Below are 118,530 nucleotides of genomic sequence, written 5' to 3' on the forward strand. Positions count from 1 at the left end.
GATCCGGCATTGCCGTGAGCTGTGGTGTAGGTCACAGAGGCGGCTCGGATCCCACGTTGCTGTGGTTCTGGCGTAGGCCGGCAGCTGCCGCTCTGATTGGACCCCTAGTCTGGGAACCTCCATGTGCCACAGGAGCGGCCCAAGAAATGACAAAAGACCAAAAAAAAAAAAAAAAATTGTAGAAGTCAATGTAAAAGGATAGCTTCATTATCCTGGCACCAGGAAAAAATTGTAAATAAGACTCAAAAAGCATAAAAGGAGAAGCTACAGGAAAAGATGATCAACTCAATACCATTACAAAATGAAGAATTTCAATAGCTGAGACATGGAAACAACCTAAACCTCCATTGACAGATGAATAGATAAAGAAGATCATATATATATATATATGATCTGGCGTTGCTGTGGCTGTAGTGCAGGCTGGCAGCTGCCACTCCGATTCAACCCCTAGCTCTGGGAACTAGCAGCTGAGGGATCCAGTGTTGTCATAAAACTGTTCCAGAACTAGAGAGAGATGGTGGTCTCATAACTTTGTGACTGTATTAAATGTCACTTAATTGTACACTTTAATTAGTTACTTTGATATTATGTGAATCTCACCAAAATAAACAATAATAAATAAATAACTTAATTTTAAAAAGAAATGTTGGGAATTCCCTAGTGGCTCAGAGGCTTAAGGATTGGCATTGTCACTGCTGTGACACTAGTTTGATCCCTGGCCTGGGAAATTCTGCACATGGGGTAGGGGGTGGGAGGAGAGGCAAAAAAAAAAAAAAAAATTATCGCTCCTATTACAACATGGATGAACCTGGAAGGCATTATGCTGCGTGAAAGAAGATCCATGCAGCATGACAACTATTGTATGATTCCACTTCTAGGAGGTCCCTAGAGTTGTCAAATTTATAGAAACAGAAGGGCGATTCTCAGGGGCTGGAGGAGGGGAGGATGGAGAGTTAGTGTTTCATGGGGACAGAGTTTCTGTCTGGGAAGATGAACAAGTTTGGAAATGGATAGTGGTGATGGTGGCACAACAGTGTAAACATACAAAGTGCCATGGGATTATACACTTTATTATTATAATTATTATTATTATTTTTGTCTTTTTGCCATTTCTAGGGCCACTCCCTGCAGCATATAGAGGTTCCCAGGCTAGGGGTCTAATCAGAGCTGTAGACACCAGCCCACACCACAGCCACAGCCACAGTGACCCCAAATCCCAGCCGCGTCTGCGACCTACCCCACAGCTCACGGCAACGCCAGATCCTTAACCTACTGAGTGAGGCCAGGAATCGAACCTGCAACCTCATGGTTCCTAGTCGGATTTGTTAACCACTGCGCCACGATGGGAACTCTGGATTGTATGCTTTATGGGCTAAATTTATGTTCCCCGAATTTTACCTTAATTAAAAATAATTGGGGGGGGGTGGTTTCCCATTGTGGCTCAGTGGCAACGAACCCAATTAATATCCATGAGGATGTGGGGGAGTTCCCGTCGTGGCTCAGTGGTTAATGAATCCTACTAGGAACCATGAGGATGAGGGTTCAATCCCTGGTCTTGCTGGGTGGGTTAAGGATTACAGCATTGCCATGAGCTGTGGTGTAAGTTGCAGGCTCCGACTTGGATCCCGTGTTGCTGTGGCCGTGGAGTAGGAAGGCAGCCGCAGCTCCAATTTGACCCCCAGCCCAGGAACTTCCATATGCCACAGGTGCGGCCCTAAAAGGGAAAAAAATTTTTTTCTAAGCAATGAAACAGGCGACTGGCCAGATTTGGCCCTGGGGCCATAGTTTGCCAACCCCTGACATGATCCGCACTTCTTCAACTTCCCTTCCCATTTCTCCTCACTTCTTCCAACCTTAGGCTAAACTCTAGCACCACTGTGTATGCTCACTGCCACACTCCACTCTCACCAGAGTCCTCCAGCCAGCCTCATCCCATCCTCCACTTCTCCCCCCCACCTCCTTAAACTATCCGCCCTCCCATTGACCCACACCTCCTTGTCAGGACACCTGCCAACACAGCAGTGTCATCCAGGGAATGTCAGCGAGATGCCCACTCAGTTCCTGGAGGGTGTGACACAATTACGTGACTCATGACCTAGGCGAGATTATATTTCATTCCATGATTTGTTGCATGGCATTATAATGACTCTGTTCCTAATCCTGCAATTACATAGAATGGTTTCTCGATTATGCAGCCTGCAATTACACAAATATTCTTACCATCAGAGTTATAAATGAGGCGGAGTGATGACCCACCCCTGCCCAGCCCCTTTCTGGGCAGAGGCAGCAAAGCTGTCACCATGCTCCAAGATGTCCCTTGCAGCTGCGCCTGCCTGTGCTTGGGTCTACCGGCTTGGGGTGCCCTGTGTGTGTGCTGGGTGGGAGGGTGGGGGTTGGAAGGCAGAGGGAACCAGAGCTGTCTTGGTTTTGCTTCCTCTTCACTCTGCCATCAGCCAGGCAGGGAAGCCACTGTTACTTTGGAAACCAAATTCCCTTGTTCTGGGACAAGAGGGCATTGAAAAGCCATTGTGATGGAGGCAAAGACTGTATCAGATCCTGAAGGACAGGTCCTGAATCACAGATGCAGGCTGTTGTGCCTGAAGCTGGAGGTTTCAAGGATCTCCTGACTGTCCACCTTCTGTGAGTGTGGGGAGCCTCCGTTCCCCTGGTGAGCCAGTTCTATGGAGTCATTCCTGTAGGAATGTTCTAGAAGGAAGGAGGTGGTTCTCCCGGAAGTTCAGAGAGCAAAAGAGAGATCAGAGTTAAATAACTGGATGGGGGCATCAAACTAAAACTCAGGTTTCCAGGCACCACCTCCACGTTTCTGACCCCTTCATTCTGGAGGCAGAACCTGAGCATCTACATTTTATGTATGTATGTATGTATTTTTAGGGCCACACCCTCAGCACATGGAGGTTCCCAGGCTAGGGGTTGAATCAGAGCTGTATAGCCACTGGCCTACACCACAGCCACAGCAACTCAGGATCCTTAACCCACTGAGCGATGCCAGGGATCAAACCTGCAACCTCATGGTTACTAGTCGGATTCGTTTCCACTGTGCGACAACGGGAACTCCGAGAATCTACATTTTAATCAGATGTTTCATAGCAAAGGAAACTTCGCTTTATGCCATGAATAAAATCCTTCTAGGGACTCATGTCTCCTAGAGTCTGAAAGGAATTGAGTATAGCGATTCTGGACCTTGGCACTATAGACTTTTGGGATCCAATTGTGCTTTGTTATGGGGTTCCCCCCACCCCCAGGCACTGCAGGGCATTTAGCTTCTGTCCACTAGATGCCAACAGCATCCACCCCTAGTCATGACAACCAGAAATGTATCCAGACATCACCAAACGTCCCTGAGGGACAAAATCACCCCTGGGCTGAGATCTGACAGGTTAAAATAAGATTTGGAAACATCACATATAACTATAACACATGACAAATTAAATGACTCTAGTGTTCTATGACAAGGGATTGGTTAATAAGCTTGGATTATCCTTCCTTATAGATACATGATAAATAGGATTTAACAAGAAGAGTAAATATGGCACCTTCTATTGAAACCTGTAGCCTGCATTTCTGTTAATCCAGTAATCCCACCTGATTCAATTTACCCAACTGAAATTAAAAAAAAAAAAGTGGGAATTTTAAAAAATACAAAAAAAGGAGTTCCCTTTGTGGCTCAGCAGTTAGCAAACCGAACTAGCATCCGTGAGGATGCAGGTTCAATCCCTGGCCTCACTCAGTGGGTTAAGGATCCGGCGTTGCCATGAGCTGTGGTGTAAGTCACAGACACGGCTTGGATCCCAAGTTGCTGCGGCTGGGGCATAGGCTGGTGGCTACAGCTCTGACTGGACCCCTAGCCTGGGAACCTCCATATACTGCAGGTGCGCCCCCCCCAAAAAAAAACCCAGTAGGAAAAAATGAATTGTATAGTACTGCTAGGCTGTGATGTTCTTTAAGCAGAATGGTCAAGTAAATGCTGGCCCATTCTGATTGCCGTCTGTCATATGTAACAATCCAAAAAGAGGTGGTGGGAGTTCCCTGGTGGTCTAGTGGTTAGGATTCGGTGCTTTCACTGCTGTGGCTTGGGTTCATTTCTCGGTCCGAGAACTGAGATTCTACATCAAACCGCTGCACAGTACAGCCAGAAAACAAAAACAAAAAGAGCTGACAAGAGTTCCGTCATAGCTCAGTGGTTAACAAATCCAACTAGGAACTATGAGGTTGCAGGTTCGATTCCTGGCCTCACTCACTGGGTTAAGGATCTGGTGTTGCTGTGGCTGTGGCATAGGCCGGAGGCTACAGCTCCGATTAGACCCCTAGCTTGGGAACCTCCGTATGCCACATGTGCGGCCCTAGAAAAGACAAAAAAAAAAAAAAAAAAAAAGAGCTGGTAGACATTTTCGCTGATCAGAACGTCCACAATATGTTGTTAAATTTAAAAAGAAAATTGCTGAAAAAAAGCTACAATTTGATCCTATATTTAGGAAATAAAAATATGTTGCGTGGGAGGGAAAAAAATGTAGGTTGTAGCAGAATTTATGTAACACGAATCCTCCTCTTAAAAACGTATATATATGTGTGCGTGAGGGTGTGTGTGTATTTGTACCATGCAAATGAGTAAAACTGAAAGATTTTTCACCAAAAAGTTAGGAATTGTTGTCTCTGAGGACGTGTGATTTAATCTCACCTTTTTTCGGTTTGCTTAGCTATATTTTCTCATTTTTTTCACACGAACCACACACCATCTGTCATTTTGTAAACGCCTTGGTTATATGCCTGCACACCCTAAGGGCTGAAGAACCTTGAGAACCCTTTAGAATTTGATCCAGACAGTTCAAATGCTGTTGAGGGCTCTGTTGACTCCACGGTAACCCAACCCTTGCCCCTTGGGTTACCTGATGAGTGAACCGCTCACTGGCGCCCCCTACAGGGGGCCTGCCCTCTCTGCCTCATGTCTTGACCACCATCAGGGCTTCCCAGGGTCCCTTCTTGGGTAACTCAAATCCTCAGCCAGGAATCTGTTTTCTGGTGCCTCCAAATTAAGACAGCTCCCCTCCTCATTATGTCATCTGAGACACTCCTCCAGTTGATCCCGCAGGACAGAGTGAGGCTGACCATCTGTTGTCCCTGGGCTATTCTGGGGAAGTTTTATGGGCAGGCTGGGACACTGGGCTCTGGCTCAGCCCTTGCCCCACACCACTGGCATCTCTCCAGCACCTGGTCTCCTCCTACATCTTGGCCTCAAGCTGGATGGGGAGTGTGGCCGTGGGCGGCACGCAGGCAGTGAGCAGAGCATCTGATTAAGGAGACAACGCACATGTACATGAAAACCAACCAGGAACTTTTAATACAAAAATAAGCAAGTTATCCAGGAGCCGAGCTGGACAGCAGTCATCCCTGCCAGAATGGGGCACTGCTGGCCGGCTCTGACATTCGTTTCAGGCTGAAGGTGCAGCGAGTCCTCCAGCCTGTGTTGGGGCACGTCCTGCCCAGGTTGTGGGTGGCACCCCAGTGCAGCTGAGCCAGAATAAGCCCCCACATACGTGATCCCACCAAAGGCTTGGACAGAGGAACGCCATCAAGCAGGCAGAGACCACACCTGAGATGCAGGGCAGGGCGGTCAAGCAACCGAGACCAGGGGTGGGCATGGGAGACCCCGCCCCCAGCTTCGCCCCTCGCCCCCTCCAGGGGGGCTGGGTCTAGGAGGACTCACGTGAGGACATGTGGTCACTGGAACCTGTGGCTGCCTCTGGTGAGGGAAGAGACACCCCTGCTCCCAGGCAGTGGCAAGAGATGTCTGCACACAGCCTGGGTGATGGGGGGGGGATCCAACTCAGTCAACCCCACTAGGAGTCCATGAGGTCAGGCACACAGTAGGCACTCAATACATGCTTGCTGCATGAAGAAATGAAAGGACTCATCTTGTTCATCTCTGTGGGTGATCAAATGCTGACTGAACAACTCTTCAGATGTGTGGGGAAGAAACCAATTAAAGAGTGAAAAGCACCTTGTTCATCTTCGGCCCCAGCACCAGGCTCAGCTCCCGGCACACAGCAGGCACTCAATAAACGCACCAAGACAATAAGAACATTCGTGTGGCAAGTACCAGGCACGCAGTAGGTGCTCTTTGTGTTTGAATAAATGATAGTTTATCTCACTATTCCCAGAGCATGGAATGGTGCTCAGCACACAGTAGGCACTCAATAAATACTTGAATGAATTCAAACAGTGAGTGTTTCACTAGCGCCTGATTCTTTTTTTTTTTTTTTGGTCTTTTTTTCTTTTCTAGGGCTACACCCGTGGCATGTGGAAGTTCCCAGGCTAGGGGTCTAATCGGAGCTGTTGCTGCCGGCCTACACCACACCCACGGCAACGCGGGATCCGAGCCACTGAGCGAGGCCAGGGATTGAACCGGCAACCTCATGGTTCCTAGTCGGATTTGTTAACCAGTGAGCCACGATGGGAACTCCCTAGTGCCTGATTCTTGACGGGGGAATTGATAATGCTTGATTGGATCCATCATTGATGGAGGGAATAACTGTACCTCACTCACTGCCGTAACACAGGAACCTGGTACCCGGTTAATGCATCTCTCGGGGCCCACAGAGAGATGAACTGTTCCCACCCAATCCACCTGTTCCTGGCATGCAGTAGGCACTCTGTTAATGCTGCCTGTGTGCACGTGATGGCTGAGCAAGAGCTGGCTGAACGCCGCTGTGTGGGGAGCCCTCCTTGGACTGCCAGGGGCCCAGGCCCCCCCGACCCCAATGCTGTGCCCAGTGGGTGAGCGAGTGGGAGCCAGGCCAGAAACGGCTACTTTGGCTTCGCAGCCACCGCCCTTCAGAGCTTTCAGAGCTCGTCCCGGGCAGCGCTGTCCAGTGGGGACTGAAGCACGTCTGAGTTCTTGGCCTCGCGGCTCAAGGCCTGCTGCTCCCGCATCTTCTGGGATTTGGCCCGGTCCCAGTCGGTCTTGACGTGCTCGTTGTTCCACACGACCGAGGTCTCTGTGTCGCTGACGTACCCGTCGTCCCCTGTGTAGTGCGTCGGGTAGATGAGCAGGGGCTCCACGGAGAAGGCGCGCAGGTTTCGGGGTGAGAAGTGGGCCTTGTACTCCGACCTGCAGGGGAGGAGGGATGTGGGGGCAGCAGTGGGTCGCGGGTAAGGGACAGATGGAGACAGAAGTGGTGGCCAAGGGGACACACAAAGAAGAGGGCAGAGCAAAAGCCCCCTTCCTGGGACCCATGAGCCTCACGCCCCCACCCAGGTCAGCTCCACAAGTGAGACCCCAGCCCTTTGGCCCCCCATCACCCTCTCTCACACTGGGTGCTTGTCAAACATGACCGGCAAGAACTCATCCACGGGCAGCATCTTGGAGAGCGGCCGGGCGGCCAGCAGCTTGCGGGCGCCTTGCAGGGAGATCACGTAGGCCAGCGTCCAGTAGGAGTAGTCGGCCTCCACCAGATTCCTCACACGGGGCACAGCCTTCTCCGGGTGCTCCACCTGCATCCGCTTCCGGCCCACATAGCTGGGGTGCAGAGCAGGGGCGGATGGGTTGTCACCTTCCGTCCGCCCACCTGCTCACCCGAGAACACTAACCCAGAGAGTCAGGGCTGGAGTGAGCACCGATCAGGCTCTGGGTTGGGTGTGACCAGGTGAGAGCAGGACCGCAGGGGGCCGGGCCGGCAGGGAGGAGTGCAGGCTTTTTCTGAGGGTCCCAGGGAGGATTCCAGCTGGGAAAGCGAGGGTGCTTGCGTGGTCTCTGAGGCTGTGCCACAGAAAGGACAGAGGGGCTGAGGGGGAAGTGTTCCGGGTTCAGAGGGCTGGGGGGCAGGTGGGCCAGGTGGATGGATGTGGTGAGGCAGTCAGGGGTGAGGGGGAGCAATTACTGTTCATATGAACAGCATGGGCCTGAGTCCAAGGCCAGAACCTCAATCAGGGGCGGGCACGCGGGAGAGGGAGGGAGGGAGGAAAGGAGGATGAACTAACCCACCTACATGAGATTCCAATGGGCTGTTCTGGAAATTTGCGGGCCTCACTCCACCTAGCCCTGGTCTAAGAGGGGAGCTCCCTGGCCACACCTCATACTCAGCCCCGCCTCCCAAAGGCTTTGGTCCTGCTCCCAAGCCCTGGCCACACCCACCCAAGCCACACCCCAAGGTCCTTAGCCACGCCCACAGGCTGCCCTGTGGATCCTTAGCCAAACTCTCCACCTTCCAGTCAAGTCTCCAAGCCCTGAAGGAGCCCAGAGCCTTCTACTGGGGCGCTGGACTTCCAGGTCAAGAATGAGACCTCTTTGCAAGTTCTTGTTGTGGCTCAGCTGCTTAAGAATCTGACTAGCATCCATGAGGATGCAGGTTCGATCCTTGGCCTCACTCAGTGGGTTAAGGATCTGGCGTTGCCATGGCTGTGGTGTAGGCCGGCAGCTCCAACTCTGATTTCAACCCCTAGCCTGGGATCTTCTATATGCCTCAGGTGTGGCCCTAAAAGGACAAAAAAAAAAAAAAAAAAAAGAATGAGACTTCCTTAAATCATTGGGCCACCAAGGAACCCCTAGAATGAGACCTCCTGCCAAGCTCCCAAAAGTTGGCCGAATCTATTAACCTGCAAAGGCCCTCAGACCTACAGGCTCTAGGCCGCCCTCTGAGTCACCCAGGCCCCACTCACATGAGGTCCCAGTCCAGGCCCTCCCGCTCCACATCCCGCATAAGGTTCATCAGGCGCCTCTTGAAGAAAATCTCAAAGCGCAGGTCGTCCTCAAATACGAGTGATTTCTGCAGCCCACGGTCCACAACCTGAGGGAAAAGGCACCACTGAGATCTTAGAGACACAAAGGTCAGGCCTGATCCCAAAGCTGATTCTGCTTAAAAGTTTCCAGGCACCAGAAGAAAAGCAAACACCTCCCCAACATCACCACCACCAAGCACAGACCTACCTCCTGGCCAAAACCTCCTTCTCACAACTTAGCAGCAGACTCCACAGCCTTAGCCTGGCTGCCCCTTCCTACCCCAGGGCCTGGACTTTTGACACAGGGCACCCTTCCCCCGCACAACAAGAGGCAGGTCCCCACTCACCCTTCTGGGCTCAGCTCAAATGTCACCTACCCAAGAGGTCTTCCTTGACTATCACCCAAAGCTGCCAGTTGAGGATAATTCATAACCCTGGGCCTTCTCTGTAGATGCCTCTCACTTCATTGTCCTTTATTTCTTTATGACCACTCTATGGGGGCTGGGTCTATCTTGACAGCTGTCATGTCCTATGCACTAACATCAGGCCGGGCACACAGTAGGTGCTTGGCAAATGTTCCCTGAATGAATTAACTTTAGAATTTTCATGACTGCCCCTGAAGTTTGAACTTCATTGTCTGGGGAAACTGAGGCTCAGATTGAGAAGTGCTTGCCCGGCTCACAGAGCTCACACCTCTCAGAGGCAGGGCTGGATTTAAACCCAGGTTGCTTCAGGGCCACCTTGACACTGCACCCTCTGTGCCATGCCCTCCATGATGAATCTCAGAAAAGGAGGGCAACCTGGCTGAGGTCGCCTCAAACACTCAATGCCCTATTTAGCTTCATGCCGGATAATCCCAGGTTCAAGTCCCAGCCTGGCATCCTTGCCCATCTTAGCCTCTCCCTCCACGGGTATCTGATGAGCTTCTGGGGCAAACAGGGTACCACTGAGTGGCATCTGCATTAGTTAATGTCACCATGCTGTTACTCCTACTAGTAAGCTTTGAGCATGGAGCCCAGGCTCTAGAAACTGAATGGCAGCTGAGCATGAAGAGGCCTTGCTTAGAGGGCCCGGGCCCCAGAGCCTACCTGTTTCGAGGGCCAGGCTCACCCCTCCCCAGACTAAGTCTCCACATCTGTACAGGAGGACAGCAGCTGCCCCATTCAGGGTTCAGGCAACCCGAAAAAGAGGCCTTGTATCCTGCCGTGGTTTTGGAAGCCTGCAGGGAAGTGGGGGTGGGGGGCTTGCAGGGGATTCCCTCCCTAAGCTGTTAAGAAGGCCAAGGAGGGCCCTGCCCCCCGGATTGACCCACCTCCTTCCAGATGTTATAGTGGCTGAGGAAGCAGCCCAGTTCGCCCTTGGTGAGGGGCCTTCCATGGTAGGGGTCCCGGTAGCCAGGCAGCATCTGGATGCCCAGCGCCTCCACCTGGCTCGTGTTCATGGCTCTGCAAGGGGCGGGTAAGGAGGGCAGGTCAGTGGAAGATGCTCTCTGCCTGTGATTCCACTGTGAGCACTCCCCTCCCTCTTCCACCGTTGGCATCACTCCTGGACCCCACGGTGGCCAGGCCTACCAGAGTGCAGTCTACATGCATGGGCAGAGGTGCCAGTGCCTGCCCCCCACCCCACCCCACCCCAAGGTCAGCCTCACACCCTCTCCATGGCCCCTACCAGTGTGGTCTACACCCACACATGGAGCCACCCTTCCCCCACCAGGTCCCGACTCACTTGCCGTCCACAGCCTCCACCAGCCGGGACTCTATCTCCTGCTCCTGCAGCGCCCGCAGCATGCGATCCCGCCGGTCCTGGCGCCGCTTCAGATTGATCATGAAGACCTGCAGCCCGGAGCCTCGGTTGGACCCTCCAGGCCGGACCCCGGTCCCACCCCCACACCCCAGGGACGACCTGGCCCACCTCATCAAAGCCCATCTTGTCTGGCTTCTTCGTGGGGACCGAGATAAACTGCGAGGGCTCCGCTGGCGGGTGTTTCACTGTGGGGCACAGAGAAGCCAAGAGGTCACCTGGGTCATCGGGAGCAGGGACTCCAGCTTCTTTGCAGTGCCCCCTCCCTAGCTCCCGTGTGGCTCCCTGTTACTCTGAGCTACGCGGCCTGACATTAGAGACCCAGCCACACCCGGAACGTTCAGGGTCAGTCTCTCCTCCACCTCCTACTCACTCAGGCTGTTGGTGCAGTTCCAGACTCAGCCATCACCCTTTCCTACCTCTGGACCTTTGCACATGCTTGGCCTCTGTTGAAACACCTTTCCTCCCCTCCCCCCCACCCCCAGCACCTCCACAGAGAGAAGCCAGATCATTAACCCAGCGCACCACAGCGGGAACCCCAGAAAGTGACCTTTAGAAATAGGATCTTTAGAAGTTCCCTTCATGGCTCAGCGGCTAATGAACCCAAATAAGACCCATGAGAATGAGGGTACGATCCCTGGCCTTGCTCAGTGGGTTAAGGATTTGGCGTTGCCATGAGCTGTGGTTTTAAGTCACAGACCTGGCTCAGATCTGGCGTTGCTGTGCCTGTGGCACAGGCTGGTAGCCTCAGCTCTGATTCAACCCCTAGCCTTCGAACCTCCATATGCTGTGGGTGCAGCCCTAAAAGACCAAAAAAAAAAAAAAAAAATCCTTACAGAGGTGATTCAAGGTAATGAGGTCATTTGGGTGGGTCCCAATCAATGAGACTAAGGTCCTTATAAAACTGGGAAATGTGGCTACAGAGATGCACACAGAGGGAAGACGGTGTGAAGACACAGGGAGAAAATGGCCAGGGGACTGGAGTGACACATCTACAAGCCAAGGTATGCCAAGAATTTCAGGGTGGTCATGGCTGTTCCCTTTTAGCTGCTCTTAGCAGTGCTCAGAACACAGCCTTGGGGCCCAGTCTCGGCACCTCCCTGACAGTTTCCCACACAAGGATCAGATCCACACACCTGGTCGTCTGCCCCACTGACCCAGAAAAGCCCAGTATGACGGTAAGTGTGGCATCCACCTCCCCAAGAACAAAGGTCCTGTGTGAGCTGGAAGGACAGACACAGGTCCCTCTGTCTGGGAGAGCCCTGGGCGAGGCCCAGAGCCAACTGGGCACCTCCCACCTCGCAGACTGGGCCTCCTCCAGGGACACTGTACCCTGAGGTTTCCTCCCATCCCGGGCCCATCACAGTTCCCTGCCACCTCCATCCCCCCACCGCCCTCTTCAGGGGAGCCTGGGGCCCAAGGGCAAGGCTTTAGGATCTGAGGACCCGGCTTCAAATCCCAAGGGCCCTTTCCCTCTTTCTGAGCCTCTGCCAGCCCCCTTGGGGTATGGATGTCAAAAGGACCCACCTAAGTGGGGTAGGGTATCAGTGCATCCTTTCATCTGAGTTCTGGGAAAATGGAGCATATCGGGGTTCAGGAGGAGCGATGCAATGCCGTCTTTCCAGAGAGACCCACGGCACAGGGATTAGAAAAACATAACACTCCTAGCTCCATCACGGGGTGAAGATTTAAACTCAATCACAGAGAGATCTTTGCTCCTAGCTCCTGGGAGGTTGAAGCCTTTGGAAGTGTCTTTGTTTATCTTAGGCTTTGGGCCCACTGTGTATCTATGCCAACAGTGTGATTTAGGGGTCCCGTCCCCACCCCACCCCTGCACGGAGGGTGTGTCTCAGGCTACTTGGTATCAGCTCAACCTCTGCAGGGGCCAGAGATGGAGGCCAGCCAAGTGGCAGTCAGTTGTGTCCACAAGTAAGAGCCCCAGCAAAAAGCCTGGATGCAGAGGCTTGGGAAAACATCCCTGGTTGGCAGTACACCATGTGTGTTGTCACACACCAATTCTGGGAGAAGCAAGCTCTTGTCCATGTGACTCAACTGCAAAGGGAAAATCGGGAGCTCTGTGCTCACAACTCCTGGATATTTCCCACACACATTTTCCCACACACATTTTCCCTTTGTATTCTTGTTCTATAATAAACTGTAACTGTGAGTATAACAACTTCCAATGAGATTATTTTTATTTTATTTTATTTGTATTTTTAGGTCTGCACCCATGGCATATGGAAGTTCCCAGGCTAGGGGTCAGATCAGAGCTGTAGCCGCCAGCCTACACCACAGCCATAGCAATGCCAGATCCGAGCCTCGTCTGCGACCTAGACCACAGCCCATGGAACGCTGGATCCTTAACCCACTGAGCAAGCCCAGGGACGAACCCACGTCCTCATGGATGCTATTCAGGTCCCTTGCCACTGAGGTATGATGGGAACTCCCTCCACTGCGTTTTGAGTCCTTCTAGTGAATTATCAAACCCAAGCATGGTCTTGGGGACCCCTGATTTTGCATCTGCTGGAGGAAGGTAGGGCCACCTTGTAGATATTTCTTTCTTTTTTTTGTCTTTTTGCTATTTCTTGGGCTGCTCCCGTGGCACATGGAGGTTCCCAGGCTAGGGGTCGAATTGGAGCTGCAGCCACAGGCCTACACCAGAGCGACAGCAACGCGGGATCCGAGCCGCGTCTGTAACCTACACCACAGCTCACGGCAACGCCGGATCATTAACCCACTAAGCAAGGGCAGGGACTGAACCCGCAACCTCATGGTTCCTAGTCGGATTCGTTAACCACTGTGCCACGAAGGGAACTCCGGTATTTCTTAACTTTGCATCCATTGGTGCAGGTCTACAACTCTTTCACATGTGTGCATGAGAAACTCATGGCAATGCTGGGAAAAATGGGAAACGCCCTCCATGCTCCTCGGGAGAAGACTGGTAAAGTGATATATGATGCAGCCAAGAGCAAATGTATCTGAAACTGAACAGCTAGAGGACACTACACAGCAAGGCAGGGGAGCAAGCCACAGCCACACACAGCCGCCGGTGACAGCACAGGTGAGGATGCCACACAGAAAGACAACACACTCGGGCAGCCTGCTGTGCGATTCCACTGATGCGAGACACAAAATGGGAAAAACCCATCAGATGGTGAATACAGGACAGTGGGGGACCCTGGGGTAGCCCAGGGCCTGGCCTGTGTCTGGTGACAAGGATATAAACACATGGGAGTTCCCATTGTGGCATAGTGGAAATGAAGCCGACCAGTAACCACGAGGACAAGAGTTCGATCCCTGGCCTCGCTTAGTGGGTCGGGGATCTGGCGTTGCCATGAGCTGTGGTGTAGGTCACAGATGCAGCTCAGATCCTGCGTGGCTGTGGCTGAGGCATAGGTGGGCAGCTGTAGCAATGATTTAACCCCTAGCCTGGGACCTTCCATATGCTGAGGGTGCAGCCCTAAAAACCAAAAAAATAAAAACAATCATTGTGCTGCATAGGCATAACCTGTTACCACCTGTTCCCATGTGTGCTAAAATGCAAAGAATAGGATGTATACCCAGCTGGCTTTATGGGGTGCCCCGGGAAAGACAGCCCACAGTTGGTGAGGTGAGCAGGTCGGGAAGGAAGGAAGTGGATGGATTCCCCATACACAGAGGGCATCACTCCGAGCGTTTCCATACATGTGAAATTTCGTCATAGGGAAGATTTTTGAACACACAAAAAACCTCATGCATGACCTGGGACCAGGTACCCACACACAGGTGGAGAGAAAGGTGATTTTCACTGAGACTCTAAGGAAGGCTTTGCACAAATATCTGAAACCTCCAGACCCTCCTTCCATCTATTCTATGTGCTTTGCTCTGATCCTTGAGAAACAGGAAGATATTCATGCCTCTGCTGTGTCTGAGTTTATAAAAGGCACGAGAATGGTTTCCTGGCCAGAAATAATGATAGAAATATATGCGAAAATTTAACTGAGAAAAACTACGGTAGCTGTGGAGCAGCTTCTCAGGGTCTAGCAGCCCTTGGGAGCTGGCAACATGCAGAGATGCACATCTTGTGATTTCGGCCTGGTGGGGATGCTGGGCTGGGCCTGGGCACACGCATGGGACACACACTTGGGTGTCATGGAGGGGGGGCTTTTCCCCTGGTGACCTTGTAGCCTCGGGATGTCACCTCAAAAGACCCCAAAGCCTCCTCAAAACAAAGAGGGCAGGGTGTTGTTCCATCATCATCCACAAGGGGGAGCGACACACAGAGAAGCTTCTAGAAACAGCCGAGTGGGAAACTGAGCCCCAGGGCAGAGCCTGGCCCTCCAAGCACCTCTCCATCTGCACAGTGGGAGGAATGGCCCTGCCACCACTCACAGGCCTTCACAGGGCTGTAGGTGGTGAGCACAGGGCAAGGCCCCCATGAAAGAGGATGTGGTACCACTGACTCTTTGCTTCGGAGACTCCCACCAGCTGGGGCAGAAGCCCTCTCCTCAAACAGCCTCAATGGTAGCTTGGCCCTGTGCACACGCATGGGACACACATGCATTTAACAGCCCATCTCACCAGAGGGCTGTTAAACTGCTAGTGTAACAGTTTATGCATTAATCTGTGTATGTATTAGAAAGACATGAGCTTGCAACCACAGTAAAAATTTATAATTTCTTTTTGAACACGAACATCTTCAGGTTAAAAAAAAAAAGTGTCTGCTTAAGATAAATATTAAACAAACAATAGTGGGCCTGGGGCTTGGCAGGGGCAAGGATGACGAAATGGCCAGAAAGGCCTATGTCCTGATGCTGCCACACACAGGAAGGGTCATTGGCAAAACCTGCTGTCCTCCCTGCTCCCACACCCTCCACAACTCCTGATGGCTCCCTGGGGAAAAGGCCTGCCCCTCCGCCCAATGCCTGAGGCCTCTGCCCTGGCCCTGCCTGCCACCCTGCCCAACTTACCAGCCCCGCCTGTTTCCTGAGCTCACAGCTCCTCCGGCCTCCCGACCTTTGCACATGCTTCGCCCTCCAACTGCAATCCTCTTTCCTGCTAACTCCTTCTCAGCCTGCAAGTTTTTTTTTCCTTTTCTTTTTACGGCCTCACCTGCAGCATATGGACTTTCCCAGGCTAGGGTTGAATATGAGTTACAGCTGCCAGCCTACGCCACATCCACATCAGATCCGAGCCACATCTGTGACCTACACTGCAACTTGCAGCAACGCTGGATCCTTAACCCACTGAGTGAGGCCAGGGATCGAACCTGCAGCCTCACAGAGACAACCACAGATGCCCCACCTGCTAAGCCACGATAGGAACTCCCACCCTGCATCTTAATGCCACCTTTACCAGAAAGCCCACTCTGATTTCCTCAAGTATGATGTGCACAGCTGTTTGCAAGCTGGTGCTCTGTGAGAGCAGGGACAACTGTCCACCTGTTCACCTCAGGTTCCCAGTGCCCAGTGAAGAGAGTGGCACGCGGCAGGCACTCAGTCAGTGTTACAGATAGATGCGAGATGGCGGGGAGAGGGAGGCGACTCAGCCCTCCCAGGGTGGCATGGCCAGACTCACCCATGACCTCCAGCTGCACGTGCATGAAGCTCTCAGCCTCGTCCTGGAGGCTGCTGTGTGACCGCAGTGGCACCGGCAGGAAGCCGTATACCTCCTTGTTGCAGACATACATCTGGACTTCTGTGGCCAAAAAGAAACAAGGAGCAGAAGTGAAAATGGAGCAATAAGGCAGCAGAGGTGTTAGCCTCTGAACAGCAGCATTAGTCCCAGAGCCCAGCACCGGGCTGGCGCGTAAACGGGTTCACCTCCTCCCAGCAACCGGCAGAGACTGCTCGGCGCTCCGTCTGGGACCTGGAGCCAGAACAGGGGTTCACGGTGCCAAGCACGTAGACCCAAAACTCTGAGTGTTAATAAGCACTTTGCACCAGTGCTGGCTTAACCCCTATAGGAGTCTAAGACAAAGCAAAGTGCAAAACAGCTGGTGTACAGTAAAGGCATTTTTGCACACAAAGGAGACGCAACTGGACCAACCATTAGTAATGTTACCTGTGTCCTTTTCTGAACAGTTTAAAATTTTGTTTGTTTGTGTCTTTTTGCCTTTTCTGGGGCCGCTCCCATGGCATACGGAGGGTCCCAGGCTAGGGGTCTAATCAGAGCTGTAGCCGCCGGCCTACACCAGAGCCACAGCAATGCCAGACCCGAGCCGGGTCTGCAACCTACACCACAGCTCACGGCCACGCCAGATCCTTAACCCACTGAGCAAGCCCAGGGATCGAACCCAAAACCTCGTGGTTCCTAGTCGGATTCGTTAACCACTGAGCCACGATGGGAACTCCAAAGTTTAAAATTTTATAATGAGGATGTTATCTCTTTTTTTAAGTGAAAAAAACCCACTGAAAGTGATTTTCACTAAAGGGCCAGATGGTAAATCTTTAGGCTTGTGGGCCAGTTCTGGTCTCAGTGACTCAGTTCTGCTTGTGGAACATGAAAGCCGCCAGAAGCAATACCTAATGGGTGTGGCTGAGTGCCGATGAAACTGCATTCATGGGCACGGAGATGTGAATTTCGTTATCATTTTTCAGATGTCACAAAATACCATGCTTCTTTTTGTCTTCTCCAGCCATTTAAAAACATAAAATACCATTCTGTGATGCTGTGATTTTTCATATATATATTTGGTCTTTGTCTGCAGTTCCTGGCTCACAGCTCCCCAAATCCTTGGAATTTCCTACATGGTAAGAGCTAAAAGGTGCTTCTCATGTCATGTTAGCAAGGTGACTTTTGGAACACACCTAAACCTGGGGGTTGGTTGCCAGGGGACCTGACTATGAGATTAGAGATTGGAAATTTCAGTCCCACCCCCAGGTGGGGAGAGGGCTGGAGGCAGAATCAGTCACTAAAGGGAAATGATTTAATCAACTGTACTGATGTCAGGAAGCTTCCATAAAAACCCCAAAGGACGAGGTTTGGAGAACTTCTGGGTCGGTGACCATGTGGAGGTGGTGAGAGGGGGACGGTGCACCCAGAGAGAGCATGGAAGCCCCCTTCCCGCACACCTTACCCTGTGCATCTCTCCCCTTGGGCTGTTCCTGAGTTTTATATCTTTTTATAAAAAACAGTAATCCCACAAGTAAATGGGTTTCCCAAGTTCTAAGAGCTGCTCTTGCAAATGAGCAGAACCCAAGAAAAGGGTCGAGGGAACCTCTGATTTATAGCCATTTGGTCGGAAGCACAGATGACAAGCTGGGTTTGTGACCAGCAGCTGAAGCTGAGTGGGAGGACAGTTTGTGGGGACTGAGCCTTTAACCTGTGGAATCTGATGCTACCTCCAGGCAGGGTCAGAATGAGTTTAAATGGCTCCCAGCATTGCTGGCTGGCGTGAGGAACCCCTACCTCTACGCATACACATAGGAATTTAGTATTGGGTCTAGGAACCCAAAAGACAGTCTTAGCTTGAGGCCATAGGAAAAGAGATGGTGGGTGAGATTTGGCCCATGGGCCATAGTTTGCTGACCCATGGTTTAAAATAAGTGATAGATCTGCATATGGCTGTGTTTATGCTGTCTTTATGTGTCATGGTTGTGTTTCTCTTTAAACTTTTTCCCCCTCTAATTATACAATTAGGGAATTATTACGCTCAGCTACAGATAATGGGAAAAATACTGAGACAGAAATAACCTTCAGTAAGTAGGTCCCAGAGACCTAGAAAGTGAAGCCATCCGGCAAAGCCAGGGCCAGAGAGAGAATGAACCCTGGGGCCATCATCTGAACACCTGGATACAGCTACACCTGAGGTCATCCCCACACCCTGCAGTTCTGGTTCTGTGAACAGTTCATGGACTCAGCACTGGTCGCAGAGAACCAGAGAGACAACTCGTGATGGCGAACCCCCCGTGAGCTCACCTGCCTGCTTGCAGGAGAAGGCAAAAACAATGATGTCATCGAAGGACCAGGTGTAGTCAGGGTGGGGAGGGTAGAACGCCAAGTTCCTGGATGCCGCCTTCCGCAGGTCGATCAGGAAGGTCGAGTGCACCATGGGGACTGCAAAGCAGCCCTGGCGGTCCCGCTTGCGGATGGGGATGTAGGCAGGCGTGCGCTTGTAGTAGCCCTGTGGGGAAGGGGCAGAGTTCTGTCTGGGGGTCCCCAAGGGTAAGGCTGGGGCCTGAGGCAATGGGAGGCATGGAACACTTGGAGAGTAAGACCGGGTGCCAGCTTCTGGCTGCAGTGGGCATTTCCTGAGCACAGGGCTCTGGGCAGAGCCAGTCAATCTACAACCCCAGAGCCTCAGGTGCTGGGCAATGGCAGAGAAACACAGGGAAAGGGTCACTCACTTGCAGAACCCAGCTCACCATTTCTGATCAGCAAGGATTTTGCACATTACACATCAATTCAAAACAAAAAGATAGGAGGGGACAAGATGGATCAGCATCCTGGCTCTAGCCACCTGATTCCCTTCCTTGGCAGGGCCCTGCTCCAGCACCTGGCCCTCACTCCCCTTGGCTTTGCCTACAACCCCATCTTCAACCCTGGGGTGGGACAATCAGAGCCTGGCATCTTCCAGGTTTCAGTAATTTCCAGAGTAGGAGGAGACTGGACAAGGATCAGAGTGGACTTTGGCTAAATGATCCTGGGATCACTCCCCAGGAGTCTGAAAATGAAACCACCCAAGGGACGGAGGAAGAGGAATACTGTTTGAACACCTGGATCAAGCCATGCCTGAAGTCCCATCCTGGTACCACCACTTCACAGCCATGTGAGCCGAGGCAAGTCACTTTCTCTCTCTGTGTTTGAGTTTCTGCCTCAGTGATAGGGGTAGTGGGGATTAGGAGGGAACAAGACATAACCACAGACCTTCCCTCAAGGGGCTCTTTAAGGATTACCACTATGGTGTTTATTAAATGTTCACCATGAGGCAGTGTAATGATAAGTTAGATTTCAAACCCAGCCTCCACTTGCTCAGCCCAGCCCCCATCACCCCCAGGCCCCTGCTCTACCCTAGCAGCCCCCTGACCTGGGAAGTCATCCCACACCAGAAGTTGGAGTACGCGGCCCGGGAATCCAGCATGGGGGCCACCACCGTCTTGTTCTCAGCAATGAGCAGGCTCAGCGTGTCAGGGTTGAGGATCAGGTTGTCTGCATCTACAAACTGCAAAACACCCAACATGGCATCAGCATCGGCTGCCCAAATGACCTGGCTAGGCCACGTCTTGGAACAGCTGGGGCAGAGGCTAGAGTCCTGGGGGTCTGGGGAACCTGGAATAACACATGTGATCCTGGAAGCCACCTGGCTTCTCAACGGACAGCTCTGCCTTTAGCTACCAGCCAAGTCAATTCACACAATGAAATATACTAAACAGCAAGGGACAGACCACACAGCATAAAGCAATACAAATGTCCCACAGACACAGTGCTGACGAGACACCAAAAGTGACAGTGGGTAGAACTTTTAAGATGGGCAGTGCTGGTTGATGAGGAGGATGGTGGGGCAGAGGCCACCCCTGCGAGAGTGGCCACACATTTTTTTCTGTTACTTAAATGCCAATAAAAAGTTCTAAAAATACGTTCTTTATATAAGGCTTTTCCCCCACCCCACCCTTAACCTCTGGAATGTTAGGGTAAAAAGATGATAACTTGTTTGCTGCAGCCTGGAACAAAATTCACCAACCCATGAACAGGGTCACCATAGTGAAGGGTGCCTGTTGGTCCCCCCTAAATCTTATGTCACCTACACCTTCCAGAAGGCCCACATCATGATATTCATGGCAGGGTTGTTCATCATACAAACTGAGAACAGCCCTGGAGTCTAGCAGTGGAGAATCAGCTACAGAAATTTTGGTCCTGTCTCCCTGTCCCACTGTAGAAAGAGGCATGACAATCAAAAATCAAGCCACCACAGGAGTTCCCACTGACATAATGTCCATGAGGATGCGGGTTTGATCCCTGGCTTTGTTCAGTGGGTTAAGGATGTGGTGTTGCTGCAAGCTGCAGCATAGGTCACAGATGTGGTTCAGATCTGGTGTGGCTGTGGCTGTGGTATAGGCTGGCAGCTGCAGCTCCAATCCGACCCCTAGCCTGGGAATTTCCATATGCTGCAGGTGCGGAGGAAGGAAAGAAGGAAGGAGAGAAGGGAGGGAGAGAGAGGGAGGGAGGGGGACCAAGCTACAGAAAATGATTAGGTAAGGATGTTCCTGTCCACCAGACCAGGATGGGAAAACAGTGAGGTTGGCTGTGCCTACAGCATGCAGAAATTCCCTGGCTAGGGATCGAACCCATACCATAGCAGTGACCCGAGCCACAGCAATGAAAATGCTAGATCCTTAACCTGCTGAGCCACCAGGGAACTCCAGGGCACAAAATATTACAGAACTATTGGAAGGTGGAGATTTTTTTTTTTTTAAAGCATCTGGGGGAGTTCCCGTCATGGCGCAGCAGAAACGAATCCAACTAGGAACCATGAGATTGTGGGTTCAATCCCTGGCCTCACTCAGTGGGTTAAGGATCTGGCGATGCCATGAGCTGTGATGTAGGTTGCAGACACGGCTTGGATCCTGCGTGGCTGTGGCTGTGGTGTAGGCTGGCAGCTGCAGCTCTGATTCAACTCCTAGCCTGGGAACCTCCATATACTGTGGGTGCAGCTCTAAGGAAAAAAAAATAATAATAATAAGGCATCTGGTTCACAAGTATGTTTTCTGTTTCCCATGCAGGGTTTTTAGAACATCTGAATCACCTGCCATAAACAACGGCAAAATCCACAACTGCAGCCTTCTCCAATAACATGGGAATGGCACTCCCATACGGCAAGCCCCAACTGGGAGGCAGGAGGTGGCTGCCCCTTGGGACAAGCTGTGCTCGTGTTATGTTCCCCGCCCAGCCCCTGCGGACATTTGAATTCGAGACTTTGGCATATATATGCAGTGAAACAGCCAGCACAGTCTGGCAGTTCCTCAAAAAGTTAAACATCAGCTTACAGCAATTCCATTCCTAGATTCAGGCCCAGAGAACTGGAAACTGGGACTCAGACATTTGCACACTGTTTATAGGAGCATTAGCCACAGAAGCTAGATTGTAGAAACATGCCAAGTGTCCTCAACAGATGAATGGATAGACAAAACGTCCATCCACACAACGGAATTTTCCTTTTTTATTTTATTCTATATAGTCTTTTTGCCTTTTTCTAGGGCCATACCCTTGGCATATGGAGGTTCCCAGGCTAGGGGTCGAATCAGAGCTGTAGCTGCCAGCCTACGCCAGAGCCACAGCAACACCAGATCCGAGCCGCGTCTGCAACCTACACCACAGCTCACGGCAACGCCAGATCCTTAACCCACTGAGCAAGGCCAGGGCTCGAACCCGCAACCTCATGGTTCCTAGTTGGATTCGTTAACCACTGTGCCACAGTGGGAACTCCAGAATTTTCTTTTTGCTTTTCAGGGCCCTGCCTGAGGCATATGAAAGTTCCCGGGCTAGAGACCAAATTGGAGCCACAGCTGCCGGCCTACACCACAGCTACGGCAACACTGATTCCTTAACCCACTGCACGAGTCCAGGGATCAAATCTGCATGCTCATGGAGATAATGTCGAGTCCTTAACCCACTGAGCCACAATGGGAACGCTGATACAATGGAATACTACTCAGCCATAAAGAGGAGTGGAACACTGATGCGTGCTCCAACATGGATGAACTCTGGAAACGTCAGGTCTGAGTGTAAGAAGCCAGACCCAAAAGGTCACATAGTGGGGAAATGTCCAAAACAGGCAAATACGCAGAAAGACAAAGTAGATTAGTGGTTACCAAGGGCTGAGGGAGGGGTGGGGAGTGACTGCTCACGGGAATGGGGTTTCCTTGTGGGGCGATGGAAACCAGTTTTGGAACAAGAAAGAGGTGATGGGTACAAAACATGACGAACATACTAAATGCCACTGAACTGTATGCTTTAAAAAGGCAGATTGTGGAAGTTCCCATAGTGGCTCAGTGGTTGGTGCACCCAACTAGCATCCATGAAGACGAGGGGTCGATCCCTGGCCTTGCTCAGCGGGTTAAGGATCCAGCGTTGCTGTGGCTGTGGCTGTGGCTGTGGCTGTGGCTGTGGCTGGCAGCTGCAGCTTCAACTGGACCCCTAGCCTGGGATCCTCTATATATTGCGGGTGTGGCCCTAAAAAGACAAAAAGACACCCCCCCCCCAAAAAAAGGCGAATTGTGGAATTCCTGCTGTGGCACAGTGGATTAAGGATCCAGCATTGCTGCAGCTGTGGTATAGGTTGCAACTGTGGCTCAGATTTCAGTCCCCAGCCTGGGAACTTCCATATGCCACAGGTGCAGGCAAAAATAAAAGCATAAATAAATAAATAAATGAAAGGGCTAATTTTATGCTATGTTAATTGTACCTCAATAAAAAAGTAGAGCTAGGAGTTCCCATTGTGGTGCAGCAGAAACAAATCCAACTAGTAACCATGAGGTTGCAGGTTCGATCCCTGACCTTGCTCAGTGGGTTAAGGATCTGGCATTGCTGTGAGCTGTGCTGCAGGTCGCAGGTGCGGCTCAGATCCTGCATTGCTGTGGCTGAGGTGTAGGCCGCAGCCGTAGCTTCGATCCTACCCCTAGCCTGGGAGCTTCCATATGCTGCAGGTGTGGCCCTAAAAAGCAAAAAGAAAAACAAAACAAAACAAAACAAAAAAAAAAAAACCAGACTCTCTCTGGGCAGTAAAATTATGAGATCTGTTTCTTTCTTTCTTTCCTAAGCTTCTTGTTGTTTCTTATATATTTCTTACAAGTAACACCCAGAGTGTTTATAAAAAGGAGGAAAAAAGAGGCCTTTTTAATAATAATTTAAGGAGTTCCCATTGTGGCTCAAAAGTAACCAACCCGACTAGTATTCATGAGAACGCAGGTTTGATCCGTGGCCTCACTCAGTGGATTAAGAATCCCGAATTACTGTGAGCTGTGGTGTAGGTCACAGAGGAGTCTCAGATCCTGTGTTGCTGTGGCTGTGGTGTAGGCCGGCAGCTGTAGCTCCAATTCAACCCCTAACCTGAGACCCTCCATATGCCACAAGTGCAACCCTAAAAAGCAAATAAATAAGTAAATAAAATAATAATTTAAAAACACGAGACAAATGATTTCACATTCCAATGTGGACTCCCTGGTTACAAAAATATACTGGTGTGTCAAATACTGCTTTGAGTTTTGAACCAAAACCTTGGGTTCCAACCAGGTTTGCTGAGAGGAAAAAAAAAGTGAAAACCAGGCAACCCTGAACCATGAAAGCACAACCCAGGGAGGGAGACAAGGTGATCTGCGCTGGACTGTTTTGGCAAGTCTGTGCCTCACTGGTTCTGAGACCCCCACCCAGCAGGCAGTCTACTTTCCCATCTATAAAATGGTCTCATAAGGCACCAACCACAGGGGTCCCCGGAAGAAGCCTGTTCCATCCTCCGTCCTCCAGGAGATAGCTCTGTCTTCCCCACCAGGCTCAGGCACCCACATATCCCATAGGACCTGTCCCCTTGGCCTCAGAACACATCTGGAACCCACAGCCCCATATGGGCCCCCACCTGGATTCACACTGCCCCACTCCTGCTCTGATGAGCCCTACTCGCCATGACAGTCACAGGGACTTCTGAAAATGAGAAATTAGAACAGAGCCCTCCCCTGCTCACACACCCTCCAAGGCTCCCCATTACCCTCAGAATGAAAGCCACATCCCTCCCTTGGCCTGCAGAGTCTGGCCCCCACCTGCCACTTCAGCACTGCCGGCTCTGTCACCGCACTCTGGCTACACTGGCCTCTTCGCTGGTCCCTGAATGCCCCAAGCCCGCTCCCTACTCTGTTCCCTCTGCCTCACGCATTGGCGCCCAGCTCCCACTGAGGCTGGCTCCTGTGTTCCTTGTCTGTGAGGGCCACCTCCTAAAGGAGGCCCCCAACCCTGCTCACCTGGTTCTGCCACCTACTGTGCATTGAAAGGTGGACCCCACTCCTCCCAAAAAAGACATGCTAAAATCCTAACCCCTGGTACCTGTGACTTATTTGGAAATAGGGTCTTTGCAGATATGATTAATGTAAAATAAGATGCAGTCCATATCGGCTTGGGGAGGGGTGCTGAATTCAATGAGTGGTGACTTTATAAGGAGAGGAGCCAAGAGATCCCATTATGGCGCAAAGGGATTGTAGCATCTCTGCAGCACTAGGACAAAGGTTCGATCCCCAGTCCTAACATGGTGGCTTAGAGGATCTGGTGTGGCTGCTGCCGCATAGGTTGCAACTCTGATCTGATCCCCACCCAGGAACTCCATATGCCTTGGGGTGGCCAAAAAGGGGTGGCAGGGGAGGACAAAGCCCATGTGACCACAAAAGCAGAGATTTAAGTGAGGTGGCCACAAGCCAAGGAAGGGCTGGTGCCCCCAAAGGCTGGAAGGAGCCAGGAAGCTTTCCTCCCCAAGAGTGCAGACCTGCCTACACCAGGATTTCAGACCGCAGGCCTCAGAGACAATCACCTTGTGTTGTTTTAAGCCCCCAAAGGTGTGACCTTTGTCACAGCAGCTCCAGGACGCTGATACGCTATCAAGCGCCTTTCACAGCAAGGGTTGCCTTCTGGTATTTCCTCACTCAGTTTTGTTTGTTTTCTGGTTACAAGCGCTTTTCCTGGGACACCAATCCTCACTGGGTCCCCAGGGCCTGGCAGGAAGAGGGCACAGGGGGCAGCTGACAGACATATGTTGACTGAGAAATAAAGAAGGTAGAGACCAAAGCTGGGGGTCTGGGGCATAGATGGGAACCCACTGTGCAGGCACTGTCAGGCTGGGCATTAATGCATTCCACCTCCACCGGCAAGCCAGGTCCAGCCACCGTGCCCACTCTGTCACACAAGGGGGGACCATGCCCAGGTCAAGGAGCTCGCAGAAGACCCGTGACCCCTAAGCATGTACCCCACATTGCACTCAAACCTTAACTAGCCCCTTCCTCCCAGGGGTCCAGGAGGAGGAAGTGAAAGTCAGGGCTCAGCAACTCAGTGTCATCAACATCCCCCACCCTATCCTCCTGCTTCTTGGAGTGACCCAGAGGTCATCATCACGGCCCCACCGAGATCTCACACCACTGGCAATGGTGATAAAAGAGGAAGTGACCCAAGGGTCCAACCACAGGGGGATACAAAACCCCATTTGTTCCTGATGATTAAGAACCCAGGTGGCCCAGGATCAAATCCCAGTTTCTCCACTAACTGGCTGTGTTACCTCCGACAATGCACATCCTCTCTTGGAGTCTCAGTCTCCCCCGAACTCTGTAACATGGGGCTTGTCTCCACATCCCACCACTCCACCCTCCTCCTGGACACCTGAGACCTTCCGCTGGCATGGGTGGGTGGCTGGCTGGCTGAGAAACTCACCAGGATGTAGTCAGCCCACATGTCCCGGGCTGATTTCAGGGCTGCCTGGCGCAACTTCATGACATGCTCATAGCGTGAGTCAGACCAGTGTTTGGGGCCCTCCTCGTCTGGGTAGGACCTGCGGAGAGGCAGCTGGGATGTGGGAAGCACAGGGCACCGTCTGAGCCCAGAAAGGGCTCGAGCTGGCTGAATGTGGGGTGGTCAGGGAGGGCTTCCTGGAGGAAGGGATGTGTAAGCTGGATCTGAAGGCTGGGAAGAAGCCAGGAGAAAATAGGAGGACGGAGGTGTGTCCCAGGTAGTGGGCACAGCATCTGCAAAGGCCCAGAGGGAAAGGGGTCTCTACTGCTTTGCAGGGACACCCCTGAGGGTGAGGAGAAGCCGCTGGGAGAGGTGAAGACACAGAGCAGAACAGCTGAAACCTGTACTTCCAGACTTTGAATCTGGCCTGGGCGTCGAGTGGGTAAAGAAAGAAATCCTGAAGAGTGAAAAGAGGAGTTCCCACTGTGGCAGGACAGAATCAGCAGTGTCTCTGGAGCACTGGGATGAAGGTTCGATACCAGATCCGGCACAGTTAAGGATCCAGCGTTGCCGCAGCTGCAGCATAGGCTGCAAGTGTGGCTCAGATTTGACCCCTGGCTCAGGAACTTCATGTGCCATGGGGCGGCCAAATAAAGGGAAAAAAAAAAAAAAAGAGTGAAAAGAATCAAGGATCCGGAGTTCCCATTGTGGCTCAGTGGTTAACAAATCCGACTAGGAACCATGAGATTGCGGGTTCGATCCCTGGCCTTGCTCAGTGGGTTAAGGATCCGGCATTGCCGTGGGCTGTGGTGTAGGTCGCAGATGTGGCTTGGATCCCACGTTGCTGTGGCTCTGGTGTACGCCAGTGGCTACAGCTCCGATTGGACCCCTAGCTTGGGAACCTCCATATGCTGTGGGAGCAGCCCTGAAAAAGGCAAAAAAAAAGACCAAAAAAAAAAAAAGAATCAAGGATCCAAATCACCCCAGGGTTCACAGGGAAACTAAGCAGCAGAGCTGGTGTCTGGCCTGAGTGAGACAGGGAACAAAGCCAGGCCAGGGAATGAAGGAATTCCAGGTGTAGCAAAGGTCTGGGGTAAAAGTCCAGAGGGAGGATTATGGCCCATTGTGAGGCTGAACTGGGGGTAAGAGTAGCCAAAGCCAGCGCCTGAGGCTGCAGAGTTGGGCTACAGCATCAGGAGCTGAGGGCTGGGGTCTATCCCAAGATGATGGGGAGTTAGGGAGGGTGTGTGAGCAGGGGTACGGCCGAGTCCAGCTGGAGGCGAGGATCAGGGACAGATCTGGCGCTCACCTGGGCTCCTCTGCTGGCCGCCACTCTACAGAGTGGTACAAACTTTTCACGGCCACCAACCATTCCCGAAGCACGGCTGACGTGTTGTCGGAGTTGTGGTCTGTGGCTACCCTGCAGACAGAGCAGGACAGCGAGCAAAGTTAGGGAGGCAAGAGGGGCAGCAGAGAGGCAAGAAGGGCTCCCACGCCCCAGCTGGGCCTCCTATCAGCTTCACAGCCCTGGGCAAGATGCTCCCCACAACCATGCCTCAATTTCCTCATCTGATGCGGACAGGGCCCACTTCACAGGGAGCAGAGGGGATTAAATGAACTAATTTCGCAAAAGCACAATAGATGATGTTAGTACTATGGGACATCTAGGATCGTCTACCCACATTCACCATTAAAGACACGTAATTTAATAAAAATATATATACATCATACAGCCCTGCCCCTCTTCCTCAATTCACCTCAGAGTGGGCTGTGGTCACTCATTGATTCCACAAACATTTCTTTTTTTTTTTTTCTTTTTAGGTTCCCAGGCTAGGGGTCCAATTGGAGCTGTAGCCACTGGTCTAACACCACAGCCACGGCAACACCAGAACTGAGCCGTGTCTGTGAACAACACCACAGCTTACAGCAACACTGGATCCCTAACCCACTGAGCAAGGCCAGGGGTCCAACCTGCGTCCAATGATGCTAGTCAGATTCATTTCCGCTGAGCCATGACAGGAAATTCCACAAACATTTCTTAAGCACCAACTGTGTGCTCGGACTACCCAAGCTGAAGGGAATAAGAACATCTGGGAGTCTAGAGTTTGACCAGGCAGCTGAGAGCTATTCTCCCAAATGAGATTGTTATTTAGTCTACAACAACTTTAGCAGTGATGACAGAATAACAACGATAATAATAACCACGATAGTAATAACCACGATGCCAAGCACAAGGGCTTCACACTCATTAACTGGTTCATCCTCAGAGACAAACCCTACAAGAATTACATTAATATCTCCATTTCGGAGTTCCCGTGGTGGCGCAGTGGTTAACGAATCGACTAGGAACATGAGGATGCGGGTTCGGTCCTGCCTTGCTCAGTGGTTACGATCCGGCGTTGCCGTGAGCTGTGGTGTAGGTTGCAGACGCGGCTCGGATCTCACGTTGCTGTGGCTCTGGCGTAGGCGGTGGCTACAGCTCCGATTCAACCCTAGCCTGGAACCTCCATATGCTCGGAGCGGCCAAGAAATAGCAACAACAAAAAAAAAAAAAAAAAAAAAAAAAAAAAAAAAAAAAAAAAAAAAAAAAAAAAAAATCTCCATTTCCAAATGAGGAAACTGGGGCAAGAGGAGGGAAGTCACCAATTAGTGTTCATGTCCCTGCCCCATTCTGCTTCTAGGAAGGAGACTCTCTCTTCATGCCTTCCGACCCCTACTCTACCACCCACTTTGGTAGTCAGAAGGTAGGAGATCTGGTTCGGGCTGGCTTCAGGGACCAATACAACAGTAGAGTGGAAAGACTTTCAGTTAGTTCAAGTACAATCTGGGCTGCGGCAACGCCCCAGTTGGGGGGGAGGAAGTGCTCCAGGCTTCCCTTCTTTGAAGCTATGTCTGCTAAATGGATTAGGGGGTTAGCCCCAGGCTGCGCCGCACGGGTGATCCGGATATGCCCTAATGGGGCACCAGGAGTCAGGGCAGCGGCCCGCCCCACCCTAAAGAGGCCAGCAGGCAAAGCGCGGTTCCGCTCGGTGCTAATGGGGCAGAAGGGAAGCAAGCAGGAAAGAACGCGTGGGTCTGGCACGCCCCGAAGGGGGACAGCAGGCAGAGCGCACGCGCGGATCTGGCCCGCCCGAAGGAACAGCAAGCCGAGGGCACGCTTGGGTCTGGCCCGTCCTGCCCAGTGCCAAGACAGCGGGCAGGGCGTGGCGTGGACCCGCCGGGATGGGGGCAGCAAGCTGGATGCCGGGCCGGCGGGCACGGAGCTCACCACAGCGCCGTGCGCTCCCGCGGGTGCCGCAGCCGCTCCAGAGCCCCCAGCGTGGAGGGCAACGCGTGGGCCGCGTTGCGCGCCAGCAGCGCGATGAGCACACGCGGCGCCTGCAGCGGCGACTCCGGGCTCCAGCGCTCCTCTGGGAAGTAGGCGGCGGCGCCCGGCGGACCCCCCGGAGGTGATAGCGCCAACAGCAGCAGGAGCAGCAGCGCCAGGAGCGGCTGCCGGTGTCGCCGGCACACGCGTGGGGCCGCCGCCATCGCGCCACGCGTCGCCTTTAAACTGCTTTTCTGCCGGCCGACGCGGACCGCGCCTTAAAGGGGCCGTCGGGGCCCCGCCCCGCCCCTGCCGCGCGCCTTAAAGGGGAGGGGAGGTCCTGGCTTGAGTCGGCAGTCAGGGCCCGCCTCCCAAAGGTCTTAAAGACACAAAGTGCAGTCTACCCTCAGCAGCCGCAGCCCGGAGTGACGTCAGTCTACAGGCGGGCCAGGGACGCCCCGCCCCCTGCTCCCTCCAACTACACGCGGACCTCTACCTCTCCCACCGGGAGCCTCATCTGCTTTGCCATCTAACTAAATTTGTATATGAAGACCTCGGCTGTGACACGAGGCGGACCTGGATGGTTAGGATCTGGTTTGGGATTCATAGGATCTAAGTCTGTAACATGGGTTTTACCATCCTGGTTGTGGACCTCCCTGAGTTATCCCCAGGAGTTGTTGGGTACTAAGTGCATGGGCCCTGGCGTCCCCAAACCCGGCTTCAAATCCAGACCCCACGTGGGCTCCCTTTGTGAGCCTCAGTTTGTCCATCTGTAAAATGGGATCATAAGGATCCCTCAGGTTTGGTGTGAAGATGGAACATGCTGAGCGTATGATCCGCAGGGAAGGTGGACAGTTCCATAGAAATCCCACAAGGGAGTTGTTTTCCAAGAATCAAATGTATTTTCGAATTGTTTTTGTGTCATTCTTAAAAATTAAGTTTTAAGAATGATGCTCAGATGTGTATTTAATAACATGAGTGGTTGGGGGAGGCTCAATACTGAGTAAAATTCAAGGTACAGATAGGGTGTCCTCATTGTGCAAGGAGCTTTCAGGAAAGATGAGAAAAATCTCATTCTACTGGGGGAAGATGAAAATTCTATGGCAAAATAGGAGGAAACCATGGAGTGTGCATGTTCCCCTCTGAAAGCTGAACTGAGAAAACCACTGGGGAAATCCCTCTCGGAACCTCCTCCGGAAGCAGCTGGAAGGCTTGTGATGTGGAGAAGCTGCCAAACTCCAGTGGACAGATGACTTTTCTGGAAAGCAGAGGGAAGCCAGTAAAAACTTTACTCTCAGATGGGAAACTTGATACTAAGTCAAGATTTGGAGCAAACCCCAAAGGCCCAAAGCAAGCTGAGAAAAAAAATCTGTTAGCCTACTTCACAAAGTGTTATTATCCCTAATATACAAAGAGTTCTTAGAGATCAATAAGAAAAAGATTAAAACATCCTAAAGAGGAGTCCTCATTGTGGCGCAGCAGAAATGAATCCAAATAGGAGTCATGAGGTTTCGGGTTTGATCCCTGGCCTCGCTCAGTGGGTTAAGGATCTGGCATTGCTGTGATCTGTGGAGTAGGTCTAAAATGCGGCTCAGATCTGGCATTGCTATGGCTGTGGTGTAGGCCAGCAGCTGTAGCTCTGATTAGACCCCTACCCTGGGAACCTCCATATGCTGTGAGTGCAGCCCTAAAAAGCAAAACAAACAAACAAATAAAAACCTCCTAAAGAGAAAAGTAGGTAAAAGCTATGAAGAGGCCATTCACTAAAACAAAACAAAACATATAAACATACAAACATAGAAATGATCAATAAACATTTTTAGGTTCAAGGTAGTCACAGAAGAAATTCAAAATAAAACAATGAAATTTATGTGTCTATCAAATTGGCAGAGATTTTTCTTTCATGAAAAGTCCTAGTATTTGGAAAGGATATGGAGAATATGCATAAATGCTGCTTGTAGGGGTGTTAAAAGTTTCTGGAAAGGAGTAAGGAGGAGGTGTAGGGGTTATAAAAAGCCTTGAAATGGTACACATGCTTTGACTCAGAAATTCCACTGGTAGACATTTATTCCTTGGGAATGATGATGAATGTGGGCCAAGATTCAGCTCTGGAATGTCCCTGGAGGAGGCAGTGGGCAGAGTGGCTGAACCTTGGTGCCAGAGCCTGGTTGCTTGGAGCAAGTCCCTCTCTGAGCCTCAGTTACCACATCTGTAAAATGGAAAGTGTCATAAGGATGGCAAGACATTTGGACTCATCAAATGTCTGGCACATAATAAGTGCCCAGTAAATGGAAGCTTAGCAATAAAAACTTCATAGAAATGTAAAAGCACCCAGAAAATAAGTGGGCCAAGGAGAGAAAAAGAGGTTCACAGAGACGTTCCCAAACATACGAAAAGGTTCTTCACTTTATCCCCTATAAGACATACTCATTAAAATAATGCCAAGATACCATTTTGCACCCAGGAGATCTGAGAAATCCCGTCAGCTGACAACCTATGGGGAAGTGGGCCACCTCTGCACAGATGAGGGGCACCAGGTGGGACCATCCTGGTGGAGAGCCCTCTGGAGACTGCTATTGACATGACAAGCACACATGCTCCAGTCACTGAGATTTCACCTTGAGGGATTTACCCAGAGATCCACACTTCCAGGAAAATCATGAAATCATGTACAAGGTCATTCACTGTGGCATTAGCTGTTAGTGCAAAAGACTAGAAGCAGAACCCCATTATTAGTTAGATTCTGGTTAAATAGATTAAGGGGACCATTCACAATCCCTCATCCTCAGTTGTTCTTGTTGTTGTTGTTGTTTATTTTGTTTGGGTTTTTGTTTGATTTTTGGTTTTTTGTCTTTTTAGGGCCTCACCTGTGGCATATGGAAGTTCCCAGGCTAGGGTTTGAATCAGAGCTGCAGCTGTCAGCCTATACCACAGCCACAGCAATGCCAGATCCGAGCCCCATTTGCAACCTTCACTGCAGCTCACAGCAATGCTGGATCCTTTAACCCACTGAGAAGGGCCAGGGATTGAACCTGCATCTTCATGGATACTAGTCAGGCTCTTAACCCACTGAGCCACAACAGGAACTCTCCTCATCCTTAGTTTTAAATCTCCAAATATTCTGACACTGGAAGTCTTTCTAAGAGTGTTAGTCTTCACTTTTCCCAGCGTGCATAAATATACATCAGTTTCCCTGCAGCTATTGACTATGAGATGCTGCCCCAAATCAGCTAGGGAGTGTGGTAGTTAGCTATTGCTGCATAACAAATGACCCCAAAAGTTAGGCACTGAAAACTGACATGTTTATTATTGCAGAGTTGCTGCGGGTGAAGAATGCAGGAGCCGCTTAGCTGGGTGGATTTACAAGGTTCTCCTAAAGTAATACCTGGGATTTCCCTGGTGGCACAGTGGGTTAAGGATATGGCATTGTCACTGCTGTGACTTGGGTTTGCTCCCTGGCCCAGGAACTTCCACATGTCTTGGGTGTGGCCAAAACAAACAAACAAACAAGAATAAAACAGCGATACCCAAGAGGGTTGAGGAGCTGTCAGCCATTCCAGAATCTCCGAATCAGCCCTGGGTTCTGAATATCCAGATTATAGACATCCTGTCTTCTGGTCCATTCTTTTTTTTTTTTTTTTTTTTTTTTTTTTGGTCTTTTTGCCTTTTCTAGGGCCGCTCTCACGGCATATGGAGGTTCCCAGGCTAGGGTCTAATCGGAGCTGTAGCCACCGGCCTACACCAGAGCCACAGCAATGCGGGATCCGAGCTGCATCTGCAACCTACACCACAGCTCATGGCAACGCCGGATCCTTAACCCACTGAGAAAGGCCAGGGACCAAATCCACAACCTCATGGTTCCTAGTCGGATTCGTTAACCACTGGGCTATGACAGGAACTCCCCTCTGGTCCAGTCTAGATGGACCAGTTGTTTTCTGCCCAATTTCAGTGACGTCCTCATGAAACACTTCCATCTTAGGGCTGGAGTTCAGGATGCCTGTACCACCAGTAGTGTCAGCCTCAGCCCTACATGCATTTACTACTCCAACAAGGAGCTCATGGTAGGGTCTTACAGTAGGAAGTTAGGCTGCCCCTGACCTGAGCCTGGTTCCCTGTATCCATCTTACAGAGCCCTTGTTCAAGGTGAGCCCAGAGCTCCCATCACCACCATCTCCCCCATCCGTCTTGGGAACCAATATCCACAGGAAGAGTCCCTACAGAAAACTGGCAAGAAAAAATGGAACACAAATTCATATGAATGTCAGAGGGGTACTTCTGTCGCTCAGGCAGTTTCTCCCCATTGCTCTAGTTCACCACAAGTTTGGCCAACCAGCCAGGTCAGTAGACAAGGTGGAATGCTGTTCCATCCAAGAACTCACATTTATGACCATCTTGTACACCTCATGTAGCCCACCCCACCCCCCAGCAATTCAAGAACCTCTGAGGTCCTCACCTGCTCCTGCCTGGTCCCATGGAGCCTCTGAACAGTCATCCAGAGTGCAGGACACGTTGCTGGCACCGAGGGCCTTTTTCAGTTCTAGAAGAAGAGATTAAACCCCTGGAGCCACCTAGATAAGCCCCAGCATCCTAGGGCTCCCGTGAATTATCCAGAGAGGCACAAGAGGACAAAGGATGGAGGAAATGTCTCAACCAGGAACCCTAAACAAGTGACTCACAGGAGTTTCTCTCTGCCTGTGCCCATTGCAGACATTGCTAGCCAATCCCCACACCTTCACTGAGCTTAGGTCCTACCCATCCTACCTTCCCGCAGGGCACTTCAAAGCAGACCTCACAAATCAATTAAGGATAGAAACACCCCCCCCCCCCCACACACACACAGGACATGTAAAACCTCTAGGAACGGAAACCTGTTATCTGGATATTTTTTTTTTTCCAACCAGAGAATAGCCTTTTTCCATTTTTTTTTTTTTCTTTTTGGGGCCTCACCTGTGGCATGTGGAAGTTCCCAGGCTAGGGGTCATATTGGAGCTGTAGCTGCCAGCCTACCCCACAGCTACAGCAATGCTGATCCAAGTCCACATCCAAGCCCGCAATGCCAGATCCTTAATCACTGAGCAAGGTCAGGGATCGGGTTCTTAGAGCCACAATGGGAACTCTGCCTTTTTCCATTTTAAATGTCCCCTTTTCTAAGGCAACTCTTTTCTTTTTGTTTGGCCATGCACAGACCAAGGATACTTTTCGCCCTCACTTCCTGGCTCTCAGAGCCCTGCTATCTCTAGATTTCTCCCACCTTTCCAACCGTTCCTTCTGTGCCCATTCTTTGTCTTTGTGTCCTTCAAGTTCAGGGTCTTTGGGACTCCTCTCCTTTTGCATCCCCAGGGTTGTGGTCCCTCCCATGCATTCAGTGACACCCCAGGTCAAAAACAACATCTGGCCTCTGCCTCCTCCTCATGCCTGGGCTCCAGCCCCTTCTTGCTGCCCCTGCTTGAGTCCACCCCTTGCCCCGCCCCCAACCATGCCCTCAGCTTCCTCCCTGGCTTCCAGTCTGGCCACCGCTGTCCTCTGCTCACACACACTCCATGGATCCCCAAGATCTGCCACAAAATGTCTAAACTCCTCTGCCGTCATTTAAGACCCTGCACATCTGCCCAGCCTCCTCTCCTGACTTCGGAGTCAGCCATGTGGATACCGTGACATTTCCTGAATCTCCATTACACACTGTTAGTACACATCTCTCAGCAGTCACAGGCACTGGGTCATGAGAGAGCAGACAAGGTGGGAGGGAGAAACGATGATTTAAGAGCCTCTTCCCAGGAGTTCCCATTGTGGTCAGTGGAAACGAACCCAACTAGTATCCATGAGGATTGGGTTCAATCCTTGGCCTTGCTCAGTGGGTTAAGGATCCAGCATTGCCGTGAGCTGTGGTGTAGGTTGCAGACGCAGCTCAGATCCTGCGTTGCTGTGGCTCTGGCATAGGCCAGCAGCTGCAGCTTCGATTAGACCCCTAGCCTGGGAACTTCCATATGCCACAGATTCAGCTCTTAAAAAAAAAAAAAAACAAAAACAAAAACAGAAATAAAAACAGAATATTGGTAACAAAATAAAGTCTAACCTTAAAAAAAAAAAAAAAAGAAAATGGAGTTCCCGTCATGGCTCAGTGGTTAAGGAATCCGACTAGGAACCATGAGGTTTTGGGTTCGATCCCTGGGCTTGCTCAGTGGGTTAAGGATCTGGTGTTGCCATGAGCTGTGGTGTAGGTCACAGATGCAGCTCAGATCCTGCGTTGCTGTGGCTCTGGCATAGGCTGGCAGCTACAGCTCCGATTCAACCCCTAGCCTGGGAACCTCCATATGCCGTGAGAGTGGCCCTAGAAAAGGCAAAAAGACAAAAAAAAAAAAAAAAAAAAAAAAAAAAGAGAGAAAGAGAGAGAGATTCTTCCCAGCCCAGGAAATCCTGAGAGGCCCATCCCACGTCCAAGTACTCTTTTTTTTTTTTTTAAGGACCACACCTATAGCATTGGCTTGTAGCAATGCCAGATCCTTAACCCACTGAGTGAGGCCAGGTATCGAACCTGCATCCTCATAGATACTAGTAGAGTTCTTAAAGTGCTGAACCACAATAGGAATTCTCCAAGTACTCTTGAGGCCTCAGTGCCACCCAGAATAAAACAGAGATTGTTGAATGAACAAATGTAAAAGTCTATACCGGATTTTTGAATTTTGCCTCCTTTCTCTCAACCTAAGAACTCCTACACATCCCTCAAAGCCCCACTCAATGTCCCCTCCTTCAGGGAGCTTCCACTGCCCCCTTATGCTTGCCACCCAGACGCCCTCTGTCCCAGTCCTGGCCCTTAGTTAAAGGGTAGTGTTCACAGGAAGTGAGAGGCCATGGGGACTCTCAGAGGGCTCAGTATACAGTCAGGGGTCTCCAGGCTCCTCTGAGCTGTGGGGGGATGGGGCTCACCTTGATTGATCCTTTGCAGCAGGACACCCCGGACGACATCCTCATAGATGCCTTCAATGGTCAGGGCAGGGCTGCCCATAGCAAGGACCTCCCTTCAAACTCAGGCAGCTCCTGGAACCAAGGCAGGTGAGGGGCTGGGCTGGAGGGGTGGGTTGTGTGTGACTCGAGTTTGACCCCCAACTCTGCCCCTGATTAGCCAGGGAAACCTGAGCCTCAGTTTCCTCTTTATTTTGTTTTATTTTTTGAAAGAACTGGGTGTTTATTTTATTTTATATTTTTACAGCTGCGCATGTGGCATATGGAAGTTCCCAGGCTAGGGGTTGAATGGGAGCTGCAGCTGCTGGCCTACGCCACAGCCACAGTAGTGTGGGATCTACGCTGCAACTTGGGGCAACTCGGGATCCTTAACCCACTGAGCAAAGCCAGGGATCAAACCTGTATCCTCGCGGACACTATGTTGGGTTCTTAACCCACTGAGTCCCAATAGGAACTCCAGTTTCCTCACCTTTTTTTTTGGCTGCCCTGAGGTATGTGGAGTTCCCGGGCCAACTGCAGCAATGCCTCCTTAACCCACTGTGTCGGGGATTGAACCTGCGTCCCAGCATTCCCAAGACGCACTCATCCTGTTGTACCACAACAGGAACTCCAGTTTCCTCATCTTTTAATGGACTCCTTGGAGTTCCACTGTGGTGCAGCAGGTTAAGGATCCAGCGTTGCCACAGCTGTGGTATACGCTGCAGCTGCAGCTCACACTCAATCCCTGGCCTGGGAACTTCCATATGCTGTAGATACAGTCAAAAAAGAGAAAAGGGAAAAAAAACTTTTAAGTGAACTCCTTGATTCATTATTTCCTCAGGATAATGAGGAAATTTCAGGGTTTTGGGGGGGGGTGAAACAAAGCATATCACACCTCAGTGGGAAAAGTATAGGGTTTTTACTGGGACCCCTCACAGCCACTTCCTGCCTGACCCCTGATTCAGAGACCCTCCTGGTGCCCCTAAGCCTTGTGTAGCCAGGCCCCTTTGGCCTCTCCTCACATCTCCTTCCTACCCTCTTGCTCACCAAGCTCCAGCCACATGCACCTCCTCACTGTTGCTCCAACCTACCAGGCACAGATGTACCTCAGGACCTTTGCACATGCTGTACCCTCTGCCTGGAGCACTCTTCCCCAGGACATGGTTCAGGCCTTTAGTTCACTGCTTCTCAAGCATCATCTTCTCCCTAACCACTCAGCACCAATCCCCCGCCCCCACACATGATCCCCTCTGCCCCCTCCCTTCTCTGAAGCTTGTGTCACCTGCTGCTAAGTGATGCATGGGACTGCACGTCAGCTCTCAAATGACTAAGCATAGTCATGGGAGAAGCCAAGGGCATCATGGGGGCCCAGAAGAGCCATCCGACACAACCCCAGGGTTCAGGGACCAAAAGTCTAATTGTCACAGTGGTTCTTTGAGGGAGAGAACACTCTTCCCACCTTACAGAAAGACACGGAGGCTGGATCGCTCTATAGGACCTGTCCCCCATCAGCTCACCGCTTTGCAGCTTGGCTCCAGCTGGCTCAACACGAAGGGCAAGAAGATGCAGAGCAGCCAGCCATGGATGAACTTCCTCCGTGCGAGCCACTATCCGACCGGAATTTCTGCACGACACACACAACAGCTGGTTCCCTAACCACCCAAGTACCCAGGCCCACTGCCATGCCCTCCCCACAGACCTCACCTTCAGCACACGCCCCCCAACTTTCTCCAGCTGCTGGGCAGCCTGGTCACAGTCTAGGGCCGTGGTCAGATACTGGTCAGCCAGCTGCAGGAAGGTGGCCACGGCATCAGCCATGAGCTGTGGGAGGAGATGCTAAGATGAGCCCTGGGCATCCAAGCTCTTTCTGGGCCCCACACCTGCCTGGCTGAACCCTTCTCAGCATCCAGCCTGCTCTGACCAGCTACTTCCCCCCAACCTCCTTTTTGGGTCAAGAAAAAATACCCTCTGCCTCTCAGGAGATGGGGCTCATCCAATCACTGACAGAGTGCCCAGCATGGGGAGCAGCAAGCTGTCCAGACTTCAGCCTTCTTGGCTGAGTGATCTGGGCAGTACCCAAACTGAACGACCGTGCCAGGCAGCAATGGGTCTTCTCCATCCCTGTTTCTTTCACTCATCATGTCCATTAGCATGTCCCATCCCATTGGCCTTAAATACACACCCTGCTTCTCTCCACCAACCCATTCTGGTTCAGACCTCCTCTACCTCTGCGCAGACAGCCCCTCTTCCCCAAGTCAGGCAGCACTTTCTAAAAAAAAAAACTCTTGAAGTTCCCCTTGTGACTCCACAGAAACAAACCAGACTAGTATCCATGAGGATGCAAGTTCAATTCCTGGTCTCGCTCAGTGGGTTATGGTTCTGGCATTACCACAAGTTGCAGTGTAGGTTGCAAACGTGGTTTGGTCTGGCATTGCTATGGCTGTGGCATGGGGCTGGCAGCTGCAGCTCTGATTCGATCCCTAGCCTGGGAATTTCCACATGCCACAGTGCAGCCTTAAAAAAAAAAACCTTGAGGAGTTCCCATCGTGGCTCAGTGGTTAACGAATCCGACTAGGAACCATGAGGTTGCGGGTTTGATCCCTGGCCTTGCTCAGTGGGTTAAGGATCCAGCGTCACCGTGAGCTGTGGTGTAGGTTGCAAACATGGCTCGGATCCCGAATTACTATGGCTCTGGCATAGGCCGGTGGCTACATCTCTGATTGGACCCCTAGCCTGGGAACCTCTATATGCCATGGGAGCAGCCCAAGAAATGGCAAAAAGACACACATACACACACACCCCTTGAATCCCCTGTCCACAGACCTGCTGTAGCTCCCACTGCCCTCAGACAGAGCCCAGTATCCTTAGCCCCATACTCAAGGCCCTGACCCATTTGTCCCCCAAACTCACTGGCGTATCTCTCACATCTCTGCCTCCCTCAAAACCTACAACCCAATGTCTACAAATTGCTTCATTTTCCCTAAATGCAGACAAGCTCTCTCACCTCCTAGGGCTTATCCACACTATTCCCTCCAGCCAGGACATGCCGCATTCTCATTCCTCCCCTGGTGGCTCCAGCCCAAAAGTCCTCTCCTCCTAGAGCCCTCCCAACCTTAGAGATGGATTAGATCGGGTACCTCTTCTGGGTTCTACACCACCAGTGTGTCTCCATCAGAGCCCTGTCCACCAGGCATTGTCACTGCCTTGTCATGAGCTCACATCTGTATGACACTGGGAGCATGGTGAGGGAGGGCCAGGTCTATCTGGGTCTTCGTGGTCTCCCCAGCACACACTTGGCACCTACTCAGGGCAGGTTGCCATCCCTACCTCGCCTCCTCCCAACCTCCCACTCATCCTCACCTGCTGTGCGAGATCCTGGGCACCAAACACCAGGCTCTGTGTTCCAAAGAAGCCAAATGGTGCTGTAAGCTGCCCTAGGCGCCCCCGGCTCTGCTCAGCCTCGTGGTAGCAGGTCTGCATCAGCTCTGGATCCCATGGCATCTCCCCAAATGAGTAAACCTGTGTTCCAGTGGCAGTCAGGTGAGAAAAACACCATCAGCCAATGGGAAAACAGGGCCAAGGTCCTCACAGCCAATTTGTTGAAGGAGAAACACAAATGGAAACACATCCCACTTCAGTTGTCACCAAAAAAATGCATAGCAAAAGTAATAGTGACATATGGTGTGATGGACATTAAATGGTAAAACTTAAAAAAAATGATAACATGTGGTGCTGGCATGACTGAGGGGAAATGAGCACACTCAGCCCTTGTCATACTAATACCATCACCCGATATTCTCTGTTCTGGATCCTGGGGTTACAGAGATGGAATAATCCAATATGGTATTTGCCCTCAAGGAGCTCATGGAAAAGTTGGAGGAGACAGACTGTAGACAAAGAAAACAATTTTGTGTAAACGCTTCTGTGAGGAGGGAAGCCAAGGGAATTGTAGATGCAGAAAAGACCAGGAAAAGTTCCTAAAGGAGGTGATTATGAAATGGAGAGGTGAGAATTAATAAAGGGAAGCCTCATTTAAAATGAAGTTGCTGGAGGAGTTCCCGTCGTGGCACAGCGGTTAACGAATCCGACTAGGAACCATGAGGTTGCGGGTTCGATCCCTGCCCTTGCTCAGTGGGTTAAGGATCCGGCGTTGCTGTGAGCTGTGGTGTAGGTTGCAGACGCGGCTCGGATCCCACATTGATGTGGCTCTGGCGTAGGCTGGCAGCTACAGCTCCGATTAGACCCCTAGCCTGGGAACCTCCATATGCCACGGGAGTGGCCCAAGAAATGGCAAAAAGACAAATAAATAAATAAATAAATAAAAGTAAAATAAAATGAAGTTGCTGGAGTTCCTGTCATGACTCTCAGTGGTTAACAAATACAACTAGGAACCATGAGATTGCAGGTTCAATCCCTGGCCTCACTCAGTGTGTTAAGGATCCAGCATTGCCATGAGCTATAGTGTAGGTCACAGATGAGGCTCAGGTCCTGAGTTGCTGTGGCTCTGTCATAGGCCAGCAGTTACAGCTCCAATTCGACCCCTAGCCTGGGAACCTCCATATGCTGCAGGTGTGGCCCTAGAAAAGACAAAAAAATAAATAAAATAAAATAAAATGAAGTTGCTTAACCATGAAGAGGCAGTTCTCATGCACTGCCTCTCCTTGCCCCCTTCAGACTCCAAACAAGAAGAGGCATACCCTACATTCCCAACAGGAAAAGAGTTAGTACTTTACCACTCCAGAGGAGGAAGATTTTCTCCTTGCCCAGCAACAGCCCCAGCCAATGAGAGACTACCACTACTAGCTAATGAGAAATTGTCACCATGCTGAATTCTGGCTTTCTTTCAAAGCAGCCCCTCCCAACTTCCTCCTTTTTCTCTATAAAGTAATGCACTTCACCTCTGTTTGCCAGACTTCCCTATGTTTTTGTTGTAGCTTGCATGTCCCACATTGCAGTTCTGGTTATACTCCCCGCCTCCTCGAAACATTTTGCTGGTAAAATTAACTGGCTGTTTTATTTAAAGGTTAACAGATGCTTAACAAGTTGAAGGTTCCCTGACACATAGTAGGAAAGTTTCCTGACATGTTAAATATCAGAAGAACTGGAATTCCTGCCATGGCTCAGCAGTAACGAACCTGACTAGTATCCATGAGGATGCCAGCTCAATCCCTGGCCTCACTCAATGAGTTAAGGATCCAGTGTTGCCTCGAGCTGTGGGGTAGGTCAAAGACACAGCTAGGATCCCATGCTGCTGTGGCTGTGGCGTAGGCTGGCAGCTGCAGCTCCAGTTCGACCCCTAGCCTGGGAACTTCCACATGCCATCGGTGTGACCCTAAAAAGACAAATAAATACATAAATACCAGAAGAACTGAGCTGACCTGCGTGGACCAGAATTCTCTGGTTCAGGGGGTGGAGTAGGCTGTGACCAAAGAGGGGACTAGGCAAAGGAAGAGTTTATGGGGAAGGTGACTCTAGACTGATGTTACAGAAATGCTAATCTTGTCATCTTACTTCTTCTATTCCCCTATGTAATTAAACTGTGCACCAGTGACCATAGCATGGTGGTCCATCTTAAGTAAGTAAGAAGTAGCCTACAAGAAAGGTTGGAGATTTTTCACAGAGTTCCTGTCGTGGTGCAGCTGAAACAAATCCGACTAGGAACCATGAGGTTAAGGGTTCGATCCCTGGCCTTACTCAGTGGGTTAAGATCCCCGTTGCCCTAAGCTGAGGTGTAGGTCGCAGATGAGGCTCGGATCTGGCGTTGCTGTGGCTGTGGCATAGGTCGGCAACTGTAGGTCAGATTAGATCTGGGAACCTCCAGGTGCCATGGGTGTGGCCCTAAAAAGCAAAAAAAAAAAAAAAAAAAAAAGTTGAGAGATTTTCAAAAGAAAAAGTTTTCAAACAAGAATGACGCAAGCTTCACACAACTCTTTTATTCACCTTTGAGGGTCCAACTCATCCACATGGATTTAGAGACAGTCCTCATTTATTTGGACAAGCATTAGCCAGAGATCTGGCAAACTTTAAGGCTTCTAAGCCTGTTAATTCAATATGTGGGCGACATAGCCCATAGGTCCAATGAACTCCCACCCACCGAAGCTCACCTCCTTCCGCAGGCGGGCACCTGAGGAGCTCCTACGCAGGTGGCGGGAGAGGCGGTCCATACCCTGGGTTAGAAGGGTCTGCACCACCGTGAGTTCGGCTTCCAAGGTGCTCAGCAGCGTCTGCGTGACCCGGGGCAGCTGCATATCCACCTTCCTGTGCAGGCACGATTCGAGGGGACCCTGGACCTCGGCTGCAAGTGGAAAACACTGGCCTGGATCTCCTCTTTTACGTGCTCCGCAATTACGCGGTAAAGGTGCTAGGGAATGTGGTCATGGGCTCAACAGGGTTAAGTGGACCGGAGCGCAGACTCTGAACATCCTCCCCTATCCCATTTTACAGATAAGAAAACCGAGGCTTCAGATGCAATGAGGATCGGCTCAAAGTCGCACACTGGGAGGCAGAGTCTGAATTTCAACCCAGTTCTCTTTGTTACTGAGCTGAGTGGGAGCCATCTCTGCCGCGGTCTGACGGGTCAACCCACAATCCGGGTCAGGCCTGCTAACCCTCCCGCCTCTCCCCACCCAGTCTCGGTCTCTGGACTTCTCCGCTTCATCACTGGCCCTTCCCCTTCCCACGGCCCCGCCCTCCCTCTTGACACTGTACTCGTCTTGTCCCCTCCACCTAAGCCTCAAGGCCACACCCATTCTCTCTCTTAGACCCCCCTCTTTCCTTTTTCAGCCTTGGCCCTGCCGAGTCTTCCGGGTCCAGAGGGTTGGCCCCGCCCGGGTGGGCCCCGCCCCTCACACCCAAGCTGTTCCCCATTTTCCTCTCAGGCTCCCGGCCACGCCTCCACACCAGACCACGCCCTTGAAGGCCACGCCCCCAGGCCTCACCCTGAAGCCTCCCAGCCACCCGCGCTTGCAGCTGCAACATCTGTTCCACGTCAGGTCGGATCGTTCTCTCCAGAGCCACGAGAAGCTCGTCCTTTTCGGGCTGGAAGGCGCGGAGCCCCGCGGAGGCCCCGGCCAGGACTGCAGCGTGGACAGCGTCCAGGAGCTGCCCAGACAGGCCGAGGGGACCCCACACGGGCCAGGGGTGTGGTGAGAGTCGAAATGGAACAGAGGTGGGAGGACAGAGAGACAGAAACAGACGCAGAGAGACAGGGAGAGAGGTTGGGCGACAGTTGCAGGGAGGGCAAAGCTGGGTATCCAGCTCCGGCTCCTAGCCCCCTCCACCGCTCACGGCGTATCCCTGCCCCACCTCCTCAACGCCGCGCCTACCTTGGTCCAGGACCAGGCCCGGGCGCGGCCGGACTCCCGCAGGCCGGGCAGAGTCTGGGATCGCAGCTCAGGCAGCAGTTGCCGCATCAGTACCGCAGTCAGCACCTGCGGGAGAAGTGACCATGGGTACGGCGGTGAGCCGAGAGGGGTCCTGGTGTCCCCGGGGTCCAGGATATGACTTTGCACTGCACTGACCTCGGCATCTGAGCCCAGGGTCGCGTCGTCGTCGCCAAAATGGCCTCGCTGCTGCCGGTAGAGCCGTATGGCATCCAGGAAGGCACGGGCGGCGGGGGCTTGACTTCTCCGCAGAACTGAGAGGACGGCTTCTCAGTGCCTGCCCACCCCTCCCCAGCCCTCTGACTGCTTGGCTCCCCGTCGCCTTAAGGGGGAGCCCTCCGCCTCCTCCTTGCTGGGTCCCAAACAGCTAAGTCTCACCCACTTCCAGACCTTTGCACAAAGCGCCCTGCTCGGGGAACACGCTCCCCTAAGACCACCACGAGCCCATATGGAGCCTTTATACCATTTTGGAAAAGGCATCCCCGGCGGCGGTCACAGCCCAGGTCCCACTGCAGTCTTTAATTGCCTCTTCAGTTAAGTATGTTTGTTCAGTCAACAACCTATCTAGCCATATGTGTCTGTCCTGTTCCTCTTCTTCACCTGACTGGCTTCTCATCTTTTTCAGGCCCCAGTTTCACCATCCCGCCTCTGAGTAGCTCTCCCTGATTCCCTGGGCTAGGCTCCACAGGGCTGTGTCCTCATCACAACCCTAACCACACATGACTGCCTATTTCTCATGTCTCTCCCCCGTCCCCACAATCCATTTTATAGATAAGGAAACTGAGGCTTGGAGAGGATCCCACAGCCAGCAGGAGCAGAGACATTTGACCCCAGACTCTGCGCCCCATCACTGCCTGCCCTTTCCCCAGCCCCACCTGTGCCTCGAAGCCGGATGCCGCCCTGCAGGGCTAGGCTCCAGGCCTGTTGCATCTTCCCTGTGGCTGCAGAGAGACAGAGGTGCCGGCGGAATGGGTGCTGCAGGAACAGGGGGAACTGAACAGGAGTTTCCAAAAGCAGGTCAGGCTCTTCCTGTGTATGGTCTCCTGAAAGCAGACAGAGGAGGCTGCATCTTCATTCATTCATTCACTCTACATTCATTCACTAGGAGAAAATCACCATAAAATGCTTAGAGGAATCCTTATTCCAGCTCAGTCTCAGGGGAGGTGTGCCCAGGGCAGACATCAGCAATCTATCCCAGAATTGTTTCCCAGCTTCAGCACCCTGCTTGACACAGAGGCCTGAGCAGCCACCAAAAATCTGTCCAAGTTGGCATGTGATCTGAACCCTGCTTGCTGTGGGGTGCTAGAGTCAGCTAGGCCAGGTTCAAACCTGGCCAGACCATTGGCTAGCACTTTGCGCAGATTTTCAGCTCCCTGAACCTCAGTGTTCCTACCTGTAAAATGGGCTAAAAAGTAATGCCAGTGGAGTTCGCTGGTGGCTCAGTGGGTTAAGGATCCAGTGTTGTTACTGCAGCAGCTTGGGTCGCTGCTGTGGCAAGGGTTCCATTCCTGGCCCAGGTTTGATCTCTAGCCTGGGAACTTCTGAATGCCACAGGCCCAGCCAAAAATTTTTAAAAAATGAAAAACAAAAAAAAGTAATACCAATGAACTAGAACTGTTGGGAGGACAAAAATTAGTGAATTCATTATTAATTTTTTGGCCACACCCACTGCATATAAAAGTTCCTGGACCAGGATGGAAACCGAGCTGCAGCTGTGACCATGGCACAGCTGCAGCAATGCTGGATCCTTAACCTGCTGTGCCACAGCAGGAACTCCGAGTGAATTTATTTTTATTAAGTTGGAGGGACTTCCTGTCGTGGCTTAATGGAAACGAACCCGACTAGTATCCATGAGGACGCAGGTTCCATCCCTGGCTCACTCAGTGGGTTAAGAATCCAGTGTTGCCATGAACTGTGGTATAGCTCGCAGACATGGCTCAAATCCCACATTGATAATGGCTATAGTGTGGGCCCACAGCTGCAGCTTCAATTCGACCCCTAGTCTGGGAATTTCCATATGCCACACCTGCAGCCTTAAAAAAAATCAAGCTGGAGCCTCCTAAATCTTCAGTGTTTTGTTCTGACTTCCAGAATGATACATACAGACTGCAGTAAAATGCAATAATCCAGAAGGTGAACGTTCCTGGTCATCCAGCCCTTCAACCGCAGCCCTCAGAGGCAACAATCACTGTAAACAGTTTGGGGAGCATTACTTCAGATTTTAAAATCTGTACAAAATTGCACAGGGTGCATTTTTTAACAAGGTGAAGTTTTCTGACCTATAACTGGTCTTTTGGCTCCTGCCTATGTCTGGGACAACTTCAGTGGCTACGCGCGCAGCTTTCCTTTCTAAGGGCCGGGTTGTGATTTATTTAATCAGCCCCAAAGGAGGGGTATTTGCAACATCATCAACAGTTCTGCAGACTGTTCTTGTTGCTACATCTTTGCATTATGAGACAGCAGGATAGCTTGGCAGTGAAGCAAAAGGTGCAATTCTGGCTCTGTCCCTCAGCCTCAGTGTCCCCACCTTTGAAATGGGGTGCTTAGTGATGGGGCTGCCTCCTGGGCTGATGCATTGAGATGACAGAGGTTCATCAGATGCATGCCAGCCCACTTATGCTGCTCCTTACCCTCTCTAGAGAGAAAAGGAGGAGGAAGAGGGAGAGGGAGGGAGGAAGAACCCTCCTGGAAACACTGGACTGAACAATTACATTCTGCAGCAAATCTGTGTGATTTTTCCTGTCCACAACTGCCCATCTCCCCACATACTTGCTGACACAGGTTTTTATCATTTTTACCTTGTTTCTGGTCTGGTGACCTAACTTCTTCATCTGACAAGAGTGGGTATTGTTCTTTCTAGAGCTGAGGTGCTCACCCAGAGGTAGTGGTGCCCCTGGGGACAGTTGGCAATATCTGGAGATATATTTGGTTGTCATACTGAGGGTGGGGAGTACTACTGGTGGGTGGAGGCCAGAGATACTATTCAACATCCTGAAAAGCACAGGGCAGCCCCCATGGCAAAGAATGACTTGGCCCCCAGTGTCAATGGTGCTGAAGTAGGAGTTCCCATTGTGGGTCAGTGGTAACAAACCCGACTAGCATCCATAAGGACTAGGGTTCAATCCCTGGCCTCGCTCAATAAGTTAAGGATCTGGCTTTGCCGTGAGCTGTGGTGTAGGTCGCAGATGCGGCTCAGATCTGGCATTGCTGTGGCTATGGTATAGGTCAGCAGTTGCAGCTCTGATTCGACCCCTAGCCTGGGAATTTCCATATGCTCACGTGTGACCTTTAAAAAAAGACACACACACACACAAAAAAACAGTGCTAAAGTAGAGAAACCTGCTCTTGGGGTCCCCGGAAGCCTTACCCGAGGAGTCTGGGCACAGAGCATCCAAGAGGCGCAGATATTCACTCTGGGAAGTCAAAACTGTGTACCCAGTCAGGGGTGTGGATTCCAGGGGATGGTCCCCATTTTCATATTCCTACAAAAGGCATCCAAAGAACCACATTGGGACAGGTCTCGATCATGGCCTCTACGCAATATGGGACCAGGGGAAGGTTTCTGGCTAACTGGGGAAGTCCTCCACCCCCACCTCCCTCCCTCCACCCCTCCCTCCTTCTATGTGCACCCCCCCTTTCCCGATAGTTGATCACCCAGGACCCCTGGTGTGCTAGTCAGTCCCAAGTGCTGTGTGAGGATTATCTCATCAAATCCTCACAAGCCCATGCGGCAGAGATTGTCCTCATCCCATTTCACAGAGATGGAAACTGAGTCCCAGGGAGACAAGTGATCTGCCTGGATTCCCCAGCTGGGAAGCAGGGCATGGGCAGGATGTGCAAAGCCCTCACAAGTCTCATCCTCAGCTCTGCTGATAATGATGAGGGAGTCCCTACCCCTGGCCCAGGCCTCAGTTTACCCACCAGACACAGCAGGAGATGGCCATCCACCCTGGGTCAAGAACACAGGTGACCTTGATTCATACTCAATGATTGAAGAGGGGGGGTGGCTCTGTTGGGAACTGGACCCCAAACCCCAGCTGGGGAGGGTGGGATGGAGAGGCCAGAGGTAGGTGGGCTGCAGGCCACTCACTTACCTCCCTGTGGCTGAACCACTCCAGACGGCCGTCCCCACGCAGGACACAGAAGATTGGCTGCCACTGGGGTGGGTGGCCCTGTAGCAGGGTCAGGGGCCCTCGGTGCTCACGGACTCGGGGCAGCTTCTATGGGAGAATGGGTGGACAGGTGTCAGGAGCATGGTGTCCAGACCACTCAGACAGCTCCTGCTATGGCCCTGGGTGCCCCCAAGTACAGGGTGTTAGGGTGCTGCTGGTGTGTTATATTTTTTTTTTCCCCGCTTTATTTCTTTTATTCTTTTAAGGGCTGCACCTGTAGCATATGGATGTTCCTGAGCCAGGAGGGGTCGAATCAGAGCTGCAGCTGCTGTTGTTTTATACCACAGCCACAGCAATGCCAGATCCAAGCTGCATCTGCGACCTATGCCACAGCTAATGGCAATGGCAGGTCCTTAAGCCACTGAGCAAGGTCAGGGATCAAACCTGCATCCTCATGGATACTAGTTGGGTTCTTAATCCACTGAGAATGGGAACCTAGTATTACATTCTTTATCAAGCATACTCACAGCCTTCTTCCACATAAGAACTGAGGTGGACACTTTTGTTATCCCTGATTTACTAGCAAGGGGACCCTTCCCCATTTGAGCTTCAGATGATACCTCAGCCCTGGCCAACATCTTGATTGCAGCCCATGAGACACCCTGAAAGAAAGGACCCAGGAAAACCCCATCTAGATTCCTGACCCACAGCAACTGTGAGACAATAAACATGTGTTGTTTTAAGCACTGACTGTGTGGGGTATTGTTACACAGCATAGCTTACTAATACAGGTGGGATTGCTGGGTCATGGAGCAGGTATAGTTTAACCTTATGAGAAGCAAGGGACATCACCTCCTTTCATCTTCTTTAGCAATCTCACCACCTGGCCATCTGAACAGTATGCATTTGTTTCATCTCCAGGTCTGAGAGTAGTGCCTGATGCACAGTCGGCACTCGGTAACAATTTGATGATTAATTGAGCAACACTGGTGATGTTTTGTTTCTTTGGCGAGGTAGTGGGAAACCAGAGGTTTGTTAAATGATTCTACATCCCTCTCTTAGGTCTAAGATTTTGCACAGTGATATTGTTAAAATGTTCTTATAGAAATGATATACCTCCATGGAGTTCCCGTCATGGCTCAGTGTTAACGAATCCAACTAAGAACCATGAGGTTGCAGGTTCGATCCCTGGCCTTGCTCATTGGGTTAAGGATCCAGCATTGCCTTGAGCTGTGGTGTAGGTCGCAGACAAGGCTCGGATCCTGCAATGCTGTGGCTGTTGTGTAGGCCTGCAGCTACAGCTCCAATTAGACCCCTAGCCTGGGAACCTCCACATGCTGTGGGAGCACCCTTCGAAAAGGCAAAAAGACAAAAAAAAAAAAAAAAAAAAAGAAAAAAGAAAAAAGAAATGATATACCTCATGCAAATATATAAAAATTGGTATTAAAGAGGAGTTCCCGTCATGGCTCAGTGGTTAACCAATCCAACTAGGAACCATGAGAATGTGGGTTCGATCTCTGGCCTTGCTCAGTGGGTTAAGGATCCAGCATTGCGATGAGTTGTGGTGTAGGTTGCAGACACGGCTCGGACCCCACATTGCTGTGGCTCTGGCGTAGGCCCGCAGCTACAGCTCCAATTAGACCCCTAGCCTGGGAACCTCCATATGCAGTGGGAGCGGCCCCCAAAAATGGCAAAAAGACAAAAAAAAATAGTATTAAATAAAACATTCCAACTGAAGTGAGGGGAAACCCCTTCACACTGCTTGAACCCCAACATTAGCTGTGCCCTGGTCCAGGTGGCTGGGATCAGCAAGTGGGGAAAGGTACAGTGGAGGCAAAGCCCAGGCCCCATGATGCCCCAGGTGGGATGGGGGAGTCCCAGGTGGGAGGGGGCTCTGTGTTCCTGGAGCCAGGGAGCCCCACCCCAGGGCAGGCACAACTGAGAGAAGGGGCATCTGAGAGAGGAAATCTCAGAGCTCCGACTGGGACAGGGGACCCAGCGTCACAAAGAGTGTGGGCTCTGGGTTTGAACACTTTGCGTCTTGCTGGCAATGTGACTTTGGGCAGGTCACTTCACCTCTCTGTGCCCTATTTTCCTCACTGGTCAAAGACCCATCTCCTGGGCTGGTAAAGACCGAGTAGGTTGGGCAGGGCGTGTGGATATCCTGGGCACCACTTTCCAGCTCAGGAGACATTTGGAGCTTGGCCTGGGCAGCTCCAAGCTGTTTTGTTCCATCCACAAAGTCTTCCTGAGCCCCTACTAAGGACAGGCATAATATGGGCACATGGGGTCAGGGTGAAGTGGAGAAGAGGCTTGCCCCTATCCTTGCAAAGCAGACAAATAGAGGTGGTGGGTATGTGACCAGGGAGAAACAGACAATTTGGGGGGGGGGTGTTCCTAGAGGAGGTGCCCGAGTTAAACGGGGCAGTGGTAATCAAGGAAGGCTTCTTGGAAGAAGTAGCAGCCAAAGTGTGGGGAGGAATGGCACATGCAAAGGCTGGGGGGTCCCATGGGAGTGCTGTGCCTTGGGGTGCTGCACTCAGGCAGGCCACACCTTTTCCAGCTTCAGGGCTTTTGCATTGCTGTGCCATCCGCCTAGAATGCCCTTCCCATTCTGAGTTCCATCTCTGGCTCCTTCTAATCCTTTACATCTCAGCTCAAAAGGACCTTCCTACACCCCAGTTTCCTGCCCCCGACACCGCCTTTCATTTTGTCTTTCTAGTACCTATCTGAAGTTATCCTGAGTTCCCGTTGTAGCTCAGAGGCTTAAGAACCCAACATAGTGTCTGTGAGGATGCAGGTTTGATCCCTGGCCTCGATCAGTGGGTTAAGGATCCGGTGTTGCTGCAAGCTGTGGCATAGGTCAAAGATGCAGCTTGAATCAGGCATTGCTGTGACTGTGGCATAGGCCTGCAGCTGCAGTTCTGATTGGACCCTAGCCTGGGAACTTCCATATGCTGCAGGTGTGGCCCTTTAAAAAAAAAAAAAAAAAGAGTTTATTCTGCATCCTGATGTTAACTTGATAACTAATTTGTCATCATTCCTCCTCCCCCACCCATTAGACTGTGAGCTTCAAAGGCCAGAGCAGGATCTGTTTCAGTTACTACTCTGTCCCCAGCATCCAGCCTGGGATGTGGCATGCAGTAGATTAAATGGCCAGTGAATGTTCCAAGAATGAGGTGTGTGTTGGGGCTTTTTTGGGCTGCACCTGTGGCACGCAGAAATTCCTGGGCTAGGGATCAAATCCATGCCACAGCAATGACCCAAGCCAGAGCAGTCACAATGTTGGATCCTTAACCTGCTGAGCCAGCAGGGAACTCCAAGAAGGAATTTTTAACAGTTATCCCTGGTCAAGGAACTAGTGAAGGCAAAGGTGTGTGCAGCAATCCTTGAATGAATGAATGGCCTCTTTCACCTCGCCCACTCAACATCCCCTCCCCTTTTGCAGCACCCACTTTGCTGTGCAGTAGCTGGCATCCGGCTGGCTCCTGGGGGCCCAGCTCTTGGGAGATCTGCCACAGGACCGAGGCTGCCAGTTGCCCACGGTAGCAGGGCAGGAAGTTCCTCAGTAGGGTGTCCACCTGGCCTGCAGGGACAAGGTAAGGTGGCTGAATCAGGCTCCCTCCCAACCTGCTGAAGGTAGGGGCATAATAGGCAGAGAAGCCACTTATTGACTCCTGCACTCATCCCGAAGTTGCCCAAAAAGATTTGCTCCAATTCCATTCACACTTAACCCTTCACTGCCTGTTTTTATCCACATGGGGGTTGGGAAGGGGGAGTTAAAGGACACGGGCTTAATTTGTAACTGAGGTTCAACACACCTTAATTGTACAAAGCATAGAATTTAATGAGTTTGACATATATACACACCCATAAAACCATCATCATGATCAAGATAAAAAACAGAGGGATTACACCTGAAAGTTCCCTTGTGCCCCTTACCTGGGGAGATTTTCAAAATCTTAAAAGCTTCACCCAGCATAAGGGACCTTTCTGGGATGACGGAAGTGTTCTGTACCCTGATCTAGGAGGTGATTACATAAGTGTTAAAGTTCTTCAAGCTGCTCCTCTAAGATATGCGCACTTGACCGTATGTAAAACATATCTATTTTGCCACCTGGAATGTGGACTCAATGACTGGAGCTTCAGCAGCTATTCTGTGTCATGAGGCAATCTCAGGCAAAGAAGCCACACAAGGTAGAGCCATGAGATGAAGATTTGGATTGTCTAACTTTTACCAGCCTGCCTGCCACTGTACCCCTCTATAGGAGGGAGAAATAAATCTTTATCTTGTTTAAGCCACTACAGGAAAAAAAATTCTGACACTTTGCAGAGCTTATTGATTCCAATGGTGTAATGATAACTTGACCTGGTTTCCTAGTCTGGATAATAAGCCCACCGTGTCTCTAGCACCCAGTAAGTGCTCAACTGTGAGTACAGAGGATGGAGGACACTGGCCCTTCTCTGTCTCAAATTGGGAACTGTGACTTGGTCCCTAGAGTCCACACAGAAAGTTCCCTTGTGCCGGGTGAGGCTTTTAAGATTTTAAAATCTTTGCAGACTTATGCTAAAAAAGTACTCCTTATTTACCTGGCCCACTTGGGAGGATCATCCCACAAGATCTGGCTGGGCTTGGGCACTGCCTACCTGGCCCCATGCCCTGAGTTTGGTTACCAGATTTACCAAATAAAAGTACAATACACCAATTAAATTTGAATTTCAGGTAAATAAGGAATACTTTTTTAGCATAAATATGCAAAATCTGGGACACACTTAAACTAAAAAAAAAAAAAAAAAAAAAAAAAGTATTCATTGCTTACCTGGAATTCACATGAATAAAGCATCCTGGGTACAACCCGCCCTGAACCCCATCCACCAACCTCCTGCCCCTTCCCATTCGGCTCACCTCTCAGCTGCTTCTGCTGCCGCTTGTCCAGAGGGCTTGAGGGCCGCCCACCCATCCTGCTGCCGTCCCTTGGGCTCCCCTGAGAGTGAAGCAGACACTCCTCCCTCCCTACGACCCCTAGACTCCTCAGTTCAGGACACACTGGGGTCAGAGCGGCCAGTGAGGGTCCTCCCTGCTGTGGAGACCAGCTGCCTGGAGTCAGAAAGCAGAGCTTGGTCCCAGTGTGTGTGGGATGCCTGCTCCCTGTCCTGCCCTGCCCCCCACCCCGCCCCACCCTGCACCTGTGTCCTCCTGGTTCCCCTGAGGCCAAGTCCCCCAGAGCTGGTGGTTTCTGTAGGGACTTCCCCCAGGGGATGGGGGTGGGAGACAAAAGTCCTAGCTGGCTTTGGAGGACCTGCTAGCAGTTGTTGGTGTGGAGGGGCAGGGAAGGGATGGGTGGACAAACCTACCCCTCCTGCTGACTGTACCTACCCCATGCTGGGTGATTCTGAGGATCCAGCCCTGCCCCAGCCCCAGGCTGGGAAGACAGAACTGGACTGACGCCCCCAGTCCCTGCGGTCAGTGCTGGGGCACGGGAAACGGATGAGGAGCCACTGCTGTGCCCTGGACCGATGGGGCATGTCCTCTCTGTTCCTGCTTTACCAGTCACATATAGCACTGGACTGGGTCAGATTAGTCGGGCCTCCCCACCGCTTCACCTGTTTTTCCAGTGCCTGGCACAAAGCAGCCCTCAGTGTTTGGCAAAGGACGGAAGGGAAGGAGGGAAGGAAGGTGAGGAAGCAAGAAGCAGGAAAGAAGGTTGGTTTGCACTTTAGGCTGAAATATGATCAAATGGAGGTTTCACAGGCTTTCAGATGAGGGGAGTGTCAAGTCCTAGTGGGCGGAACACAGACATGATGGCTAGAGCACAAGCAGTCACTCTGGACCAGGAGGTGAAACTCACATGACAATGGCACAACTATAATGTGATTTGAGGGGGAGGTCCTCCAAGAGTTTATGACATTGCTCCATCAGTTCTGGCCTCCTTCTAGAGAAAGAGTTAAACCTCCATTTTGTGTAAACCACTAGGAACATCTGTAATTCTCACCAATGCCCCAGGATTCATTTCTTTTTTTTTAATTTTTAATTTTTTTTCAGCTGACAGCCTATGCCACAGCAATGCCAGATCTGAGCTGAGTCTGTGACCTACACCACAGCTCAGCAACGCCAGATCCTTAACCCACTGAGCAAGGCCAAGGATTGAATCCGCAACCTTATGGTTCCTAGTCAGATTCGTTAACGACTGAGCCACGGCAGGAACGCCCCAGGATTCATTTCTGCTTTTAACTTCATTCATGCCAGCCCGAGTGCCTTCCCTGAGCCGAGTACTAGGGATGCAGATGTGTGCGAAACAGACTATAGTTCCGTCCCCATGGACCATTGGTTACACAACAGAACGGTCAGATAATACTGGCAAGGGAGAAAAATGGAACAAGAAGAAACAGAAAATGCTAGGGGTGAGGAAGAGTCAGGGAGGTTACGTTGCCCCAAGATCTGAAGGAAGTGAGGACCAAGCCTTGCAAAAAGCTGGAGGAAAGAGAATAATAGGTATCGGGTAGCAGGTACAGCACATGCAAAAGCCTCGAGGTGGGAATGCACTTGGTTGGGAAGAGTGAAGGAGGAGCAGATGTTAAGTAGGAGGGGGGATGGGTGGCAGGGGCCACACGGGGGCTTGTGGGTAGAATGAGAAAAGTGGGTTTTATTCTGAAGATGGAAGGGAACCTCAAGCAGGCCTGGAGCTGGCACAGCTGCTTCAAAGGAGAAAGGAGTACAGAAGGAGTGACACAGCTCAGTCAGGGACCCTCACTTGGGTCCCTGTATCTGTCTCATCTTTTTCCCTTCATTTCTAGGCACCCCTGCCCTGATCTCTGCCTAGGCTTTAGGGGTCACGGCCACCTGCCTTGGCCCAAGGCCACGGCTGGGCTAATTTCCTTCCAAGCCTCTCCTCCGCATTTCTCAATCTGTTTCCGCCCAGGCCCCGTCCCACTTCCTCACTCTCACATCTGAGTGATCAACCTGGACAAGACGTTGAAGGAAACTTCACTTTCTGTGGTTTCAGTTTTGAGGTTTCAATTCCCACGTCCCTTGCCCACCAGCCTCCCCCAGTCCCTAGAGCCAGCCAAAGCTGACACGTGGCCCATGAGCAGATGCTGCAGTCCTTACATACAGAAGCAGCACCTTGGTGTATTTGATGTATTCAAGGCTCTGAGCAGGCCTGCAGCATGGCCAGAGGCAGAGGTCATGACTGGTCCTCTGTGTGCAGTGGGAGGTTGCCTAAGTGAGTATGAGTTGAATTGTGGCCCCCAAAGGATGTGTCCACAGGCCACTATGAAAAAGAAAGAAAAGAAAGCACGTATTAGCTAAGATGTATAGAAATTTGAACCCTTATGCACTGTTGGTGGGAATGTAAAATAATACATTTGTCGTGGAAAATAGTATGGAGGTTTCTCAAAAAACTAAAAACGGGAGTTCCCGTTGTGGTTTAGTGGGTTAAGAACCCAACATAGTGTCCGTGAGGATGTGGATTCAATCTCTGACCTCGCTCAGTGGGTTAAAGATCCAGTGTTGTCACAAGCTGCTGTGTAGGCCGGCAGCTGCAGCTCCTATTTGACCCCTAGCCCAGGAACCTCCCTATGCCGCAGGTGCAGCGCTAACAAGAGAAAAAAATTAAAAATAGAATTACCACAAACTATCACATTTAGAATGGATAAGCAATGAGGTCACGCTGTATAGCATAGGGAACTATATCCAATCATTTGTGACAGAACATGTTAGAAGATAATACAAGAAAAATAATGTATATACATGTACAACTGGGTCACTCTGCTGTACAGCAGAAATTGGCAGAACATTGTAAATCAACTATAATAAAATATATTAAAAATAAAAAAATAAAAATAGGGAGTTCCGTCGTGGCTCAGTGCTTAACGAACCGGGCTAGCAACCATGAGGTTGTGGGTTCGATCCCTGGCCTCGCTCAGTGCGTTAAGGATCTGGTGTTGCCATGAGCTGTGGTGTAGGTTGCAGACTAGGCTTGGATCCCTCATTGCTGTGGCTGTGGTATAGGCCGGCAGCTACAGCTCCGATTAGACCCCTAGCCTGGGAACCTCCATATGCTGCAGGCGTGGCCCCAAAAAGACAAGACAAAATAAATAAGTAAATAAAAATAGAATTACCATATGCATATAACCTAACATTTCTACTTCTGTATGTATATCCAAGAATTGAAAGCAGGCTCTCGAAGACATTATTTATACACTCATGTTCATAGCAGCATTATTCATAATGGTTAAAACATAGAAGGAACTTAAATGTCCACTGACTGATGAATAGATAAGTTAAAATGTGGTATAATGTGATATATTCATATCTCTTTTTTTTTCATTTTAGGGCTACACCTGCAGCATATGGAAGTTCCCAGTGTAGAGGGTGGAGGCGGAGCTACAGCCACTGGCCTATGCCACAGCCACAGCAACGCCAGATCCAAGTCATATCTGCAACCTATACAACAGCTTGTAGGAATGCCAGATCCTGAGTGAAGCCAGAAATCGAACCTGAGTCCTCACAGAGACGTCAGGTTCTTAACCCACTGACCATCAACGGGAACTTCTAGTTGAGGATCTTGAGACGAGCTCATCCTGGATTTAGGGTGGTCCTATAGCCAACAAGTGTCCTTATTAGGACAGGACGCAGAGACACACACACAGAGAAGGCCATGTGACAACAAAGGCAGAGTCTGGAGTGATGTGTCTACAAGCCAAGGAAGGCCAAGAATTGCCAGCAGCCATCAGAAACTGAGAGAAGCCTGCAAGAGATTCTCCCCTGGAGCCTTCAGAAGTATCTGACCCTGTTAACACCTTGATTTCAGACTTCTGGCCTTGGGAACTGTGAGACAACACATTTCGGGTGTTTTAAGCTACCCGGTTTGCGGCCCTTTGCTAAGGCAGCCCCAGGACACTGATTCAGGGTGCCCATCCCTGCCCTCCATGTGCTGGGATAAAGGCTGCAGGTCAGGTGCTCTGCCTGGGTACCCACAGTCCCACTGCCCAAGGACCACAAGACAGTGGAGACTTCAAACAAATGCTTCTTTTAATAACTGAGTCACCCAGGGCCACAGCCCATGGGCTGAGCCCCTGGGCAGGGCTGGTGGTGGGCCCTGTTGACTTCCAGTGGTGCCACGTGGCTTTTCTAAAATGAAGCCCAGGGTGGGCTTGGCAGTGGGGCCCAGCCCCAGAAGGTCCCAGCCCATTGGGCTGCATGTGGTCCCAGCTGTAGCATCTCTCAGCGCCGGCTACAAAGTGGAATGCTTCTCGAAGGGCACAGTCAAGAGTCTGGCTGCTGCCTCATCCAGGAACCAGCAGAGTTTCCCTGTGTGGGGCTGGACCAGGGTGGCGGGGAGTGGATTCTCCTCCTTGTCCTCCAAAATGCGCTGTGTGGAGAGGACAGGAGCATGGGGCCCAGCCGCACCCCTGCACCCCTCAGGGCTCTCCTACCCCCAGGAAGCGATGCTGCCCTTCCCAGATGTTCTAGCTTCAAGCAGTCAGCAGGGATGGGATCCCTTCCTTTCTATCATCTATGACTGGTTTTGTTGTTGTTGTTAAGGCTGCATCCGTGGCACATGGAAGTTCCTGGGCCAGGGATTAAATCTGAGCCACAACTTCGACCTGTGTTGCACCTGTGGCAGCACTGGAAACTTTAACCCCGTGTGCTGCCAGGCTGGGGATGAAACCCGTACCTCGCAATGACCAGAGCCTCTGCAGTCGGATTCTTAACACCCTGCACCATAGCGTGAACTCCATCTATGACTACTTAGTACTGGGGTCAGCATATGTTTTCTGTAAAGACTAGAGAGTCACTATTTTGATTTGTTTTTGTTTTCTTTTTAAAGCCCCTGTGGCATATGGAAGTTCTCAAGCTGGGGGTCGAATTGGAGCTGCAGCTGCTGGCCTACACCACAGCCACAGCAACGCAGGATCCTTAACCCACTGAGTGAGGTCAGGGATTGAACCCACATCCTCATGGATACTAACTGGGTTCTTAACCATCTAAGCTACCAGAGGAACTCCAAGAGTCACTATTTTGGCTCAGCAGAGCACATCTCCTCTCTGGCACAACCGCTCAGCTAAGCTGTTACAGGGCAAAAGCAGCAGCAGTGATTTATCACCAAGTGGGTATGCCCAAGTGCCAACAAATCTTTATTTGTGGACACCTACTGAATTCCATAGAATTTTCACATATCAAGGAATATTCTTTTTTTTTTCCTCTCCCAACCACTTAAAAAGTTCAAAAGCCTTCTTAGCTGTCTGGGTTTGGGTCCCTCCAGCTGTGACATGCTGATCCCCTGATAGGACCTCGTGATTAGTGGGCATTATAAACAGTGCTCACTACCAGCTGGGCCTGTCCCAAGCACACTGTGTCAGGAACTCATTTACTCCTGACTCCAGCCCTGTGGGGTCCCCTCTATCCTCATCTCCATTTTCCAGTTGGGTAAGCTGAGGCTGGGGGCAGCCTCATGTGAGTGGACGCTGAGCTGGAGCTGCCTCGACCAACCCTCAGGGGGTCCACAGGGAGGGGCCCTCCTAGCCCACCTTGCAGATTGGAAAGTTGGGGCTTGTGGGGGTTAAGTGTCTGCCTTGGGCCCCACCAGGTATTACTGGCAAGACAGTGGGTCTGTTGGACTCTTGAGTCCACACCCTGAACCCTAACACTAGCCATCCCCATGAGAACGTCTGGTCCCAACAGTTGGTAGAAGAATTGTTATTTTTTTAAATATTTCAAGTTTCTTTCATAGCTGTTGGCTTTTTCAATGACGATAATTAAAATATTTCTTTTCTTTTTCTTTTTTTTGCTGAGCCCATGGCATATGAAGTTCCCTGATCAGGGATCAAACCTGAGCTATTGCAGTGACAATACCAGATCCTTAATCTGCTGCACCACAAAGGAACTCCTCATTTAGTTTATTTTTTAACAACTCAATCTGTTTCTTCTATATTTCTATATATGTATAATCGTACCTTTCTTCTTATATATAATTTTTTTCTTTTTAGGGCTGCACCTGTGGCATGTGGAGGTTCCCAGGCTAGGGTCAAATTGGAGATACAGCTGCTGGCCTACACCACAGCACAGCAACACTGGATCCCAGCTACATCTGCGACCATGCTGCAGCTTGCAGCAACGCTGCATCCTTAACCCACTGATTGAGGGCAGGGATTGAACCTGCATCCTCACGGATACTATTTGGTTCTTAACCTGCTGAGCCACAATAGGAACTCCTATTCTTTTTTTCACTTATTCCTACATATGATTTCCCCCCCACTTCGTCAGGGGTTTGCCTATGTTTTGGATCTATTGGCCATTAAGTTTTTAATATTAACTGATTCACTGATTTCAATTTCACTTAATTCCTTCCACTGATTTTTCTTAGATTTATGTTATTTTTTCTAATTCTAGAGTGCTTAATTTATTTCAATTGTCTTCTATTTAATAATTAAATATATATGTATATGCATTAAGTGCTATGAATTTACCTCTGAGCAGTTTTGGCTTCATCTCATCAATTTCCTTTCATAATTGTTAACTCCTAACTAGCCTATAATTTCAGTTTTCGTCTCCTTCAACCCAAGAATTACTGAAGTATCTTGGGATCTAGTGCTTTCAGCACAACAATATCTAGGGCCATATTCGAGGTCTACAACCTTCATGGGAAGGGGGCCCTTAGCTGTTACCTTCAGAATAGCTGCTTTGCCTTCTCCAGTTGCCACAAAGATGACCATTCGAGCTGCATTCAGCACAGGAAGTGTGAGGGTCACACGCTGAGGAGGTGGCTTCGGGGAGTCACTGATGGGGGCCACAATCTTCTCCCGTTCCTGAGAGAGGGAGGCCCAAGGTGGAGACAGGGGGACAATGTCACTTGACTTCTTGAATACTCACACATGCCAGGCACTGTCCATCCATCATTTCATCCCACTCTGCCAATTCTGTGGTATCTGATTTAAGGCCCCTGTTTTTGTTGTTGTTGTTGCTGTTGTTGTTGTTGTTTTGAGGCCCCTGTTTTAAGATGGGTAAACTGAAGCTCAGAAGGGTCAAGCCCAGTGGGCATGCCTGTTGGCAGAGGCTGACTCACACGGGGCTGTAGATGACTCCTAGCCTTCTGGAAGCCCCAGCTAGCAAAGGGTGGGGCTCAGACATGAACAGGGCCTTCATGGGTGTGCTTACCTGTAGAAGGGGGTGGTCTGGGAAGAGTGAGCAGGTGTGGCCATCAGGACCCACACCAAGAATCAGCAGGTCAAAAACTGGGATGGAGTCCCCTGGGAAGGCCTGGATGGGGAAAGAAGACAGTCCCAAGAAGTTATGATGGAAGTGCTCAAAGAATACGATGAGATAGTTGTCAAAAAAGGAATCACAGGAGTTCCCACCATGGCTCAGTGGTTAACGAATCCGACTAGGAAGCATGAGGTTGCGGGTTTGATCCATGGCCTCGCTCAGTGGGTTAAGGATCTGGCCTTGATGTGAGCTGTGGTGTAGGCCAGCGGCTACAGCTCCAATTAGACCCCTAGCCTTGGAACCTCCATATGCCACGGCTGCAGCCCTGGAAAAAGACAAAAAAAAAAAACAAAACAGAAGAAAAGTAATAACAAGTTGCTGTAACACAAAAAGCAATGCTCAGCCTCACCTGCAAAAAACGGAAGTCTTATTTACAAGGTTCCACATTTCATCATCTGACTGACTGAGAGTCAGTTGAGGGACACAACTGTCCCCAAGATGTGAAGACCCAGGCCCACTTCCAGGGTGTCAAGAGGCCGGGCCATCTTTGGGGGCCTCCAGGGTGTGGCTGTGGCCCTCCCAGAGGGGGATCCCCAAAGAGATCTGCCCAGGGTGAGGCTGACTCTGCCAACTGCCCCCAGGGGGAGTTTGTGCCAGCGATGATCACTCAGTGCCACTGGCAGGGTTGCTCCAGTCACCTGGGGAGTAGCCACTAGGTAGATGAGGTCTCCCTGCAGCCACTCGAAGGCACTCACCTGCCTCAGCTTCTTGGCATAGTCCTCAGCTGCCTCCTCCACGGGCAGCTCAGGGTTAATGGTGATCACCTGGCTGTCAGGGATAGGCAGCTTGGAGAGCAGGTGGGTCTGTGGCAGACGGAGACACAGTGTCACCAGCAGAAACACAGTTTGTGTTGGAGTTCCCATTGTGGCTCAGAGGGTTAAGAACCCAACATAGTGTCCATGAGCAGGTTCGATTCCTGGTTCTGCTTAGCGGGTTAAGGATCTGGCATTGCCACAAGCTGTGGCATGGGCCAGAGATGCAGTTCGGATCTGGCATTGCTGTGACTGTGGCGTAGGCTGGCAGCTGCAACTTCTGATTCAATCCCTAGCTCAGGAACTTCCATGTCATAGGTGCAGCCCTAAAAAGCAAAAAGGAAGGAAGAAAAAGGGTCTTCGCAGATGTCATTAGTTAAGACAAGGTCACAGTGGATGAGGATGGGCCCTATCCAATAACCGATGCCCTTAGAAGGGGAGGACAAAAAGAGAGAATCAGGAGAAGGTGAGGTTGCAGACAGAGGGAGAGATTACAGTGATGTGGCCAAGAAATGCCTAGAACCACCAAAAGCTGGAAGGGGCCAGAAAGCTCCTCCCCTAGAGCCTTTGGAGGGTGAACAGCCTTTGACATCCTTTCTTTTTTTTCCTTTTTTTTTAATGGCTGTACTCAAGGCATATGGAGGTTCCCAGGAACTTTCCGGCCTACGCCACAGCCACAGCAACACCAGATCCCAGCCATATCTGTGACCTACATTGGAGCTCCTAGCAACACCAGATCCCACTGAGTGAGGCCAGGGATTGAACCTGCGTCCTCATGGATACTAGTCGGTTCTTAACCCACTGAGCCACAATGGGAACTCCACAGCTGACATCTTGATTTCGGACTCACAGCCTCCAGAACTGTGAGAGAATTGATTCCTGCTGTTTTAAGCTACCCATCTGGTGGTGCTTTGTTATGTCAGGGAACTAAGATGATTCCTTGGCAAGGAACTGGCAGGAGCAAATCCTCGCCCGCATTCGTTCCTACCAGTGTTTGCCTCTAGTGTCACCCTCTGCCCCAGCTCGCCTGTGACCAGCTTCCCCCATTCTCCAGGTCACAGCCCAACCTCACCTCCTCAGCATCCCCCCCACACCCCGGCACTTCTCACCATCCTGGCTGAAGGATGCTCAGCCCCTCTTCCCTTTCTAACATCTCACACTATTCCCTTCTGTCCAAACCACATTCTGTTAAGTCTCTAAATGGATGTTCCTAATTTATTGCCCTGTTCACTCGTGCCCCTTGCCCCACTATAAGCCCTGTGAGAGAAATGTCCCTCATGCTGGATTCGTGGACACACAATCACTATCCGTGCAACTTTCTCTTATACCGTTTTGTTGGAGTTTTGTTACTTGTGCAAGTACAGGTTTCCTAAATAAAAGTCTTTCAAAGTCACACACAGTCTTTTTATTAGTCTCAAAATAAAACAAATAACTCAACTATACTTTTTTTCTTTTTTGCTTTTTAGGGCCGCACCCATGGCATATGGAAGTTCCCAGGCTAGGGGTCTAATTGGAGCTACAGCTGCCAGCCTACACCACAGCCACAGCAACGCCAGATCCTTAACCCACCGAGCGAGGCCAGGGATCACACCTGCAACCTCATGGTTCCTAATCGGATCGTTTCCGCTGCAACACAATGTGAACTCCAACTATACTTTAATTAAAAAAAAAAAAAAAAATTCCGGGGAGTTTTAAAAAGTGGGCTTTTACTTCTTTTCTTTTGTCTTTTTAGAGCCGCACCCATGGCATATGGAAATTCCCAGGCTAGGGGTCATATTGGAGCTTCAGCCACTGGCCTAAGCCACAGCCACAGGAAATCAAACTAAAGTAGCCCCTGACCCTGAAATGTATCCCAGGGGCTGTCGGAGCAGGGTAGGCCAGGCAGGTTCATAGCTTGGCTCTCTTGATGGTCACTAGGAGACTTTCCTTTCAGCCTCAGTTTCTCCATCTAGGAAATGGATGTACTAACAGCTCCCGCCTCACAGACTATTGTGGGGTTTTACAAGATGATGTGGGTAAAGCAAAGGGCTTGGTCATTAGTAAACCTACTTGCATATTACAAAAAAAAAAAAAAATCAGCTCAACTTTCTTTGTGAAGACAACTCAACACACCCAGGACTAGTGACCTGAGGCTTCTGCCCCAAACTGCCCCTCCCACACCTCCCTGTGTGTGTGTGTGTGTGTGTGTGTGTGTGTGTGTGTGTTGGACGAGTGGTGAGATGCCTCATATCTTAGCTCCTCCAAGCCTCAGTTTCCCTGCTTGTGCACGGTTGGTGTTCCCCTGATTCTATAGGTGCCTGGGGCCCCAAGTCAAAGACAACCAGCCATGGAGTCATCAGCTTCACAAGCTGCATGGAGACCATCAAGAATTCATCCAGGTTAGAGATGGGGAAACGGAGGCCAGTTCCACATGTGAACTGGAGTTTGGCACTTGTCACCTTCCTCTAAGGAATTAAATCATAAGCCACTGCAGCTGCTGACCAGAAGCACCCCTTGAGCAGAGCTCAGTGTGGAGACCAGGAGTGAGGCACCCTGTACTCTTGAAAAACTGGTCTTCAGGGAGTTAAAAATCTTTAGAAGATTTCACGAGCCCAAGCATCTCCTCATATCTAGAAAAAAACTAAAATCCTTCATGAGGACTGATGTCTGTGACTAGCAGTAACCTTCAGGAGACCAGCAGCAAACTTCTATAAAATGAGTTATGGCTATATGCACCTCCCCTTTCAACTTTATGACATATCTTGATAGTCCCCCTCTCCTCTTTGGCACAGTATTTCAGAGCTGTCTGAAATACTGCCTCCTGAGCTATAGTTAAGTGGACAAAAGATATCACAGTTATCTGGTAGTGCAGCCACTCCCAAGGGTGAGCTGGTGAACCCTAAGGGAACTCAGGAAAGAAAGAAAGCAGACTGGCCCACAGCTGAGGTGCCTATCAACGGAGTGATTCCAGTAAAGCCACACACTGACTTCTTCCCATAGAAACTGGTCTTCTGTAAATCAGGTTTCCGTGTAAATCTTTTGTTCTTACTACCAGACCTTTGTTGAAAATTCTCCTATATACCCTAGCGACCTGCCCCTCCCAGCCCCGCCTCCTTGGAGGTTGCTCAGGGCTACCTGAGATGCTGTCTCCCAGGCTTAGGTCCTAATTTTGTTTTTTGCCCCCAATAAAACTTAACTCAGCTTTCAGGTTGTGCATTTTTTTCAAAGTGGACACATACCAGATCCCTCCTGCCTGGCTCTTCTTTCAATGCTTTTGCACGCTACAAGGCTGCTGGCGCCAGAACTTCTTTAGGACCCTGCAATGGAGCACTCTGTTTCACCTCCACGCTTTTGCCCATGCCATTCCCTCTGGCCGGCTACCAGATAAAGCATCAAGGGGCTTAAAGGTCTCCACTGCTCCGCCCAGAGGGCAGTGGAGGTGCCGTCCAGATGGGACCTTGAGGAACCCAGATGACAGTTCCCAGCTCAAGTCCAGACAGAGGCGGGGCACAGTGTGACCCTGCATGACCTCCGTGGCCGGTTTCAGGCGGTGGGCGCAGCCAGCTTGAAATGACCCCCAGGGGCCCCCGTAGCTGCGTTCGTAGGACGGGGGCGGCCCTCTTAACGTGACCCCCAGCGGCCCCCGTAGCTCTCACCCGGTAGAGCCCGTACGTGCTCTCGGCGTGCTCGAAGGGCACCAGGCGCTCGTCGCAGAAGCCCAGAGTCCAGCGCGCGAGGTTGGCGGCCCCGGCCGGGGCAGCGGAGGCGGGCAGCTCGCGGGCCAGCATGGAGACAAGGCTACCGCCTGACAGGCCAAGCGCGAAGCGGCCGCGGGCCCCCGCCAGGCAGCACGCTGCCTGCTGCGCTACCAGTTGCGCCAGCGACGCGCCCAGCTCCTGCGGGCTCGAGAAAACCGAGATGAGGCCGGGGGCCGGCGCGGCCATGGCGGCGGCGGCGGCGGCGGCAGCAGGGAGGCGGAAACCCTCCCGGCAGCCACCAGTGCGTCTGCGCAAAGGCCAGTTCTGCCACACAGCGCTCCCGGCCTTTGGGCGGCTGTCTTAGGCACATGCGCAGTCCCACGAGTGAAGTCCTGGCAGGCCGTGCAGTCTGTCTGGCTGCGCTTCTTTCACTCTGCAGGGTGTTTAAGCTCTATCTTGGGCTGCAGCAGGCTCGCAGTGCGCTCAACTTCCCAGTGTCAGGAGGCGGGGCCGCAGAGGGGAATTCAGAGCATCCAGGCTCCTAGAAGGGGACCTGGGGTGTGATGGAGTGGAGGGAGGAGATGGGAGATTTCCCGGAGGAAGGTGTATTTTTGGTGGACGTTGAAATTCCTGAACCTTCTAACGTGTTTATCTTGGTGTGTGTTGTCTCTCTCTCTCTTTAAAATATAAGCTTGATCCATGAGACGCGTGGTCAATCCCTGGCCTCTCTCAGTGGGTTAAGGATCTGGCGTTGCTGTGAGTTGCGGTGTAGGTCGCAGATGCGGCTCAGATCCCTCCTTGCTGTGGCTCTGGCGTAGGCCGGGGACTACAGCTCGGATTCGATGCCTAGCCCGGGAACCTACATATGCCGCTGGTGCGGCCCTAAAAGCCAAAAAAAAAAAAAAAAAAAAAAAAAAAATATATATATATATATATGTATGCATGTATGCTTGATGAGGCGAGGGATATTTGTTTTGTTCACTGAGTCCTTGAAAGCTCTCTGAACTCAGTTAACAGAATGAAAATAGACTTGTTGAATTTCTCCTGCATATTCTCCCTGGAGACCTCTTTGTGTCTCTGAGGACTCAGAAGCCTCCATCCTGGCTCTGGCCTGGAGAAGTTCCGGAACTGCGGCAAGTGGACCTTGGTTAATAAGATAGAGTATGCAGGGGATAACATGGGCAAGGAGGGCTGGAAGGGGCAGGAGGCCTGGTGGGCCAGGGCAGCCTGACCACATATCAAAGCCAGGGAGTTTAGGAGTGTGTAAGTGCAATGAGATTTGCATGGGTAGTGCATCTTTAAAAGCAGTAGCAAATTAAAACAATTCTATTTACAGCAGCATCAAAGAGAGTACTTAATAAATTTAGCAGAAGAGGTGCAAGACTTGTACCCTGAAAATCAAAACTTTGCTGAAAAAGTTTTTTAAATGATCTAATTAAATGAAAACATATCCCATGTTCACAGATTGGAAGATTTCATAATGTTAAGACAGCAACCCTCCCCAGATTGGCCTATAGCTACAGCACGATCCCTATCAAAATTCCGAGAGACTTTTTTGTAGAAAATGACAAGCTTATCCTAAAATTCATATGGAATTGCAAGGGACCCCAGAATAGCCAAGCCAATCTTGAACTAAATTAGGGGACTCAAACATCTTGATTTCAAGATTACTACAAAGGGAGTTCCCATTGTGGCACAGTGGAACAAATCCAACCAGGGACCATGAGGTTGAGGGTTCAATCCCTGGCCTCGCTCAGTGGGTTAAGGATACAGCGTTGCCCTGAGCTGTGGTATAGGATCCTGCGTTGCTTTGGGTGTGGCATAGGCTGGCAGCTATAGCTCCAATTCGACCCCTAGCCTAGGAACCTCCACATGCCATGGTTACGGCCCTAAAAAGCAAAAAACGAACAAACAAAACACTACAAAGCTACAGTCATCAGTGTGGTATTGGCATAAGAATAGACAACTATATCAGTGGGATAGAGCTGTGATATAAAAGCAGCAAACCATATGTCCATCATCAATGGATCTTCAACAAGGGTGCCAGGACCATTCAAGGGGAAAAAGAATAATCTTTTCAACAAGTGGTAAAGTAGTGGGACAACTAGACTGTCACTTGGAAAAGAATGAAGTTGAACCTCATAGTAGGCGAAATGATGGGCCTGAAATTTGTCCACTTCCTAACTCCTGAAACCTGTGAATGTTAGATCACTTGGCAAGGGGAATTAAGGTTGCAGATAGAATTAGGTTGCTAATCAACTGTCCTTAAAGGAGATTACTTGGGTGGACACAGTGTAATCACAAGGGTCACTAAAAGTGGAAGGAGGACCAGAGAACTGACAGCATGAAACAGACTCAACCCACTGTTGCTGGCTTTGAAGACGGAGGAAGAGGCTATGAGCCAAAGAAGATGGGCAGTATCTAAACACTGGAAAAGGAAAAGGAATGGGTTCTCTCAGAAGCTCCACAGGGAATGTGGCCCTACCAAACCTTGATTTTAGCCAAGTAAAATCCATTTCTGACTTCTTAACCTCCAGGAACTATAAAATAATTGGTGTTATTTTAAACCACTAAGTATGTGGCGATTTGTTACAGCAGCACTAGAAAACTAATACAGATCCCTACCTCACACCATATATAAAAATTAAAATTGATCAAAGACCTAAACGTCAGAGCTAAAACTAAAAAAATTTCTTACAAGAAAACAAATGAGTAAATCTTTATGACCTCGGGTTAGACAATGACTCCAAAAGCAAGAGCAACAAAAGACAGGTAAACTGGTTTCATCAAAATGAAAAACTCTTGTCTTTCAAAAGATACCAAGAAAGGATACCAGGACAGTGAAAAGACAACGCATAGGATGGGAGAAATTTGAAATCATCCATCTTATAATATTTGAGTGTACTGAATATGTTAAGAACTCTTACAACTCTAAAAAGAGAACCCAGGAGTTCCTGTCGTGGCACAGCAGAAACAAATCCGACTAGGAACCATGAGGTTGTGGGTTCAATCCCTGGCCTTGCTCAGTGGATTAAGGATCCTGCATTGCCATGAGCTGTGGTGTAGGTCGCAGATGCAGCTTAGATCTGATGTTTCTGTGGCTGTGGTGTAGGCCAGCAGCTGTAGCTCTGATTCAACCCCTAGCCTGGGACCCTCCATATGCTATGGGTGAAGTCCTAAAAAAGCAAAAACAAACAAAAAAACCCAAAAACAACAACAACAAAAAATACAAGATACTACTCCATACCCACTAGAATGTCTCCAATAAAAAAATAAGTGCTGACGAGGTTGTGGGAAATCGGAACATTCAACCACCGCTGCTGGTGGGAATAAAAAACAGTGCAGTCACCTTGGAAATCAGCCTGGCAGTTCCTCAACAGTTTAAACATAGAGTGTGTTTAACCATAGTGTGACCTAGGAGTTCCCGTTGTGGCTCAGTGGTTAATGAATCCGACTAGGAACCATGAGGTTGCAGGTTCGATTCCTGGTTTCGCTCTGTGGGTTAAGGATCTGGCATTGCCATGACCTTTGGTATAGGTTGCAGACACAGCTTGGATCCCGCATTGCTGTGGCTCTGGCGTAGGCTGGCAGCTACAGCTCCAATTAGACCCCTAGCCTGGGAACCTCCATGTGCTGCGGGAGCGGCCCAAGAAATGGCAAAAAGACAAAAGAAAAACCCATAGTGTGACCTAGCATTTCCACACCTAGGTTTATACTAAAAATTAAGGACAAATATTCACACAAAACCTTTTTCATAAATGGTCATAGCAGCATTACTTACAATTGCCAAAAAGTGGAAATAACTCAATGTCTACCAACTGGTGAACAATTAAACAAAACATGATCTATCCATATAATAGTATGTTATTTGGCCATAAAAAGGAATGAATGAATGAATCTTAAAACCATGACAAGTAAAAGTAGCCTTGGAGTTCCCACTGTGGCTCAGCAGTAACAAACTTGACTAGTATCCATAAGGACACGGGTTTGATCCCTGGCCACAGTGGGTTAAGGATCTGGCCTTATGAGCTGTCATGTAGGTCACAGATGCCACTCAGATCCTGCATTGCTGTGGCTGTGCTACAGTTTCAACTGGCCCCCTAGCCTGGGAACTTCCATATGCACAGGTGCAGCCCTGAAAAAGCAGAAAAAGAAGAAGAAGCCATACATGCAAGGCCACATATTCTATGCTTCCATTTCTATGAAATGTCTAGAACAAGTAAATCCATAGAGACAGAATATAGCAGTTTCCAGAGGCGGCAGTGGGGGAGTAGGGAGGAGTGTCTTCTAATGAACATGAGGTTTCCTTTTGCGGTGATGAAAATGTTCTGAAACTAGACAGATGGGGCAGTTGCATAATCTTGTGAATATACTAAGAGCCACTAAACTGCAGTGGTTTTGCTTGTTTGTTTTTGTCTTTTTGCCATTTCTTGGGCCGCTCCCGCAGCATATGGAGGTTCCCAGGCTAGGGGTCGAATCAGAGCTGTAGCCACCGGCCTACGCCAGAGCCACAGCAACGTGGGATCCAAGCTGTGTCTGCAACCTATACCACAGCTCACGGCAACGCCAGATCCTTAACCCACTGAACAAAGCCAGGGATCGAACCTGCAACCTCATGGTTCCTAGTCGGATTCATTAACCACTGAGCCACGATGGGAACTCCTAAATTGCAGTTTAAAAGGCTGAATTTTTAGTTCTCTTGTGGTGTAGTGGGTTAAAGTTCTGGCATTGTCACTGCAGCAGCTCAGGTTGCTGCTGTGACACAGGTACCATCCCTGGCCCAGGAATTTCCATATGCTGCAGGTGTAGCCCCCCTCCGCCCCCATCCCAAAAGGCTGAATTTTATGGTAAATGACTAATAGCAGGATTAAAAAATAAATCAGTTGGAGTTGGCCAGGCTAGGGAAGAGGAACAGTGGTTCAGGCACAAGAAAGAGCAGGAATAAAGACTAGAAACAACCCTCTGTGATGCAAGGAAAAGAGCCTGTAGGATGGCAGTGCTAGCAAAAGAGACTGAGTGATGGAGAGCCTCGAAGGGCAAGGGCGAAGGGTGAGGGGCAGGGACACAGCCTGCAGCCACCTGTCCTCAGGAGGGTCTTTTGGCTCAATTCTCCTTCCCCCGCATGCCCTCTCACATGCCCAGGAAGTAGTGGCTGCTCCTTCCTTGTCCCTCATGGACCACTCAGCCCCTGCCCCTCACAGCACACTTGCCCATGCCAGGCTGAAGCGTTATTTTTCCCAGTAAGTACAGATGTCTCCTCTATGCACATCCTTCCAGGGCCCCTTCAAAAAAGGAGAGGCTAGGGGCAGAGTGCCTTCCCATCATAGCTTTCTTCCTGATTTACCAAGGGATCCATGGGGCAAGTCACAGAGCTTCTCAGTTGGTACAAAAAAATAGAGCTGGAGTTCCCACTGTGGTGCAGTGGGTTAAGAATCTGCAGCAGCTCAGGTTGAGGCGAAGGTATGGGTCTGATCCCCAACCTGCTGTAGTGGGCTAAAGGACCCAGCGTTGCCGCAGTGGATTCCAGCCCTGGCCCAGGAACTTCCCTATGCCTCGGATGTGGCCAAAACAAAACTGAACCATCAAGCCACAAGAAGGCAGAGAGGAACCTCAAACGCGTCTTGCCAAGCAAAAGAAGCCAGTTTGAAAAGGCTACACATGGTGTGATTCCAAGCCAATAACACTCTGGAAAAGGAAAAACTACAGACTAAAAAGATCAGTGGTTGATGGGGATTAGAGTAGGAGGGATGAAGAGATAGAGCACAGGGGATTTGGGGGGCAGAGAAACTTTTTTTTATGGTATTATAACTTATGTCTATGATAAGTGGATGTATATCATTATACATTTGTTGAAATCCATAGAATGTAAAACTGATTTTTTTTTTTTTTTTTTGCTGCGGCGGTGGGGGGGGCGCTCACCTGTGGCATGTGGAAGTTCCCTAGCCACACCACAGCAGTGATCCCACAGCAGTGATCCCACAGCAGTGATCCAAACCAGCACAGTGACAACACCAGATCCATAACAGAGTGAACCTTTTTTTTTTTTTGGAAGTTTTTATTTTTTATTTTTGCTTTTTAGGGCTGCACTTGCAGCATATGGAACTTCCCAGGTTCAGGGTCAAATTGGAGATGCATCTGCTAGCCTATGCAACAGCTCACAGGAACACTAGATCCTTAACCCACTGAGCAGTATCAGGGATCAAACCCGAATCCTTATGGATACTAGCAGGGCTCATTTCCACTGAGCCACAGTGGGAACTCCTTTTTTTTTCTTTTGCAGCTGTACCTGTGGCACCTGGAAGTTCCCAAGCAAGGGATCAAATCTGAGCTTCCACAGTGACAACACAGGATTCTTCATCAGCAGAGCCACAGCAGGATCTCCAACAGAGTGAATCTTAATGTTAACTGTGGCCTTTACAATAATGCTTTGCAATTATTGTTAAGGGGAACAAATGTATCACATTAATGCCAGATGTTAATAACAGGGGAAACAGTGGTACAAGGGTGAAAGGATACATGGGAACTCTCTGTACTTTCACTTTTTTTGTAAACCTAAAACCACCCTAATAAACTCTACAAATTAATTTTAAAAAGCAAACACACACAGAGCCAGATCCTAGGAGGCATCAGGGTTAGTTTCTTGCCAGTTTGGAGGGAACTTCTGATGCTGCAGTAGCCAGAGTTATAGGCTCTGCAATGAAAAAGGTCTCCATTGGGCCACTTTCTCATCAGAGCCCCTGACAATGCCTTCATTCCCCTCCCTGTGCCTTCAGTTTCCTTATCTGTACAACGGGGACCATGATGACACTTCAGGAGGTGGCCAGATGTGTGAAGGGAGGTTATCCAGAATGCACTTGCCCATCAGCACACTAGGGGCGCTCCATCCCCACCGGCAATGGATCCTTCTCCATCCTCACACAGCATTTCAAAGGCTCCACCTTGCATCCCCTTGCACTGTGGGCATCCAAGGACAAACCCCCACATCAATGGTTCACCCCCCCAACCCCCACTGTTCCTTGGTGCTCCCTCCTAGAAAATACTTCATCATCGTAAGATTATCTTCCTCTGGTCCTTGAAGTGAAGACAAGATGAAGACAGACTGTCATTCTGAAGCAGGTGTTTGGCGGGGGGGGGGGGGGGGGGACACAACACAGTAGAAGATGGGAGCTCAATGTCCAAGGTTCAAATCCCAGCTCAGACAGCTACCCTCATAGACTCAGTGGCTCTACCCAGAGCCATGGCCATTCCCACTGGACCGAGAGGCATGTTTTTTGGGGTAGCAAAATGTGCCGCAACTCTCTGTTCTGGGCCATTCTGTGCACCTGCAGGAACCCCTAGACAGATTGGCTCTCCCTCTCCTGAGACCACCAATATCACCATGAGCCTACAGGAGGCCCTGGAGGCTGCAGGGAGGTAGCGAGGACACTAACTCATGTGCTCCCTGTCCTCTGAGGCCTTGCAGGTAGAACAGACAATAGGAGCTGTAAGAAAAGGCCAAGCGTGTTTGGCTCATGTCTGGCAACCGGGTGTTCCCCAGTGAGGGTCCTGCCTTCTGACACTCAGAAAGGGTTCTGTGCCACATGGGAACAAACGGTGAGTGACTGAGCTCCCAACAGGCACCAGACACTCTGCAGGTTTATTTCTTAAACTCAAGTAGGAAACAAAACCTTGGTGCTTGGAAAGGCCCATGTGAAACACCACAGGGTCACTTGCTACTGGCCTCAATGTTCGAGGAGCCGGACGGTGCTGCCAGAGGGAGGGACAGAGGGGCGAGCTGGGGAGCTGGCCCCAACAACGGGTGTCTGGGGTGAGTCATCAAGGAAGCCGATGGGGATGTCCGAGCTATCCTAGTGGGGTGGTCTCAGGATGTCACCAACCCAAAGATTCAAGCTATCACTAACAAGGCTGGCGGGGACATTCAACAGGCTGGAACCCCTGAGACCCGGAGAGACCATCTCAGATGCCACCCCTAGCCTGGACACTTAGCCCAACCCACTGCTGTCACTCCCATGGGTCCCATCAGCAGCCACACCAGCAGGGTCTCCACTGGGGTGAGCATCTGAGCAGCAGCCTGAGGCGCCAGCCAGCACCATCTTCAGGGCCCCTCCAGCAGGGGCTCCGTGGAGATGCCTGAACAGGGCCGTCTGTGTGGTGGTGGGGGGGGCAACATCCAAGCGGTCACAGTCAATTCCAGAAGTTTCTAGGGCATCAGGAAGGGGAGGCAAGGCAAGGGAGACCCACCAGGGACAGGAAGTGCAAAAGGCAACTGGCCTGGGAGATTTCCCGCTGATGTGCAGGTCCCCGGCTGAAGCAACCCTGCACCCCGGCTGGCCAGGCAGACCACTCCTCAGTTCAGCAAGGAGGATGGGGGACCTGCCTGGAGTTCACCCAGGACTACAAATCCTGGAATCCAGCCGCCTAGGGAAGCCTAGGGAGGCCTAGACTGGTGGGTCTTGCTAAGGCACAGCTGAGAGGGAGGTGGAGAGGCCTCATTCCAGGTTTACGACCCAATGGGGAGGCCCCTCGGAAGCTCTGAGGGCAGCCGGGCCCCCACAGGAACCGCGGCTTCCAGGAACTGTCTGTTCTGCTTTTGGCAGGGGAGGGGAGATGGGGGAGGAAGGTGAGGGCGGTCAAGGGCAGCAGGAAGGCCCAGAAGAAGGGAAAAGAGAGAGATACACACAGACACACACACACAGGAGCCCGAGGCGAGAGGTCGGTGAAGGTGGGAAACACAGGTTCCGCCTGGGATCCAGTTTCTCTGCGGCAGGACAGGGCAGGGCTGTCTGGCTCAAGCCCAACTCGCTGGCTGCGCCTGAGGGTTGTCTCTGGCGGGCAGAAGAGGAGCGTCAGAGGAAGAAGGCGCCCGAGCAGATGCGGGTGTAGACACTCTGATCCAGAGGCAGGTAGTGGCCCTGCTTCAGGTCCAGGAAGAAGAGCCGGTCCGAGGTCTGGCGTGGGTCAAAGCCCTCGTGCTGCAGCCTCGTCTTTTGAATCTTGAAGGTGCCTGTGTGGGTGGGGGTGGCAATGTGGGTGGGGTGAGGACTTGGCCAGGGGGCTTCCAGGAACCCCACCCACCCAAGTCACCATCCTCTCCTTCACCTCCAGGCCTCTGAACACCAGGAACATTCTTCCCCATTTTGCCTGCCGGATTCTCCCTCATCCTTTGAATCTCGGCTTCATGGCCCCTCCTCCAGAGAGGCCTCCCAGACCACTCCCATATGGCCTGAAACCAAACTTCGGTGCACTCCCTGCCTGGTCACATGTCCACCCCCACAAGACCGAGAAGGGCTGGGTCTGTCACACAGTAGGTCAAGGGTGAGCAAATGACAGGCCTTCTGAGCCACCTGATAGGCCAAATTCAGCCCACTATCCGAGGAAGCCACGCCCACTCATGTCCACACTGTTTACTGCTGTTTTTGCCCTACAACTGCAGAGGTGAATTATTGCTGCAGAGACTGTGGTCTGCAAAACTCAGCACATTTACTATCCGGGCCTTTAAGACAAAGTGTGATAATTAAAGAAGGGTGTCGTGGAGTTCCCTGGTGGCCTAGCAGGCTAAGGATCTGGCATTGTCACTACTGTGGTTCAGATTTCATTCCCAGCCTGGGAACTTCCCCATGTTGCCGGTGAAGCGAAAAAAGGCGGCAGAGGACGGGTGTGGGGGGGGGCGCTTGTGAAAGGCAGGCTAAGGGTTAGGATTGGTAGAAAAAAATCAAGACAGAATATCTGTGTGCTCTAGAATTGGGTAATTTGTTTTTTAAACCAAACTTCAAACACATACACCATAAGATTAAAAAAAGGGGAGAGGGCTTAAGTCTGTATCAGAACTAGAGGTTTTTGGAGCTCCTGTCATGGCGCAGTGGTTAACAAACCCTACTGGCATCCATAAGGACACGGGTTCGATTCCTGGCCTCGCTCAGTGGATTAAGGATCTGGCGTTGCCGTGGAGCTGTGGTGTAGGTTGCAGACGCGGCTCGGATCCCGCGTTGCTGTGGCTCTGGCATAGGCCAGCGGCCACAGCTCCAATTGGACCCCTAGCCTGGGAACCTCCATATGCTGCACCCAAGGGTGCAGCCCTGAAAAGACCAAAAAAAAACTAGAGGTTTCTTTTCATTCTTTCTTTTTTAAAATCTGCCTGGTATAATAGCACTTTATTTTTCCTTTTTCAGCCTCACCCGCAGCATATGCAAGTTCCCAGGCCAGCTGCATCTGCAACCGAGGCCACAGTACTGCTGTGGCGATGCCAGATCCTTAACTCACTGCATGTATCAGGCTGGGGATTGAACAGGCAACACCATACAGACGAACTGGATCATTAACTCACTGAGCCACGGGGGGGAGCTCCTTTTCAACAAAGAGCACCATGGACAAAGTTAACCGTTAGACTCCAAAAAAGAGATTTAGAATGTCCGAGACCGCTAGGGAATTGATATATAGACTATTACAGGGAACTTCCGACGATCACAATGAAAGACAGAGTTAACACAAAGGTGGGTGAAAGATACTAGTGGGTGATTTACAAAGGAGGAAACCCAAGAGGTGTGAGATGATTTGCTCAAATTTCCTAGTTATCAGGAAAATGCTAACAATGAAGACATGCACCAAACATTACAGGATGCCCAGTGGGAGTGGGAGTGAGGAATGAAAAGAATTAAGTATGTAAATAAAATGAGAAAGGCTTTGCCTGCGGTGCCGGCTGGCCGTGAACCATTACGTTTAACTCGCCATGGGGGGCTGAACCAAGACAAGTAAGTAAATGGTTGAGGGACTTAACAGACAGACAGAGGGACAGAGGGGCCCGCACCTGTGGTGTCCACCTGGGGCAGGAGGCGCAGGAAGATGGGCCGGGCGTAGGGGGCCAGTACCTTCTGCAGCTCCTGGTACAGCGCGTTGGGGCTCAGCTGGCCGTGAGGGTCTGCGATGGCTGCCATGCCTGCTTTGCCCTCTACTCCTGGGGACAGAAGTCTGGCTGAGACCACCACCCCTCGCCCCCACAGGGGACCAGATACACCCTCCAACAGTGGCCCCTGCTTCTGACCTCAAGTCCCTCCCACCTGGGAGAGCACTTACTGAAGCAGGGACCATTTTACTGAGTTTCTGCTGTACTCCTGAAAACCCTAACCCACAGCTGATATCATGATCCCACTTTCTTTCTTTTCTCTTTTTTTTTTCTCCTTCTGTTTAGGGCTGTACCTATAGCATATGGAGGTTCCCAGGCTAGGGGTCAAATTGGAGCTACAGCTGCTGGTCTATGCCACAGCCACAGCAACACCAGATCTGAGCCACATCCATGACCTACGCTGCAGCTTGAGGCAACGCCGGATGCTTAACTCATGAGCAAGGTCAGGGATGGAACCGGCATCTTCACAGACACTAGTTGGGTTCTTAACCTGCTGAGCCACAATGGGAACTCCTATGATCCCACTTTCTGGATGAGGAAAACTGAGGCTCGACATCAGGCATATTGATGTTGATGCATTATGACTCCAGATCCAGAGTACCATGTGCAGTTGTCCAGGTTGTGCACTGCTTTTTGTCCCGCATATGAGGGCACCTGTACCTCCAAGCCCCTTCTGGCGGGGCTCCTCTGAAACTGCCGTACCCTAGGACCACCCCCACAGCTTCAGCTTGCCTGGCACGGCCACCCCGTACACGGCCACATCTGTCTGGCCAAGCAGGCGACTCAGCACACCCTCCACCTCAGTGGTGGAGACATTCTCCCCACGCCAGCGGAAGGTGTCCCCGCTGCGGTCCCGGAAATACATGTAACCCAGTTCGTCCATCACCAGCACGTCACCTGGCAGAGGGGAGAAGAGGAGGTAAGAGGATGACCCGCCACCCCTACAGCCCACTCCCATGGTCTGCACACCTGATAGGTAGGCGCTATCACCCTTGCAGAAGACACTGTGGGCGATCTTCTTGCTGGTGGCGCTCTCGCTGATGTAGCCATCAAAGCGACGCAGAGGGTCCTGCTGGTTGATCTGGCCCACGAGGAGGCCGGGCTCCCCTGGGGAGGAGGCAGCACTCAGGCTGCGCTGGGTGGGTAGGAGGTGGGGGCCCCAGCTCCCCGGGGGACTGGGTGGGACCCTGCTCACCGGCCTGGCATGGGATGCAGAGGCCTTGGGCATCCCGCAGTAGCTCCATGGTGTCCTCGTTGACCTTCACCAGCCGGATGGGGTACACATGGGGCAGGATGCGGCTGTTGAAGCCACAAGCACCAACCTGGGATGGGACAAACTAGGTTGCTGAGGAGCCCCCGGGTGACATGGTGTCCTCCCGCCCCTATCTTGCCTGTCCTGCCCCAGGGCCTGGAATTAGCACCCCTAGTGTCACCCCAACTCAGTGACCTTGGATGACCTGAAAGAGGGGAGTAATAACTGCAGCACCTTCCCTAGGGCTCATGCCCCCTCCCCCACATTCCCAGCCTCCCCTGCAGTCAAGTGGAGACCCGCTGGCCAGCCACTACTTCCTGGTCCTTAAAACCCTCCATGCTGGGGACTTCCCGTTGTGGCGTAGCAGAAACGAATCCAACTAGTATCCATAAGGATGCAGGTTCGATCCCTGGCCTCGCTCAGTGGATTTAGGATCCAGTGTTGCCATGAGCTGTGGTGTAGGTTGCAGACACAGCTTGGATCCAAAGTTGCTGTGGCTGTGGTATAGGCTGGTAGTTGCAGCTCTGATTCGACCCCTAGCCTGGGTACTTCTATATGCTGTGGGTGTGGACCTAAAAGGCAAAAACAAAACAAAACAAAACAAAACAAAAAACAAACCCTCCATGCTGGCTGGAAGTAGATGCATGGAGTGACCCTAAAGCCATGTCAGGACACTGGCAGAGCTTCTGCCTGCTGCCCACTGCATGTCACCCTGCCTGGCTCAGTTCTATGAGCAGAAATGCCTGACTAATGGGTTAGTGCCACTTCCCAAGCTCGGGTATGTTTGTTAGAGCAGCACCCTGTGCTAGTATGGTCAGAATGTCCTCTGGGGCTGTCCATTCAACACATGTGATTGGTGGAGGTGGTGCCTGGTCCTCAGGTGCTAGGGATTCAGGAGCGAGATACAGAAAAGAATCTCTGACCCTGGGTGTTGGCATTCTTCTCATTTTTTTTTTTTTTTTTTTTTTTTGTCTTTTTGCTATTTCTTGGGCCGCTCCCGCGGCATATGGAGGTTCCCAAGCTAGGGGTCAAATTGGAGCTGTAGCCGCCGGCCTACGCCAGAGCCACAGCAACGCGGGATCCGAGCCACGTCTGCAGCCCACAGCTCACCGCAACACCGGATCGTTAACCCACTGAGCAAGGGCAGGGATCGAACCCGCAACCTCATGGTTCCTAGTCGGATTCGTTAACCACTGCGCCACGATAGGAACTCCCTTTTCTTTTTTTTTTTTTAATATTTTTTTTTTTATTTTTAGGGCTGCACTTGCAGCACATGGAAGTTCCCAGGCTAGGGGTCGAATTGGAGCTGCAGCTGCCAGCCTACACCACAGCCATAGCAACACCAGATCCAAGCTGCATCTTCGACCTACACCACAGCTTTCAGCAACACCAGATCCTTAACCCACTAAGCAAGGCCAGGGATCAAACCTGAGTCCTCATGGATACTGGCCGGGTTTGTAACCTGCTGCGCCACAACGGGAACTGCAATTAGTATCCGTTTTTATCTCCATTCTGCCCTTGCAGGACCCTCCTCTCTTATCAAGCCCTTCCCACCCAAAGTCAAGAACAGAAAATGAGAAGGGGAGTTCCCATTGGGGCTCAGCAGGTTAAGGACCCGACATAGTGTCTGTGGGGATGTGGGTTTGATCCCTGGCCTCACTCAGTGGGTTATGGATCCAGCATTGGTATGAGCTGCAGTATAGGTTGCAGATGCAGCTTGGCTCTGGTGTTGCTGTGGCTGTGGTGTAGGCTGGCAGCTCTAATTTGACCCCTAGCCTGGGAACTTCCATATGCCATGGGCATGGCAGGCAGGCAGGCAAGCAAGCAAGCAAGAAAAAATCACTAATCATAAAAGCATCTGTTTGCAGAGAGCCTATTTGGAGGGGTGTTGTGGTGAGCTCAGGATGCTGGGTGGTTACAACAAACCTAATGAGCTGTTATCTCCATTTACTCATGAGGAAATAGAGACCTAAGGAGCCTGAGTGACTTTCCCTGTAAGAGGAGATCAGAACTTCCTTCCTGGCCCTGGATCCCCCAGAGCCCTGAGCTCCCTGCCACCTCTACCGCTAGAAATTGAGGCTCAGAAAGGCTGAGGCACTTGCCCAGGGCACACAGCCATGCTTGAACTCAAGGGCAAGAGTCACAAGTCTGGGCGCACCGGAGAAAGGCCTCCGGAGAGGCTGGCTGAGTGTCCCACCACAGTTCAGGCTGTTTTATGGCGACACAGGCCAGCCAGGTCGAGGTAGCAGTGATCCCTGAACCCTGACACCAGCCCAGCCTCCCCCCGCCAGCGCCCACCTTCCCATCCATGTTGGCGATGCTACAGTTGCACTCGGTGGCCCCGTAGAACTCGCCGATCTGGCGCACGCCAAAGCGCTCGGTGAACTCCTCCCATATGGCCGGCCGCAGCCCGTTGCCCACGGCCAGGCGCACACGGTGCTGCCCTTCTGCCTCCCGCACGGGCTGCTTCAGCAGGTAGCGGCAGATCTCCCCGATGTACTGGACCACCTAGGGGATGGGAAGTGAGCCGTGGGCGCCTGTGCCACCAAGGCAGAGGGAACTTGCTGAGGGTGGAGGTTCCCCCAGACCCAGGGACCTTCCCCCTCTAACCAGGGCGCTAGGAACAAAATGGCCTTAAAGAAGATGATAGCAAGGAAACAGCCCAAGCCATTTACACCTATCCATTCGCTGTCCCCAAGGCACTTCCTAAATGAATGGATGTATCGCAACCCCCACACCCCTCTGCTGTCCCTCAGCACCATGCTGCTTCCTGGGGACACCCCGTGTATGGCGCAGGCAGGCAGGAAGGTAGGATGCAGTGTTGACACTCCACAGGGCAACCCTCAGCCCAGAGCCGAGGTGTTTTATGCTGTCCCCCAGAATCCCAACCATCTGAGCTCAGGTCAGGATGCCTAGTGATCTGACCCTGGGGTGGGACCACTCTCAGGAACATGTTCTTCTCTGCCTCCCTGAAGTCACAGCAGGGACCCAGCCCTGGCCACCCATGTAGTCACCTCCTCACCTCCTCAAAGGGCTCCACCCCCTGGGGTCACCTTCCAGATACCCCGGGTGTCCTTGAGTCATCTCTACATCAGCTTCTGAATGATTACCCTCCCCATTTTACAGATGGAGAAACTGAGGCTCACGGATAGTAAAAAAAAACAAAAAAAAAAACAAAACAAAAACAAAAACAAAAAACAAAAAAACAAAACCACCCAGGCTAAAAATGTCATAAAATTTGATTTGAATCTGGCCATCCTGGCTCCAAAGCCTCAACACAGACACATGTTCAGAATTAACCACCAGGGCAATCATTACAGCTTCAAAGTACTCACAAGATAATGTAAAAATATGACCTGTGATGAACTCCATCTGGCCCCGCCACCTTCAATGCCTCCTCTCCCTCCAACTCCTGTGCTCACTTGGCTCTGCCACATGGGTCCCCTCCTCGAGGACCTTGCATGGACTGTGCCCTCTGCTGGGAGCACCCTGCCACCAGATGCATCAGGTCTCAAATGTCACATATTTCCCTGATAAATATCTGAGGAATACAAGGGTGCCTAGCACTCACCACCTGCCAAGTACAGAGATCATCTGTTTAGTCCTCCCAACACTCCATGTTGGAGATGAAGTCACTGAGACCCAGAGAGGGCACACAGGTGGTCCAAGATCACCAGCTGCTGACCAGGAGGCAAGCCCAGGGCAAGGCTAGATCAGAAACCCATGATGGTTCTTTTCTCTCTGCCCCCAGCTCCCTTGTGTGCCTGGGGTATAGCTCAGCCCACACCATCTCCAGGACAGACCCAGGGACCTTGGGTCATACAGCTTAGCCAGTCTGTCCAGTCCATCACTAGCCACTGATTGGTTCAAGAATAGGCAGATGACCAGAGATTGGCCAATGAGAATCAGCTCTGGGACTTTTTAATGGACTAGTGGGAAGACAGCCTCTTTCTCAACTGGAGCTGCTGGGAACCCTCCTGGAGAAGCAGATATGGGGAGGAAACCACCCACTGAGAAAAGAAGAAAATAAGAGAAAGATGAAAGTGAACAAGAAATGAAGAGAGAGAGAGTGAGAACGAGGCCCTCCTTGATCAAGCTGTGCCTGAAGGCTGTCCACCATTTGGCTTCCTAAGTTCCATAAGCTAATAAATACCTTTCCTCAAGAAAGCCAGAATTTAAGTTAGGGCTGGGTTTTGGTTTTATCTGTCAACTGACTCAGTCCTGCCTAAACACAGAGCTGCCCTCCAGACCATCACAGGTAGTCCCAGCCACACTCTGAGCAGTTCACAACTGTCCCCTTCAGAAATTAGGTTGGGGAAGGGACAATCAGCCACAACTGAGGCAGCTGAGGGTGATAATGATGTCCCTGTGGCTCTAAGGCCACATCTATATACTGAGAGCCAAACAGATGATCTTTACTCAGCCTGGACCCTTAGACAGACTCAGAGCTGAAGGGCAGGCAACAGATGCCCCATGCCGTGACCTCCAGCATGCAGGGGCCAGAAGCTGGGAGTGAGGTGTCAACCTGGGACTCCTGCTACCACTCCCAAGTCAGGGTGACCTCAGGCATTGAATGTGCACACCCAAGTGGGTATGGGGAGTCAAGGTGTGCACACTCAGGCTCCGTGGACAATGATGGCTACTTGCCTATCGGCTGCCCATCTACCTGCTTTATGGAGCTCAGAGAGCAGAGCTCTATATTATAGCCTGCTGCCTCCCACAAGGACAGCAAGGCAGCTGACCTGGGCCAGTGCCTACTGCTGCAGATAAACAGCCAAGAAGCGGAGTTCCCATCATGGTGCAGTGGTTAACGAATCCGACTAGGAACCATGAGGTTGCGGGTTCAATCCCTGGCCTTGCTCGATGGGTTAAGGATCCGGCATTGCCGTGACCTATGGTGTAGGTTGCAGACCCGGCTCGGATCCCACATTGCTGTGGCTCTGGCGTAGGCTGGTGGCTACAGCTCCAATTGGACCCCTAGCCTGGGAACCTCCATGTGCTGCGGGAGCGGCCCTAGAAAAGGCAAAAAGACAAAAACAACAACAACAACAAGAAAAAACAGCCAAGAAGCTTCCCCCGTTCTACAGCCATGGGATTTCTGAACCCAAATGCGTGCTCTCAGTCTTCTCAGCATCTTTATTAAACTTGATCCTTTCTTTTTCCCCAATAACAGTAATTTATTATAACACGAATAAAGTTGTGAACTAAAGGCACCACAAAGTAATTGTGAAGTGAGACTTTTCTTTAACTTCCACATTAAACTAGCCTAGCATATACAATTATCCTGCTTTAAAGTGAGCTGTATTTTTCTTAATGTAGAAAATAAAAAGTACAGGGAGTTTTAGAATAATACATGAGTAACTTGGTTTTGCCTCCAACAACATTCAAGGTTATACAGCAATTAAAAACAGGAAACTTTTTTTTTTTTTTTTTGGCTTTTTTAGGGCTGCACCTGCGGCATATGGAGGTTTCCAGGCTAAGGGTCCAATCAGAGCTGTAGCCGCTGGCCTACACCACAGCCACAGCTACGCAGGATCCGAGCCGCATCCTCGACCCACACCACAGCTCATGGCAACGCTGGATCCTTAACCCACTGAGTGAGGCCAGGGATTGAACCTGTGTCCTCATGGATGCTAGTGAGATTCGTTAATCACTGAGCCATGACAGGAACTCCCAAAATATGAGACTCATAAAATTAATTAATATCAAATTATCTCAAATATATACATAAAATTGTCAAAAATAATAGATCACAATTTTTATATTTTTTATTTTGATCCTGTTATTAAACTTGACCTTTGAGAATTCCACCCTCTACTCCTTAAAAGAGCCCCTCAGCGCCCTTTCTTGGTGATAGAAATCCCCCTTCAAGGAATTGGAATGAACTTTGGGGAGCCCTGAGACAGTGAATGAAACCTGATGCAACGCAGCACGTCAAGGGCAAAGAGAGGGGCCGCCAGACACCAGAGACCTCTCTGCAGAGGATGTGAAACCGCCCACAAGGAACTCTTGCCCAAAAAAGCGGAACTTGAAGCAACTGAATATCTAGAGCAATGGTTCTCAATCAAAGTCAAGACACTTGACAAAGTCTAGACAGATTTTTTTTTTTTGGTCTGTCTTTTTAGGGGCACATCCGCAGCATATGGAAGTTCCTAGGTTAGGGGTCAAATTGGAGCTGTAGTTGCCAGCCTACACCACAGCTACAGCAATGCCAAATCTGAGCCACATCTGCAAGCTACACCACAGCTCATGGTAACGCCAGGTCCACAACCCACTGAGGGGGCCAAGGATGGATACTAGTCAGCTTCATTACCACTGAGCCATGATGGGAATGCCCTAGACACATTTTTAATTGTCACAGTTGCAAGTGTGGGGTACAAGTGGTATCCACTGATTTTAGGGCAGAAATGCTGTTAAATATCTGAGAGTGCATAGGACAGCCCCCACCAAGGAGAAAGATCCGGCTCCAAATACCCACAGTGCTGTGGTTGAGAAATGCTGTGCTTCTGCTATGGAGAACAGTATAAAGATCCCTTCAAAAAATAGAGGCGTTCCTGTGCCCTAGCTGGTTGAGGATCCAGCACTGTCAATGCTGTGGCTCAGTCACTGCAGTGGCGTGGGTTCAATCCCTGGCCCAGGAAATTCTGCATGCTGTGGTTGCTGCCCAACCCCCCCCAAAAAAAAATTTTAAATGGAGTTACCATATGATCCTATGATCCCACTTGTGGGCATATATCCAGAGAATACTCTAATTCAAAAAGATACATAGGAGTTCCCGTCGTGGCTCAGTGGTTAACAAATCTGCCTAGGAACCATGAGGTTGCAGGTTCGATCCCTGGCCTTTCTCAGCAGGTTAAGGATCCAGCGTTGCCATGAGCTGTGGTGTAGGTCACAGAGGCTGTTCAGATCTGGCGTTGCTGTGGCTCTGGTGTAGGCTTGTGGCTACAGCTCTGATTGGACCCCCCGGCCTGGGAACCTCCATATGCCGCAGGTGTGGCCCTAGAAAAACACAGAAAGACAAAAACACACACACACACACACACACACACACAAAAAAAAAAACACAAAAAAAAACTTAAAAAAAAAAAAACCAAAAAGATACATACACCCCAAGGTTCGTAGCAGCACTATTTACAATAGCCAGGATGTGAAAGCAACCTAAATGTCCATCAATAGAGGAATCGATAAAGAAGATGTGGTCTATATACGCAATGGAATACTACTCAGCCATAAAAAAGAATGAAATAATGCCTTTTCCAACAACTAGGATGGTCCTAGCGATTATCCTAAGTGAAATAAGCCAGACAGAAAAAGACAACATATGGTATCACTTATATGTGGAATCTAAAAAAACATGAACATATTACAAAACAGAAATACACTCACAGACATAGAAAACAAACTTATACTTACCAAAGGGGATAGCGAGGGTTGGGAGAGGAGATAATTTAGGAGTTTGGGATTAACAATATACACACTACTATACATAAAATAAACAAGGACTGTTGTGGCTCAGCAGTAACAAACCCGACTAGGATCTTTGGGGATGTGGGTTCGATCCCTGGCCTTGCTGAGTGGGTTAAGGATCTGGAGTTACCGTGAGCTGTGGCATAGGTTGCAGACACAGCTTGGATCCTGTGTTGCTGTGGCTGTGGTGTTGGCCAGCAGCTGTAGCTCCAGTTCGACCCCTAGCCTGGGAACCTCCATATGCGTCAGGTGTGACCTTCAAAAGCAAAAAAAAAAAAAAAAAAAAAGAAAGAAAGAAAGGAAGGAAGGAAGGAAGGGAGGGAGAAAGGAAGGAAGGAAGAAAGAAAACAACAAGGACTGGAGTTCCCATCGTGGCTCAGTGGTAAAAAACCTGACTAGAATACATGAAGATGTGGGTTCGATCCCTGCCTCGCTCTGGCATTGGGTTAAGGATCTGGCATTGTTGTGAGCTGTGGTGTAGGTTACAGACTCAGCTCGGATCCTACATTGCTGTGGCTGTACTGGAGACCAGGAGCTATAGCTCTGATTTGACCCTTAGCCTGGGAACTTTAAAGTGCTTCAGGTGTGGCCCTAAAAAGCAAAAAAAAAAAAAGGACCTACTGTATAGCACAGGGAATGATATCTTGTAATAACCTATAATGGAAAAGAATCTGAAAAAGAATATACAGATTTAGATATGTATGTGTAACTGGACCACTTTGGTGCATACCTGCAACTAACACAACACTGTAAATTAACTATACCTCAATTTTTTAAATTTTAATTTGTTTTTCTTTTTAGGGCTTCACCTGCGGCATATGAAGGTTCCCAGGCTAGGGGTCAAATCAGAGTTGCAGGTGCTGGCCTACAACACAGCCATGGCAACGCCAGATCCCAACTGCATCTGCGATCTACATTGCAGCTTGCAGCAACGCCAAATCCTTGACCTAATCAAGGGGTTGATCTTGCATCTTCAAGGACACTATGCTGGGTTCTTAACCTGCTGAACCACAACGGGAACTCCGATTTTTTTTTTTTTTTGTCCTTTTAGGGCCACTCCCGAAGCAGGCACATGGAGGTTCCTAGGCTAGGGATCTAATCAGAGCTGTAGCTGCCAGCCTACACCACAGCCACATTAATGTGGGATCCAAACTGTGTCTGCAACTTACACCACAGCTCACGGCAACACCGGATCCTTAACCCACTGAGCGAAGTCAGGGATTGAACCCGCAACCTCAGGGTTCCTAGTTGGATTTGTTTCTGCTGCACCACAAGAGGAATTCCCTAATTTTTTTTTTTCAGAGGCTAAAAAAAAAAAAAAAAAAAAAAAAAGGAGAAAAGAAAAGAAACAGGTACAGGAAGTACTAGGGAGGGAAGAGCATACCAAGGGACCTCTCAGCAATACCCACACTGGGAAAACACTACAGGCAAACTCCATTTCTTCAATAAATAAATTAGAAGAGGTGGGGAGGAGTGAGGGAGAGACCAGGGGCACCTACAGATGAAAGGATTCTTATAAGAAACATAAACCAGTTGCAACGTGTGGGTCTTATCTTAAAACTGATGTTTTAGGAGTTCCTATTGTGGCTCAGCAGGTTAAGAACCCAACTAGTATCCATGAGGATGTGGGTTCAATCCCTGGCCTCTCTCAGTGAGTTAAAGATCTGGCATTGCCATGAGCTGTGATGTAGGTCGCAGACTCGGTTCAGATCCCACGTTGCTGTGGCTGTGGTGTAGGCCGGCAGCTGCAGCTCCAATTAGACTCCTGGCCTGGGAACCTCCGTATGCCACAGGTGCGGCCTAAAAGAACAAAAATACAAAAAAAAAAAAAATACACATAACATAAAATTTACCATTTTAGCCATATTTTTTTGGCTGCATCTGCAGCATGAGGAAGTTCCCAGACCAGGTACCAAACCTCCACCACAGCAGCAACTCAAGCCACTGCAGTGACAATGCCGGATACCCAACCCACTGCACCACAAGAGAATTCAGCCATTTTTACAGCTCAGTGGTATTAAATACATTCACATTTATAAACAGCCATCACCACCATCCATTCCCATAACTCTTTTAATATTAATAATCTGAAACTCAGTTCCCGTCGTGGCGCAGTGGTTAATGAATACGACTAGGAACCATGAGGTTGTGGGTTCGATCCCTGGCCTCACTCAGTGGGTTAAGGATCCGGCGTTGCTGTGAGCTGTGGTGTAGGTTGCAGACGCGGCTCGGATCCCAAGTTGCTGTGGCTCTGGTGTAGGCTGGCGGCTACAGCTTCGATTGGACCCCTAGCCTGGGAACCTCCATATGCCACAGGAGCGGCCCAAGAAAATGGCAAAAAGACCAAAAATAATAATAATAATCTGAAACTCTATACATGGTAAACACCAACTCCTTTTTCTCCCCTTCCCCACCTCCTGGCAACCACCATCCTACTTTCTGTCTATGACTTTAGCTACTCTAAGTACTTAATACAAGTGGAATCATGCCATATTTGTCTCTTTATTTTTGCTTTTTGCTTTTTAGGGCCACACCCATGGCATATGGAAGTTCCCAGGCTAGGGGTTGAATCAGAGCTGCAGCTGCCAGTCTACGACACAGCCACAGCAACGCAAGATCTGAGCTGCATCTGTTCACTGCAAAGCTGGATCCTTAACCCCCTGAGCAAGGCCAGGGATCAAACCCTCGTCCTCATGGATACTAGCCGGGTTCGTTTCCAATGAGCCATAAAGGGAACTCCCCATTGGTCTTTTTTGATTGGCTTATTTCATTTAGCATAATATCCTCAACATTTACCTGTGTTATATAGCATGTGTCAGAATTTCCTCCCCCCCCCCTTTTTTTTTTTTCTTTTTTTGCTATTTCTTGGGCCACTGCCGCGGCATATGGAGGTTCCCAGGCTAGGGGTCCAATCGGAGCTGTAGCTGCCAGCCTACGCCAGAGCCACAGCAACGAGGGATCCAAGCCACGTCTGCAACCTACACCACAGCTCACCAGAACGCAGGATCGTCAATCCACTGAGCAAGGTCAGGGACCGAACCCACAACCTCATGGTTCCCAGTCGGATTTGTCAACCACTGCGCCACGACGGGAACTCCCAGAATTTCCTTCCTTTTTAAGGCTGAATGATATTCCATTGTATGGAGATGGACACTTGGGTTGCTTGCATGTTTTATCTAGGGTGAATAATCTGCTATGAACAGGCATGTTCAAACATCTCTTTGAGACCCAGCTTTCAAATCTTTTGTTTTAAAAACAGTCCTCATCAGACACAAAAAAACCACACAGAGATCCCATTTACAAGAAATGTCCAAAACAGACAAATCCATAGACAGAAAGTCAATTTGTGGTTGCCAGGAGCTCAGGGAGGGAGCGTGGGGAGTGACTGCCAATGGGGGCAGGGTTTCCTTTTAGGGTGATGGCAATGTTCTGGAAGTAGACAGAGGTGATGGTTGCACAACCCTATGACTGTACTAATTGCCACTGAACTGTCCCTTTTAAAATGGCTAATCTGGAGTTCCCGTCATGGCGCAGTGGTTAACAAATCTGACTAGGAACCATGAGGTTGTAGGTTCCATCCCTGGCCTTGCTCAGTGGGTTAAGGATCTGGCGTTGCCGTGAGCTGTGGTGTAGGTCGAAGAAGCAGCTCGGATCCTGTGTTGCTGTGGCTCTGGCGGAGGCTGGTGGCCACAGCTCCGATTCGACCCCTAGCCTGGGAACCTCCATATGCCGTGGGAGCGGCCCTAGAAAAGGCAAAAAGACTAAATAAATAAATAATAAAATGGCTAATCTTATGTGAATTTTCACCTCAATTCAAAAAAAAAGTCCTCGGATTTCCATTTGGGCTCAGCAGTAACGAACCTAACTAATATCCATGAGGATGCGGGTTCGATCCCTGGCCTCGCTGGGTGGGTTAAGGATCCAGCATTGCCACGAGATGCAGTGTAGGTTGCAGACACGGCTTGGGTCTGGCGTTGCTGTGGCTGTGGGGTAGGCCAGCAAATACAGCTCCAATTCAACCCCTAGCCTGGGAGCCTCCATAAGCTGCAGGGGCAGCCCTAAAGAGACAAAAAACAAACAAACAAAACAGTCCTTATCTTTCAGAGGTTTTACTATATGCAGGAAACACACTGCTGCCTGGGGCTGCTTCACAACACAGAAGGAGGGATGTGGGGTGGGGGGTGGACAGGACAGGGTATTTGATGGCCTCTGGAGTCAAGTGACAGGTACCTGGGAACCCCCTAAACTCTTCTGTCCACATTTATGTGTATCTGCAACTCTCAATAATGAAGTTAATAAAATGGACTGTTTTATATTTCAAAATTCAAATTAGCAAGTTTCTCAAAGACCCCTCCCCCCAAGCAGAACATAAAATCCTCAAAAGTAGAACAGGGCACAGTCATCATGCTGAAGGCTCCTTCAGGATGCCCAGCCCAGAGCCCCCACCGTGCCCACCTGTGTGATCCAGGCAAGTGGCTGAACCTCTCCAGGCCCCACCTGCACAAGGTGGGGTCAGCATCTGCCCATGTGCCAGACCCTGAACACACTCCCTCTTCTCCCTTCCTCACTCCTTCTCTGTCCTGAAGGGAGGTTCTAGCACCTCTATTTCCAGCCCCATCACAGCATTGAAACTCTCAGCCTGGGGTCCTCTCACTGTGGAGAGGAGAGGAAGGGACTTGTCTCAACTTTTACCTGTTCTGCAGGGCAGTGGATGCCCTCCACCTCTGCCTCATGTTTACCCCAGTGCGATGCCCCCAGTCTTGTGGCCTTAACCAGTCCAGGGTGGTGACAGCACTCAACCCCCTGCCACCACCAGCAGGGAAGACCTTCCCAGCACAGAGCATAAAGAAGGCAGTTCCTCTAGGAGCTCAGGCAATCTGTGTCCCATCCCAGCTGCATCAGAAGCCTCAGTTTCCCCACCTGCAAAATGGATATGACGCCTTTGCCGCTTCCAAGTAACTGTAAAGATCCAGTGAGTTTAGCCTCGGGCTAGACACGGAGCCTGAGGCACTGATTCATCCGTCCAGCCCCACCACGTCCCTGGGAGGCAGCCTTTCAGAGCCACAGGGGTGGGCGGGTGGGCGGAGCACAGGAGGGGCGAGAGGGGGCGGGGTCTGACCGTGCAGTTGTACTTGACACAGTCCTCCCAGAAGCGGCTGGCTGAAAACTTCTTGCGGAGGACCACCGTCAGCCCGTAGATGAGACACTGACCCACGCCCACGATGTTCCCTGCAGAGAGTGGACTCGATGAGGGGGGGTCCCCAGGGCCCCGCCCCCTGCCCCACCCGAGCTGCCCCTTGCTACCTGCCGAGTGATACAGGGGCAGGCAGTCATAGATCACGTCTGTTGCCTGCATGCGGTAGGAGTGGTGGCCGAATGCCGCGATGCGGTAGTACCTGTGGGGGCAAGGGGTGCAGGGGCTGGGACCCATCTCCCTGAAAAAAGCATGGAAGGGATGGGTACGTGCTGGGAACTAGGGACACAGCAAGGAGCGAAGCTGAGCCAGCCCAGCTCAGAGGGGCCTTACAGGCTGGCCAGAGAGGGACATGCAACAAAAAAAGAAAATGGTGCTAGGTGCCATGAGGGATATAATAAGGCAAAGAGACAGAGAGAAGCTGAAAGGGACACAGCCAGGGAGGTTGGGGTAGCCTTTTTGGGGAGGTGACCCACAAGCCAAGACAGGGCAAGAGGGAGCTGTGGGGCACACTAGGGAAGGGCACCAGGTGGAGGGCAGAACACATGCAAAGGTCCTGAGATCAGAAGGGGTCTGGCCAGTTTTAGAAAGTGGGAGGGCCGGAGGAGGAGGGAGTAAGAGGTAGAGAGGAAGAAAATGACATCAGAGAAGTGGCAGGGGCCAGGCAACGCAGATGTGGCTTTTATTATCAGGGCCAAGGTGGGTATTGGGAGGTCTGGCACAGGGGAGGCTTGATTTAGGATTTTAAACCCTCCTATGGCCACTGAGGAGAGGAGGGCTATTGGGGCAGAAGTTGGGGGGGGGTTGAGGAGGGGCAGCACTGTGTCCTGAGGTGGGCTGTGGGTTTTACTGAGTTGGGATCAAGATGCCCACAAGACCCCAACAGGAGCCGGAGGCGGGGTGGTGATCAGGCGGGACAGATGATCTGTAGTCCTTCCGCACTGGGGACAACACCCACGGGCCCCACACCTGCTGTGCACGACGATAGCAGCCTTGGGCAGCCCCGTGGTCCCTGACGTGTAGATGTAGAAGAGTCGATCTGAGAGAGAGAGTCAAGTGTTGGGACCAGAGGCTGGGGTGGGTGGGAGGAGGGGACAGGGTGGGATTCAGCAGAGGGACCCCCCACACCAGCTCACCATCCATGCCCTTGCCAGGGGGCTGTGCCAGGGGGGCTGTGGAGGTCTCCTTCAGCAGCGGATCCAGGAGCTGGGTGTCCGGCAAGAGGCCCTCAGGCCTCGAGTCTCCAGAACAGAACTTGACCAGGCTCTTGCCCAGCTGTCCGCTCACCTCGGCCACCGCTGAGGCCCGAAACATATGCCACGGTCAAGGATGGACAGGTCCCTTCCCACAGCCTGGGGGGGGCACCGTCTCCCTGCCCCCACCAAGAAAATGCCCGCCCCCAGCCTCACCCACTGCCAGCTCCTCTCCGAAGACCAGGGCCTTGGCGCCCGAGGTGCCCAGGCAGAAGGTCAGGGGCTCCCGCCGCAGGTTAATATTGAGCAGAGCGGCCTCCATGCCCGCCTTGGCCAGGCCCAGCCACAGCCCCACAAACTCAGGCCGGCCCTCCAGGAAGATAGCCACCACATCACCCGGCACAAAGCCCAGCTGGCGGAAGAGGTTGGCCACAGCATTGGAGTAGGCATCCAGCTGTGCGAAGGTCCAGCATGCGCCGCTGCCAGCGTCCACCAGCGCCAGGTGCTCAGGCTGCTGCCGTGCCACCGCTTGGAAGATCTGCGGGATGGTGTGGCGGGCGCGCTGGTGCCGCCGCAGCTCTAGGCGCACACGGATCAACACGGAGAGGCCGCTGGGAGAGGGGATGAGGGGTTGGTGTCACTGGGCATCCAGCCCGGCTTCTGGGAGACCTCCTGGAGCCTCAGCATCCCCACATGGAGAAAGCAGAGGGAAAGGTCCCCCTACCTCCCAGAGTGGCGAGGGTTCCCTGAAGACCCTTGGGTTGCTGAGCTCTAGGGGACTAAGGACAAAGGGCCATTTACCAACCAGCCCGGAAATAGGCGGGTTCTCAGAGCTGGCCAGACCATGCCATGTAATTGAGTCACCCCAACCTCCTTTACCCCAGCTTGCTCAGTGACCCTGAAGGAGCCAGGGCCCAGTCCTTCATTTCTCCTCCCTGGGATGTCCCCAGCACCCCGTGTGGACCTGCCACTGGCTCCAGCCTGGATGCCTCATGCTCCACTCCACAACCAGGCTGTGGGGTCCATCTGTGAGCTGGGTGACTGTCCCACTCCCAAGTTACTCGGCAGCACTAGGCACCCGTGGGAGGAGCTGCCTCTGCCCCAGGCAGGGCCAGGGGACAGGCTAGCAAGAGGCCCTGATGGCAGATGACTTGTTCCCCCATCCCCCTCAGCTAGTAGCTCTAAGGGGACCAGGGGAGCCAGGGGAAAGTAGAAGCCCAGTAAAAGGAGCCAGGTTCCTGAATGACCCTGTGGAGATGAGCAGCAGTCACGGATGCCATGCTTTCAGATGAGTGAGAAATGAACTTGTGTGGTTTTAAGCAAACAAATCGCTTTCGATCACAGAACTAAGAAATCCAGAATTTCTCAGTGTACGAGCTCAAGAAACAAGTGTTCTCCTGGCTTTCTTTGGCTTCCTACCCTGCCACCCAGAGCCCCTGGCTCTGAGAGGTTAGTAACCTTGTGCTGGATTAAGCCAATGACAAGTAGGGGCCTGTTTGTTACAGCAGCTTGCTCTGCCAATATAAGTGGTCCTGACTCCACCCCCTCTTTAGGCTTCATCTGGCACCAGCATCTGGCACTGTGTCCCACCAGCTCTGGCATCAAATTGGTTATGAAATCCATCCTCTGCACCCCCGCTGCCTCCTCTGTGCTTCCTTGATTCTCTGCAATAGCTTCCACACCCCTGGACTCAACATGTCCACTGCAGACAGATAAAAATATTTTATATCTTTTTTTTTTTTTTTGTCTTTTTAGGGCCACACCCATGGCATATGGAAGTTCCCAGGCTAGGGGTCGAGTAGGAGTTGTAGCTGCCAGCCTCCACCATAGCCATAGATAGCAACACAGGGTCCAAGCCGCGTCTGTGACCTACACCACAGCTCACAGCAATGCCGGATCCTTAACCCACTAAACAAGGCCAGGGATCGAACCATCGTCCTCATGGATGCTAGTCAGACTCATTTCCACTGAGCCACAATGGGAACTCCTGTTCCATATCTTGATGGCGGTGGTTACCTGCATGTGGTACCCCAAATCCCAACTGTACACTTAGAACAGGTGCATTTTATGATATATAAATTACACCTCAAAAATCACCCTTGAAGACAGAGCAGATTAGTGGTTGCTCGGGGCTGGGGGTATGGGAAGTGACTGCTAATAGGAACAGCGTTTCCTTTTGGGGTGAGGGACTTTTTCTGGATAGAGCTGATGGTTGCACCACACTGTGAATGTACTCGATGGTAAATCTTACATGCATTTTACTACAACAAATTCTTATATGCATGAATGAAACTCACAAAGATCATCTGTGGCACAGTTTAAAAAAGCAAATCCTTGCCTTCTAGAGATAAACTCTGGAAAACTAACAGATAAAAAGATATGCCACTGAGATTTAGACAGAGGAGGAAGTGGGTGGAGATAAGGAAACAAGCTTATGAAGATCATGGAGACTGGGGGATGGTCACATGGGTTTATTACCCAAAGGCTCCCACTTTTTTTTCTTTTTCCTTTTTCTTCCCTTTTTTTTTTTTTGGCCACACCCACAGCAAAAGTCCCAGGGAAGTTCCAGGACCAGGGGTCAAACCTGTGCTGCAGCTGCAAAACAAGCCACAGCAGTGACAATGCCAGATCTTTAACCCTCTGCACCACCAGGGAACTCCCCCATTGCTTTTTCTTTATTTTATTTTATTTATTTTTTCTGCTGTACAGCATGGGGACCAAGTTACACATACATGTATACACATTTTTTCCTCCCATTGTTGTGTTATGATGTAAGTATCTAGACATAGTTCTCAATGCTACACAGCAGGATCTCATTGTAAATCCATTCCAAGAGCAATACTTTGCATCCGTTAACCCCAAGCTCCCGATCCTCCCACTCCCTCCCTCTCCGCCTGGGCAGCCACAAGTCTATTCTCCAAGTCTATGCTTTTTTAATCAAATACCTTCCCAGCACTGAGCTATAAGGAAGCCCAGACCAAGTGGAAAAGCCATGTATGGTTGTGCCAGCAACATATTTGTATGGACAAGACTTCAGGTAATTCTAACCCCCCCCCAAAAAATATATATATATATATTTTTTTTTTGGCCTCACCCACTGCACGCAGAAGGTCCTGGGCCAGGGATCGAACCTGCACTACAGCAGCAACCTGAGCCACCACAGTGACAATGCCAGATCCTTAACCTACTGAACCACCTGGGAACCTCTGGCCCCAGATTTTAAGTCTTCCAGGTGAGGCCCCAGACATGGCAGAGCAGAGACAAGATGGTGACCCAGAAGGTCTATCATCATATTCACTCAATAGATATCAAGCCAAATAAAAATAAACACACAAAATAGTTATCAAGCCAGACAGTGTTCCAGGCACACAATAACAGGAATTCCAAGGAGAACAAAGGAAATAAAGGTGAGGAAATCACCAATGATACCATTCAAGAAAACTTCCTTGACCTAAAGCCCACCAACAGATCACACAATGGATGGAAATAGCACACCATCTTGAAAAGATCCAAGAAACAATAAAGATCACTACAAAGCATCAAGAATCTTAGTTTTAGACTTCTCAACAATACCCATGATGTGAGAAGAAAATAAGAAACACCTTCAATTTTGAAGGAAAATAATATCTAACCTAGAAGTCAATACTCAGACCATCAGTCAGGTGTGAGGGTGAAAATAAAGATATATTCATACATGGAGGAGCTAAAAAAATTAAATTCCATGCATGATTTCTCCCAAACCTAAAAGGATATGCTCCAACAAATTAGGAGTAAACCAAGAAAGAGGAAGGACTACCCAGGAAACAAAGTATCTAACTCAGGACAGAAGTAATGCTAAACCTCAGGAAGATGGCAATGTGCAAGCCTGAGGTGAGGGCTGAATACCAGGTGAAGTGGGCAACTCGCCCAGCCTGGACAGACTGGAGGCTAGAAGAAAGACTTCTCCAAAAAGGTGAAAGTGAAAGTCCATCTGATGCCATAAATATGAGAGAAGAAAAACAAATGTGGAGTTTGGGCTTGAAGTAGAGATAAACACATAGAAGACTAATAAATACAAAAGCAACCAATAACTCCAGAGAAAATACATAAAGTCGTTCAGTTCTTATCATAAACAAGCATCCTTTTGGCAGTCTATTTAACGCCACATTTTCAGTATTTGGGGCTTTTTGTTGGTGATTTCACTGTTTAAAATGGGCCCTAGGCATAATACCGAAATGCTGTCTAATGTTCCTAAGCACAAGAAGGCTGTGATGCACCTTATAGAGAAGATACACGTATTAGGTAAGTTTTGTTCAGACATGAGTTATAATGTTGCTGGCAGTCAGTTCAACAGTAATGAATCAACAATATATATTAAATGAGGTATCATTAAACAGAGCACACAGAAAACAAGATTATGTATTGATTGGTTGATGAAAATGTTCTGATCAGAGGCTTGCAGGAACCTAATCCTGTATCTTCCCTAGGAACAATGGTTCAATATTTGCTAACTCAATGTTTGCAGCAACTTGATAGAATAAAACTACCAGAGATAATGAGAATCAACTGTAATAATTTTGGGACAATGAAGGGATAGAAAGATCTATGTGTCTGTGTATGTATGGGAGTGGATATGTGTACAGTATACACAGGGACAGGAAGAGTGAGGACGGGGGATAAATGGACATCACATCTTCATATTCCATGAAGGGAGATGACAGATCAAATCTCAAAGTGAAAAAGTGTAAATATTGTCTCATAAGCCATTTAGAGACATGGAGGTGAAGTCCAACAGATTCAGATGAGAGGAAAGACCCTCCAAAGTAGAGTTCTAAGATCCACATGTCTGATGGTCAGTTGGGAGCTTAGAGAGGTGAATTAACACACTCAAGGTCACACAGGAAGTAGAAAACGGAACAACCCAGAAGCAGGCTCACTGGCAGGATCCCTCTGCTCCTCCTCAGGATTGCCTCAAAGCATTTATCAAACATTCACCTTGTACCACGTGGCAAGCCAAGGGCCCACACTGCATACAGCAGGTGCTCAATTCATGATTTATTTTTTATTTTTTTTTAGAGCTGCACCTGTGGCATATGGAAGTTCCCAGGACAGGGGTCAAACCAGAGCTGCAGCTGCCAGCTTATGCCACAGCTTGTGGCAACACCAGATCCTTATTAAGCCACTGAGCAAGGCTAGGGATCAAAAGCACAACCTCAGTGGGTTCTTAACCCACTGAGCCACAACAAGACCTCCTCAATTCATGCTTTTCTTTTTTTTTTCTTTCTTTCTTTTTTTTTTTTTTTTTTTTTTGTCTTTTTGTCTTTTTGCCATTTCTTGGGCTGCTCCCGCGGCATGTGGAGGTTCCCAAGCTAGGGGTCCAATCGGAGCTGTAGCTGCCAGCCTACACCAGAGCCACAGCAACTCGGGATCCAAGCTGCGTCTGCGACCTACACCACAGCTCACGGCAACGCTGGATCCTTAACCCACTGAGCAAGGGCAGGGATCGAATCCGCAACCTCATTGGTTCCTAGTCGGATTCATTAACCACTGCGCCACAACAGGAACTCCAATTCGTGCTTTCTTGAAGGAGGGGCATGCTTCATCTTATGAATGAAGGAACTAAGATTCAGAGGGCAATGTGCTATGGGCTAGCAAGGGGTAGAGTGAGGGCCATAGCTGGACACTCTGGCTCCAGCTACCAAGCTGATGGCAATCAGCACCAACATTTCTGAGCACCTACTGTGTGCCCACCTCTCCTCTAAGAGCCTCCTGTGGGTGATGGCAATCAGCACCAACATTTCTGAGCACCTACTGTGTGCCCACCTCTCCTCTAAGAGCCCAATAACCTCATGAAAGGGTACTAGTGTCACAGCCATGGGGAGAGGGCCATCAGCAAGGGTGGGAACCACAGGAAGCAGCCCCCATAAGGATGCTCCTTGTCCACAGATAATACAACAGGAAATGCAAACTCTGAGGCTGCAGCTGCTAGTGCTTAGGTTACTTAAGCCCTCACAGCAGGGCCTAGCCTTCACAGCCTGTCCCTTCTGGCCTTGAACCCAACCTCTCTTAAGTAGATCCACAGAGGCGGGCAGTAGACTTCTGCGCTCAGCTCCGGCCACATGCCTGGAAATGCCTGGCAGCAGCACAAGCCACCCCCACCCTGGGGACAAAGAGACCACTGTCCGCCTTTGGGCTCTTCTGGAGGCCTTTCTTGTCCCTCTGTTCCTTCTGTCCCCTCCTGTTTTCACCCTGAGCTCCAGCGCATTAGGGCAGGGAGAACAAACAAGGATGAATGTGATCAGATTTCATGACAAAAATAGAGGACAAGTTGGAAGAACTGGGGCAGAAAGCGTAAGCATTTCTGAACCTAGTGTCTAAATGCAGCCAGCCCTGGAAATTCCTGTTGTGGCTTGGCAGTAATGAACCCAACTAGGATCCGTGAGGACACGGGTTCAATCCGTAAGCTGTGGTATAGGTCACAGATGTGGCTTGGATCCTGCATTGCTATGGCTGTAGTATAGAATGGCAGCTGCAGCTCTGATTCAACCCCTAGCCTGGGAATTTCCATATGCCACAGGTACAGCCCTAAAAAGACCAAAAAAAAAAAAAAAAAAAAAAAAAGGCATCCATTACCTCAGCACAACACAGTGATTAGGAACACAGACTCTGCATCCCTGCCCCTCCCTGCCTGTGTAATCTTGGGCAAATGACCTCACCCCTCTCTGCTTTGGTTCACTGACTATAACATGGGATTAGTAAGCATGCCTTCTTTATAGAACTGTGAGAGCATTAGAACAAAGCCTGGTACAGAGGGGGGCAGGTATTATACATGCTGCATTAGTTAGCTATTGCTGTGTAACAAATTAGCCACAAAATTTCTGGCTGGAGGAGTTCCCATCATGGCTCAGCAGTTAGCAAACCCAACAAGCATCCATGAGGATGGGGGTTCGATCCCTGGCCTCACTCGTGGATTAAGGATCTGGCATTGCCTTGAGCCGTGTGCAGGTTGCAGGCGCCGCTCGGATCCAGTGTTGCTGTGACTGCGGTGTAGGCTGGCAGCTACAGCTCTGATTGGACCCCTAGACTGAGAACCTACATATGCCATGGGTGCAGCCCTAAAAGACAAAAAGACCGAAAAAAAAAAATTACTTCCTGGAAACAGCAAACATTTATTATCTCAGTTTCTGTGGGTCAGGAATCCACAAATCCAGAAACAGCTCAGGGTCTCCTGTGAGGCTACGGTTCAAGGTGTCAATTGGGGCTGTGGTCGTCTCAAGGTTTCACTGGGAGAGAGTCCACTTCCAAGTTTACTCATGTGAGACTCTCCACAGAGCTGCTTCACATGGCAGTCAGCTTCCCCCAGAAGGAGTGACCCAGGAGAAGCACCCAAGATGGAAACCACAGTCTTTTTTATTACCTAACCTCAAGTAATATCCTATTACTTTTGCTGCATTCTATGCATTAGAAGTAGTCACTGGAGTTCCCATCATGGCTCAGTGGTTAACGAATCCAACTAGGAACCATGCATGAGGTTGCGGGTTCGATGCCTGCCCTTGCTCAGTGGGTTAAGGATCCAGCATTGCCATGAGCTGTGGTGCAGGTTGCAGGCACGGCTTGGATCCTGAGTTGCTGTGGCTGTGGCTGTGGCCGGCAGCTACAGCTCCGATTCGACTCCTAGCCTGGGAACCTCCATATGCCGCGGGAGCGGCCCTAGAAATGGCAAAAAGACAAAAAAAAAAAAAAAAGTAAGTCACTAGGTCCAGTCCACACTCAAAGGGAAGAGATCATACAAGGGTATAACAACAAGGAGGTGGGGCCATCTTTGCAGCTGCATCACACAGAAAGTGTGTCAAGCTCTATGTCAGGGACTTGGCGTGGATTCGGCTCCTGCCCTGTCCCAAGGGAAACAGAGCTGGACACAGATGTCCCCTGTCCCTTGGAGCAGAACTTGGGCCTGGGCAAGTCCAAGAAAAAAATATATCATGCACTTCTGCTGAGTGCCACCGTGATGGGAGGCCATGACCACACAAAGATCAACATGGGCTCCATCTCTGCCGCCCCCACCACAGGACCCTCGATTTAAGTGGGAGAAGGAAAGAAACTCCAAAATTAAGAGGCAAGAAAGCAGACACATAAGATAATTACAGGAGTTCCCATTGTGGAGCATTGGAAACAAATCCAACTAGGAACCAATGAGGTTGCGGGTTCGATCCCTGGCCTTGCTCAGTGGGTTAAGGACCCAGCGTTGCTGTGAGCTGTGGTGAAGGTCGCAGATGCAGCTCAGATCCCGTGTTGCTGTGTCTGTGACATAGGCTGGAAGTTACAGCTCCGACTGGACCCCTAGCCTGGAAACCTCCATATGCCGCAGGTGTGGCCCCAAAAAGCAAATAATAATAACAACAATAATAACTACATATGACGAATGCTGCTAGCGGTGACAAGTTAAGCTGTGGAGCCCCATTGCCTGGGTTCACATCCTGTCCCCACTACTGGCCAGCTATGTGACCTTGGCCAAGTGACAAAACCATGCTGTGTCTCAGTTTGTTCATCTGTAAGATGAGACAAGAGAGCACCCACCTCCCAGGTTGTTGAGGGGGCTTGAAGAAGTCATGATTTAGCATGGTGCCTCACAGAGAGGGAGTACTGTATACATCTTGGCCATTCTGCCAGAGAGCAACAAGATGGGAGGGTCTGACATTTAAGCCAGCCATGGAATGATGAAAATGAAGAGCAGGAGAAGACTGACCATGGCAGAGAGAATAGCAAGTGCAAAAGCCCTGGGGTTTGGAACAAACAGGAACATGTTTAAGAACAGCAAGGAGGCCAGTGTAGCTGGAAAGGTGACAAAGGAAAGGACAGGAAATTGGGGACATGGTTGGAAAGCTCGTGTGGTCTAGATTCTAAGGGCAACAAGGTGCCGAGCAGGAAAACTCAGCAAAGGGTCCCCTGAGGGAGACAACATCGTAAGGCATCGCTAGGCAAAAGGAATGCCATTCTGTTACAGGCAGAGGAACCTGACAAGGCAAGTTGATGCGGGTGGGGGCAGGTGAACCTAAGGAGAGGTGGGGAGTCACAAGTGGGCAGGGGACAGGCTGGCAGGACCTCAGCTGGAGGCTGAGTCTTTTCTACTGCAGAGGAGGGGGTCATGGAAGGTGTATGAACAAGGGCACAGTCCAACTTGCATGTTGGAAAACCAAGAGCAGGGGCAGGAAAGGAAAACGTGGGTTCTAGAAGGTTCAGAACAAGTCAATTTGAGTGGAATTTTCCCCAGCTTCTCACCATCCCTACCACTGCACAGAGCCTCAGTTCCTTCACCTGTACAATGGGTTAATCCCCTTACCTCCCCACAGGCACCAAGACTGGCAGACCCAGAGCAGGTGCCCATGGACTCCCACGTAGAGGTTGTTCCTGAGATCTGCTCTGGTGAGAAAGCCCAGGAACACTTCTAACAGCTTCTTTGAGCAAGCCCTTCAGAGATACCTCCAGAGACCTTCCAAAGATGCCTGTAAACAACACCAGAATCCCCTCTCCAGAGATTCCCAGTCACCAGAGACCCCACCCCTAAGCCAAGTCTTGGAAGACACAGCCACCTCTCCTCAGACCCTGAACAATCTCCAAAGTCACGCACAGACCTTAAATTCTCAAAGAGCACCCCGACCTGACCACAGAGAAACCTGTAAATGGCCCTGAGGAGACAAACAACCCTTCAAAGACTTAAAAGCCCTTTACATATGTCTCAGGAAGCCCTTTCAACGTCTCTGAAAAAGTCCCCCTGAGAACCCCTAGGGACATACCAGAGTCTCTAAGGAGCCCCCAGAATCCTCCCACAGTCACCAAAGCCCCATAGAGACCCCACCCCCACCCCAAACACGCACGGCCTCCCAATCAGCCTCAGCCTTCTGGAAGCCCTACCCGCTGCCCAAAGACCCTCAATTCGCCCTCCAGCACCACTGAGATCACCAGACAGGCTCAAGGACACTGAAAACCTACTCATCTCACTCCAGAAACCCCCAAGCTGTCCCCTGCAGGTGCCCTCAGAGTCCCCCAACCCACTCTTTTCAGGCCCCAGCCCCGCCTCTAGCCCCACCCTCACCCAAACCCCGCCCCCAGTCTCCGAAACCTCCCCCAACCCCAAGCCCCGAGGGTCCCCAACTCCGCCCTTGCAGCGTCCGTCTTACGACCAGCCCACAACCAGCCCGCCCCCAGCCCAAGCCCAGGGACCAGGCCCGCGCTGCACTCACAAGAGGTCACGCCTCGCGGTTTTGCAGACGATGCGCAAGAAACGCCAGCCGCCGCCGCCTACGTAAACGCCTAGCGCCGCCGCTGTACTCCAGGTCCACGGCAACCCCAGCAACCATAGCAGGACCAGAGACGCCACAGAAGCCGAACACGCACCTGGAGTCCGCATCCTGGGGAGGCGGAGAGCTCTGAGGCCCGAGCCCCGCCCCACGACCAGCCCAACTCCGCCCCCAGGTCGAGCTCCTCTCTTTTAGAGTAAGGCCCCGCCCCATGCGTGAGAATGGGCTTGTCTCATACAGACCCCGCCCCCAGGCCAGGGCTCCGCCCCGTCCCAAATTGGGCACGTCTCCTTACGCCTAGCCCAGCCTTTTCTGTCAATCATTAGCAAAGGCCACTCTCCCAGAAACAGCTCTTCCGTCCCGTCAGCCACTGTCAGGCCCACCCCAATCCTCTACGTAGCGACTATTCTGGGACCCAAGCTCCTCCCTAACGACTTGGCCCCCAAGCCTAGGCTCCACCTTGGCCCCCACCACAGACCCAGGCCATTCCTAGTCACTCGACCAGGTCCCGCCCCCATGCGACACTACACCTCTGTTCTTGGTCCCAGAATCCACCAGCCCAGAGTGCTTGGCTTTCCTCCAGGTGCCACCTCTACCCACCCCCACTATTCATTTGGCCCCGCCCACAAGCACAAACCCATTCCAGTTTCGCTCGTCAAGAACCAAGTTGGAACTATGACCACGCCCACAAGCATACGCCCCGCCCTCTCTGAATGAGGCCCCGCCCCTGTAACTGAAGCCCCGCCCCCAGCCTAGGGCCTAGCCGGCATTCCCGGGCCCAAGTTCTACTGGCACCGGCCCCGCCCTCAAGCTTTGAACCAGTCACCACCTTCCGGGCTTATTTCGTCCCACCTAGCAACCTAGGCCCCGCCCCACCTGCCCTCCGGGCAGGCTCTCTTCAGACCTGTCGGGCTTATAGCCCCTCTGCCGAGATCCGCCCCCTTCCGGAGGCCACGACCATAGAGAGGGCCCCTTGGCCAGAGAGACGACGGCCAACAAGACCTGGGGGCTAGAACGCCCCAGCAAGGACGGCCGCTGTCTCCATGACAACTAAATTTCTCCAGCTACCAGCTTCCCTTCCCTACCTCCCCATCCCTCCCTGCGTGGAGTTTAGGAAACCCGTGAGTGCCTCAGCCGAGAGGTATAGCTCCCAGGCGCCCCCGGCCCAAGCCCTAATGGCAACCAGGATCCCTACCCCTGCGGACTAGAAACGCCCAATTCACACTCAGGGCCTGCCTGTACTGGATTCTTGTTCTAAATGCAATTCCCAAAGCCTCTTCGGTTTTAAACACACTTTCCCGGAGTTCCTGTTGTGGCACGGCGGAACGAATCCGACAAGGAACCATGAGGTTGCGGATTCGATCCCTGGTTAAGGATCCCGCGTTGCCGTGAGCTGTGGCGGCTCAGATCCCGCGTTGCTGGGGCTGTGGTGTAGGCCGGCAGCTGTAGCTCCAGTTGGCCCCCTAGCCTGGGAACCTCAATATGCCGCCAGTGCAGCCCTGAAAAGCCCGCGCGGGGGGGGGGGGGGGGACGGGACCACATTCCAGGGATCTGGAACCCACAGCCTAGGCAAGAAGATCCAATCCCCATCTCACTCTTAAAGCTATATTCCAAGAACCCAGCTAAATTCCAAATCTATATCCCCACATCTTGTCAATTAAGTCTCAATGTTATCACTCCAGCACCCCAAGGAGAACAAAATCCACACACTAGGTCCCCACCCTTCCACAGAGTCCTAGGGTCCTAAACGCTCACCTAGAGACCCTAAAGCCCTCCCCCTGATCAGGCGAAGGCACGTGCTGGCCAGGCTACCCACCACCGTATTCCCTGGCTGACCTGGAGCTGCTCACTGACCTTCAGTCTTTGTTCTGTCGCCAGCTCCCAGAAGTTCAGGCAGTAGGCAGGCTGGGACAGTGAGGCTAAGACAGAGGTCCCTACACCTTCCGGGCTTCTGTTTGTGCAGACTCCTGGGGACTGCTCTGTGTTGTGCCCATGTGGGCCTCTGCCTTGGATCCCTCTCTCCAAGCTCCCTCTCTTCTGCACCCCTGCCCACCCCACCCTTGCTCGTTTTCTGCCCTGTTTGGCTGACCTTCTCAGCATTCTCCTTGGGAGGCAGCCAGGGCCTGCTTCCGGCACCATTTGGAGGACAGAACTGGGCAGGCGCTCACCCCCCTCTTCCCCAAGCTGCCATCAGTCCCTTCAGGCTGCCTAGGGTGGATGGAATGGGGATGAAGAGGCAGATGAGAGGTCTGGCACTGGTCCCCCTACTTTCTCAGCCAGGTGTCAGTGAAGTCAGCAATGCTCAGTAACCCCAGCCGCACTCTTATCCTGCCAGGTAGTGCTATTGTGATCACCCTATTTTACAGGTAAAGAAACTAAGGCCTTTTCTTGCTAGCTGGAGTTGAGATTCATTCGTTCACAAATGTGGGCAGAGGGGTTCCCTGGTGGCCTAGTGCTTAAGAATTTGGCACTGTCACTGCTATGGCTCGGGTTCTATGCACAACCAAAAAAAAAAGACAAATGTGAGGAGTTCCCACTGTGGCATGGTGGGTTAAGAATCTGACTTCAGGGCTCGGGTAACTGCAGAGGCACAGAATCAATCCTCAGCCTGGCACAGTGGTTTGAAGGATCTGGCATTGCTGCAGCTGCTGCATAAGTCAAAGCTGCAGCTGGGGTTCCATTCCTGGCCCGGGAAGCTCCATAGGCCAGGGGTGTGGCCATAAAACAAAACAAAACAAAACAAGAGTTCCCGCGGTCGTGGCGCAGCAGAGGCAAATCCGACTAGGAACCATGAGGTTGCAGGTTCGATCCCTGGCCTCGCTCAGTGGGTTAAGGATCTGGCATTGCCGTGAGCTGTGGTGTAGGTTGTAGATGCAGCTCGGATCCCTAGTTGCTGTGGCTCTGGCAGAGGCCGGTGGCAACAGCTCCAATTGGATCCCTAGCCTGGGAACCTCCATATGCCACGGGTGTGGCCCTAAAAAGACAAAAAAACAAAAAACAAAAAACAAAAAAAACCAACAACCACAACAAAAACAAATGTGGGCAGAGAACTTGCTCCCCTTTCTCCACTCCCTCCCCCTCCTCCTCTCCTTTCAGTCTTCCTTAAACTTCTCCTGCCTCTTCTTCATCTTGCCCTGATTCCCTCTGTTCCCCCAGTTTCCTCCCGCTCTCCTTGTGCCTCCCATTCTCCTTCCCCTCTTCAAGTTTCTCCCTCCCTTCCCTGCTTTGCTTTCCTCCACTTCCCCACCTTGCTCTTCCTCTCTCTATTCCCTCCCCTCCTCCACCCAGTCCTCCTTCCCCTCTCCCCTCCCGTCCCTCCTCCCCACCAGTCCCCTTCCCCTTCTCTGCCTTCTCTTCCTGGCTTCCCTCCTTCCCCCTTTTTCTTCCTCTGTCTTCTCCTCCCCTTCTCCCTACTCCCCCTTTCTTCCCTCTCCTCCTCCCTCCATCTTACTAAGCAAACTGAGCCCTGACTAAACAGTGCTCATCACAGTCTCTTCCAACTCTCCCCACACCTCCTGGAGATATACTGCTGGGTCCTCAGCCAGTAATCCCCAAATCTAAAAGGCTCTACACGTGGTTCAGCAACTAACGAACCTGACTAGGATCCCTGGGGATACAGGTTCGATCCCTGGCCTTGCTCAGTGGGTTAAGGATCTGGCGTTGCCATGAGAAGTGGTGTAGGTCGCAGACGCAGCTCATATCCCACATTGCTGTGGCTCTGGCATGGGCCGGCGGCTACAGCTCTGATTGGACCCCTAGCCTGGAAACCTCCATATGCCGTGGGTGCGGCCCTAATAAGACAAAAAATAAAATAAAATAAAATAAAAGGCTCTACAAACCCAATGGTTTTTTTTGTTTGTTTGTTTGTTTGTTTGTTTTATTTTATGGCCACACCCAAAGCATATGGAAGTTCCTGGGCCAGGGGTTGAATCTGAGCCACAGCTGCAACACATGCCATAGCTGCCACAACACCAGATGCTATAACCCACCCGGACTGGGGATCAGACCTGGACCTCTGCAGGGACCAAACTGCTGCAGTCAGGGGTTTGTTTTGTTTTGTTTTGTTTTGTTTTTGTCTCTTTAGGGCCACACCCATGCAGCATATGGAGGTTCCCAGGCTAGGGGTCAATTCGGAGCTGTAGCCACTGGCCTATGCCACAGTTACAGCAACACCATATCTGAGCCAGGTCTGTGACCTACACCACAGCTCACAGCAACGCTGGATCCTTAACCCACTGAGCAAGACCAGGGATCCAACTTGCATCCTCATGGGTACTAGTCAGATTCATTTCGGCTGAGCCACCATGGGAACTCTGGCAATCAGGTTCTTAACCCACTGCACCACAGCGGGAGCTGCCCAACTTTCTCTTAAGGTGGTGTCCGTACTCCAGTGGAGGGACCACTTCTCCTATGCTGTTTTCAGTGACCAATTATTCCTTTTAATCCCTGTTTATCCTTTATTTGTCCCTTTACATAATGGCTTCCCCACATCCCCAGGAACATGATGCAACACGGAGCAGCTTTCACCCTGTCACTTTCCTAAGATCTGAAAAATTCCCAATTCCAGAACATAACTGCATCAATTAAAAAAAAAATGGAGTTCCCCTCGTGGCTCAGTGGAAAGGAATCTGATTAGCATCCATGAGAAGGCAGGTTCAATCCCTGGCCTTGCTCAGTGAGTTAAGGATCCAGCGTTGCCTTGAGCTGTGATGTAGGTGGCAGACTCGGCTCAGATCCCACGTTGCTGTGGCTGTGGTGTAGGCCAGCAGCTGCAGCTCCCCGTTCAACCCCCAGCCTGGGAACTTCTGTATGCCTCGGGTGCAGCCTTAAAAATACAAAAAAAAAAAAAAAAAAAAAAAAAAAAGGTTGTCTGACATATCAGTAAGCATAGGATATTGCAGCCATCAAGCTGTCACCTCACAGCCATGCCCCCACAGTGAGCCCTGAAGGAACTCAGGATAGAAACAGGATGTCCACCGTCCTAACAGTCAGCTGTTGCAGCCATTTCACCCACGCCACACACACACACACACACACACACACACACAGTGCACACTGAAGAGACTCAGGATGATAAAGCTCAGGATACTGGCCCCAGGTAGCTGAGGTGCACATCAAAGGGATGATTTCAGTGAGCCCAGAACTTGCATCTTCCCATACAAAGAAGAACGCTAAATTTGTTAACTTGAGGTGTCTGGTTTTCTTTCATTCACAATAATCTTTTGGAGTTCCCACTGTGGCTCAGCAGGTTAAGAACACGACTGGAGTCCCTGAGGATGCGTGTTCAATACTTGGCTTCCCTCAGTGGGTTAAGGATCTCATTGCCACAAGCTGTGGTGTAGTTCACTGATGTGGCTTGGCTCTTGCCTTCCTATGGCTGTGACGTAGGCTGGCAGCTGCAGCTCTGATTCAGTCCCCAGCCTGGGAACTTCCATGTGCCACAGGTGTGGGGCTAAGAAGAAAAAGAAAAGAAATCCATTTGCAGCAACATGGATGGAGCTAGAGAATCTCATACTGAGTGAAATGAGCCAGAAAGACAAAGACAAATACCATATGATATCACTTATAGCTGGAATCTAATATCCAGCACAAATGAACATCTCCTCAGAAAAGAAAATCATGGACTTGGAGAAAAGACTTGTGGCTGCCTGATGGGAGGGAGAGGGAGTGGGAGGGATCGGGAGCTTGGATTTATCAGACACAGCTTAGAATAGATATACAAGGAGATCATGCTGAATAGCATTGAGAACTTTGTCTAGATACTCATGTTGCAACAGAACAAAGGGTGGGGGAAAAATGTAATTGTAATGTATACATGTAAGGATAACCTGACCCCCTTGCTATACAGTGGGAAAATAAAAAAAGAAAAAAAAAAGAAAAAAAGAAAAGAAATCCAATAACCTTTTGAAATTCTGACTACCTGGTCTTTGTGGCAAAAATTCCTATAGAGCCTGGCTCCTCACCTCTTTGGACCAGTCTCTCAGAACTACCTGAAAGGTTGTGTCAGGGGCTTAAGCTGCAGTTTTGTCAGTCAAAGAAAACATAATTCTCAACTTTTAGGTTGTGCATTCAGTCAACAACCATCCCCAGGGACTCTGGGTGGCCGGTATAGAAATAGTCTTATCCCTGTTTCACAGATGGGGAAACTGAAGCCTGGACAGGGGGACAGAACTCAGGGCTTTGAGGCCAGACCAGATTCTGAGCCTCTCCAGCTGGGTGGCCTTGAGTAGGTTACCTCTCTGTTTCGCACCTTGACTTCCCTCTAGATGCTAATTCCACCTCCCAAGGCTCTGTGCACAAAGTCTAACAAAGGGCTTCTCATCTGGAGCATGAACAGGCACAGAGTAGGTGGTGGGGGCACAGACGGACAGGTGACTCTCTCCCCTGGGTGACTATAAAGTTCTTCCAGCCACAGCAAAGGGAATTCTTGGAACTTTCTAGAAGAATGTGGCATGAAGCACACATTGAAATAAAATAACTGGAAGGAATTCTCACTGTGGCTCAGCAGAAATGAACCCAACTAGTATCCATGAAGATGCGGGTTCAGTTCCTGGCCTTGCTCACTGGGTTAAGGATCCGGCATTGCTGTGAGCTGTGGTGTAGGTTGTGGATGTGGCTTGGATCCCACGTTGCTGTGGCTGCAGCTCAGTTTCAACCCCTAGCCTGGGAACTTCCATAGGCTGCAGTGCAGCCTTTTAAAAAAGCAAAAAATAGGAGTTCCCTTCGTGGCACAGTGGTTAACGAATCCGACTAGGAACCGTGAGGTTGCGGGTTCGGTCCCTGCCCTTGCTTAGTGGGTTAATGATCCAGCATTGCCGTGAGCTGCTTGCGGTGTAGGTTGCAGACGCGGCTTGGATCCCACGTTGCTGTGGCTATGGCGTAGGCCGGTGTCTACAGCTCTGAGTCGATCCCTAGCCTGGGAATCTCCATATGCCGCGGGAGCGGCCCAAGAAATAGCAAAAAGACAAAAAAAAAAAAAAAAAAAGCAAAAAATTAAAAAAAATTAAAAATAAATAAATAAATAAATAAAATAACTGGAAGATCACAGCATGGGAATCAAGCTCTAAGGAGCATGTGAGCACTGGGTGGGAGTGTGGATTTTCTCTTGGCCAAGTTCAAGCACCCATGCAGTAGGCGTATTGGTTTATTGGGGCTGCCATAGCAGAGTCTCTGAGTGGAGTGCTTCCCCTTCTGGCTTTCCAAGTCCCATTTCGGTGAGTTTTCCCTTTATTAATTTTCATACCTCGTAAACCTCATAGAAGAGTTCTCCATCACTGAGATCATTCTGCTCTCCGTAACCTCTTGAAGTCACAGCAGGATGGGACTTCCCAGGATTCTGGCAGAGTGAGGAAATGCTGACCAAGAAATTTTCTCTCCAGAGCATGAAGCAGGGACACATCCAGCATGGCCCTTTCTCAAAGCCTTGACAATGCAAATTAGACTCTTGAGAAGGGAAATTTTCTGGTTTCCTTTTTTACGGTCGAAAGCCAACACTGGAACTTCCTGATGGCCTAGTGGTTAAGGATTGGGTGTTGTCACTGCTATGGCTCTGGTCACTACTGTGGTGTGAATTCGCTCCCTGGCCCAGGAACTTCTGCATGTTGTGTGCATGGTGAAGAAGGAGGAGGAGAAATGATATAAATAAGTAAATATATAGGGAGTTCCCATCGTGGTGCAGCAGAAACGAATCCGTGTAGGAACCATGAGGTTGTGGGTTTGATGCCTGGCCTCGCTCAGTGGGTTAAGGATCCAGTGTTGCTGTGAGCTGTGGTGTAGTTGCAGATATGGCTCGGATCTGGCCTTGCTGTGGCTCTGGCTTGTCTGGCAGCAACAGCTCCAATTAGACCCCTACCCTGGGAACCTATCCCGCGGGTGTGTCCCTAAAAAGACAAAAGACAAAAATAAATAAATAAAGCAAATACTAAGCTTCTTTTAGAGTATCTCACGTTTCCTAGGTCCAGAACAGTCCTGGACACCTGATGTTCTTGTGGGGGAGGGGGGGCGTGTTTAGGTCTACACCCGCAGCATAAGGAGGTTCCCAAGCTAGGGGTTGAATAGGAGCTGCAGTGGCCGGCCTACACCACAGCCACAGCAACTCAGGATCCAAACCACATCTGCGGCCTACACCACAGCTCACGGCAGCACTGGATCCTTAACCCACTGAGTGAGGCCAGGGATCGAACCTTTGTGCTCATGAATGCTGGTCAGACTTGTTTCCGCTGACTTGTTCCCACCTGGTATTCTGATTAGCCATTGCTGTATAACCAATCACTCCAAACTGAGTGGCTTCATACAAGGCTAGTCAACTATTTCTCAGGATCCAATGGGTTGCCTTCAAAGTCCCTCTGCTGGTCTCACCTGGCCCAGTCACTCTGCTACATTCTGCCCAGTGGCTGGGCTGGAAGATCATGTGTGTGACTGAGGGCGAGGCATCTAGGCCTCTTACTCTCAACCAATAGGCTAGAATAGAGGTCATAGGCCAAATCCTGCTCACTATGGGCTAGGTAGAGTTTTTACTTTTATTTCATTTCATTTTATTTTATTTTTTTGCTTTTCAGGGCCACACTGTGGGCACATGGAGGTTCCCAGGCTAGGGGTCTAATCAGAGCTACAGCTGCCAGCCTACACCAGAGCCACAGCAACACCAGATCCGAGCCCTGTCTTCGACCTACACCACAGCTCACAGCAATGAGGAATTCCTAACCCACTGAGCAAGACCAGGGATCGAACAAGCAACCTTATGGGTCCTAGTCAGACTTGTTTCTACTGTGCCACATGGGAACTCCAATTTTTACATTTTTGAATGGTTGAAAAAAAATCAAAAGAATAATATCTCATGGAAATTCTCTGCGATTCAAATTTCAGTGTCTGGGAGTTCTTTTTGGCACGGCAGGTTAAGGATCCGGCATTGTTACAGCAGCAGCTTGGGTTGCTGCTGTGGTGCTCCCATATGCCTGGCCCGGGAGCTTCCATATGCTGTGGGTGTGGCCAAGCAAAAAACAAAACAACACAAAGCAAATTTCAGTGTCTGTAAATAGACTGTTATTGGAATCCAGACACATATATTCATTTACATATGGTCTAGAGTTGCTTTTGCACAATGAGAGAATTTGAAGTTGCATTGGAGACCATATGGGCCACAAAATTGAAAACATTTATTCTTGGACCCTTTAAATAAAAAGTTTGCCAACCTCTAGGCAAGACCAGCTTCCTTACATGGACAACTGGAGGCCACGTTCCCAAAGAGTGAAAGTGGGAGGCGAGAAAAAGTCTTATTCTGCAAACTCTCACCTTCCGCCACATCCTTTTTTTTTTCATTCTTTTTTTTTTTCTTTTTGCCTTTTCTAGGGCCATTCCTGCGGCATATGGAGGTTCCCAGGCTAGGGGTCTAATGGGAGCTATAGCCACCAGCCTACACCACAGCCACAGCCACAGCAACACAGGATCTGAGCCACGTCTGCGACCTACACCACAGCTCATGGCAACGCCAGATCCTTAACCCACTGAAAAAGGCCAGGGATCAAACCCACAGCCTCATGGCTCCTAGTCAGATTCATCAACCACTGAGCTACAACTGGAACCCTTTCTACCACATTCTATGCATCCAAGCAAATTAGGAAGCAGCCTGACTTTAAGGAGAGAGGAACTAGTTTCCAGTACTTGGTAGGAGGGGCCTGCAAAATAACATGACCCTGATCTTCACACTTAAACACAACATGGGATCTTTTTTTCTTTCTTTCTTTCTTTTATTTGGAGGGGGATCTTTTCAGCACCTGCAGCATATGGAAGTTCCCAGGTTAGGGGTCAAATTGGAGCTGCAGCTGCCAGCCTATACCACAGCCACAGCCATACCAGATCCGAGCCACATCCAGAATCTACGCCATAGCTTGCGGCTAAGCTGGATCCTTAATCCACTGAGCGAGGCCAGGGATGGAACCTACCTCCTCATGGGTACTAGTGGGGTTCTAAACCCACTGAGCCACAATGGGAACTCCACCGTGGGATCTTAAAATGGGCTCTCTAGACAGAATTCAGGAGGTTAGAGGGAAAAAAATTTATTCTTCTTAATTTCTAACTGGAATTTAGCACTTTTTCTCATGTCCTGTCAAAGCAGCTACCAGCCAGCTATGTGACTTTGTCACCTGTGTAAATCAAAGATAATTTCACAGCACATCCTGGTCATTGCAGGCTGACACCCTGAAATATCATTGACATTCATCTCGACTTAATCCCAGTATTGATGGAGTTCCCATTGTGGCTGAACAGGTTATGCAGGTTTGCAGGTTATGCAGGTTTGATCCCTTAACTCAACGGGTTAAGGATCCAGCATTGCTGCAAGCTGCCGTGTAGGATGTGACTCGGATCTGGCATTGCTGTGGCTGTGGTGTAGGCTGGCAGCTGCAGCTTCCATTCAACCCCTAGCCTGGGAACTTCCATATGCCGCAGGTGCAGCCCTGAAAAAAGCCAAAAAAAAAAAAAAAAGAAAAAAGAAAAAGAAAAAGAAATCACAGTAATGAGTAATTAGTGGAGCCTTTGTGATTTAGGGTTACCAACTGAATTCATGAAAAAGCACGGATCTTTTTACATCCCAATTTAGTAAAATATTTTCACATCAGTTTGTCAGTCTGACTGGTTTTCACTTTTTTTTTTTTTTTTTTTTTTTTTTAACAGCCATACCTGTGGCATATGGAAGTTCCCAGGACAGGGGTCAAATAGTAGCTGCAACTGCCGGGCCACACCACAGCCACAGCGATAGCTACAGCAACACCAGACCCTTAAACCACTGAGCAAGGCCATGGATTGAACCCACATCCCCAGAGAGACAACATTGGGCCTTTAACCTGCTGAGCCACGGTGGGAACACCTGACTGGTCTTTTTTAACACATGGGCAACTGTCTCCTGAGATGGTCAGCTGACTTCCTGTCCTCAGAGGCTGCAAAGAATCAGGGCAAGGTTTAGGCAGATTAGCGAGGTCCTAAACTGGCCACCTAAGGAGAACTAATCCGGGGACAGCAGCCAGCCAGCAGGCTCAGGGTCACACGAGGTCCTTCCACCCTGTCCCCAGCACCCAGCCAGGGTTGCCATGGCCTCCCTGTTCTCTGGCCGTGTCCTGATCCGAAATAACAGCGACCAAGATGAGCTGGACACCGAGGCAGAACTTAGCCACCGGCTGGAGAACCGGCTGGTGCTGCTGTTCTTTGGTGCCGGGTCCTGCCCAAAGTGCCAGGCCTTTGCCCCCATCCTCAGGGACTTCTTTGTGCGGCTCACAGATGAGTTCTATGTGCTGCGGGCAGCCCAGCTGGCCCTGGTGTACGTGTCCCAGGACCCGACGGAGGAGCAGCAGGACCTATTCCTCAGGGACATGCCCAAGAAGTGGCTCTTCTTACCCTTTGAGGATGATCTGAGGAGGTGAGGCAGCAGGAAAGGTCAGGGAGGGCTTCCTGGAGAAGGGGCTATTTCTGCTGAAAATGAAATATTTGTTTATTGATGTATCTGGTCCATCTGAAGCTGATGAGCACCCTCTGCGTGCCATTCAGGACTGAGAACTAGTGGCTGGGGGTGGGGGTGGGGGTGTGGGTATGTACGTGCCCATTTCCATCCAGCTTCCAGGGAGTTTACAACCTTGCAGAGGTGGGTAGGGGGACAAGGACTCAAAAACTGAAATAAATACATGATTACAAACTGCAGTAGTTGCGCAGGACAAGGGAGGATGTCATGTAGAAATATAACCGGGAGGCAGTTCCCATCATGGCTCAGTGGTTAACGAACCTGACTAGGATCCATGAGGATGCCAGATGGATCCCTGGCCTCGCTCAGTGGGTTAAGGATCCAGTGTTGCCATGAGCTGTGGTGCAGGTTGCAGACCCAGCTCGGATCTGGCGTTGCTGTGGCTGTGGCGTAGGCTGGCAGTTGTTGCTCCATTTTGACCCGTAGCCTGGGAACCTCCATATGCCGCAGGTGCAGCCCTGAAAAGACCAAAATATATATAATATGTGTGTGTGTGTATGTGTGTGTGTGTGTGTATAATGGGGAGACTTTGCTGAGATCTGGTGGTCAGAGGATGCTTCCCTGAGAAAGTGACTCCAGAACAGGGTGAATAGGAGAGTGAAGCTTGAGGAAAGGGAGGAATTTCCAGGCAGAGGCTGGAAATCCAGCACAAAGGCTTAGAAGCTTTCAGAGAAAGAACAGCCAATTCAGGGAGTTCCCATCGTGGCGCAGTGATTAACGAATCCGACTAGGAACCATGAGGTTGCAGGTTCAGTCCCTGCCCTTGCTCAGTGGGTTAACGATCTGGCGTAGGCCGGTGGCAACAGCTCCGATTCGACCCCTAGCCTGGGAACCTCCATATGCCAAGGGAGCAGCCCAAGAAATAGCAAAAAGACAAAAAAAAAAAAAAAAAAAAAGAACAGCCAATTCAAGGAATTTTAAGTAATTCCAGGAGTAAGAAACCAGCAGACATCGTGGGTAGCAGTGCCCCAAAATGCCATCTAATGAGCATGGATATGATCTTCAGCCATGGAGGCCACTGGAGCCATGGAGCCATGGAGGCCACTGGAGCAGAGAGAGAGGTAGCTGGGCTCAAGCTTCCCAATGAGCTACCCAATGAACAGTGCTATTGTTTGTGGCTCTTTTCAAACTTACCCCTTCTCTGTAGTAAGAAAGACTTTCATTATTTTATTTTATTATTTCTTGGCTGTGCCCAAGGCATGCGGATTGAACCCGAGCCACAGAAGTGACAATGCAAGATCCTTAACCCACTAGGCCACCAGGGAACTCCATTTTCATCCTTTTTTTTTTTTTTTTTTTTTTTTTTTTTTTACAGCCACACCTGAAGCATACGGAGTTCCCAGGCTAGGCGTCGAATCAGAGCTTCAGCTGCAAGCCTATATCACATCCCCCGCAGTGCTGGCTCTGAGCTGCATCTTCCACCTATGCTGCAGCTTGGGACAGTGCCAGATTCCTAACCCACTGAGCAAGGCCAGGGATCGAACCCGAATCCTCACAGAGACAACGTTGGGTTCTTAACCCACTGAGCCACACAGGAACCCCCCACTTTCATTCTTTTTAAACCCTAACTTTTTATTATGAAAAAATTTCAAAGATACCCAAAAGTTGGAAGAAGTATGCAGTGAAAACCATGGTAATTGCTCACATTTTGCCATTTACTTCATCTACATGAGTGTGGAGTTTGTGCTGAAGTATTTGAAAGCTGAAAGCATTTGAAAGCATTTGTAGACTTCAGGACATTTGACTGATTTCATCAATTTTGTTACAAAAGTTAGAAGTTTCTGGGCATGGAGACCTTGATGTCTACCCAACATTATCAGAGTTTGGACAATGGTTTACTCCCACTGCCGTCCACAGCTGAGGAGGTTCTTTTTTTCCCAAACTGGTAACACTTTCCTCCCTGGAATAAACATGCCAGTTGCAAGGGTATCACAGCCAAACACTGACCTTGTTTGAGGCAGGGACCTCTCACAAAAACCTTTACCCAGGCAAATATCTGGAAGAGAGTGAGTGAGTCTACACCCCCCTACCCCACCCCCACACAGATTCCCAGATAAAATCCAGGATACCCAGTTAAATGTAAATTTCACAGAAACAGTAATTCTGGGAGTTCCCTGGTGGTGCAGCAGGTTAAGGACCTGGTGTTGCTACTGTGACAAGGGTTAGATCTCTGGCCCGGAAACATCTGCGTGTTTCAGGTATGGCCAAAAAAGCCAACCAAAGACAAAAACAAACAAAAACACCCCACATATAGCAGGAGCATACTTATAAAAATTATTTGATGTTTATATAAAATTCAAATTCATTCCTATTGGGTGTCCTGTATTTCTGTTTGTGAAGTCTGGCAACCTATGCCTGTGGAATTCCTGTGGGATTTTGCAAGTACTGTACGTTCTCTGTGTGGAGGCCTGGAGAAGGGCCACCCAAGAACACAGTGGGTGGAAATTAAAAATTGTGGGTAGGAGTTCCTGCTGTGGCACAACAGGATTGGTGGTGCCTCTTCAGCACCAGGACACAGTATGTTAAGGATCCAGTGTTGCTGCAGCTTCATCAGAGACTGAACTGTGGCTTAGATCTGATCCCTGGCCATGATGCAGCCAAAAAATTTAAAAAATAAATAAAAAATAAAAGAATTGTGGGTGATGGGCCTAGTCTGGTAGCCTCTTTTACTTCACGATGATTGTGTGGGAATCAGTTCCCCAGTTCTCCCCCTCTTCATCCCACAGATCTCACTTCAAAGGTCACTTCCTTGGAGAGGCCCTCCCTGACCACCAGCCTCTTAGCCAGCTTAATATTTCTTTTTCATTCATCTTTTTAGGGCCACACCCACAGCATTTGGAAGTTTCCAGGCTAGAGGTCGAATTGGAGCTGTAGCTGCCAGCCTCCACCACAGCCACAGCAACACCAGATTCTTAATCCACTCAGGGAGGCAGGGATCAAACCCCTGTCCTCACGGATACTAGGATGGGTTGCTTACCGCTGAGTCACAGCGAGAACTCCCAGCTTAATATTTCTTGATGGAATCTATTGGTATTTATTCATTTATCTCACTCATTTCCTGAGCATCTGCTCTGAGCCCCAGCACTGTTTCAGCCACTGGGGAGACCAATTTAATAAAGACAGAAATTCAGAGTTCCCATCGTGGCTCAGTGGTTAACAAGTCCGACTAGGAAATATGAGGTTGCAGGTTCGATCCCTGGCCTCGCTCAGTAGGTTAAGGATCTGGCGTTGCCTGTGAGCTGTGGTGTAGGACCCAGTGTTGCTGTGGTTCTGGCATAGGCCGGTGGCTACACTCCTGATTAGACCCCTAGCCTGGGAACCTCCATATGTCGGCGGGTGCAGCCCTAGAAAAGCCAAAAAAAAAAAAAAAAAAAAAAAGAAGAAGAAATAAAGACAGAAATCTGAGCCCAAGTTGTGTGAGAAAATGACAAACAGTAGAAACAAACTATGCTGTGACTGGGATCCTGAGAGCTGAGCATAAGCAGTGAGAAAGGGAGGCGTTGCGATTTGAGGTTGGTTGTCTGCAGCATACAGGGTCTTAACCCGCGGATGTTTTGGGAGCGTGCTCCAGGCAGAGGGAGCGGCCAGTGCAAAGGCCCTAGGAGGCTGACACAGCGTAGAGGCCAGTGTGGCCAGCCTGTTCTGGTTCCCCGGGCGTCCGTGCAGGCACGGGGCAGTGCACACAGAAGGCATTCGGTAGGTACTGGAAGGCTAGCTCGGGTCACGGACGAGGGTCCGACAGGGCTACTCCACCTGCCCCGCAGGGACCTCGGGCGCCGATTCTCCGTGGAGCGCCTGCCGGCGGTCGTGGTACTCAAGCCAGGAGGCGATGTGCTCACGCTTGACGCGGTCGACGAGATCCAGCGCTTGGGCCCTGCCTGCTTCGCCAACTGGCAGGAGGCGGCTGAGGTGCTGGACCGCAGCTTCCTGCAGCCAGAGGATCTGGACGACCCCGCGCCGCGGAGCCTCACGGAGCCACTGCGCCGCTGCAAGTACCGAGTGGACCGCGCTGCGAGGGGCTCACACGGCCGAGAGCGAGAGGGCTGCCCCAGGCGAGAGGACGGGGCCGAGGAGTTGTTCTGACCCCGGGAGGGGTGGAGTGGACCAGACTGGGGGAGAGGGCGGGGCGGAACGGGAGTTGTTCTGAGCTACCCCAACACCAGGGTAAAGGCTGAGCGGTGGGGAGTAAGGAGGGTCTTTCTGAGGTCCACCCCCCCAGGAAGGGGAGGGGGGAGGCTGCATTGAAATCTGGGGAAGCAGCAGGGCGGGACCTGGGGGTATCAGTTCTTATCCCCTCCGGCAGGTGGAAGGTGGGCCCTAGGCTGGTGGTGGAGGTTTCTTGTGAGTCCTCCCAGGACCCAGTGGACCGAGGGCGGTACTGGTTCTCCAGTGGCGCATCTGAGCTTTCCAGGCCAGGGAGAGCTTTTCAAGAATCTCTAGAAATATCTTTTAGACTGGGGAAGGTGGGGCAGTTAATAGTTCCAAAATGGGAAAATGCAAACTGAAATCGAATGATCGTGCTGAGAACACTCAGCCCATCGTACATTAAATGAGTTGCATACATATTTCATGCGCAAAATTACAGCAATCCTTTAATGACAAATTTATCATTTACACGGGATACAGTTCAATATTTGGTGCCAATGTGCGCTGGGTCGGGACCTCCAGCGAGGGCTGAGTCCTGGTGAACTCCGGAGATTCCTGCGGCAGACAGCAGAATGTGGAGGCACTTCCCGGCTGTGTGACTGTAGAATAGTCATCTCTCCTTTCTAAGCATCCTTTTTTCCACTGGAAAATGACAATAAAGCAAGGTCCTATATTCGGAAGGTTAGCCAAGGAGCCAGAGCCGGAGCTCGCGCCACGAAACGAACCTCTTCGCTTTGCCTCTGGCGCCACCTGGCGGCGAGATGGGGAAGGGTGTCCTGGGGGGTGCGGAACGTGCAAATGAGGTAAATCCACTCCTGCTCCCAGTCTCCATAAGGATGTGCCAAGAGCGATGCGTCCCCGGGATTTGGGAGGCCCTAGAGGGCTGGGGACTGGACAAATGCCTCATTTCATGCTCACGCCTAACCCGCAATCACCAGGCAGGGAATCTGGGGCTCAGATCGGTTGGCGCTACGTGCTCAGGTTCCAGCCACCGTGTTCCCTTTGTGGACCTCTTAGGCTTATCTGTGAAATGGGTGTGTTAAACCCTGTGTGATAACGGCTCTTTTTTTTTTTTTTGTCTTTTTGCTGTTTCTTTGGGCCGCTTCCGCGACATATGGAGGTTCCCAGGCTAGGGTTCTAATCGGAGCTGTAGCCGCTGGCCTACGCCAGAGCCACAGCAACTCGGGATCCGAGCCGCGTCTGCAACCTACACCGCAAGCAGCTCACGGCAACGCCGGATCGTTAACCCACTAAGCAAGGGCAGGGACCGAACCCGCAATCTCATGGTTCCTAGTCGGATTCGTTAACCACTGCGCCACAACGAGAACTCCGATAACGGCTCTTAAATTCTATGCACCTAATATCAGTCCGCTGGCTCACCAGTAGCCTTTAAAAGAAGAGGTTTAAAAACATCTTTCCTCGAGTTCCCACTGTGGCTCAGCCCCAGAAAACCTGACTAGTATCCATAAAGATTAGGGTTTGATCCGGCGTTACTGTGAGCTGTGGTGCAGGTCACAGAGGCGGCTTAGATCCTGCATTGCTGTGAATGTGGTTTAGGACAGGCAGCTGCAGTTCCAACTTGACCCCTAGCCAGGAACTTCCATATGCTGCACGTGTGGCCCTAAAAAGCAGGGGGGAAAAAGTCTTTCCTGAGAGAAAACCACAGGACACACAACCCATTAATATATGTATTACTATTCCAGCCAGCATGGAATAATAATAGTCAGTGTTCGCCACCTGGGCAGTGAGGCACCACCTGTCCTGTCCTACTGGGTGTGTGGGCAGGTGGCTGACCCTCCCTGAGTCTCACCCTGCCAATAGATAGGGTCATAACCTCCCCCACCCATCCACACCTGCTTGTCAGTGCTGAAGTGAGGAAGGGACCACATGGCACCTGGCCAAGGCAGCCAAGCTCCCTCTCAGAGTGTCACCTACAGAGTGTTACCAACTTGCAGGGTTAACTTTCCAAATTGAAACCACACACCCGCAGACCAAAGAATCACCTCCACGTACAAAGGGGGTACTAAGTCTTGGTATCTGTGACACCCTACCCCCTGCCCCAGCCTCCATCAAATAATTCTGAAATCCAGAGTTCCTGGTCGTGGCTCAGTGGTTAACGAATCCGACTAGGAACCATGAGGTTGCAGGTTGGATCCCTGGCCTTGCTCAGCGGGTTAAGGATCCCGCGTTGCCGCGAGCTGTGGTGTAGGTCACAGATGCAGCTCA

General features: G+C 50.7%; 5 protein-coding genes across 14 annotated transcripts; 1 reads left to right on the plus strand and 4 right to left on the minus strand.

The window, feature by feature from the left end:
* On the minus strand, positions 5,330-33,778 carry COLGALT1 (collagen beta(1-O)galactosyltransferase 1). The gene is made up of 13 exons (XM_003123493.6): positions 33,690-33,778; positions 29,198-30,494; positions 27,239-27,349; positions 25,912-26,029; positions 19,541-19,675; positions 18,433-18,637; positions 16,090-16,209; positions 10,645-10,721; positions 10,459-10,565; positions 10,046-10,178; positions 8,674-8,801; positions 7,328-7,534; positions 5,330-7,126 (listed from the first exon to the last, which is right to left on the minus strand). Exons 2-13 carry the CDS (start codon positions 29,458-29,460, stop codon positions 6,859-6,861), a joined length of 1,872 nt encoding a protein of 623 aa, XP_003123541.1. The 5' UTR covers positions 29,461-30,494; positions 33,690-33,778; the 3' UTR covers positions 5,330-6,858.
* On the minus strand, positions 31,286-52,799 carry FAM129C (family with sequence similarity 129 member C). Its single transcript, XM_005661181.3, is given in 17 exon segments — positions 31,286-31,445; positions 33,690-33,773; positions 36,161-36,250; positions 36,253-36,271; positions 37,693-37,778; positions 37,781-37,799; positions 37,880-37,996; positions 39,536-39,694; positions 42,280-42,470; positions 43,114-43,276; positions 43,501-43,605; positions 43,696-43,811; positions 44,433-44,600; positions 46,925-47,039; positions 47,652-47,777; positions 51,125-51,255; positions 52,576-52,799. Coding segments are annotated over 17 exon segments (1,851 nt in total). The 5' UTR covers positions 52,631-52,799; the 3' UTR covers positions 31,286-31,338.
* On the minus strand, positions 53,717-65,064 carry PGLS (6-phosphogluconolactonase). 4 transcript variants are annotated; one of them, XM_021083556.1, is made up of 5 exons: positions 64,325-65,064; positions 60,633-60,740; positions 59,830-59,931; positions 59,340-59,480; positions 53,717-54,940 (listed from the first exon to the last, which is right to left on the minus strand). In XM_021083556.1, exons 1-5 carry the CDS (start codon positions 64,610-64,612, stop codon positions 54,854-54,856), a joined length of 726 nt encoding a protein of 241 aa, XP_020939215.1. In that variant the 5' UTR covers positions 64,613-65,064; the 3' UTR covers positions 53,717-54,853. The 4 variants fall into 4 exon arrangements, 3 of the variants coding, with proteins under 3 accessions (XP_020939215.1, XP_003123542.1, XP_005661239.1); XR_002341598.1 differs by lacking the exons at positions 53,717-54,940; positions 64,325-65,064 and adding exons at positions 56,683-57,043; positions 63,908-64,255; XM_003123494.4 differs by lacking the exon at positions 53,717-54,940 and adding an exon at positions 56,683-57,043.
* SLC27A1 (solute carrier family 27 member 1) lies at positions 70,401-102,716 on the minus strand. Of its 7 annotated transcripts, NM_001083931.1 has the most exon segments (13): positions 71,975-73,370; positions 75,171-75,317; positions 75,999-76,163; positions 76,236-76,373; positions 76,462-76,588; positions 78,817-79,026; positions 89,105-89,214; positions 89,290-89,381; positions 90,149-90,218; positions 90,316-90,477; positions 90,589-90,983; positions 100,593-100,760; positions 102,504-102,615. In NM_001083931.1, coding segments are annotated over 12 exon segments (1,941 nt in total). In that variant the 5' UTR covers position 100,760; positions 102,504-102,615; the 3' UTR covers positions 71,975-73,212.
* NXNL1 (nucleoredoxin-like 1) lies at positions 111,619-116,723 on the plus strand. Its single transcript, XM_003354140.3, has 2 exons — positions 111,619-112,059; positions 115,923-116,723. The coding sequence occupies exons 1-2, from the start codon at positions 111,734-111,736 to the stop codon at positions 116,239-116,241; spliced, it is 645 nt and encodes a 214-aa protein (XP_003354188.1). The 5' UTR covers positions 111,619-111,733; the 3' UTR covers positions 116,242-116,723.

This window comes from Sus scrofa, chromosome 2 (assembly GCF_000003025.6).
Source record: "Sus scrofa isolate TJ Tabasco breed Duroc chromosome 2, Sscrofa11.1, whole genome shotgun sequence".
Taxonomy (NCBI): domain Eukaryota; kingdom Metazoa; phylum Chordata; class Mammalia; order Artiodactyla; family Suidae; genus Sus; species Sus scrofa.

Bases quoted from the DNA above. Each gene is read 5' to 3' on its own strand.
- COLGALT1 (XM_003123493.6), bottom strand. From the start codon at position 29,460: ATGGCGGCGGCCCCACGCGTGTGCCGGCGACACCGGCAGCCGCTCCTG. The intron at 18,638-19,540 runs GTCAGGGGGCTG...CCTTCCCCACAG, and splicing joins GGTGTGGGATGACTTCCCAG to GGCTACTACAAGCGCACGCC. The intron at 16,210-18,432 runs GTGAGCTCACGG...TTTTGGCCACAG, and splicing joins CTTCTCCTGCAAGCAGGCAG to AAGTCCAGATGTATGTCTGC.
- PGLS (XM_003123494.4), bottom strand. From the start codon at position 64,612: ATGGCCGCGCCGGCCCCCGGCCTCATCTCGGTTTTCTCGAGCCCGCAG. The intron at 59,481-59,829 runs GTAAGCACACCC...TCCCTCTCTCAG, and splicing joins CAGACCACCCCCTTCTACAG to GAACGGGAGAAGATTGTGGC. The intron at 57,044-59,339 runs GTAACAGCTAAG...CTCTCCACACAG, and splicing joins GCAAAGCAGCTATTCTGAAG to CGCATTTTGGAGGACAAGGA.
- SLC27A1 (XM_021076116.1), bottom strand. From the start codon at position 100,759: ATGCGGACTCCAGGTGCGTGTTCGGCTTCTGTGGCGTCTCTGGTCCTG. The intron at 79,027-89,104 runs GTCAGACCCCGC...CCCATCCCCTAG, and splicing joins GTGTCAAGTACAACTGCACG to GTGGTCCAGTACATCGGGGA. The intron at 73,371-75,170 runs GTGCGGGCCCCT...CCACCCACACAG, and splicing joins GCCCCAGGTGGACACCACAG to GCACCTTCAAGATTCAAAAG.
- NXNL1 (XM_003354140.3), top strand. From the start codon at position 111,734: ATGGCCTCCCTGTTCTCTGGCCGTGTCCTGATCCGAAATAACAGCGAC. The intron at 112,060-115,922 runs GTGAGGCAGCAG...CCTGCCCCGCAG, and splicing joins TTTGAGGATGATCTGAGGAG to GGACCTCGGGCGCCGATTCT.